This window comes from Phymastichus coffea, unplaced genomic scaffold (assembly GCF_024137745.1).
Source record: "Phymastichus coffea isolate CEN01 unplaced genomic scaffold, Cenicafe_Pcof_1.1 PCOF00014, whole genome shotgun sequence".
Taxonomy (NCBI): Eukaryota; Metazoa; Arthropoda; class Insecta; order Hymenoptera; family Eulophidae; genus Phymastichus; species Phymastichus coffea.
The window spans coordinates 7116466-7257362 of NW_026706825.1; the positions used below are offsets into that span (position 1 = coordinate 7116466).

General features: G+C 38.1%; 13 protein-coding genes across 45 annotated transcripts; 7 read left to right on the forward strand and 6 right to left on the reverse strand.

Moving 5' to 3' along the window:
• Positions 1–2154: 2154 nt before the first annotated feature.
• Positions 2155–9838, forward strand: LOC131674896 (uncharacterized). The gene is made up of 4 exons (XM_058953711.1): positions 2155–2182; positions 4220–4320; positions 7572–7869; positions 9663–9838. Exons 1-4 carry the CDS (start codon positions 2155–2157, stop codon positions 9836–9838), a joined length of 603 nt encoding a protein of 200 aa, XP_058809694.1.
• An 11139-nt stretch (positions 9839–20977) lies between these two features.
• Positions 20978–22536, forward strand: LOC131674913 (piggyBac transposable element-derived protein 3-like). The gene is made up of 4 exons (XM_058953733.1): positions 20978–21351; positions 21661–22112; positions 22188–22471; positions 22525–22536. Exons 1-4 carry the CDS (start codon positions 20978–20980, stop codon positions 22534–22536), a joined length of 1122 nt encoding a protein of 373 aa, XP_058809716.1.
• Positions 22537–27124: 4588 nt separating this feature from the next.
• Positions 27125–32820, reverse strand: LOC131674963 (solute carrier family 23 member 2). Of its 2 annotated transcripts, XM_058953774.1 has the most exons (14): positions 32667–32820; positions 32458–32593; positions 30941–31087; positions 30701–30858; positions 29603–29808; positions 29388–29514; positions 29192–29312; positions 28869–29124; positions 28645–28773; positions 28408–28566; positions 28240–28319; positions 28028–28169; positions 27665–27806; positions 27467–27604 (listed from the first exon to the last, which is right to left on the reverse strand). In XM_058953774.1, exons 2-14 carry the CDS (start codon positions 32488–32490, stop codon positions 27520–27522), a joined length of 1785 nt encoding a protein of 594 aa, XP_058809757.1. In that variant the 5' UTR covers positions 32491–32593; positions 32667–32820; the 3' UTR covers positions 27467–27519. The 2 variants fall into 2 exon arrangements, 1 of the variants encoding a protein (XP_058809757.1); XR_009302949.1 differs by lacking the exons at positions 32458–32593; positions 32667–32820 and adding an exon at positions 27125–27260 and having other exon boundaries at positions 27465–27604; positions 30941–31703.
• Positions 28981–53542, forward strand: LOC131674981 (protein alan shepard-like). Of its 14 annotated transcripts, none has more exons than XM_058953788.1 (12): positions 28981–29113; positions 39639–39937; positions 43210–43728; positions 43797–44011; positions 44082–44140; positions 44827–44972; positions 48233–48390; positions 48479–48650; positions 48745–48939; positions 49232–49324; positions 49398–49543; positions 49721–53540. In XM_058953788.1, the coding sequence occupies exons 2-12, from the start codon at positions 39881–39883 to the stop codon at positions 49749–49751; spliced, it is 1791 nt and encodes a 596-aa protein (XP_058809771.1). In that variant the 5' UTR covers positions 28981–29113; positions 39639–39880; the 3' UTR covers positions 49752–53540. The 14 variants fall into 14 exon arrangements, with proteins under 14 accessions (XP_058809771.1, XP_058809790.1, XP_058809767.1 ...); XM_058953784.1 differs by lacking the exon at positions 28981–29113 and adding an exon at positions 37979–38124; XM_058953803.1 differs by lacking the exon at positions 28981–29113 and adding an exon at positions 38195–38713 and having other exon boundaries at positions 44082–44134; positions 49721–53541.
• LOC131675019 (tRNA N(3)-methylcytidine methyltransferase METTL2-like) lies at positions 33976–37520 on the reverse strand. Its single transcript, XM_058953811.1, has 4 exons — positions 37431–37520; positions 34645–34787; positions 34189–34351; positions 33976–34096 (listed from the first exon to the last, which is right to left on the reverse strand). The coding sequence occupies exons 1-4, from the start codon at positions 37503–37505 to the stop codon at positions 34007–34009; spliced, it is 471 nt and encodes a 156-aa protein (XP_058809794.1). The 5' UTR covers positions 37506–37520; the 3' UTR covers positions 33976–34006.
• A 4710-nt stretch (positions 53543–58252) lies between the features above and the next one.
• On the forward strand, positions 58253–59744 carry LOC131674917 (uncharacterized). The gene is made up of 3 exons (XM_058953736.1): positions 58253–58636; positions 58727–58934; positions 59444–59744. The coding sequence occupies exons 1-3, from the start codon at positions 58363–58365 to the stop codon at positions 59742–59744; spliced, it is 783 nt and encodes a 260-aa protein (XP_058809719.1). The 5' UTR covers positions 58253–58362.
• Positions 59745–62523: 2779 nt separating this feature from the next.
• On the forward strand, positions 62524–70118 carry LOC131673601 (FACT complex subunit spt16). Of its 4 annotated transcripts, XM_058951713.1 has the most exons (19): positions 62524–62725; positions 62842–62946; positions 63631–63795; positions 63881–64033; positions 64106–64252; positions 64339–64605; positions 64684–65019; positions 65122–65491; positions 65563–65761; positions 65839–66220; positions 66284–66598; positions 66678–66847; positions 66923–67106; positions 67177–67255; positions 67333–67483; positions 67572–67655; positions 68083–68151; positions 68214–68357; positions 69651–70118. In XM_058951713.1, the coding sequence occupies exons 1-19, from the start codon at positions 62657–62659 to the stop codon at positions 69655–69657; spliced, it is 3396 nt and encodes a 1131-aa protein (XP_058807696.1). In that variant the 5' UTR covers positions 62524–62656; the 3' UTR covers positions 69658–70118. The 4 variants fall into 4 exon arrangements, with proteins under 4 accessions (XP_058807696.1, XP_058807704.1, XP_058807712.1 ...); XM_058951721.1 differs by lacking the exon at positions 68083–68151; XM_058951729.1 differs by lacking the exon at positions 67572–67655.
• A 624-nt stretch (positions 70119–70742) lies between these two features.
• LOC131674392 (uncharacterized) lies at positions 70743–72014 on the reverse strand. Of its 2 annotated transcripts, none has more exons than XM_058953054.1 (2): positions 71711–72014; positions 70743–71223 (listed from the first exon to the last, which is right to left on the reverse strand). In XM_058953054.1, the coding sequence occupies exon 2, from the start codon at positions 71201–71203 to the stop codon at positions 70910–70912; it is 294 nt and encodes a 97-aa protein (XP_058809037.1). In that variant the 5' UTR covers positions 71204–71223; positions 71711–72014; the 3' UTR covers positions 70743–70909. The 2 variants fall into 2 exon arrangements, with proteins under 2 accessions (XP_058809037.1, XP_058809030.1); XM_058953047.1 differs by having other exon boundaries at positions 70743–71226.
• Positions 72015–73358: 1344 nt separating this feature from the next.
• LOC131675027 (tyrosine-protein phosphatase non-receptor type 4) lies at positions 73359–82281 on the reverse strand. 7 transcript variants are annotated; one of them, XM_058953833.1, is made up of 16 exons: positions 80100–81518; positions 79145–79164; positions 78231–78442; positions 78028–78159; positions 77733–77949; positions 77516–77636; positions 77333–77420; positions 77034–77186; positions 76724–76956; positions 76441–76647; positions 76186–76363; positions 75754–76097; positions 75470–75669; positions 74941–75284; positions 74564–74848; positions 73359–74399 (listed from the first exon to the last, which is right to left on the reverse strand). In XM_058953833.1, exons 3-16 carry the CDS (start codon positions 78378–78380, stop codon positions 74316–74318), a joined length of 2736 nt encoding a protein of 911 aa, XP_058809816.1. In that variant the 5' UTR covers positions 78381–78442; positions 79145–79164; positions 80100–81518; the 3' UTR covers positions 73359–74315. The 7 variants fall into 7 exon arrangements, with proteins under 7 accessions (XP_058809816.1, XP_058809814.1, XP_058809817.1 ...); XM_058953831.1 differs by lacking the exon at positions 79145–79164 and adding an exon at positions 79366–79444; XM_058953834.1 differs by lacking the exons at positions 79145–79164; positions 80100–81518 and adding an exon at positions 82204–82281.
• A 3707-nt stretch (positions 82282–85988) lies between these two features.
• On the forward strand, positions 85989–93489 carry LOC131673657 (protein RER1). 4 transcript variants are annotated; one of them, XM_058951828.1, is made up of 6 exons: positions 85989–86027; positions 88144–88227; positions 88514–88618; positions 88689–88785; positions 88850–89067; positions 90219–93489. In XM_058951828.1, the coding sequence occupies exons 1-6, from the start codon at positions 86025–86027 to the stop codon at positions 90291–90293; spliced, it is 582 nt and encodes a 193-aa protein (XP_058807811.1). In that variant the 5' UTR covers positions 85989–86024; the 3' UTR covers positions 90294–93489. The 4 variants fall into 4 exon arrangements, with proteins under 4 accessions (XP_058807811.1, XP_058807836.1, XP_058807820.1 ...); XM_058951837.1 differs by lacking the exon at positions 85989–86027 and adding an exon at positions 87510–87667; XM_058951845.1 differs by lacking the exon at positions 85989–86027 and adding an exon at positions 87762–87782.
• A 968-nt stretch (positions 93490–94457) lies between these two features.
• Positions 94458–102689, reverse strand: LOC131674266 (diuretic hormone receptor-like). Of its 4 annotated transcripts, none has more exons than XM_058952857.1 (9): positions 102081–102689; positions 96586–96784; positions 96330–96517; positions 96182–96262; positions 95841–95960; positions 95597–95782; positions 95383–95537; positions 95055–95299; positions 94458–94643 (listed from the first exon to the last, which is right to left on the reverse strand). In XM_058952857.1, the coding sequence occupies exons 1-9, from the start codon at positions 102286–102288 to the stop codon at positions 94544–94546; spliced, it is 1482 nt and encodes a 493-aa protein (XP_058808840.1). In that variant the 5' UTR covers positions 102289–102689; the 3' UTR covers positions 94458–94543. The 4 variants fall into 4 exon arrangements, with proteins under 4 accessions (XP_058808840.1, XP_058808822.1, XP_058808832.1 ...); XM_058952839.1 differs by having other exon boundaries at positions 95841–96116; XM_058952866.1 differs by lacking the exon at positions 94458–94643 and adding an exon at positions 96040–96116 and having other exon boundaries at positions 95020–95299.
• A 6394-nt stretch (positions 102690–109083) lies between these two features.
• LOC131673714 (protein spinster) lies at positions 109084–116985 on the reverse strand. Of its 3 annotated transcripts, none has more exons than XM_058951946.1 (10): positions 116637–116979; positions 115479–116195; positions 114890–115086; positions 114663–114814; positions 114386–114586; positions 114164–114298; positions 113823–114084; positions 113560–113658; positions 112931–113156; positions 109084–109870 (listed from the first exon to the last, which is right to left on the reverse strand). In XM_058951946.1, exons 2-10 carry the CDS (start codon positions 115693–115695, stop codon positions 109788–109790), a joined length of 1572 nt encoding a protein of 523 aa, XP_058807929.1. In that variant the 5' UTR covers positions 115696–116195; positions 116637–116979; the 3' UTR covers positions 109084–109787. The 3 variants fall into 3 exon arrangements, with proteins under 3 accessions (XP_058807929.1, XP_058807936.1, XP_058807944.1); XM_058951961.1 differs by lacking the exon at positions 109084–109870 and adding an exon at positions 111329–111618 and having other exon boundaries at positions 116637–116985; XM_058951953.1 differs by lacking the exon at positions 116637–116979 and having other exon boundaries at positions 115479–116214.
• An 11376-nt stretch (positions 116986–128361) lies between these two features.
• Positions 128362–131526, forward strand: LOC131674928 (uncharacterized). Its single transcript, XM_058953748.1, has 8 exons — positions 128362–128504; positions 129275–129393; positions 129494–129576; positions 129642–129680; positions 129749–129950; positions 130234–130506; positions 130572–130851; positions 131169–131526. Exons 1-8 carry the CDS (start codon positions 128362–128364, stop codon positions 131524–131526), a joined length of 1497 nt encoding a protein of 498 aa, XP_058809731.1.
• Positions 131527–140897: the final 9371 nt, after the last annotated feature.

A 140897-nucleotide genomic window follows, 5' to 3' on the forward strand; every position in this document is an offset into this window, starting at 1 on the left:
AATTCTCAATTCTGCAATGTTTTGTTAGACTGCCAATAAGACATTTGAAAAGAGAGAACCGCAACTAATGGTCAAAGTAAGTTCCAATAGAGAACAATTGTTTTAATTCTTTTATGTGCTATCCAATTATAAAGGACCCCGCACAAAACTTATATAGGAAAAAACTTTCTGTCGAATCGGTTCAAACTTCGGGATCAGATAACTCTTATTATGTAGATCAAAAGCCTCCACGGGCATAATGGTCGCCAAGCGCTAGAATTCGAGTTATTAATTCGAGTTAACTGCAGTCCTAACCGTAATAGCTTTTTTCCCATATAAGGTTTGTGCGGGGTCCTTTTTTTATTCGATTCTTTGTAATTAAGTTAAATATTAATATTTTTGTCGCACAGAAGAGTCAGGATTTCATACCCAATGATGTTCTAAAGTTAAAAGAGAGACAAATCTCTGACTTAAAAAGAAATATTAAAAGTTTAGAGAAGAAATATAAAAATTTGAAGGAGGATTATGCCAAGTTAACCCTTTGAAGCATACATTTTTCTCTCCAGGATATTTAGATGAAAATTTATATATAGGGGTTTTTGAGGTCGCTGATCATGAATCTGACATTAGATTGTTCGAATTTTGCATCTAAGATGGCGGATTCAGAATGGCGGACATAGATTTTTTTCTATATTCGCTTGAAAACTTTAAAATTCATAACTAATGAGTTTTAGGGGTCACTGATAACGAATCTGATATCAGGTTTCCTAAATGATGTATCCAAAATGGCGAATTCAAAATGGCGGACAGGCATTTATTTTCTACATTGGCCTGAATACTTCAAAATTCAATGTAAAGGCTTTTAGGGCTCGCTGATAACGAATCTGATATCAGATTTCCGAAATAATATATCCAAAATGGCGGATCCAAAAATTCGGATATCAAATTTCATTTTTAGGGACTTCATTTTCATGAAACGTAATTTCTAAGGGTTTTCGGTTGTGCTGATAACAAATCTAATAATATAATTTAGTATTCTGTTTCAAATATTCTAGTATTTTGTTTTCTGATTAGGTGAATGAATCTCTCAAAAAAACAAATATATATATATATATATATGGCCCTCAGACCCATGGAGAGTACATTCAATACAAAGTGTTTGGTGCTCATACAAATCGCCAAAAGGCCCTCAACCCCCGACCTACGAAAAATAAATAAAGATCGGCTCTTTGCTTCTGGAGTCATCCATATATTTGTTGACACTCATTGACTAAAATGAAACATAAAAAATGCAGAAAATAATATATAAAAAATAAAAAATAATATAAAATATAAAAAATAAAAAAAATATATAAAATATAAAAAATACAAAAAAAATATAAAATATGAAAAATACAAAAAAAAACGTAAATGGAGCTTGAACTCATCACGTCCTCGTCGTAAGCTCCGGGTAATGCCGAGAATGAGTGAAAGAAGTATCCACTATTCTGAGATATTATACTTTCAAGTCATGCAAATAAGCATGTACATCAATCATATCCTTTGGCCATCTTGGCTGCAGAATTTCAGAAAACTAGTATGATATTGATTATCACTGAGATTGAGGCACTTTAGATATGAGTTTGAGAGTATTCAAGCCAATATAAAAATATACATATCCGCCATTTTGAAAGCATTATTTCGGAAACCTGATATCAGAATCGTTATCTTCGACCCCTAAAACCCTTTAGATATGAATTTTAGAGTATTGGTATCAATATAGGAAATCTTGCCCGCCATGTTAGATCCGCCATCTTGGATACACAATTTTTGAAATCTGATGTCAAATTCTTATTCAGCGACCCCAAAAACCTTTGTATACCAAATTTGAAAGGGATACTCTCATTATTCGCGTCAATAATGAATTTCTCCCCAAAAATTCAATTTTTTTCTTCTTTGTTCATTTAAAAATATTAAAAAATAACCCAATATATTGATTTCAACTGCAAAATTATGTTTTTGAACTATTAATGAACTGAAAGAATGCAAAAGACCCTGTTGAAATCCATAATGTTGTTCTAAAATGGCAAAAGAAGCAATAAATCAATGTGTCCATCAGGATGGACACTGTGCTTCAAAGGGTTAAATAATAAATATGAAGATTTGAACATTGGTCATCTCAAATTAGTTAACAATATGTCTCAAGATATTAAAGATATAAAAGGTTAGTACTAATAATAGGTATGTTCAATATTATTTGAAAATGTTTTCCCCAAAATTAATTTTTGTATAAATACAATATATTGCTATTGTTTTCGTCAGTAATGCTGTTAAAATATTGCGATAGTATTTTCGAAATTTACTGGCTTTATTTTAATGTTAGATGTAGGTATATGGACAAGGGATCCCCGATTTGTACCAAAAGATTCGATTTTTCATAATCGCTTAATAAAAGACATCGATTTTTAACAAAAAATACTCTAAGAATCGATTAGAGCATTAATTATTGATAAATATCCTTTTTTTATAAATACAAATTAAATATCATTCTTTTATTCTGGTTGAAATTCATAAATTTTCAAGAAATTATGATTTAATTTATAACGATTTTGTAACTAGAGGTTGACAAGGTCAGCTGTGAGTTTAAATAAGATGAATTTGAATTTTAACTAAAAAAACCTAGATTTGTAAGTAGAATTGTAAAATAATAGCCACTTGAAATAATCTAATAAATTTTACGACCGAAATAATGGAGCAATTATTTAAAAATCGATTTTAATCGGAGATCCCTAATATGGACTATGTCCTGTATATATAATCACGTAACAATTTCAGTGCTACATCTTTCGTGAACAGGATGTCTCACTGCTGTTGAATTTGACGCAGATTCGGTGAGATTTATTAAGAAGTAGGTGACGACTACTATAGTTTTTTTTGGTTGTGGTAATTATATATTTGTATGGGTTGCATTTGTATATATTTGCCAACCTTGGTACACCTTTTTCAATCGGTTTCTTTTTAAAATATTTCGTGAACTGATTGTTGCACCGATTTGACATAGTTTAGTAAGATTTACCCCTTTATTATTATAAATTAATATATTTATTTTAAGTTTTAGTAATTATAGTCGCATGTGATTGTGAACTTTTCTTCCTTCTTCAATTGTGTTTATCTTATTTTCATATTGTAACTATTTTGCACATGTACATTTTAGTCGGCAGAGCGCTCGGCTTCTGAATTTGAACGCGATAATCTCTACCGTCTTCCCGTAGCTTAATTCGCTGATAGCTACGGTTATTCAGGAAAGCGTAGAACTTACCACCGTTCTCTGACGATCTATTGGTATAGAAAAGTAACATGCGCAAATATTTAACCCCTTGAATGGCAATGGTTTTCTAACTTTCCTTAATTAAAAAGAAATAGTTCCCAGGAAATTTTGAGGTCGCTGAATTCATGAGCGTCTTTATTTTTTACCGAAATTATTCTAAAGAGGTTTAAAATAGGGGTTGAAAAAAAAATTGTTACTAAAAAATAAAAATGTACCTTTGTCATTCAACCTTTATTTTCAATACCATGAAACTTTTCTGTGGTAATAAAAAACTCTTGTATTAAAAAATCAAGAAAATAATTTTTTTCCGCAAAAATCAGAGAATTTACCTCACTTTCAATTGCTTTGTTCGATCCTTCATGAACTTCGTAAGGCAAAACTAACGACATGGATGGAGTTTCTCTCTTTCAATCTCTCTCTCGCTTATACCAACGAAAATAAACGCTTAAGCGTCTATCTTCTTAACTTATACTAAGGCAGCATCAAGCGCTGTATGAGCGCTATAGTGTGCGTATGCGTTTGACTCTTTCGCTTCCATTGTGTGCTTAACTCCTGCTTCTTTCTCTCAACGCGTGTGCTTGCATTTGTATACATTGATGTTTACACGTGCATGAAAAGTGCACTGCCCTAACAATTACTGAAAATATTGATGATTGAAAAGATTTTGTGATTTAGCAATCTGATACTAAAATTTCTTTTGTAAATAATGTGTGCATTTTGTAATTATAGTTCAATAAATTTCAATTGATAATCAATTTATTTGTATATAAAATGCTTCAAAAATTATAACAATTAAGAACTGAACGCACGCGCACATACTTTGAAGTAACCTACACACCGTAACATAAATAATATTTTTTCATCAATAAAAATTCTGAATATTATATTTTTTTATGTTTCTTATTCTCACATATTCGATACATTATTTTCCAGTTCTTATGGATCAAAAAAACCAAATTTATAATTCCACGGAAAAAAGTATAAATCCACAATTAAACGATTTCCCGATAGGATACTTGGTCGAAGGCAAAGGCGTATGTATATTGATCTGAATTGATTGAATTACTTTTTAACCCCAAGCCGAATCTAGCCGAGATGCCGAACCCGTTGTATCGCAAAAAGAATTTTTTTTTGGAACGAAGTTTCTTATTTCGGATTGACGAAGGGGATCTAGCCGGCAAAAAGTGAAACATTACGCGAAAAGGTACACTCAAAAACAACACGCGAAACCCGTCAAACGCAAATTTTTGTTGTTGAGAATATACGCGTATATACATACATGTATATCTACAGTGCCGCTCACGCACTTTTACCCCCCTACGGACAAAATCAGTCTAACTTCAAAGTTTTATATCCCTGGTAGAAATTAACGTACAGAGACGCGCGTGGGTGCGTTTGAAAGGACTTTCGGAGAGCTTTCAAATGATATGATTCACGGTTGCCATCGATTGTTTTTTTAAATTTTGCAACAATTATGCAAAATTGAAAATTCTGAAATTTTTTTATTATTTTTGACAATTAGCCAATTTCGGAAAAAAAATCGTACGAAAATTTGAAGTACACCATTTTTTAGCTATTACCAAGCCCTATCTGAATCACTCATCAAAAATTTATTTTCGTCAAATATGACGCGCGCACGGACATTTTTTCCTGGAAGTGACAGTTTTTTTCAACATTTTTTATCTCCGTCAAATTGTAACAATCGAAAAAAATTTATAGGAGAAAAAATGTTTGTTGTTTCACGTAGAATACTGCAATAATTTTTTTTTTGGTTTTTCGAAAAATTTTTTTTTTCGGTTTAAATTATTTTTCAAGGTCGAAAAAAAAAAGATTTTTTTTTTATGTAATTTACGATACTTGTTATGTAGTATTATTGAATGGGTGGAAAAAAATTTTTTTTTGTGGTTTCTCATCTTTTTAGCGTACCGACTGTGAGAAAAAAAAATTGAAAAAAACCGAAAAAAAAAATTTTTCGAAAAACCAAAAAAAAAATTATTGCAGTATTCTACGTGAAAAAACAAACATTTTTTTTCCTATAAATTTTTTTCGATTGTTACAATTTGATGGAGATAAAAAATGTTGAAAAAAACTGTCACTTCCAGGAAAAAATGCCCGTGCGCGCGTCATATTTGACGAAAATAAATTTTTGATGAGTGATTCAGATAGGGCTTGGTAATAGCTAAAAAATGGTGTACTTCAAATTTTCGTACTATTTTTTTTCCAAAATTGGCTAATTGTCAAAAATAATAAAAAAATTTCAGAATTTTCAATTTTGCCTAATTGTTGCAAAATTTAAAAAAACAATCGATGGTAACCGTGAATCATATCATTTGAAAGCTCTCCAAAAGACCTTTCAAACGCACCCACGCGCGTCTCTGTACGTTAATTTCTACCAGGGATATAAAACTTTGAAGTTAGACTGATTTTGCCCGTGGGGGGGGGGGGGGGGGGTAAAAGTGCGTAAGCGGCACTGTATATATACATATATACTCGCATATATCTGCATGAATCATAATATTTATATGCAGACAATATTCTCAGTCTATGCAGATATTGAGTTAACTTATACGGACGTCTGCACCAGCACATTAAAAATCTTACCCACCGAACCTAAATTATACAGATATTAAGAAATATGCCGATAATTACGAAAGGGATTCTAAGGGTAGTACTTTCGACATACACTCCGAGTGTAAAGGCGTCGGCTTCGAACTCCAAGCGAACAAACCTTAACTACCCCGAAACTTACTTAAAAAGGGTGGATTGTCAGGTGAAGCGCGTCCGCATAAGGATGGATTTATATGATTATACATACTCACTTATAGTCTTATATATTATTCCACTGTGACGGTAAACGTCAAATTAGCGCTGATTATTCAACTTAATTGCTACCTGTGAGGGCAGCACCTGCCGGGGGGACAAAATACGTAACGAAGGAATTCGGCACGCGAGCAGACGGAACGCGCGCGATTGAAATCGAACCAGTAAAGCTTAGACCATCGTAGTGTCCGCCCGCTTATCGTTTTCGTTACCGCAAACTCACGTGCCCTTGACGACCACGCACCAGATTAGTGACATACGACCAGCTCCAGATACCCGGAACAGCTGCCACCGAGGTGTCAGTGATTCACCAGCTCGAGACCAGGACGAGAGAGAGGCAGAGTGTGTGAGGTTTCGCCATCGAGGGCGAAACCAGTGTGTGCGCGCATTCGCGATCCGCGAACGACGAACAATAATAACTGTTCTGCGCTGTGCGATTTATCGCTGTGTTCTCCGACCGCCTGCAAAAATAAGGTAAGCTGGCCAGCTTAATCACGCGCTCGGGTTCGCATGATTTATAACTAATTTCTAATGTTCGATGCGTGCATGTAACGGCTCTAACAACAAAGAGCGGCGAGCGTACCGGCAAAGCGTGTTGTCGAAGAGCGAGCGTCAACGTAAACAAACGCGCGGGCCGACCTTCTGTAGAGTATAAGGAATAATAAAAGATCCCGTTCGTATTACTAACAGGTGTTTTCTTTTGATTCTCTTATATCTCTTAGCTTCTACTCACTTTTTAATTTATTGTAGGTTATTCACGATTACTGGTTGACTAGCGTATATTTTCTCATTCTCTCCTGGATACGTATTGAGCATTGACAGTTACGCGCTCCCTTTTAGAATAATAGCGCGAATTAAATAATTAAACGGAATCGATCCCGTTACACCACATATACTCACATATATACTCACATATTTTTATTGTTATACCAGTAATCAAATTAGACAAAAAAGTTACACCTTTCCTTATTCATTCATCGGCAGAGACAAATGAAAGAAACTTCATTCCTACGCGTGTTTCACGACACGTATCTTTTTTTTATTTATTCGTATTTCGTTATTTTTTTAAAATGTTGTATTTTTTTTTAGTTTTTAAATACAAATAAATAAAAAATTTCTTTTCTAGATATAGCGAGTTTGGCATCTCTGGCTGAACTGAAATTATTTATAACGATTTTTCACCAACAAATTGAATTCTGAAAAAAAGTATTTATACAGGTTTCTTTCATAATTTTTCCCGTAGAATCAATTGCCGCTATTAGCTTTTTTAATTAAACAAGTTTTTGGTAACTAGTTAAAATAACCTTTTATAAACAATTGCAAATTTTAAAAGGTAAAACACGGGCAATTTTTAGTCATGCCACGGATACAATAGTTAGTTTGATGCTATCTCGACTAGATTCGTCTTGGCGTTTAATGGGTTAATATGAGATTTGTTAAGATGATCATTATATTTTTTATGTAGATACATTTAGGCCTAGGTGAATGGATGGACGAAGAAACGCATGCTAGTTTAATAGCGGACTCTACAAGTCCAAGCATGTTCGTTGGTAACATCCTTTTATCCGTTTTCAAGAAGAGTGTGCTATTAGTCAGTACACTAACTGGTCGTACAACCAACCGTAAAGGAAAAGATAAGAAACTTGCTGAAAAATATAATCTCGATAACCAAGAGTTGGAAGATGATAACGATGACGAAGAAGTGAATAACAAGGAGAATCACGTTAATAAATTGGATTCCAAAAAGGTTAATGCTTGCAAAGGTAAGCACTGTACAAGATTTATTTGTTTTATAGAATAAGAGTGGGCAAAGCTGGGTGTCGGTGATGTTTTTTGTTAGGAGCATTTTCACGACTCAGGACCAGTCTTCTATAAATTCTTTTCCCTTGAAAAGAACCTATAAATGTTATAATAACTGCGTGCATAAAAATATAGTGGGATGTATATATCGAACGGAGTGTAACGTCCGTTTAACTACTCTTTTCACAGGTTTTTACATTTTTTAATTCGTAAAATACAGACTCAAATAAGAATTGATACTAAAATTTAATATACTCATCTTCAAGTACGTCGATCAAGCTATAAAAACACTCGTTATATTTTAATTTCCATTGAGTGAAGCCAGTTCAACAGGAAAAGTTTTAAAATATCAAGGTAGGACAAAGCGGGGATCCATTTTTTCCAAAAAATTTTTCGATCTATAATCAAATTACTTTATATATGTTCGTTATGTATGATTTACGATGTTTTTTCGCTCGCTGATTACGAATCTAACATTTTTTAACGAAACGATTTATTCGAAAAAATATAGAATTTAAATAATTTATTTTAAAAAATGATATACCTGATGTTGCATTAGACGGTGATATTACCACAAGAATAGTTATGGGAGATGATGAATTAGTAATCAAAATTTCACCTTAAATTTATAAATGTAAATAATGGATTTTTATTGGGTACCCCGCTTTGTCCGCCAAAAACAAAATATTTTTTTATTCGCTCTTAAAATAAGCTTATAGATATTTTAAAAACGTCAGTACATCTCAATTTGATAGAATTTTCGGAGAGGAACAAGAATCCGTTATAAGAATTTAATTTGTATGCGTCTAAAAAAATTTATCACTGATATTGCTTAGTTATCCCGCTTTGATTCCTTTATAGAAAAGTAATTATGAGGTTCCTTAAAAGAAAAGTAATTCATGCTAACATAATTGCCTTTTCGAACTTTCAATTGCGTGCGCTCTACACTAATTTTCAACGAACGTAAAGAAAATCAGCTGTCGCTTTGTAAGAGATCACATGACGATCTCCCAAACAATAAGAACATAAACAAACTTGTTTTACTTTTCTCGGTTCTCTTTTTTACGAAGGGGTAAACAATTGAAAACGATTGATTATGATAAAATGATATAGAAATTTATTTAAAAATATAGAAGACCGATTCCATTCAGATTCACGCAGGCTATCACTATCGATATTAAATTTTGACTTTTTTATAATGAAACTGAAAGCTAGGGTGTATTTTGTTGTGCAGTCCATCGGAAAGCTGTTTCAAATGGTGAGAATATGCTATTTTTCGTTTTTATAATTTTTATTAATTAATGCATTTTTTTGTATTTTTCGATTCCGAATTTCACTTCTAGTGTTTTTGGAGGGGTTCCAACAAAAACCAATAGCACCATCGTATTTTACGAAAAAAATACGTGGAAATTATGTACACCATTGTTGAAAATAGTTTTTAATATCTCTCCAAAAATCCAGTAAATAAATTACTTCTATTCATACTCCACAGATCAGCCAGATTTGTACTCGTACTTCTTTGAAATACAAAGACCGTCAAGCATCATTTTCGATAATTTTATATTTGTTTTTCATATATTTTTAAACGTAGAATACGATGGCATTATTGATTTTGCTATAGAATTAAGTCCATTTTTATTAGCAAAAAGTCAAAATTTAATATCGATAGTGATAGCCTACATGAATCTGAATGAAATCGACAAGAAATCTAATACATAGAAAAAATTATAATAGAAAAATCAACTTCAATTTTCAGCATATTATATACATTGGTTAGAACATTACTATGAACAAGAACTGACAAAAAGGCAAATGAAGACATACAACCGTTCTGAACAAATAGCCAATTTTAAAGAGTATATAACTAAGAAAATTTCAAACCTGAAACAACCAAAAGCATCAAAACCAAAAAAAATCAGAATTACCACGTAATCCTTTAGATGATACTTTTGAGTTTGTATCACCTTCAGATTTTCCTAAATCTCAGAATAGTTTCAGTCTCGATCCCTTAACAACTGTGGAAACAGAAGAGAAAGGTGCTGATAATGTAGAAAATATGTTTGATGAAGACCTATTGGTATCTTCTTCTGATGAAGAATCATAGATTTATATTTTATTTTACAGTGGGTCAAAGGATGTGTGGGTATATTAAACCACGCTCACCCTCGACCTTCTCTATTTAACTTTGATTTCCTATTGTTCATTTATTTTTAAGTAAATATTTATTTATTTAATATTTATTATTTTTAATGTTCAAGCGCTCACAAATGACTTTAAAATGTAATTTTCTTTGTTTTGACGTTTGAGACCGTCTTTAAAATAATTGACAAATATGTATGTATTTGTTGTCTTGTAATAAAAACAATAGTTAAGTAAGCTATTTTTTATATCATGCCTCTTTATTAATTCTTCTATGCTCGTCGTTTCAATCGGATATCCATTCAGTGAGTATATGATTACTAATTGGTAAAATACTAAATATGCAGGTATAAATGAAGTAATAATGAAATAGTCAAACTAATTTTTATAAATGAATCTGGTAACATCATCTGAAATTAATATTGAAAAACTGAATTTAATTGGGTAATACGTTTATAGCTTAATTTTTCTTTTCTAAAAGTTGACCTTTTCTATCTAGCTAATCGAAGTTTTCTTGATTTGTCAATAAAAAATTCCAAAATTAGATCATTGAAAATTATTGAAATGGAGCTGTAATTCATATTGATAAGTAATCGATTAGCTATCATTAAATAACTCGTGCTTTATTAGAAAATATTGAATGGCATAAAAAATTATTAAAACATTTCAAAAAGAATAAAACTAATCCTAAATTCATTAAAAATGATTCAAGGTTATTAAGTCTCTTTATATTTTCCAATAAATGATTAAAAATTATAGAAATAGAATATCAGGATCATTACAACTTAAACAATTACAATTACAAAATTACAAACATTAAAACTTATTGAATAGTATACATTCAATGCGAATATTTTTCATTCAAAAGTATTCGATATTATCAAATTTAATCCATTTGAATCTTGATTGATCCAATCAATTTTAATCATTTTCAATCACTGTGCTTTAAAATGTAAAATCTTAATAAATTTTAATCAACTTTCGAAGGATTCAGATCTAGGATTGAAAATGATTGGTCTATTTTTAGTCATTATTAATCCTACCTTTTAGGATTACATTAAAATTTATTAAATGCGATCATTCAATGCTAATATTTATCATTAAGAAGTATTGAATATTATTCGATTTAATCCGTTCAAATCTTATTTAATCAAATCCACATTAATCATTTTTAATCATTTTGCTTTATGATGTATTATTTCAATACATTTCAATGGACGTTTTAAGGATTCAGATCTAGGATTGAAAATGATTGGCCTATTTTTAATCATTTTTAATCCTACATTTTTAGCAGGGTAGCAGGCGCATTATCGTGGTGCAAAAGCCATGAATTGTTTTGCTACAAATCCGGGCGTTTTTTTCGGATTGCTTCACGCAAACGACGTTGAACTTGTAGGTAGTACTGCTTATTGATTGTTTGACCTTGTGGCAAGAATTCATAATGCACTATGCCATTAAAATCGAAGAACACAGTGAGCATAACCTTCACATTCGACCGTACTTGTCAAGCCTTTTTCGGTCTTGGCGATCCAGAATGCCTCCACTGGGACGATTGAGCCTTAGTTTCGACATCATATCCGTAAACCCATGTTTCGTCACCTGTTATAACACGTTTTAGTAGTTCTGCATCGTTATTGACTTCATTTAGCGACTCCTGAGCAACTTCCATTCGCCGCTGTTTTTGTTCGAAATTCAACAATTTTGGAACGAATTTTGCTGCCACACGTTTCATACACAAAACATTCGAAAAAATTTGATGGCATGAGCCAACTGATATGCCAACATCATCAGCGATTTCTCTGATTGTGATTCGGCGATCGTTCATAACCATTTCTTTCACTTTTTTCACGTTTTCATCGGTTGTTGATGTGCTTGGGCGTCCGGGTCGTTCGTCATCTTCAACGTTTTCGTGGCCATCTTGGAAACGCTTATACCACTCATAAATCCTTGCTTTACTCATAGCAGACTCACTATATGCCTTTGTTAACATTTGACAAACTTTACTACACTTTATTTCATATTTTACGCAAAATTTAATACAAATTCTTTGATCCATTTTTTTTCACAAACGAAAATCGCCGAGCTCGAAAAACACGTCTAACGTTAGCGGCTGCCACTTAAAAAGTAAGCAATGAATATTGCTGAAAATTTTGTCGTACTTCAGGGGCATGTGTACCAACATAATAAAAAAAAATTTTATACAAGCGGACTCTCCAAACCCGCGAAATTTAAAAATTCTCGTTACTTTTTGAACACACCTCGTATACATGGAGGCACCCCGCTGTGTAAAAAAAGTGTGACCGTTTTTCAAGCCAGTGCGAGAGAGAAAGAGAATGTTATACCCTTTTCTGTCTCTTTAGTTATAGGTTAACAGCTGTTTTAAACCCAACATAATGTAGTTTGCCGGTTCAAATCTTATAGAAAACTTTTTTATTTACATTTTTTTTATTAGAGAATAATAATAATAATAACTCGATGGTATACACATACGTCAAAACATTTTTATTATTCTTGCATATAAATAAATAAATGAAATTCTATAAAAATAAGTCATTGAATTGTTTAAAGTATTTTTAATCATTTCTTCCGTCGTCTTTTAGGGAAGCTTGTGGTTCGTTTATTTATAATAATTAAAATAATGAATTGTCAACTAGTTTTATTCAAGATTAAATTTACTTAATTTTTTAATTATTTATTTACTCGAGATGTAAAATAATAATGAGATGTGAAATAATCTATAAATTTATATAAATAAATAATAAAATAAAAGGAATCTTTTTGTCAAACTAGAATGATTTTGCATTTTAACGAACTATCAGTCAGATACTTCGAATCCCCATGAAAAAATATTAGCTTCACGATTTTAAGAAAAGATTAAAAATGTTTATGTTAATTATTAAAAAACAATTATTTTAAAATATCAACGAATTATTTATTGATTATAAATCTGAGGAAATATTACATTCTTATAAATTGTACATACTTAAGTTGTAACATTTGAATTAAACTTTACTGAATGTGAAATTAATTCATTATACTATTTATTATAAAGATTTACTTAAAAGAATCATACGCTGTTTGATAATAATTTTTAAAAATTAAATTAGAATGCACGTTAAATCAGTACGAGTACAGTGAAATACTTTTTATAAAATTAGTATATGTATATGCATTTTTATATGCACATTTTGTACATATTTTTAATAATAGCTGTAACAAACTATATCATATATTTACATTTTTATTTTTATTTGAATTTAAAATATTCAAATTTATCCCATTTGACTAGCTTTATATTTTTATAAGTGTATAAAATTTCGATTTGTTAAAATTTTACTTATGAGGAAACGCGATTGAAATATTTTTTTCTATTGATTTTTGAAAAGAATTAATTTTGTATAGGTGTGCCGGACTTTTTTTATAGAAGATAATTTAGTTTTTTCATAGTGTTTAATTCTTATCAAAAAATAAATTTCTAAGATTTTTTTTATTAAAACAAATCTATGTGATTCGGGATCGTTTGAATGATGTATCTCTAAAACACTTTCTGGTATTTTTTGCAAAGTTATGTTAATTAAATTTTTATAAATTTCTCGCCTTGACCTATACAGTTCTCTAAATATTTTTTCTGCAATTTTACAAACTGACACGACTCCTGTGGAAGGTTTGCATAAGCCTCCACGATTCTTTATATTTAAAATGTCGGATTCGCTTGGTTCTTTCACATCGAGCGTCAATAATACTGGGCAAATGCAACATTTGCATTTTTTTAGTAACGACCTTAACACAGCACCTGCTATGTAAGTAACTACATCATTGATATATTTAAGATTAGTGTTAACGCCGTAAAAATCATCACTTTGAATCAATTGTCCATCCGCAATATTTAAATGAAAATCTACATATTCATCATAGTTCGCTGACAAAGGTTGAATTTCTACTGACCGTTGAATGCATCGAGGCGATTCATATACTTGTAATATTGTAGAGCCATCTAAAAGTATGCAGTTAGCTTTATCAGAGCCTTTAATATCCGCGTGCATTAATAATTTTTTCATTATATGCATAAATTGATAGGCTGTAGGATTGTTGCTGTGACCACCTCTGGTTCTTACAGCACTGAAATACACCTCTAAGTGATCCTGCGACAATTTATAAGTCAAAAGAAAACCACTGTGATTCTCGTAGTATTCATTGTAAATGTCAATAACACTTTGCAGTGAAATAATCATGCCGATAAACCCAGTCTTTTTTTTACAATTTATCACAGGACTACCGTCTTTTAATTTTAGTGCTTTTAAGTAAGCGGTAATATTTTTTGCTGTTTTAGTAATACTGTCCACGTTGTCTTTTGAAATTGCAGCTTTCGACGGATCTGTAGGATATAATTCCCGAGAATTCAAAATATTGAAACCTGCATCAACATTTGATGAACATTTTACAGTTCCTTCAACATTTTGGAATTCGGATAGTTTTAATGTATCTTTACAGTATTTGAGTCCATCGCTTGTGCTTTTGCTCAATGTCTGTGCTGCTACTCGCACATTCATTTTGCAACTTTCCCATTGTAAGTGTTCCTTGGTCATTTTACTTATTTTAAGACCATTGACATCTTGAAAATCAACTAAAGCCTCTATATGTGACCAACTAATGACATTATCATCCGCATCATATAAATTTTCAGTTGCAATGGTGTTACGAATCAATTTTAAAGCGTGACATGCATCGCTAACTATAAACACTTTTTTATTTATAACAGGATGAAAGAAAAAGTTTACGATTAGATCTTTATGCACTAATAACTTTGCACCTAATATTTCGCACATTGTGAAGTTACACTGAAGTCCATCGAAAGTCACAGACGTAACCGTAGCACCAGAGTCATGCAAAGCAATCAAACTGTTATTGACAATTTCGGCTTTTTCTTTTCCAGTTAGCGAGTTGCAGAAGTAAAATGAAACGGGGACTTTCCAATTACCATTTTCACAAACTGTCATCACTACAAGCACATTCTCCGCTGCAGGAATTTCGTTATCATCTATACCTTTACCGATATCGATATACCCATATTCCTTTCCATTCATTAATTCAATCGCCTTCTTAATTTTCATTTCATCTAATGTTAAATTTAACAAAATAGGTTTCTCAGGATTCTTCTTTTTGCTCATGTCAACTTTACTTTTAATCGCTTTTATACTAGAACAATTAATTCCAGATGTACATTCAATATTTTTATGCCACTTTTGAACAGTAACCGGGTGAGGTAAATTTTTCAAAAAAGAATTGCGCACATAGTTGTACGCTTTGGCCGAGTAAAATTGCAAGGTTGATGCAAACTTTTTAAAAGCATCTGGAAAAGCTTTATTTGTTCGTTTTTTGTATAATAAACGATTAAAAAGTAAACGAGCAGTCTCAGGTACAGTTTCCTAAAATAATAAAAAAACGTAGATAGAATATAAATAAAAACACAAAAGTATAAAAATTTATCATTTAGCCATTTGCAAACCCGTTATTATAAATTTAAACAATAAAGTACAAACATAAAATATTAAACAATCGAACACCTAAATTTTAATAATGTAAAAACGGGTTTCTTAGTTATATATTTTTAAAGTAAGATTTTTTATTAACAAGACCACTTTAATTGTAATTTTACGACTTAATTTAACAATTCTAATTAAAAACAACCTGCTTTAGAATAGTTTTGCTTGATTTTCATTCATACTATTATCACACGAGAAAAATATGTGCGTGAAAAACTTGTCAATTGGATTTAAAACTGATAAGAAGTTATGAAATATATAAATATAGCTCATAAGTTTACAATTATTAAAAAAAAAAAGAAAATGGGATTTTCAAATAATATGAAGTAAATATAAATGTTTTTCGTAAGTATTCGATTATAAATATATTTTATATATAATTTGTTTAGGAGTTATATTTATTTGGAGAAATTTTTTCAAAGGACTATATTAAGAAGTAACGTCGATGTATTTTTATTTAAGCTCATAAAACTTTTATTATTTCTTAAAAAATAATATAGTATTGTAAATTTTATAAATTCGTCTAAAAGTTGAACAGTTTAAATACTTATATGCTAATAAAATTAGTAAAAAAAAGTTATTTTCAGCTTTTTTTATATTTTTAAAAAACATTTATATCTTAACATAATTAACATCATGAATATGAATATAAATTCAATTATAAATCTTATTGTGATATGATTATATCCGTATTATAGAAAAATAATACTTATACCAGTAATAATATTAATAACAATAATAATGACAGAAACGAGACAAATGAGAATCCACCAACCCCCGCGGTGGAACCTTAACAAACTTGACAGACAAAAATTTTCGGAGGAGTTGATGGCGGCATCAGCCCCGAGGTCGAAGATTCCTCCTGAGCTAACGGGCCGGCGAAGAACGGAAAGACTGACAGACGAGACGGCGAAATTAATAAACAACTTGTGCACCAGCACAATGACGAAACGACGACAGATACAAAAAAGACGACCACAATACTGGTGGACGGACGAAATAGCCGAGCTACGCAAGATATGCATGGCAAATCGGCGACGTGCGACGAGGGCTGGAGGCGGACCCGAAAGGGAAAACCTTCAGGCCATATACAAAATAGCACGGAAGACGCTGACGAAAGCAATACGGGACAGCAAGACGCGATGCTGGAGGAAGCTCTGCGAGGAGGTGAACGAGGATCCCCGGGGAACCGGCTACAAGATTGTGACCGGGAAACTAGGGGCCCGAGTCTCACCGGAACTTAAAGATGCCGAAACAGCAGGACGGATTGTTGACGGATTGTTTCCGACGCTCCCGATTAGGGCAAACGTGATGGATGACGTGGACGCACAAATGCCCCCCGCTTTTGCCGCTGAGGAGCTCATCAGAGCAACGAATGCGATGAAGACGGGTAAGGCACCGGGACCGGACGGAGTACCATCCGAGATCCTCCGGCTCGTGGCTCGTCTACGGCCGGAGATACTTCTCGACCTGTACAATACGTGCTTGACGACAGGAACGATCAGCGATCGGTGGAAGGAGGCGAGGCTCGTTCTTATTCCAAAAGGTAAGGGCGACCCTGGCACTCCTTCGGCCTACCGACCATTGAGTTTACTTGACACTACTGGTAAACTCTTTGAACAATTACTCAGACCGAGACTGACGGACGCGATACAGGCCGGAGGGGGTCTCTTAGATTTGCAATTCGGCTTCAGGAGGGGTCGGTCGACGATCGGAGCGATCCAAAAGGTGATTGATTCTTTCCTGGAACTAGACAGACACTGCCATGCGGCGCGACCCATTGTGCTGCTGGCGACGCTCGACATCAGAAATGCTTTCAACTCGGCCAGGTGGGTGGATATCTTGAAGGCGCTGAAAAGCAACTTTCGGATCCTACCGTACCTGGTTCGGGTTGTGGAGGATTATCTGAGAAACAGACGAATAACGTACGAGACGATCGAAGGACAGGTAACGAGACAGGTCACCGCTGGTGTGGCTCAGGGGTCGATACTGGGACCCGACTTTTGGAATGGTCTATACGATAGTCTGCTTCGGCTTGGGATGCCACTCGGAGTGACCCTCGTCGCCTACGCTGATGACGTGGCGGCGGTGATCACGGAGAGATCTCCCGAGCTGGCGCAGCTGACGTTGAACCAGACCATGAGACGAGTTGGACGATGGATGACAGAACACGGACTGCAACTCGCAACAGAAAAGACGGAACTTATGCTTCTCACGAGAAGACGCATACAGACGATACTACCCATGAGAGTGGGTACATACGAAACGGAGACCAAGGGGGAAGTCAAGTACCTTGGGGTAACCCTCGATACGAAGATGACCTTCTGGCCTCACATACAGAAGACAGTCTGAAAAGCGGCAGAGAGGATAACATCCTTGAGCCGCCAGATGGCAAACACGACGGGACCGAGACCAGGAAAGCGGCGACTGCTAATGGCGACAGCTCACTCGATCCTCTTATACGGCGCGGAAATATGGGCAGATTCCTTGAAGACAAAGAAGTACTGTAAGACAATGACGATGGTACAGAGACAGGGCGCTCTGCGAATCGCTTGCTCCTACTGAACAGTCTCTGCGCAGGCTGTCCTGGTGGTGGCGAGCGTAATACCCGTGGATCTTCTTGCCTCTGAACGCAAAAGGATCTATGGGAGCAGCGCAGACATAATATCAACATAGTCCCTGGCTGGGGGAAGGACAACAAGGAGATGGCGGTTTAGTGGGTAGGCCTGTCTTTTTTTTTTTTTTTTTTTTTTGGGGGGGAGTCCCACATACCTCCTTAGATCAAGACTAAGGGGAATCCGCAAAAAGGATTCCGCAACTCCTTGTAAAAAAAAAAAAAAAAAAATAATAATAATATTTATACTTGTATTTATATTTAATGGTCAATAAATATTAATATTATTATTATTATACTTAAACATATAATTTATTAAAATCTTGCAATAAATGTCTTAACATATTATCTAAATACTTGTGTAAATACTCTATGTTATTTAGAAATCCATATACATTAATGTGACACGATTTTAGTAAAATTATTCTATAAAATACTATTATAAATAGACCTATATTTTATTTATAATATATAAAAATCAATAATTCATGGCGGTTGATATTATAAACGATGATTTATGTGTAAAAAAATTTAAAAAATAATTTAAAAAGATCTCTTATCAAATTTATAAATGTTTAAAAAAATATTTGTTATATTTAATAGTTACTAACTTTCAGAATCGACGAAACTTCTTCTGATATAAACTTTTTGTTCTTTATATGTGAAACCAAAGATTTCACACTTTTCAGTTTTACATTTTTTCTTGAAACTTACATTTTCAAAGTTTTAATTTCCCTGCGTTGCCTTATGATTGTCCCATGCTGATTTCGGATAACACCTTGAACTTTTTTTAATAGTTTCTTTATTTTAGGAATATTAGTGTAATCAATAGAATTTAAGTCCATTTCAGTAAATAATACTCTGATTTTACTACATTTTTTGCTTTTAATACTATTACTGTAAAAAATTATAAAATATTTTTATTAAAAATATATTGCAAAGTAATATTATGCATTACTTACTATTCAACAATTTGCAACAAATCTTACCTCTTACACACATTCTTATTCAAACCGTCATTAGAAATTGAATCGTCTTCTGACTGATTGAAATTTAAATTTTCAACACTTTCGCATGAGACTTTGCTCAAATCAATACGAGAGTCATTACTCAACAAACCATTAATTGTACTGCATTCAGTACTTGCAGTTGTATTCAAATGTACATTTTCTTCAATCAATGTTGAATTAAATATTCCAGATATGTTTAAAACACTAAAATCATTGAGATCTTCATCGTTGCATATATCACTTAAGCTATGACGAGAAATTTCTTCATTTGATACATGTGAGTTATGTAAAATGTTACTATTGGTTACACTAATTACAGGAGTATCTCTAGATAACCTATATTCTTCATTTATAGGTACACTTTTTACAATGTCATTGACAACATTTGTATGACTATGAAGCGACAAAGGTTGAGATAAATTTGATACTTTGTTGTTGCTGCTTACTAAAGAATTGTCTATGTGTGCATCTATATTTTCATATTTTTTAACTATTGCTTTCCTGTTACAACAAAATATAGAAGATATAATTATATGAAATTTTATAAAAAATTATTTGATTTAATTATTTAAATTATTATATTATACGTACGGTGTAATACTTTCGAAGCTTGTAAAAACTGTAGGTTCAGAGCTTTTTTGAAGTAATAAATTTTTTCCTGTTGCTGCTCGATAAAAGTATTTGCTATCAAAATGTAAATCACATATATAAGGATTTTTCACTTTTAACCCTTAAGGCCGAGAACAATTCCACGTATAAAAAATTGAAAGATACACTATTTCAAAGCTTAAGATCTCCCCTTTCCAACGGTGTGCCGAAAAATGCGATAAAAAATGTTAACTATGTGAAAATATTGTTTAAATAAAAAAAAACACGATTTTTTCATAATTTTTTTTTATAAAATCAAGTTTTCAGAATGGATCTCGGTTTGCAATCCACTTGGAACCTCAATAACTGGTGGCATAAATGTCTAAGCTTTCATAATATATATTTCCGAGATCGTTTTTTTATCTCAGTATCATCAAAATGGCGCTTCAATGACAGAATTTTCGTTCAGACATTCATGAATTTTGTCCTTGAAAAGTATGGACTTTTCGAAAAAGTCAAAAAGAAAAGAAAGTTCTTAAAATCACTCGTATAATACATCAGAATTTTTTCGAAAAGTTTGGAGCAATTTTTTGCATTTTGCAAATTGTCAAATTTTGAACATTTTCAAAATTGACCGTAATTTTTTGAAAAAATTCGAGTGCATTCTTTGCTCAGTTTTGAAAACTTTTTATTCCTGGTAAATTTTCATATGAGTTCATTGCTTTTAAGAAAAAAATTCACAAGTGTCAAAATAATTGCACAGTATGTATAGTCCGAGGTATCCACGCTGCAATTAGTGTGTGAGCTTGTACTGGTGAAGAAAGATATGAAAAGGAATACGTTTTTAGAAAAACCTAATTTGGTGATGAAAATAACAAAATAAACTATCTACTTATAACTGTAATCTATATCGGAGCGAAATCCTGAATAGCCGATCGTGTCGCAGAAGCCCATCATTCGTTCATAGGTGGCCTGAAAATCCAATTTTAGCGAAATTCATCGCATTGGAATGATTCATGAAATACATTGAATTTGGAATCTTGCAAGTCATTGAGTATTATTGACTATCATCAATTGAAGCAAAAATCCGTAAATCGGCCCGAATAATACAGCTGGTTGCTACAGGCTTCCTACCAACAGGACGTTCCACTGAAGTTATTTCAGTAGGTTGAGAAAAATGTCGAAAAGGAGAGCCGCGAAAAGGAGTTACTGTGAATTGACTGATGAAGAGTCAGATTCGAATGAAAATAAACAGCATATTTTTATACCTAATCCAGATGACTCTGGCACTGATGGAGATTGTTCGTCAGATACTGACAATTCTGAATCAGAACTATCTGATGAAGACAATTCTGAATCGGAAATTCATGTACCAAATGTCTCATATCGATCTGTTTTTGAAAGTTATACAGAAAAACAAAAACTGTTAGAGCCAAATCATACTTTTTCGTGGTGTGAAGGAGAAAAAGTTTACTCTGTAGATTTGAAAGATCAATTGTTATTGCCTGATTCCGTAAAGCAGAAAATATCTTCAATGTCACACGTGGAACTGTTCGAAATCTTTTTCTCTGAAGAAATAAAAAATTATATTATTCAAGCCAGTGAAGAAAATGATTTGAAATTATCTACAAAAGAACTCAACACATTCATAGGAATATTATTATTATCATCTTACAATATTCGAAAGAATCAAAGAGAGTATTGGGAAACCGACCCTCTCGAAAACTGCTCTGCTGTTTCATTAGCGATGACGCGCGATCGGTTTAGTGAAATAAAATCTAAAATAAAATATTCAAAACCTACTGACAAAAATGATAATGATAAAGCTTGGAAAGTCCGTCATATTTTGGAATTGTTTAGGACCAATATTAAACAATTTGGATATTTTTCAACTGCTCTTTCCATTGACGAAATGATGATTAGATTTTTTGGTCGCACGTGTCTGAGGCAATATTTGCCTTCTAAACCTGACCGATACGGGATCAAACTCTGGGCCTTGTGCGGAGCAAATGGATATATATTCAACGTTGATATTTATTGTGGTAAGAACGATACAAGCATTGGGATAAATTTATCCGCATGTCCACTTGGCTCCAGAGTTGTATTACAAATGGTTAATCCACTTCTACATAGCTTTTCAAAAAGAAAATTGTCTGACTATCATGTCTATTTTGATAACTATTTCACTAGTCCTGATTTAGTCGTTCACTTGAACAAATGTGGCTTACAATCTACAGGAACTGTTCGTAAAGATAGAGTGAAACAAAAACATGATTTTGAAAAAAAAGCACCACGAGGAACGAACAAAGCGAGTTATGATCGTAACAGTGGAATGAATCTCATCAGTGTAATTGACTCAAAAGAAGTTTCTATTCTTTCTACGGCAGCTGGCGTCACTCCCTTGGAGCCAATGGAAAGATATTCAAGAACTGCTAAGAAAAGATCAAAATTGGAATTCCCTTGTGCTTTTCCTTCGTATAACAAGTACATGGGAGGAGTGGATTTGCACGATTTTCGATGCAAGAAAGCTTCTCCAAGTGTCAGTTCAAAGAAGTGGCCATTCAAAATTTTCTCACGAATTATTGAAATGTCAATAACGAACGCTGTAACAATAAGCAATCTTTGCAGAAAGGATAGAAAAATAATGAAAACGCAAGAAATGTGTAAAGAAGTGAGTAGAAAGTATTTGGCGCAATCGAAAATATGTGATCTCAAATCTCACAGGCACGATACTAGAACAAGAAACAAATGTAATAGCGAAGGATGTTGTGTAAGGACTACCAGATACTGCATTGATTGCAAAGAATATTACTGTATCGAATGTTTTTCAAAATTACACGCAGGAAAGGTAGCGAAATGAATTATCGATTCCAGAAAAATTCATCAATAAAAAAAAATTAAAAATAAAAAAAAAAATTACTAAAATATGAAAAAAAAAAAAAAAAAAAAAAAACTATCTATATTTGTCGACATCCTCGTTGGTGATAGTTAGGCAACGCAAACTCTGTTTGCGGCGGACAGGCGATCAACGAGTGGATGTTAATGACTTGCGTATTGGGCAATTACTTTGACACTTGTGAATTTTTTTCTTAAAAGCAATGAACTCATATGAAAATTTACCAGGAATAAAAAGTTTTCAAAACTGAGCAAAGAATGCACTCGAATTTTTTAAAAAAATTACGGTCAATTTTAAAAATGTTCAAAATTTGACAATTTGCAAAATTCAAAAAATTGCTCCAAACTTTTCGAAAAAATTCTGATGTATTATACGAGTGATTTTAAGAACTTTCTTTTCTTTTTGACTTTTTCGAAAAGTCCATACTTTTCAAGGACAAAATTCATGAATGTCTGAACGAAAATTCCGTCATTGAAGCGCCATTTTGATGATACTGAGATAAAAAAACGATCTCGGAAATATATATTATGAAAGCTTAGACAATTATGCCACCAGTTATTGAGGTTCCAAGTGGATTGCAAACCGAGATCCATTCTGAAAACTTGATTTTATAAAAAATAATTATGAAAAAATCGTGTTTTTTTTTATTTAAACAATATTTTCACATAGTTAACATTTTTTTATCGCATTTTTCGGCACACCGTTGGAAAGGGGAGATCTTAAGCTTTGAAATAGCGTATCTTTTAATTTTTTATACGTGGAATTGCACGAGTTATGATAGTCGAAAGAGCGGTGTACCAGGAGGGGCGTTCTCGGCCTTAACGGGTTAATAAGATTTTAGTAATATTCTCATCACCAAAATGTTCTTTAAGAGCTTTCACCCATATATTTTTATTATTTTCATTGGCTGGAAATCTATTAAAAAACATAATTATGTTACAAAAATTAAAAAGTTTATTATTATTCTCAAACAACCTACAAAATTTGTCTCTATTTTTTATTACATATACTAACTTTCGAAAACCAAGATTTTTACATCCTTGATCATCTTCTTGTATTCTACAATTCGGAACAATGCACTTTTTTACCATTTTTTGTTTTAATCTTTCATTTTTACTTAGCATAAGATATGTATGTACAATAACAAAGCATTTCTTTCAAAACCAGCTGTTCGACCCGCGGGTGAAAGACTTAAATTTAGCAGCCGCAAAACCATCCAATCAGAACATTATGTGAGAGAGATAAAAAAGGTTGCAATATTTTCTTTCTTTCTCTTACGCCGTGCAAAAACTTGCCACAACTTTCCCATCTGATGGCTCCCGCCATGTACGAGGTGTGTTCAAAAAGTAACGAGAATTTTTAAATTTCGCGGGTTTGGAGAGTCCGCTTGTATAAAATTTTTTTTTATTATGTTGGTACACATGCCCCTGAAGTACGATAAAATTTTCAGCAATATTCATTGCTTACTTTTTAAGTGGCAGCCGCTAACGTTAGACGTGTTTTTCGAGCTCGGCGATTTTCGTTTGTGAAAAAAAATGGATCAAAGAATTTGTATTAAATTTTGCGTAAAAAATGAAATAAAGTGTAGTAAAGTTTGTCAAATGTTAACAAAGGCATATAGTGAGTCTGCTATGAGTAAAGCAAGGATTTATGAGTGGTATAAGCGTTTCCAAGATGGCCACGAAAACGTTGAAGATGACGAACGACCCGGACGCCCAAGCACATCAACAACCGATGAAAACGTGAAAAAGTGAAAGAAATGGTTATGAACGATCGCCGAATCACAATCAGAGAAGTCGCTGATTATGTTGGCATATCAGTTGGCTCATGCCATCAAATTTTTTCGAATGTTTTGGGTATGAAACGTGTGGCAGCAAAATTCGTTCCAAAATTGTTGAATTTCGAACAAAAACAGCGGCGAATGGAAGTTGCTCAGGAGTCGCTAAATGAAGTCAATAACGATGCAGAACTACTAAAACGTGTTATAACAGGTGACGAAACATGGGTTTATGGATATGATGTCGAAACTAAGGCTCAATCGTCCCAGTGGAGGCATTCTGGATCGCCAAGACCGAAAAAGGCTCGACAAGTGAGGTCGAATGTGAAGGTTATGCTCATTGTGTTCTTCGATTTTAATGGCATAGTGCATTATGAATTCTTGCCACAAGGTCAAACAATCAATAAGCAGTACTACCTACAAGTTCAACGTCGTTTGCGTGAAGCAATCCGAAAAAAACGCCCGGATTTGTGGCAAAACAATTCATGGCTTTTGCACCACGATAATGCGCCTGCTCACACTTCATTGCTTGTTCGTGAATTTTTGGCCAAAAACGAAACTGTAACGATGCCTCAGCCTCCATATTCGCCAGATATGGCTCCATGTGACTTTTTTCTATTTCCAAAAATAAAGAGAACATTAAAAGGCCGTCGTTTTACAAGCATAGATGACATTAAAAGCGAATCGCTGAAAGAGCTAAAAGCTATTACAAAGATCGAGTTTCAAAAGTGTTTCGAGGATTGGAAAAAGCGTTGGCATAAGTGTATTGTATCCGAAGGGGACTACTTTGAAGGCGACAACATTAATGTAGATGAATAAATAAATATTTTTTTCATAAAACGAAAATTCTCGTTATTTTTTGAACACACCTCGTATATATGCTCGAAGGATGGCTCCCTCCATGTATATATGCTCTAAGAGTATAGTAGTATTGTTATTGACATGAACTTTTACAATATAGTCACATTACCACAGACTTGTGAATCTGACGTCCAAAAAAATTTTTTAATCATATTTTTGAGTTTTCATGAGCTAAAACGTTTTCTCCCTTTTTCCGGATTATGCTTAAAATTTTATTTCCGGATTTTCCGTTTTTAAGAAAATTGCGAAAAAAAATCGGGTGTTCGTACAGCGCGCAAAATGCATTAAACATTTTTCTCCTGTTTAAAAAGAAATAATATCGATAGCGAATGATAGCTCCTTATTCCCGGATTACGAAACAATGTTCCTTTTGTCGATTTTCTATCCAAAATTGAGGAAAATGTAAAAATTAGTAATATATGCGGCAGTTAGTCGATAAAACAGGTCAAACGTTTGCTAATCACCAGATATCCCTATATGAGTTCTACATTGCGTAATTATAATAATAAATAATTCAAATTCTACTCAATTAACCATTCACATTTTATGTACATATACATAAATAATTTTTTCTAAGGTTTTCTATAAGTTTGTCAACATGCCAATTTTATAATTAATATTTTAACTATATAAAATAACATAATTCTGAACAAAGTAATAAAAAAATTGAATTGACTAGTTAAAATTGAAAAAAACAATCATTGATCAAAAACTTATAGCTTAGTTTTATATTTGTTGAATTATTTAATAACGAACTTAATTTTACTTCCATTCTTCTTAACAATATAAAGTAATAATCCATTGTAGCATATTATAAAAATACTTCAATATATTGAAGTACTTATTGAAGTATAGAAAATACTTCAATACTTATTGAAGTATAGAAAATACTTAAGTACTTATTGAAGTATAGAAAATACTTCAATAACTTCAAAATATATTGAATAAACTTAAAATATATTGAAGTATTTTTATAATATGCTACAATGGATTATTACTTTATATTGTTAAGAAGAATGGAAGTAAAATTAAGTTCGTTATTAAATAATTCAACAAATATAAAACTAAGCTATAAGTTTTTGATCAATGATTGTTTTTTTCAATTTTAACTAGTCAATTCAATTTTTTTATTACTTTGTTCAGAATTATGTTATTTTATATAGTTAAAATATTAATTATAAAATTGGCATGTTGACAAACTTATAGAAAACCTTAGAAAAAATTATTTATGTATATGTACATAAAATGTGAATGGTTAATTGAGTAGAATTTGAATTACTTATTATTATAATTACGCAATGTAGAACTCATATAGGGATATCTGGTGATTAGCAAACGTTTGACCTGTTTTATCGACTAACTGCCGCATATATTACTAATTTTTACATTTTCCTCAATTTTGGATAGAAAATCGACAAAAAGAACATTGTTTCGTAATCCGGGAATAAGGAGCTATCATCCGCTATCGATATTATTTCTTTTTAAACAGGAGAAAAATGTTTAATGCATTTTGCGCACTGTACGAACACCCGATTTTTTTTCGCAATTTTCTTAAAAACGGAAAATCCGGAAATAAAATTTCAAGCGAAGACATAATTCGGAAAAAGGGAGAAAATGTTTTAGCTCATGAAAACTCAAAAATATGATTAAAAAATTTTTTTGGGCGTCAGATTCACAAGTCTGATACTTAATATCTTTTGGAATAACAATAATTATTATTAATTATTCTTTATGGAAAAAATTTTTGGGAAAATGAAATGGATAACGTAATTAAAATGGGAACTTGAATTTATCGATTTACATAATTTTTTTATAATTTATTTATAGCGTCAGGCGCAAGCTGGGCTAGGGGAGGTAATATTATGTGTGCATACAAATATATCGACGTGAAAGCATAGCAATGATGAGGAACGCTCCACATTCCAACTACAAAAAAATGACAGAAATGTTAAAATAGAGATAGAATTTGTCCAATTTCAAATCGTTTTATGTAAACCCGGCGTGTATATTTGATGTGTGTATTTTATTATTTTTGTTGATATATATAGGTTTAATAGCAAAAAGCAATATAGTACGTATGCTTAAATATCAATTGCCAATAACACAACCTGTAAGATATAAAAAACTTACATCGTAATAATTTAAAAGTTCATAGCTATATATAATAAAATACTTCGCTCTTGTATTAATTATTCTTCGGCTGTCGTCCGCACAAAAATGGCCTCGACTTGTAAGTTGGCGAAAACGGTAAGTACGATGTCCACTTCCACCTGACATAATTACAAGACGTAATTACATTAACTTTTAAGTTCAATGAATTTTTCACGCACCTTCTTAACAGATCCATTCCAAATGGTAAATCAAAAGTATTGTACTTATATTCTGTTTGAGCACCTATAGCACTGTTATCATTTGTTGTATCCAAATTTAATTCCTTTGCCCAAGCATCTAAACCTCTTTCCTTGGACGTCCCTGTGTGAAATATTTCTTTTCTTTTTCACTTTTAAAACAACATTTTTAGAATTTTATTAATTAACCTTTTTATATAATTAATTTCAATCATATATAATTAAAATTGTCTAAGCTCTACAAATTGTTAAAATTATTAATATTGCAAGATAAAATAGTGATTTCTGTGTATGTAAAATGACAATCTTCAAATCTAAACAATGTTACAGAAACGCATTTTATACCTGGAATGAAATTATCTAAAAAACAACCTATAAAACCACCAACAAGAATTGTTGTACTCAAAAGAACTGTAATTACTCCATCCGCTACCTCATTGCCGGTATTTATGACTGTTGGGTGCTTAGTGATCCACTTTGATAGTACCTAATGATAATTAAAAATATTAATGAATATCTAACATTAAAATATATAATATATTGTTTTCGAGAATTACCAGAGGGAAAAATACAGAAAAACCAAGAATATACAGATTTCGAGCTGAATTTAAATCAATATATTGAAGAGCAGAAAAGCCTTGAAATAAGAAAAAATTTAGTCTATTACTTTTTTTATTCATTAAGCTTAAATCAGATTGATTTTTCATTATTTGAACTATACTTACCAAATGCAGCTATCATACCAAACATTACACAAAATATACCTCCAATAATGGGTTCTGGTATAATAATAAACACTGCTCCTAATTTGCTAATCACTCCTTGAAGAATCATCAAAACACAAGCCCATTGAATAACTCTGCGGCTGCCAACTTTGGTTACTCCTATTGAGTAATGATAATTATAAAATTTTAATAATATCAGTACTACTTTTGCAATAATTTATAATATAATAATCTTACCAATAGTTCCTACATTTTCTCCAAAAGTATTGGTACCATTTCCACTTCCCCATAAACCAGCTAAAACAGTACCGAGCCCCTCTATACCAATCCCTCGATTAATTGCATGAACTGGTGGTGGAGGAGCACCTATTATATTATATATAAAACAATTTAAGTTCATTGTTAACAGAGATTTGAAAAGCATTCCTTTATATAGCTAGTTTTATTTTATCAATAGTTACCACACATTTTTGAAGTTGTTGGATAGTAACTGATGGACTCCACTGTACATGCCAGTACTCCAGCAAGCATACCAAGTACTCCAGATAGAGTTATTGTGGGAGTACCCCATTGACCAGGATAAGGGAATCGGACCCAGGGCGAATCACTGATAATTTTTATTTTGGTGTCTATTCTTCCTGGATGGCCTGGTGGTAAAGCATCAGTGACAGTTACAATGGCACAAATGATCCACATGACAATTATGGTAAGTAAAACCTATTGATAAAATACAGATTGGTTCATACATTAATTTGAAAACGCAATGTTTACTTAGCCTACTTACGGGAAATAATTTAAATAATGCAAACCAAGTAATTTGAAATCCTTGACCTTTTTTATAAACTATGATGGGGAAATTGACATTGACTAAAACTTGTGAGTACAATGTCAACATAATAATTGTTCTGTAGACCAAAAGCATCATATCAGATCAGTTCAATCGTATTGTATATAAACAACTGATTTGAAACTAAACATACCCAGTAGATATTCCCCAATGTTTCGAAGCTGCATCAGCTGCATTTTCAAAAAGTGATAGTCCAACTAATGAAACTGTTGGTACAATTGTAAGTGGGGTGACATATTTCAACATATAACCAATGAAACCTACAAATGAGTTTGAAATTATTGTGTTGATAAGACAGCCATGCTGTTTCCAAATATCATTTAAAGAATAAACAAAAAGGTCGTTTACCGCAATAACCAACAATGACTTGGAAAAGCGCAGAAATGGCGATTGCACCTGAAAGCTCTCTCATTCGTATTTGCCACAATTCTGTTCGTTCTTCGACAGGTAGAGTGTTTAAAACTTCCTCTGCTGGACATTTCCATTGAGGTAAATTTAAAATGGCAAGCGTCGGTACTAAAAATGATATCGTACCACCTTGCACCAAGGGAAGGCTGCAAACAGTGCAAACGAATTTGCAATTGAGGTGAATATTAATGTTTAAATGGCCACAATCATTTCTTCCAAAACAAGCTTACGATCAAGTAATTAATCATTAAATATTAATTAATGAGCTTCCCGACAACATTTTACGGCGGCATCACAATGTAGCGCGTTTCTAAAACATGTTTCCTGCAGCGTCAAAGTCACGAGTGCTGCAAATTTGCTTACTTCATTGCATTCATGACATTGAGCACTGTGCAAATCCAAATAGGAATTTGAAAATAAAATTGACTCGCGTTGGTAGTTCGAATAATAGTTTTGTATGCTAATTTTTACGAATTGACGTATCGCATCGACTTAATTCGTTTGCAGATTATGAATGAACGAGTTCATCATAAAACTAAAATGTTGTCAAATGTTTTCTCGATCACACCGACTTTTTCCTAAAAATTCATTTTCATTGGCTGGCAAGCGCCTCAACGAAATCTCAAACAGCTCGTCGAGGCAGTCGACGAAATTTGAATGTAATTGAAAAACCGAAGCTCGTAAAGATAAACTTTATTATACTCTGCGATTCTAGCTATTCAAGCGAGAACGCGAATAGCTAGAGTCGTCGAGATACCAACTGCGCATTCAACTGTAAACTCTGTTCAAACAAAGTTGTCTTACTTGGAAAATCAATTACCACGCTCGCTCAAAAAAAGAAAAAAATTTCATCAAGCTTGAGTGAGAGAGAGAGAGAGAGAGAGAGAGAGAGAGAGAGAGAGAGAGAGAGAGAGAGAGAGAGAGAGAGAGAGATTCAGTGCTAATTACTGGTATGCAACTCAAGTAATGCGCTATCAAGCTACTAATCGTTATCACATAATGCCTTGTTCCCTCAATAATTGATTGGATGACGCATACCGGCAGCCAACGGTCGTTTGCAGGAACGTGACGAGACCACTGACGAAGATCATTGTCGAGATGATGTGACTGCGGGCAGAGTCGTCTTCTGCCATGCAGAGGGCCGGTGTCAGAATAAACGGTATTGAGACTATGGCGCCGATCATCGTCAAGTAGTGCTGAAAATAATCATGGAATGTTGTTCCTAACGACTGTACAAGGTCACAATGCTCTTGGCAAATACAGCGAATTCGTACTCACTTGAAAAGCCATGAACAAGCAGAGGTACCACGGAGGTACATCGTCAATCCCATAAGTCAAGTCGGACTGGCGAAGAGTAGTTGGTTGTTCCGACTCTTGGCGATTGTTCGCAAGGGCTTGTCCGTTGCTGTCACTGTCAGCCACTCTCTGAAAATGTGATTTAACATTCGAAGCAAGATAAGTCGCCGGTTTTACAGGTAAACGGAAAATTCTCGAGAGCAGAGCGATCGAAGCAGCAGCTATAACTGGATGCTGCACGCAAATCTTATGCAAAAGGTACTTCGTGCCATTTTCTGCGATAAAAGAGCTCTTATTCAATCGCAGAATCAGCATTCGACGCCTAGCTGTGGCCAATGACGTATTATGCAAGGCGTTGATCGTTAAAAACGCGATCGAGAAAAAAGGATCAAAGCAGAGAAATCGTTGGTGAGCGAGATCTTCGCGCTATCTAATTGCGCTAATCAATTGCCGTCAAGCGTTATCCGTGTTAATATTGCTGATTATTGTTAAAGTGCGATGTTGCTGAGACTTCACACTTGCGAAGTTGCGTTCGCCAGCCGCATTGTTAACAACAATCATTTGCTCTCTCTCTCTCTCTCTCTCGAATGCGCTATTTTAAGTACAAATTTATCATCGCCGTTGTCATATTATACTGCGTTTTGTATTGTAATTTATACACATTGCTGTCCGATACTGTCATTTAAAATGCTGTATATCCGCCACACTGGCCTTATAGGTTGTACCCTCGGTTTCAATAAAGCTTAACCTAATCTAAATAAATTCTCTCTTCACGCCTGCAAACATTTGTGCATCGTTCTAAGCCACTCGCTCCGGCGCCTTTATAGCTCAAACTTTATTGTTCCGCGTAATGGATATCCGTGTTTAACCTTCGTATCAATATCCCAGAAGTAATCATATTAACAAACGGCAAACAAAAGCTTCCGCGATTCTTCTGCCGGTTTTGTAACTACACTTGATCAGCCATAGTAATGGTAAAGTGATGTTTAATGCGCTGCTTAACACGCAAACTGACCAGTCGATGTCGATTCCATACAATTGCCATGCTATTTGTTACGATGACTCTTCGCGTACCGATCAGTAGCCGCACTACGAATTGATCAATTTGAAAAGATCAATAATATCTTACCAATCCGTCGTTGATTAGTTGGAAAAGTCAGTAAAGCTCGCGTCGACGAGAAGCTTTATCAAAACGAATGCTACGCCTATCAATCGTCGCATGTCATCTGTAATTCTAAGAAGAAAGCCCGCGGCAACACGACGACTGTTGTATAAATTCGTTGAGGATCCAGAACCATGTAGAAGTAGGCTTTTGTTGAAATTGGTCATTGATCGTTTTAGTAAATCCAAGTATTCTACGGCATTTTAATGCTGACCACCCACCCAGGAATTCAATCAATCAGTTATGTTTCGAACATCAAGTCACAGTGCGAATAGCTTGTGAACGTACTAGCAAAAGCGTTTGAAAGCAATGGTTTAAATTGACATGGGCTGCTCACCACACTCGTCAGCTGTATACAGTTGTTACTCATGGCAACTGGCTTAGCTTCTTCTCTTCTTTTTCTTCTTCGTACTTTCACAGCTGTTCCGATCCGAAAGTGAAAATGATGATCACGGTACAGTTGCGGCTCGGAACTAACAATTTTCTAACAATTAACTAACAAACTTCGGGACGAACGTTAAGTAGAGTCAGCGAGTTTGACGATACCTGCAAATTGGCGATTGATATTGCCAATGGTCGAAGGACGACTGGCTGTATCTAGTAATAACGAATCGATTTATTATAAATACTCGCGCGAGTCTAATAATATTGATCTGAGTTATGTGCGTTTGACGCGACTGCCGAGCAAGCACTTGATTATCGAGACAATATATACATATCGTCTATACGTGCTCGCCTCTGTCGTCCCAATCGCCGATTAATCTCGATTCGAGGTCTCTTTCCGTCTCCAAGCTATCGGAGCGCAATTCATGCCCGGCGCTTCATTACGTCTCACTGTCGAAGCTTTATCGCGCCTGTTCCTATGTGCTCCACCTGTCTCTGACGCGACTGCTATACTATACGTCGTTATTTACTCTCTTACTTCTCAATGGCATTCATTGCTATTCCCGTTCTTCATCAATCGCGCACTGCCTATTAATAACCTAATCAGCAAATAAATTGATCAACTTATTTTTACCAAACGAGTGAAGAAACTACAGATCGATTTTCAGGAGCTTTAATAACAATATATGTACAGTCGTTGAAATCAAGCATTTATCAAGTAGCTTTCTTATATTTGCACTGTATCCATACTCGGTACATTCGCAATTGCCTCCCGCGATTTACTTGCAATCTTCTATCCACGAGATTTTGAACCTCATTAAAGCCACAGCTGGTAAACAAAGTTTTGACTTCGTCTGAAAGGAAAGCATTTTTTAGTTGCATTGCCGATCATTCTTCCACAATCTGTTTTACCTTGCAGAAAAAAGTAAACGCGGGTTCCATCACCGCGAACATAGAAATTAGCAGATAGACAACGGTCTCTTTTAAACCTTAATTGAGCTAAGTCGTAACGACCATAGTCACGAAATAAAATTAAACCTCCTGGTTTCAAATACCTGTGGATCTGCTTAATCACCTGCTGCATTCTAAGAAAAATTAATAAAAATTTTTAATATTATCGTCAATAACGATTCTCTTTTCACAATACCTACTTGTCAGGATGTATTGCTGAAAGTACAAAAATTAATATAACAATATCTAAGCTATTTTCTGGAAAGGGTGGATCCCAGTTTTCTTTCGTCACATCAAGAACAAAAGCTTTACACCTGTAAAACAAGTAGTACTAATACAGTACAATGCTTACTCATCTAATTTTGCACATTACCTGTTTGTATCATATTCTAGACTTTGTTGCAAAATTGTAATTGCTGCAGAAGAAAAGTCACAACAGTATACAAATAAGTTTGGATCATTGTTGTACAGTAATATAGGAAACACAGTATTTCCAACACCACAGCCTATTTCAAGGATCCTTGGGGCAACAATTTGATCAGGTTCATTCTTTAACTGATTATCACTATCATAGTTCTGCACGTCTGGAAAATCTCTGAGCGGCCTGTCTTTGTCTTTTTCAACATCGTTTGGTGCCAATTCTGGAAATTCAGTGAAGAGCCAGTGTCTATCTTTGAAAAACCTACAATTAGAATGTCACTTCAAGGCTCAAAGCAGATTGTTGTGTAATCACATTTAACAACCTATTTTGATGAATGTCATAGAACTTGTCCCAATATTTACTTGCATCCGTTTCATATTTAGTTATCTCTTGGATAGAAACACATACTTTGGAGTTTTCCTTTACTTTGCGTTGAGCTGCCTCCTCTTGTTCTTTGTCCCAGGTAACATTATCCCTATAAAAATTAATTGGCAAATTGGTAGATTTGTCAATTTCCTGTATTATAATTAAGCTCGTTCATTTGGAAATAGGATCAAATATTGTTTTGCACCCAAAGAATTGTTAAAATAAATAAAAGCAAAGTTTGATGAACTAACTAACAGTCTTAAGTTTGTAAAGTGATTTTTCTGAGTGTTTAAAATTAGGTCAATAATATAAACAGTGTACTGAAAGTAGAATTTTTTAGGTTAAAAGCAAAGTAGTAAGCTTTCAGCGGTAAGCGCACGCGTGTGATTTGGTGAAGAATACCATGCGTTATGCTGGAAAACGTCATCTTGATTTATGAGAGTTCTGTTTCCGAATTGCTGCCTTTTATTAACAGGTAGTTCATTGGGAACGTGAAGATTAGTCGATGCCTCGGCCATGTTAATTTCAGCGACTGCTTCAGTGAGCTGCGTATAAACAAGCTGCCTTAGGAGGAGACGAGAAGAAGCATGAAAGAAGCATGTGCGCCTGGCTACACAGTGCTGCCTCTATACCTATACACCGGCTGATAGGCGATCGTCTCGTTTTGAAAATTGATCGACTCGAATTCGACGAAGTAATGAATTGCAATACGCTATTGTGTCATTAGCAACATTGTCATTCGCAAAGTCAATCAAAAAGTAGTTTGATGTTTTCTTACGGTTGATCATTTAAAGCTATACTCGAAGCTATACGTATCTATCGAATTTATAATTATGAGCATTATTAGATAAAAATAACGGTGCACCTGGGTTAACGATCGTTCGATTGCAACAAGTAGACAAAAAAGAGAAAAAAGTAAATTGCTAAGTGCGTGCGCAAGAAAAGTCGGCTAAAGGGGTAAAGGCTCGTAGGTAAAATTAGCCATTAGCACAGGATGCGAGGGTAGAAAGAAGGAGAGAATATGCGGCAGCTTCACTGCTGCAGCTATAGCGGCTTCGATGGTTCGTCTCGTCTCCCTCTTCTTCAAGCCCCTTCGAGGGAGAAATCGATAGCTCGTTGGTTTCTCTCTCGCTTTCTTGGTTTGTTCCAGACCGTGAAAGAGACTCCCAGTAACCCAAACGTTACACAGCGCCTCCGAATCGATCGAGAGCTTTCAGAGCGACTTTGTCCGTACACGGTACACAGTTCTATTGACACATGGAATTTAACGTTCGACAACTCCGGAGCGACGACTTACTGGCTGGTCAAAGATGATCGGTACACTATCGAATTGCCGCTAAATTTTGTAGGGCTATATATCCGCGCGTAAGCGGCGGCAGCTGTAGCAACAGAGCATCTGGCCGAACCTCCCATAGGGATAACAGTCGGTGAACGTGTTCCTCTCGATTGCTGTTCTAGTGCCTGTCATGAGAGTCGTGCCCAAATGAGACGAACAGGAGGTGGCACCAGCAGAGGCACGCTGCGCGAGTTTGCTCGGAGGCCGAGGGGCGAGGCGACGACGAATGGGAGTTGGGCGCTTGGTTACGGGGTGGTTGCCCTCGTCTGCACTTTGCGGGCAATGCCCGCTCGATAGCGTGGCTTAGGTTTCGCAGTGTCGCGCAGTGGCGAGCGGGCGCGCCCCGACGCCTTACCAACGGTGCCTGCAACGCCGAGGGGCCAGCGAGCCGAGGCCGAGTGCCGCCAAAGTCTGACTCTCCGCTCGGCCGCGGCAGCCCTTTACATCGTCCACCAATGCCAGAGCGCGCATCCCTATAGGCATGGCTTGTATGTGGGCCAGCGCTAATGCGGCACGGGGCTGCGCCGCCAAAGGCAACACGAAGATCGCCCGGCCGACGACCTCGGCCTCCCTTTCGCACGCTGCTGCTACCCCCTTGCCTACGCAACGCTCCGGTTCTCTCTCCCTCTCTCTTTGCCTGCCTGCCTGCCTGCCTGCCTGCCTGCTAGCCGCCGATCTCTCGCCCTTTTTTGCTGCGTAGTTGCTTCCGCAGCTCCCTTATTGATCGAACCGAGTCGAGTCGAGTCGAGTCGAGTCGAGTCGAGTCGAGCCGAGCCGAGCCGAGCCGAGCCGAGCCGAGCCGAGCCGAGCCGAGCCGAGCCGAACCTAGCCGAGTCGGGCCGATCCTGCGTAGCACATGCTCTTGGCATGGAAGTGCAGCGGTGTACTCTCTCTCTCTCTCTCTCTCTCTCTCTCTCTCTCTCTCTCTCTCTCTCTCTCTCTCTCTCTCTCTCTCTCTCTCTCTCTCTCTCTCTCTCTCTCTCTCTCTCTCTCTTTCTCTCTCTCTCTCTCTCTCTCTCTCTCTCACTCTCTCACTCTCTCACTCTCTCTCTCTGTCTCTGTCTCTGTCTCTGTCACTCTCTCGGAGGGGGAGTAGCATCTATTTATGCGGAGCGCGCGAGTCGGGTTGCGAGCCGCGAGAGGCAATTGACCGCGCGCCGAGCGGCCTTGACTTTCTGGCGCCCGAGTCTAACGGACTGGCGCCTAGCTCGTCGCCCGGCTGGGCCTCCGCCCGATTTCCTGCGTACTCGGCAGCGAGGCTAGCTTGCAAGCGCGATTTTCGCACCAAGAATTGGATGTTGGCCGAGGCTAACGGCCTTGACCTCGTGCGCGCAACGCGCCACGGCGCCTGGCTCCCGGAAATAGCCGGAGCCGTGCCCGCCTCGCGCGCCACAGTTCACGACCTCGTCTGCGGCTTCTTCTCCGCTCCCTGGTTGTCCGCATAGGCGTGTCCCCGTCTTCCATCGTGCGTTCAACTCACTCGACGCGCTCGGCTCGCTCAGCTATCCGACCCTCAGATGCTCGCCTCGCATCGGCTGTCGATCCGTCGCCTAATCTGCAGCCGTTTCTCCGCCGAGTCCAAATTCGTCCGCGAACGTGGCTCGCAAACTGATAACGCCATTGCTTGGGCGGCCAGAAAGCGAATGGCCCTCCTCGTGGCGGACAAATTGATCGGTACCTCGTCGAAGCCCCCACAGCAGCACGGCGGCAGGCTAACCGACCCGTTTCCGAGCCCTCAGCCCCTCCCGTCGGTACAAGCGATTTCAGACAACGTGCCGACCTCGCCTTACTTCACCTGCTCTCCATTCGCATGCCGCGCGAGGCTACAGCGCATTCCAAGCTCTCACCTTACCCTCGCACACTCGCGTTCGCCATGTTTGTTGCCTTCATTCAACGGCGCAGCTGCTTCTACTACTAAGAGTCTCATCTGTAAAAGCAGCGCCTCTGCAGATTAGTAGATCTGTCGCAGCACCCTACACTAGTCGTACTCTGCGACGCACGAAAGAACCTGCAAGAAGCTAACAAGCTTCACAGTGGCTTTAGCGTTAACGATCGTTGCGAGGCGAAATAGCAGCTCTCGGGGCCCAGAGCAGCTCTGTTATACCGCTTGCTAGGGCCGAGGGCACGGTGATTAGCGGCCACGTCGCTGCAACCGCGCCACGAATTGCCCGAGCCGGGGAAAGTGGACAGGTGCGGCTGTTGACTTCACCGCACCTCCCCGCGTTTGCCACCGCCGCCGCTGGCTGTCGCCGCACGTTAACGTTAATCCATGTACGCGAGCAAGAGTTTTCGCGCAAGTGCGTGCGTTTGTGTGCGTGTCCGTGCGCTAATGTCTGGTGAGTGGTGGGCCGACCGGTGGCGCCGCCTGCTGACAAATTTTTCTCGCGCCCCTCCGCTGCCGTGCGAGATGGTGTGCACTCGTGTCTATGTGGATGCGTAGCATAGTCTGACTGCTCCGCACTATCCGACTATTTTCTTCCCACCTTGGATTGTCCAGCAATTCGTGCTCGGAACCTCCGGCAGAGTTTGAACGCTCGACCGAACGAGTGAGTACTTAGTTGAGTAGCTAACCGGGCATTTCGTATCCACAGAGTCGCTTTTTTTCGAGCGTGCTCGAGGTGAGTGTAGGGTCGCAAATGTGTGCGTATGCATGTGTATGTGTGTGGGGATACTATGTGTGTGTGGCACTGGCTTGTGACTGGCTGGCCGTGTCGGCACTTCCCCTCGAACGCCTATTCGGGCTGTCTCTGTCGCTCTCTTAGCACTGGGCTCGGCGCGGCTGCTGCTGGCAGCGCTCGGCCGCCACGAGTGTGTAGTGGAGGAGACGCCGCGCTCGCGCGATCTCGCCCCCGGTCTCTGTGCCTGTCTCTCTCTCTCTCTCCTCTCTCTCTCTTTCTTTCTCTCTCTCTTTCTCTCGGTCTGTCCGTGCCTGTGTTTCTCTATCGCTTCTCCAGCGGTAATTCTACAGTCCGTCTGTCGTGTCGTTGGATCAGAGTGGATCCGCGCTTTATCAAGACTCGGTACGCGGCTCTTACTCCTTGTCACGTCCAGGCAGCTATACGCATATCCAGCCATCTCAAGTAGTGCCAGTGAACCATAGAGTGCTGTGCTAGATTTGCGCTTTGCGCGTGTTAGGTTAGTTGCGAGAGTTCAGCTGGCTCAACCGCCTTGGCTCCTGCGTTGATGCTTTCTACTTGTTTGTCGGCGATGCTCTCTCCCTTCCTTTAGCTATGCATACATGCATCTAATCGCTGGCAAGTATCGTTTGCGAGTGTCGATCATTGGCACTGTGGTTATCTGTGGTGTAGTGTAGTGCAGTGTGAGCAGTTAAGTGTACGTATGTGTGCGCGTATCCGCGGAGAAAACAGCAAAACCGTGCGACTATTCGGCGGATCGGGGACTCGGGGGAACAGCGTTTTCTCCATTCACGCGGTTCATTCACTCCGGAATCGAAAGCAGCCGAGATATTCGAGCGGAGTCCAGTACGCTCCTACGTGTGCAGACATAAGCAGCGTTCTCTCCTTCTCCCCTTACCTCTTCCCCGCCATCTGCCCTCGTCTTTCCCCTCTCGTTCTCTCGCGCTCTCTTTCTCTCTCTGTGGCATGTGTGCATCGGCGCGCGGCTCCCGATGACACACCCTTAAATACTCTCCCTCTCCCTCTCGGCGGCGGCGGCGGCGGCGGCGGGCGGCTGCTGCTGCTGCTGCTGGTGCTGCTGCCGCTGCCGCTGCTGCTCGCCGCTGCCGCTGCCGCTGCTGCCGCTGCCGCTGCCGGCTGCTGCGCCGCTGCTGATGCACTCGCGGCCGAGCGAAATCCGTGGCGCGCGTCTTCTCGCGAGAAAGTGCATTGGCGCAGGTGCAGGCTCGTAGCCAACTCGCGAGTCGCAGTGCGTATGTGTGTGCGTACGCGCGTGCGTCGTAGAGTCGTAAATCAGTGCGATTCGCATCCTAGCGATCGAGCTGCACGTGAAAAGAGCATCGCCGGCACGAGTAGGGAGCACGCGAACATTGCGCGTGGTTTGTGTTGCGTGGAAATAACTGTTTGATGTGTTTGTTGGTTAGCTCGGGGACTTGATCCGAGAAGGAGGTGCGGCGATCGGCGGCTGCCGCTGACGCTCGCGCTCGACAGACGTCATCGGCGGCGGCAGCGGCAGTGAAGCGGAGAGAGAAAAGCCAGCCGCAACAGCAGCCGAAGACGCGAGCGCACGAGTGCGCGAGGAGGTGCGGGCAGCGCGCACGCTCCCAGCCTGCAGACGGAGCGGACAGCCAACTGGGCGTTGCGGACTCGCGAGAGCGCTGCTAGGATGTCCGTCAGAATGGAGAACGTGGCCGCGCCGAGGAAGCTCAACTACAAGATGATGGTGAGTAGCGCCCCTTCACGTGCACCTCTCCGCGGCGAGGCGGCCGGCTGGCGGGCCGCTCGTCGAGAGCCTGCCCCACCCAGTCGGCCGCTCGCCGGCGCGTGCCCCGGGAGCGCGCCCCGGCCACGGCGTCGATCGGCCGGTCGGGCCGCGCGGCACGGGAAGCCCGAGGAAGGTAGCCGGGCCGCGCTTGGCTGCCTCGAGTCGAGGCGAATCAGCGCGACAGGTGCGAGCGGCTATCGATCCCCGCGAGCAGCAAGGTTTCGGCCAGCGGCGGGAGTCGTCTGGTCGCGCAAGCGCCTGCGCCCAAGTCCGCTCGACGACGCCCTTTCGCGCGCCTCCGCTCTCGCTCCGCCCAGCCCGCTCGGCACTGCGGTTGCCGGCAGCACACTTGGCCTGGCCGCCGACAACCGCTGCCACAATCGCTTCTCCGCACCTGCCTGGCCTGCTGCTGCTGCTGCTGCTGCTACTACTCGTTGCGCACCTCCTCGCCCACTCCGGCCCGCGGAGCGTGCTCGCGATCACCCGGCATCGGACTCTGCCACGCCTACGCTTGCACCGCGTAGGCACGCTGCTCGGGATCGCTCCGCGAGCCAAGTCCCCGCCGGTCGGGATCTCGACGGGCGCGAATGTGGACCAGGCCGGAGGCTGTCCCTCGCAGTTGCCGCAAGCTTGCGCGCATCCGGAACTCGAGGTTACGGCAATGGGTGTGGAGTCCAGGCCAAACCTCGACGAGGACGCATCGTCGTCGAACGTAAGCGGCGAGTGCTTGTCTTACAGGGACCGTCGCGCACCGCGGCGGACAAAGCAGCTCGCGGCTATAAATAGAGCCGCTAGTGCACGAATTCCAGTCAATGTCGCGATAAAGTTGGCTGTACTGCGCGCCGCCGCCGCGGTGCAGACGAGAGAGCCGAGCACGCGGATGCCGTTAGCCGGCGTGGCCTCATTCGCAGACGTTCCCCCCGCCCCGAGGGCACCTCGAGCTCCTTTTGCCCACGACTCGGCCGGAGAATCGCAGCCCAGCGGTGGCCTGGGGCAAGCTCCGATCGGGGGCGCGCACCGAGGGCCAGCTTCAGTCTCCCCTCGCGGGTGGTTCGCGAGCCCAGCGCGCATTTGCCCTTCGCGCTGCCCCAGTCGCGGTTCACCTTGGCTGCGAGCGGCAAGCGAGCTTGGCCGGAGGACTGGCTCTTCTTTCTTCGAATCGATGGGCGACGAGTGGAGGAAGAGGAGCAGGCGGCGAAAGAGAGGCAAATCGCGGAGGCGCTGCTGTCGCCTTTCGATCGATTTTCTCCGAGTCGCGACGACGAGCGCCGCCGTCGACCGCCCCGCGCCGTACGCACGGGTCGGGCTGCGCTGCCCGTGGAGCGCAGCGCGGACCGACGCCTGCTAATAATAAACGCTGCAGCCGGCGAGCGAGCGCCCGATCTGCCAGCCGCAGCCGGAGCACGGGCTCGAGGCTGGCCGCGCGACGCCGCTCGGCGAGCTCCCCGGCACCTACCTCCAGCCGCTCGCGCACTCGACCTGTTGAGCGCTTGTAGCCCCGCTCAACCCGGGCCACGTCCTCGTGACTTTGAGCTGAGCTCGAACGCTAGACAACGATAACGACCTCTGCGCCCGTTTGCTCTTGTTCCAGGTAAGTCCCGCGGCCGGGGTTTCGCTCGCCACGAGCTGCCACGACGCGGAGCGCGGCCGTCCTCTCGGGTCGATTTGAGAAATGCTTCTAGTCCGTTGCACTCGGCTGCAAGTCGTCGTGGATAGCGCGTCGCCGCGTGCCCGCAGTTTCTAGCACACAAGTAGTGGCCGGGCGCGCCGGCAGCGGATGTGGAATGTTGCTTGAAATGCATCTGCCTGCTTTCGAAGGCGTTTCCGGGGGCGCGCGTCCGAGACCGAAAGCCGGATGAAGAGGCTCTCGAGCTTCCTTCGCCGTGCTTCTACACAGAGTCGCTGCTGCTGCTGCTGCTGCTGCAGTCGGCCTCATCGATTTTGTCACGGCGTGTCTGCGAATCAGCTGACAGTCAACGCCAGCGTGCAGTGATTCCGACGGGCTCTCTCAATCAGCGATGATTCGATCGGATTGGTTTGCCATAGAGCTGCGAGGAGGTGCGCCGAGTGTTCGGTGGCAGTGAGAGCGAGCGAAGCGCTCGGTAAGCAGGAAGCAGCATCGCATCCGGTCGCTCGTGGAGCGTGCGCGTCGCTCAATTGCCCTCTCTCTCTCTCTCTCTCTCTCTCTCTCTCTCTCTCTCTCTCTCTCTCTCTCTCTCTCTCTGCTCTCTCTCCTCTCTCTCTCTCTCCTCTCTCTCTCCTCTCTTCTTCTCTCTCTCTCTCTCTCTCTCTCTCGCTCTTTCTCGCTCGCTCTCTCTCGCTCTTTCTCGCTCGCTCTCTCTCGCTCTCGGTCCTCGGATAATCATCTGTGTAATACTCTCCCTCTGCTCGCTCACTACCGCGACACGCACGCTCGCGGATCCGACGAGAGGCAGCTTCGATCCGTTACTGACGGTCGTTGATTTGCCATTTCGGCAGTAGAAGAGCAGCAGCGTCGCGATCCGCGGGGTCAACGCTCCCGGGACGCCGCGCCACGACCGTGCGACGATGTAACATGCGATCGATCCCGAGCCGCTCTGCCATCCCTTACTCGCCACGGCAGCTCGTCCGTGTCCTCCGATGCCCTGCGTTCGCGGCCTTTGCCTTTCGCGTCGATCGACTTGATTCGAGTTCCTCGCCAAGTCCCCGAAGCGGGCCAGCGTTTTCCAGAACTGGCTCGCGGACTGGCGACCAGACGTGGCGGGTGGTGAGCGACACTCGAACGTGCGGAGCGGCCGCCCTCTCGAGGGAGCGGCCATCCTTCCCTCTCTCTTGCGCCCCCCCCTCCCGGGCAGCCATCGCCCTCGTCCCTCGCTCCCCCATAGCCTAGTCTATTGATCGGATTCGCCACACATCAGGGCGCCTCGCTGCATCCTCCAATTGACGGCAATGGCCGCGTAAAGCACAGCGCAGAGGCCGCCGCAAAGCTGTTGGTCACTGCGCGCCGCTCGATGCACCCTGAACCATCGGGCGACGACATCGCCGACTCTGATGCGGCGCTCGGCCGCCTGACTGGCGCTTGCCCTCTTTTCAGCCGAGCTAACCTCAGCCGTCTGCGAGCACTCACCACGCACAGCAAAGCTGCCTCTGCAGCGACTGGCTACCTCCGTTGGTCGGCCAATATCAAGCTACTCGAGAGGCAGGCTGGAAGCTTCGCATCAAGCACTAAGTGGCACTTGTTTTGGTTTCAGGGTCCTAACGGACCGCGGCCGACGTACACAGGTGCGAACGGAGCCGGCGGCGGGACCGGAGGAGGCGGCGGTGGCTCCGGAGGTGGCGCCGGCGCCGGCAGCAGCACGGGCCAGGCCGGCGGCCAACAGCCGAGCGGCGGCGGCGGCCAGAGCAACGTCGGGGGCGCGGCGACGACTGGGGTCGGCGTGAAGAGCGCCGGCGGGCCGCGCGGCGGCGGCGGCGCCGGCGGGCCCGGGGCCTACCGGGCGAGCGGCGGCGCGGGCGGCGGGCCGACCTCGGGCGCCGCGACCACGGCCGCCGCCGCGGCCTGGGGGGCGCCGGCGCCCCAGCACGCAGCCGCGGCGGCAGCAGCTGCGGCAGCTGCCGCCGCCGGCTATCCGGCCTACTCGAGGTACCCCAATGCTGCGGCCGCCGCGGCGGCCGCGGCCGCTGCGGCCCAAATGCCCGTCAGCGCTCAGCAGATTGCGCCCAACCCGGCTAATCCCTACAGTGCCACCAGCTACGCCCAGCACGCGTCGGTCCGTACCTACCGCCCTGACCCGCCGACCCTCGCTCAACGCGCCTTCTTTCACTCTCTCTGTTGCAGTATGGCGGGCAGCGAGTTCCTACCGCCTCCTCTCCGGCCAACACTAACAGTAGTTCTAGCAGTGCCACGGGTAGTCAGAGCGGAACCATGAGTACTAACCTTAGCAATAACGCGATGCAGGGACAGCAGTCCGAGCAGCTCTCCAAAACCAACCTCTACATTCGTGGCCTCAACCAAAATACCACTGACAAGGACCTCGTCAACATGTGTTCTCAGTAAGTCTCTGACTTTATTATCACTTCTGTCTCTCGCCTTAGTCCCAATGTTAACGCTTGCTCGTTTCAGGTACGGAACCATCACCTCCACCAAGGCGATTCTCGACAAAAATACTAATAAATGTAAAGGTACTTCATTGGCATTTCTATTTTGCGCGTCCTCGCTCTCAACACAAACACACGCAGTCGCCACGCACGCACCTCACCTAACCTCCCCCATTTATCACAACAGCATCCTCGATGGGTCATTGCAACTAGCACTTGTTTTAAGTAGTCAATCGTGCGATTTCTATTTGCTATTTTTGATATCACATCGAGAATAGAGTGGTGTGCTTCTCCGCGAGATATCAAGGAGTGTAGCATTTTTACGGGAAAAATCAGTAAATTAAGAAAACCTGACGGCACGATATTACAAAAAATGTTCGATCATTCAATGGTTTGGTTCCAAATTTTCCGAATAAAAGAACTTCCGCAAATTCATAAACGTAACTTGGTACTTTGCAGGAGTTCGATCATCGTTTACATAATTATAGTCGAATAGCTCGTTGTAGAATACATTCAAACCTTACTTTGATTTTCATCGTCTTTGAATGTACAAGTAGTCGACATGATTTAGTTAATGACGATATTTATATTTTTTAAATGACTTTCAGTTCATTCAAACTGAATTTTAATTGACCTTAGTAGCAATGACAACTTTTATGATGTTTTATGATGTGCACCAAGGTGTCCCGAATTCTCGGTGTACTCCATACGAATGATTGAATGGCCCAGCTAGAGCGACGATATGTAATGCAGAAATGTTTACTTTTCAGGTTACGGCTTTGTAGACTTTGAGTCACCGGTAGCGGCAGAGGGTGCTGTCAAAGCCCTGGTCGCCAAGGGTATCCAAGCACAGATGGCGAAAGTGGGTATCTGGTTGATCCGTAGACTGGCCAGTGTACGTTGGTTGTGCATGCAAGTACAGTAATACCAGAGTAACAGTAAACCTTTCTCTTATCTTTCTATGCCTCTCAACCTCTCGTCTCTCTCTCTCTCTCTCTCTCTCTCTCTCTCTCTCTCTCTCTCTCCTCTCTCTCTATCTATCTCTCTCTCACACACTCTCTTCTTTTCTATATTTATCTTTCCGCTTCCTCATATCCCTCAACATGTTTCCTATCTATTTTCCTACTGCCTAACCTTGCCACTATTGTCTCCAATCTCCTTATGACAATACAGGATGAAATACAGCAATCATAATAATCACTATAACAATAATAATCGTAATAATATTAATAATATTAATAATATTAATCATATTAATAATATTAATATGACAATATATGCAAAGGATAGTACTTATAATTTTTATAAACGCTCCAAATAATTTTGTATCAAGTTTTTTCTAATTACTCATTTATTTTTATAGTTTTTAGATATGTTTGATTCATAAACTGTTATTATTTTATCAAGAATTTGTTCAAACCTTAAGAAATTACAGTACTTTCAATCTGCAAAAATATACAATAACATTCTTGTACAATCATAGATATCCAATACAAGCCCTTTATTCTCTTATCTGATATACAAATCTGTTGCCAATTCTTCAAATCTGTCTTTACTTATCTCACATTACCTGCCAACCTGTCAATGCTTGCTGCTGTACCTCGGCCACATTTGCTGACTACTGCTATGTTGAACACAACCCAAGTCATTACGAAAAATTGTACTTATTTGGCATTGATTCAAACTCGCGCGGATCAAACAGACGTATTAATTGTCACTTCAAATTCAAATAAATTAGTTACTAGCTAGTTCACTCAATGGCTTCTGCCATAAAATGCTTAACAAGAAAAAAATTATCATTATGAATGTGTGAATTTATCATTATTGCGTGATATTGACATCTTCAGACCTTTTCAACAGTGACTGTCGTTTGTTTTCAATGCTTAAATCAGATTGGATAAAGTTTTTTGACGCCACTAATTTATTTAAAGGAAACTTCACAATCTAATAGTATCTTATTAATGGACTTCATTTTGTCATGGTCTAACTTGTTTGAAGTATGGCAGCATAGACAAATTTTGAACATGTAAAGATGACAATTAATAAAATTTCGAAATAGCGAATAGTAGAATCTACCAACAATGAAATGGTGTGAAAAATAGCAGGCAAATAAGAAAAGAATTTCAATGACGAGTTACGCAGATAACAAGTTTTCATAACTTTCATAATTTGAGTAAGACTAACTCGGAATGGTTTTGCTAACTGCAACATGTGAAAGCACGAAGTACCACTTGTGATCATCTAATAGAATGCATGTAACTGCATTTAACAACAAAAAATACCCTAATAATAACGGATAGTGCGGATGCATCTGTTCACTATTTTTTACCAAATGGTACGCGGCCATGAGTCTAATGAATTCTAACAATAACTCTGTTGCATACTTTATTACGAATGCCCGGAAATTAAAGCTTGTATTTCAAGGTGTAGGTTGGCTGTAAATTGCATAAGCATTGCTTTGTCCATTTTAGCTCAAAATAAATTTCCAACAATGTACAACCAACTGTTAAAATTTTATGAGAATTAGGATAAAGATGTAAATAATATCGTACAAGACGTTTGGACAACTTATTACATTCCGTTGGTTCGTCTCAAAGAAATGTTGATTATTAGTAGATTATCGTATACTATTTTTCGATACTCCGTGTGCAAAGTGCGTCTTTCCCGCACACTCGGCAGAAAACGTACGTTGAAAATCGCACTTTCCACGTCGTATCAAAAAATACGATACGGCACATGTTCGGGAAAGAGTTTCTCGTTTCGTGTACCTTTCCACCCTCGTTTCGCTCGGGCGTATACGTCACACGAGACAAGAATCTACTTTCTCGCACTTGTATCGTAATGTACTATTACACAATGACATTCTTTGTATGTTCCATGCTGAAGTATTCGTCAAATTTAAAAGTAAAGCCAAATTGTCGCAAAGTAAAAGTACAATGAAGTAACTGTAAACCTGATTGAGACTTGGATTGAAAGAAATGGTGGATTTCAAAATGTGCTTGATTGTCTTTCTCGCGTTTACTCTTCGCTTGAGACCGAAATGCGATATTTTTTGTCTTTTATTTACCTTTTGTTGTACTAGTTCCATTGTATCATGTTACGATGTTCTCGTGCCTATTCCTCGTGCTATTATTTTTTTCTATATACTATCTATAAATATGTTTTTTTTAATATTATTTATGTTGTTTCTTGCTATCAACATTAACCTTGTTTCATTTCCTATACGTTGAATAGATTTTCAGTGTGCTTCAATTATCTAGCTTGAGTTTATCGGAATGTTGTAAAAAAATCCAACTAGAAAGATTTGTCTACTATAGTCTATAGCTTTTGATGGTTCGTAACAGTATTTGATCTCTCTTCGTACACACGTAGAAAAGAAATTATTAAATGTAAAATTTCTCACAAGAAATCAATTCTGTTAAAATACTTATTGGAAAATAAATTTAAATCTTGTGCATTAAACACATCGTGACGTAGAATTAAGAATTTCATTTGTAGAAAGTAGAACTCTATTATTTCTCTTCAGTTGACTTTTCTGTTTCACTCATATCAGATAAATCTTATTTGGAAGACCACCAGAACGTGGTAACGTAATGCAATGGAGCATGATGACATATTTTTTGTTACATTAAACACGACAAAGTCTTATAAGTATACCTTATAATGTATCTGAAAACGTTACTGTGTCCGCCATTGTTTGCGTTTTTTGCAGTCTCCAATACTTATATAGTTACATCGAGTACTGTCATAGCTTATTGGTCTTCCTTTTTTTGTAGCTTTCATTGCTGTAGATTTAACGTTTTGTTTGGTTTTATTTCCACTTGTTATCACGATAACGTGAAGTGCCAGATTTTACTTTCCCTTGTTTTTTCCACGATTTGATAATGTTTTATTGCTTTATGCGTTTCAATTGATTTCGACGATTTTATTTATACTTTAAATTAAATTTTGGCAGAAACGACATTTCAAAGTGAACAATGTGACGGCAATTGGTTAAAAAAACAATAACAATGGGAAAGCGATTTTCCCTACAAGCTAATATTACCAAGCTTGAGATGTCGATAAATTTTATATTTTATTTATTATTTGGTAGAAATGACACTTAAGCAGCGCGAACGCGCGCTAGCGAGGCAATCGACAATCCATTGCATAGCTTTTTTGTGATTTTCTCAACAGCAACAGGAGCAGGATCCGACAAATTTATACATTGCAAATCTGCCACTGTCCTTCAAAGAAAATGATGTTGAAGCATTATTAACTCAATACGGTCAAGTTATCTCCACGCGTATTCTACGCGACACTTCTGGACAAAGTAAAGGAGTCGGATTTGCAAGGTATATACTCTCTACTGTTTATTCAAGAATGATTCAACTTGTCTGTTAAATAGGTAACAGTTTTTTAATATGCACTGGTCGTTTGCAGGATGGAATCCAAAGAGAAATGCGAGCAGATTATTCAGATGTTCAATGGCAAAGCGCTGCACGGAGCAAAGGATCCTCTGCTGGTGAAGTTCGCTGACGGCGGTAACAAGAAGAAATCTCTGTATAAGAGCACGATATGGAGAGAGCAGGGTGACATGAGTAATTCGGTAAATGTAATTTCGAATTTCAATTAATCCTACTTGTTACGTTAATTGTCAAATACCCGTGTTAATGGTCCGCGCGTCTACGTGTTTTCTTCATTTGCAGAATATGACATTGAACTACGACACAACAGCGGTTGGCCAAAACGGAGTGGCGACGGCTCACATGCTGCCAACTGCAACTCTTGCTCAGTACGGCCGACATTACAGTCAAGCTATGCCTGGTTACAACGTGCCGGGAGCACCCTGGGTCACACCCTACCTCGCTCTACAAACTCCTCCTCACATGCAACAGGTCGACGTGAGTTTTTGTATCTTAGGACAATTTGCCAATTCGTCGCGTTGCGCTTTTTTCGTCTTATATGTGTCTCTCGATACCGACGTTACTATTAATGAATTTTTTTATTTAACACTTATTTGCTCAGTACCCCGCCCCCGTCTCTCTCTCTCTCTCTCTCTCTCTCTCTCTCTCTCTCTCTCTCTCTCTCTCTCTCTTTCCTCCACTGATTCTCTTAACCTAGGCAATTATTACTCTACCTGAATGTCATTCTCCATATTGCTCTCTAAACTTTGTACTTTCCTATACCAAATAGATGATGCCATCGGCCGACCCGAGTAACCCACAGTATAGCATGATTCCACAGCTTACCACTCAGATGTCTACATTACATCTTGGCACTGGTTCCGTAAGTACTACTCACTGATTCATTCGCTAGCCATCAGCTGCTTCACTCATGCGATAATGATCTGTCTCAACAGTATATAAGTCCACATCCATACCCATACACGACTTACCCGGCTCCCAGCATCATACACGCTCCGATGACTCTTGGTGACTCCGAGCAGACGAGCAACGCAGCTTCACCGGACGACTCCTACCAACAATACCAGGCTCAGCAGCCCAAGTAGGCTACAAATTTTCTAGGTTAGGCCAAGTTTTAGCAATTAGAGTCAGTGCCGTCAATGTTATTATTACAAATTCGGGAGAATAGGTTATCTTAGGCCTAATTATTATATTTTTTAGCTTAACCCTGCGATTGGTCTCCAACATATATACGTCTAACATTGCTCTTTTTTTGCAGGTTTAACTATGCGGAAGGTTATACGAGTTAGGCAAGATATGCTTGCCAATATGGAGAGTTACATTGAAAATAAGAGATAACAACAACAAAAACACAACATTGATGAGAAAAAACAAACAAACAAAAAGCAAAAAAAAAAGAAAGGAAGAAAGAAACCGACGAATAGGCAAGAGCAAACAGATAATGCATTGAGTAAAGTCAGAAATGAATCCTCCTAACAATAAATTGACTTACCAGCCATCTTTTATACATTTTATCCAGCAAGATAAAATAGGTGAAAGTAGTTGAATATTTTGCAACGATTAGAGAATGATTGAATGTTGATCTTGAGATTAGGAGAGCGAGCAGGGACAAAACGATACTCGCAATGTTGATTTATGTATGTCATGCTATACACACAAACAAAAGAAAATTAAAAGAAAATTCAGAAAAAAAAAATGATAAGAAAAAACGGCACGACGGCCACACAAAGCGCCAACACACCGTATGGTTAATTAGCGATAGCTGATATAGGCAACGGGGCAGTCATAGACGTCAAGCTGATAGGCTTCCAGGATAACTTTAGGTATTACATACTAAGGAAGACGTAAATAAGTCGTCGAAACTAAATGCTTGAGAGAGTGTGAATAAATATTTTAACAAACTGGAAACTATAAAGAAGAAACGCTGCTTAGAAATATACAAAGAAAATGAAAAATCTTCCCATGTTTCAAGTTTCAGAAAAACTCAAATTCTAACTCGTAGTTGATTGTTTGCAACAAGACTCGTAGAATTTTTCCAAAAAGAAACTCGTTATCCTTATCAATAACATGCCTTACTATACAATTTTTACCTTTTTATATTGTTCACTGGCTACTTTATTAGAACAAATTTTGATACAGTGCCTTTATTGACCTTTGAGTCCTTTAAATACGCGGATTTCTATCTATATAATCATCTGTGTAAATTATCGTTGTGATCTTATTTTGTCGTATTTATGCCAGTTCTTCATCTCTTTAAACCCATGCTCACACTTTCCACATCTATACTTTTGTCAAGTCGTAATAATCATTAAAAAATTGCAATTTTCAATGTTAATTTTATTTAATATCTATTTAATAGATATATTATCGTATTTATTGTAAAGAGGTCAATTGGTACGGGTTGTTTAGAAAGATCATAACAAATCGGTAAGGTGCTAGTGAACAGTTTTTAAAAGAAATACAAAGATTGATAACATTTGATCGTAGCTTTTCTATTATAGCAGTATGAAAGGATTTCGAGTAATTTTATAAAACAAAGTGTAACAATAGTTAAACTTGAATTTTTCACGAAACTTGAAAAAGGTCAGGGCATAAGCCAGTAAAAGTGCCCTTAGTTTATTTTGGATCGTTTGGAAAAAGAAAGCTAGTCTTTGTGAAAGATAATGTGGAGGTTTAGATAGAGTCTTTTAAAGAAAGGAAAAAAGTAATTGAATAACAAAATGGGCAGATATAAAAGTATATGAAGAACGCCTGTGAAAAATAGAGAATATTTGAAAAAGCGATCTGCCTATTAACATGATACAGACTGCTGATACACTGTTAAATTGTAAAAAAATATCTGCACACATGTGCTGCGAGTGCACGTTGCATCGAAGCATGTACAGATCTGTTGATTTTATCACGTAACATTCATGAATCGGATCATCTAAAATGATACGCCAAAAATAAAATTATTAAAATTAAAAACATAAAAATAAATTTTGTTGATATCAAATTTGTCCCTTTTTATTGCTCAGTAAATAAAAGTCTGAATTGAAAAAAATTAAATTTTAAAACTTAAATTTTTCTTCACTCAAATTATGCAACTACAGTTTTTTGAAAGGGACACGAGACTCACTCGCGAAGTATTCTTTGAGGCAGATATCTTATAAAAAAACTCTATGCACTTATGAAGGATACTGCGAATTAAATATTTTTAAAAACTATAGATTTTTTATATTTTTATGCAAATTTTTAGAGTTGATATTATTAGGATTAACCTTCATTGTAACGAATTGTTCTATTTTAAAGAAATCGAAAATATAAAACGAAATCCCGGCTAGATAATCGATATAATCGTGTATCAGACAGAAGATGTATATGAAATTCTAAATTCGGCAAAATGAATTTTTTTCTCAATTCAACGTCTTGTACAACATCATTAATGGAATATAACAAATTTTGTTCGGAAACCAGGATATGTACATTGTACAAGCACGTCTTGCCTGACGATACATTCATGTCAAAGTTAGTGTAATCAATGTAAATTCCTGAACGAAGAAATCGATAGAGTAAGGCTTAATCGACAAAGTAGGTAAAACGGTTCGACTGAAACGTACGTAAGGCAAGATGGTCTAGAAACGATTCAGTATTAAATAAGAACGTCCCGCATAAACATTAGACGTTACACATTCCCCCACATTATCCTGAAGCAGCGCAATGCATTTACGGTGTCCACCTAAAGTAATGACTTAGGTTAAAGGTAAAAAGAAACAAGACTGGGAAGTAGCGTGTTACGTGTGAGTCAGTAGGCAAACCTTTTAAATTTCGAAGATTTTCTTAGCGCCCTTAGAGTGTAAAATGTGATATTTTTCACGAGAAAAAAGAGAGAAAGAGGTTGAGAGAGAGAGAGAGAGAGAGAGAGAGAGAGAGAGAGAGAGAGAGAGAGAGAGAGAATGCGCGCACCACAAAGAGAGATGGATAGAATGAACGAGTGGAAAGCGAAAGAGTGTGAGAAAAAAAAAGAAATTTTTTGTGACCGGTCGATGAGCAAATGGACGTAGGCGAGCTTTTTCTTCCATGGAAAAAGCTTTGGCGTTGTATCGTTTAGTCTATCTGTTCATCAATATAAAAAAAGTGCTTTTGTTAAAGCGCTATCTAGCGAGAATAAAAGAGGAATTTTAAAAATCGGCACGGTGCAATGGAATTCATCGGATGGTTTATAGAAATAAAGACGATACTTTTGTGTCAAGGCTATTTCGAACCTTTCAATCAATTTCTTTTTACTTTTTCAACGCTTGTAAAATGTTAATCCTGTAAATATTACGAGTTACAAGTAAGAAACGAAATGACGTGTTACTATGTGAAAAATTTCTTTGCTTACGAAAATGATCCCTTCTGTTGGCTTCTGTGGATGAGTTTGCCTCTTATTATCTGATAAGCTGATTATTTTTTTTACTTCTACTTTTTGGCTTTTTCGTCTTCTTCTAAGTTCTTGTTGAATCACTGAGCGACAATGTGGGAACAACTGATATTTTTTTTGTGTTTACTATTTTTGATTATTTGTACATTGTAGATTGAATTAATAATTTCATACAGAAAGGTCTTTGTATAATCCACAGTTTTATGTTAGTTAATGACTGAGGATCACAACTTTTGCGCTGGTATTTTTTTGACATTAATAAAATAAATTATAGTAAGTAAATTTTTTCAAGTTGGTTATTCTATCAAATCAAAGAGCCCTGCAAATTTTGCATCAATTTAAATATATTTTTGTAATTTTAATTTTAATGCTTCGCATTTGTAAATAAACATAACACAACTTGTGCTGATTGTTGTTCTATATGAAATGGAACATTTTTTATTTACTAATTTTTAGATATTGCTTAAATACTTTGGAACTATAAATCTAGAATAATAATGAATTACTTTTATTTTAAATTCGTGAAAATGCAATTTTGTACATTTATGAATTTCTAATTTTATAATGTAAGATTAAGTTGACAATTAACTTAGCATGTAAATATACAATAGAATGAACGTTGAACGATAAAGAGACGGAAATTAGAGATAATAAATTATAATAGATTTTAATTTACAATAAAATCATAAGTACACTTTGAAAAACTAGATATTTATGTTTTTGTTTTGTACCTCTATCTCGCTTATATATGCCTATATCGCATATATAATTATAAAATTCATTCTAATGGAAGGCGTAAAATAGTCGAAGTTACGTCTTTTTTATTTGCAAATTGGAGATTCCCTATGATCTAATGCTTGTGGGGGGTACCTTTGGGATTAAACTGCTACACTTATTGGTGACGGCTTCTACGTATTTGTAAGGAGAGGCGCGTAATATAAGAAATAGATATGTTGTTTTACGCAAAAGTGAAAGTGAGAAGCTTTTTTCGACATATCATTAGTTAATTTTCATGATTGTAAGTAATATATGAAATAGATATTCACGTTTTTGGAATTTGCTATTTAGCAAAAATTATATATCATTGCGACTTCCCAGTGAAGTCTCAAAGTAACTTGCAAATGTTACGAATATGTGTGTGCGCGCGTGTGTGTGTGTGTGTTTGTATAAACTCAATAACAATATGTCTATAAAAATCATGAAAATAGACTAATATTTATCAGAAAGCCAGGCAATTCGTTCATTAAATCAGTTTCTGCTAGTAAAACTTTAAGATTTGAGTTGAGTAAGAGACTGGAGCCGCAAACTTTTGCAAAAAATTTCTAGAAAACGTTAAATGATTATTGATCTTTAAATGGATAACTTTAAGTTTTTCTTTAGAATAATCGTCTTTCGTTGACAGTTCATAAAATTGAAAAAAACGTTCAACGTAGTAAGTACAGCAAAATCAAACGCTGGATTCGACCACTTTTTCAAGTTTAATCAAGTGATAATATGGATTTTCAACGATTTATCGATAAAGCCAAGTGATAGAAATTTTAATTCAGCGTGTAATGAGTAACTCGAAAATTTGTCCAGCAGTTTTCTTAGTCTGAAATTACGGTATATCAGAGAATTTTTCGATTGATGCAGGCAATCGTTGAATGTACGGCAACTACTACGAGTATTACTCGTTCATCAAGACAACATCCATAAACTATAACTTGACTAATAATCATCCATGATTATACGCAATATATGACTGTCCCTTATTAAATCTTATAAGGAAAAATTTAATTATAATGGCTTCCAAAGAATTTTTATTGAATTTGTCTAGAAGGAAGCCTATTCTTGAAATAAACAATTAATCTCTATATCAATAAATGTACCATAATAAGAGTTTATAATATATGTGGGAAAAACTCGAGGCAATGAGCAACGGAAATTTGTGCATCTCCAGTTCTTATTTTTTTCGTTCGGCTGTAATGATTTCAAAATACCAAGTGCTAAAGTTAGTTCGGCCTGACAAATCTGACCGTGAGCTTAGTAACTTACAACCCGTGATATTTCGGACTTCTCATGAAGCATCTAGGGGAGAGAGGACACCTTTATCGGTTAATTGAGTTTTAATACTGAATGAATTGAGGTTAATGAAATTGTCAAAGTTGTTTGTATGCATTTAGTAAATTTTCCTTTCTGATTATCCACTCTTCCAGCTTCAGCATCCATCTATTACAATGGTTTGCAAATGATCAAATATCTAACAGAAACAGGATCGAGGAGATAATCAATTACTTGATACATAAACTTGAAATGGTTTCTTACAAAACCATACTTGAACATGCGACATAAATATAGATAAATACATTGATTTCGAGACGACAGTTAATAATCGCTAACGTCGCCAACTCTCGTATGTCGACGCGACGTGTACGTATAAAGATATTACAGATAGAGTAGGCATGCTTAAGGGAGTGTCCACACGAAATCCCTCTTCCTTCCTAACCTAACCCCGGGGCCGTCCGAGATTTTATTATATGCCCACGCCATCTCTATAATTACGAGGTGGTAAGTGTGAGATACGCATCTTAATCTATAAACTCAAAATTATAGAGATGACGTGCGCACACAAAAACTCGGACGGGGACGGCCCCGGGGTCGTGAAAGAAGAGGGATACCGTATGAACACTCCCTAAGGGGTGCTAGCTGGTGCTGGTAAGCGGAAACGTTCGACCAATGGAAAGAGAGGAAAGATGAATTTAGTATTGCGGTCTTTGTCTACTTTTGCCATTGCATACAATATATACGGTAAAGTCACGCATGTGCAGTAAATTGTGCAAGAGAAAGATAGAACTACCAATTTGATTCTCTTTCTCTTTTGATTCAGTGGACGCTTTCACTTACACGTATGCCTACTCTATCTGCAATATCTTTATGGTTTTTATCGTTATAGCACTGCTGTCGTATATGCGGTCATGATGCTACGGTCATTTTGGGTGCTGTATTACCGGTACCGCAGCTGTCGCTTCAGACCCCGGTCCCATAGCTACGTATGAATGCGGACGGATACGGACGCGAATCGCAACTCTAGTAACATCACTAAAAATATCTAGTTCGATTATTCAGTACCAACACTACCGGTAGTGAGCAAAAGTAACTGTTGTTTAAAACTGTAGCTCCGAACGTACCACATTTAATGTTCAAATGTCAGGTCTACAATTTACTTTTCAAATTCTCATGAATATTGCTTATTGATGAGTATGCTAATGTAATAAAAGCTTTTGGGATGATTAATACATATCATTTATATATTTTTTCTTCTTCTCATATATTCAAGTACTTCCATAAAATTAAGGCCTAATTCCACTAATTGTAGTTGAAAGTCTATCAATTCTCTATCATTTGCCATCTTATAGACTGCAATAATGTAAAGGTTAGATAAGCGTTCATTAAATGTGGTTCGTTCGGCGCTACAGTTTTAAACAACAGTTACTTTTGCTCACTACCTGTAGTGTTGGTACTAAATAATCGAACTAGATATTTTTAGTGATGTTACTAGAGTTGCGATTCGCGTCCGTATCCGTCCGCATTCAGGAGGTTCGGGACAGTCACCGGGGGGGGGGGGGGTAAGGGGAAAGTACCTATGCTTTAACATAGGATGAAATCAGTGGCGCAAACTGTAGATAACTGAATTCAATGTTCTGTATTATTGTACTTAGATGAGTATGAACTGGTAAAAATGATGAGAATTGAACATTCATCACAAGTATCTACTCCTAATATGAATTAGTCGTTAATTTTTATGTTTTTATTTGAATTATGAAAGTACGAATTGGAGGTAACGATCTGGCAACATAGCATACTTCGAAATTTATTTTTCTTAAGTTGTCTGCACTGCGTATGCGTGCACAGAGCAGGCGAGTGACACGATACGAGGCGGTTGGAGCAGCTGCGTGTACCTATCCTAACCTCCAGTTGTTTATATTGTGATTGTATCCAGTGGTGGGTAGGTAAATTATCGTAGGTAAAATACATAGTTTTTGACACGTAATTTACTATGTATATTACCTCTCGAACTTTCTGAGTTTTTGACAACACGTTTTGACATCTTTTCGGCCATCCCACGGCGATGGCGCGCCGACGCGGTGTGCCGGTACTGCTGGTGCGGTACCGGTCTAAGTCAGGTCTTTTAAAATCTGTTAGCAAAGCATGCCCTCTTCCTGCAAATCCATTATCCACGACACTTTTTGCTAACGAATTGCCGTTATGGCTATTACACGTTACATGCCAAATCCCAAGTTGACCCATGAGAATCATCACAGCTACACTGTCACTGATAACAACGTATATATTAATATTATATTTTTCTCTTGCCATCCCAATACATTCGTCAACCACTTGACGCAAAGCTTCCCCAGTTTCACGATGAGTACTGAAATTCCAGGTATTCAAAAAAATGTACTTTCTTCTCTGCATGTTGTCTAAACGAAACATGGCAACAACATTTTGTTTATTGGCCGCCTTATTTTTCCATCCGTCTATTAACAAAACTACATTATTTACACCCATATTGGCTATTGATTGCTGTAACTCGTTGAATCGATTATTAAGATTACTGTTGGAGAGAGTCTTCTTACTTGGAATAATGTAATTTGGATTTAAGGATTGAATGAAATTTCTAAACAATGGTGATTCGACTATTACGAAAGGTATGTTGCATCCAAAAAAAATAGCCTAAACAATCTGTCCAATTCATTACGATCAATATTAGCTAAAAAAAAATTATTATCATTATAAATTTGAATTTAAAACATTTTAATAAAGACTATTTTAGATCATCTACATTATTATTGAAAAATATCGTATATATACCTGCCATTTTAATAAATAATCCAAACAAGAAAACTAGGAAAAATCACTAATTCCTGAACAGTTAATAATATATGATTTTTCTGAAATATGATTCGCTTCTTCACTTTGGTATAAGATTTGAGGTGAATAACCGAAATTTTCAAATGAAGAATGATAAATTACCTGGTACTAGTACTATTATTACTGTTTAGTGTTTATTGTGAAAATTAATTTTACAAAAACTGTGATAATTGTTACATTTAGGTTGTTAGTTTACTGTTGGAGATAAATAAATAACACCGGGCTTTCTTAGCGTCAAAGGATCAAAGGTCGAATTAAAAATATTCAAATTAGAATTTCAATTGCAAAGTACGTTGGTGTAACACTGCTGCGCATGCGCAATAGTCTTTGGAAGTTTTTGACATTTTTGACAATCTGACATGGTTTTTGACGTTGTTTACAGCTTCTGACATGTACATGTCGAAAACCTCAAAATCGTGTCATTTTCCCACCACTGATTGTATCGAAACACCTATTATTTATAATGTCTGACGAAAACTGCGAATCTATGCGAGTATCGATGGAAAGGCAAGTTTGCAAACAAAAAACAGTACAAGCGAATGCTATAACGTACTGAATGCGGAAATAGGAGAAAAGGCTGTACAAAAATGCGAGAGATAGATCCTACAGAGGTGAAATGCAACTTGCAAGGAAATCGTATAGTCGACTTGGCATTTATGTCTAAAAATATGAATTGCACTATGTGTAATACAAGGCTGGATTTACAATATATTGAGCAAGAGACTATAAAAGGTGCAGCTTCAATTTTTAGTATTAGATATCATTACTGCTTGCTTGTGAATACGCTGAAAACTGGAAATGAATACACAAATCCAGTCACTGGGAAAAGTGTATTCGCCATCAATACCAAACTTGCATTAAGTATGTATTAATTTTTATGACATGCATCAACAATGTAACAACAAAGTGTGTAGTGTATATGTGAGATTGATTTGTAATGTGTATTTACAGCTGCCATTCATAGTGGCGTCGGTGAGACTCATATTACCAAGTTTTTCAATGTATTGGATTTGCCAACAGTTGATTCACATACTTTTAAAACTCATGAAAGAATTATTGGACCTATTGTAGAAGCTGTGGCAAAAGAAAGTTTCACAGAGGCAACTGCCATGGAACGGTTACTTACTGTTGAAAGCATAGAAGAATTAAAGAAGTTGTTGTAAGCTAATTATAAACATTTTACGCTCTACCAATTGCACAACGAAACTTCATTGAGAGTCAATTTTATAAGTGAATTTAAAGTAATCGTAGTGATTTTTATTTTTGAATAACTATCAGTTACAACCAAACCAATCAATTATTTACTATTGATTTCTTCTACGGCTTATTAAATGAAATGATAATTTATACATCTAATTGATTTATTATTTACAGTGATTTTTTATTTATAATCAATTTTATATTTTGTTAAGATAATAGCTTTTGATTTTTTTATTTTTCTTAGTGCATTGCATGCAAATCAATCAAGTTATGAGATCTGTTTACGTTATATACAATAAGACAATAATTTTAAGAATTAATAGTATATTATAAAATTTAAATTCAAACAAACATGTAAACATTCATATGAACATTCATTGATGAATTGGAATAAATTTCCACAAAAAAAATTGAGATACAAAAGATAAAAAATTTTTATTTATTATTTTACTTTCATTTTTTTGTTAGACCAGAAGAATTGCAAGAAGGGTACTTGATTGTTAATGTTGATAATAATGGTAGCAGCATTGTCAGAGTTTTTGCATCATTTGACATGGGCTGGGGTCAGAGAGGAAATGGTCACACGTATGATAGTCTGAATGGTTACTGTGCTCTAATAGGCTTGAAAACTGGAAAGGTTCTAGACTATTGCACGAGGAATCGTAAATGCCACTATTGTGACTCCGAGCTTTACACAGGAAAGAAGGTGCTGCATGATTGCAGAAAAAATTTCAAGGGCAGTGCATTAATGTATTTTCAATTCAACTAAAATTAATAAAAAAAATCATAATGTTGAATAAGTTTCGTCTAAATCATTTGAAAATTAATTCAATTTCAATTCATAATAAATATAATCGTATCTGCTCTGCAATACCGGCTACAGTAAATATATCTATATAGTGTTTGCGATGTTGCCGCACTTCATTAGTTAGCACCGTGAGCTTGGATTAAGCTAGAAAATTTTTATACTAAAATTACTATTATTTAATCGGAATCACGGTAAGCCATGAGTTTAAACACATAAAAACAATCATCGATTAATTCTCTTTCAAACCGTTTTTACAAATTTAAAATCTGTGCTTTTTTCATCAAGTTATTCCCATAAGATGAAGTCAATTTACTCATTTACACGAGAAGTCTATTTAAAACAATGCTAACTATACGCATTAATTTCTCCAAAACTACGCGGTCAAAAATTTTGAAAAAAATCAGACATCAATGTTGCGTCATACTCTACCATAGTTTTCAATTTCATGAAAATCTGTGCATTTTCATGACACTCCTGAACCTCCTTCATACGTACCTATGGGACCGGGGCCTCAGGCCCTCGCTACATATGCGCATACGCGCGCGTACGAGGGCATACAAACGCGTACAAATCGCTAAAAATTTTGATAGTGCCAACAACAGAAAGTTACTACTATTCCTCACATACCCCAAACGAACACACTTACTCCCGGAACAAACGTATCATAACGAGATTTGTGAAGCTGACGCCCAAAAAATTTTTTTAAAAATATTTTTGAGTTTTCATGAGCTAAAACGTTTTCTCCCTATTTCCGGATTAAGTCTCCGCTTGAAATTTTATTTTCGAATTTTCCGTTTTTAAGAGAATTGCGAAAAAAAATCGGGCGTTCGGACAGCGCGCAATATGCATTGAATATTTTTCTCCTGTTTAAAAAGAAATAATATCAATAGCGGATGATAGATCCTTATTTCCGAATTACAAAACAATTTTCCTTTTGTCGATTTTCTATCCAAAATTGAGGAAAATGTAAAGATCAGTAATATACGGCAGTTAGTCGATAAAACAGGTCAAACATTTGCTAATCACCAGATATCCCTATGAGTTCTACAGTGCGTACAGTGCTATCTGTGTCGTCTAGCAGTGTGGCTGTAGTAGTTTTGTATACATCTAAATCATTATCCAGAATGCAGTATCTTTACAAGTAAGGCAGCATCTATTTTTATGTAATTTTATCCAATATTAAGCAAAAATAATGAATCTAGATCTGTTTTATCGGTTTATCGATTTTTGTTCATGAGTTATAGTGAAAAACAATTTTAGCACTGTACGCACTGTACAATTCATATAGGGATATCTGGTGATTAGCAAATGTTTGACCTGTTTTATCGACTAACTGCCGCATATTACTAATCTTTACATTTTCCTCAATTTTCGATAGAAAATCGACAAAAGAAAAATTGTTTCGTAATCCGGGAATAAGGAGTTATCATCCGCTATCGATATTATTTCTTTTTAAACAGGAGATAAATGTTCAATGCATATTGTGCGGTGTCCGAACGCCCGATTTTTTTTCGCAATTCTCTTAAAAACGGAAAATCCGGAAATAAAATTTCAAGCGGAGACTTAATCCGAAAATAGGGAGAAAACATTTTAGCGCGTGAAAGCTCAAAAATATTTTTAAAAAAATTTTCTGGGCGTCAACTTCACAAGTCTGTTTTTCAGGCACCCACGGTCATTAAACCCCGGTCCTATAGCTACGTATGAATGCGGACGGATATGAACGCGAATCGCAACTCTAGTAACATCACTAAAAATATCTAGTTCGATTATTTAATACCAACACTACCGGTAGTGAGCAAAAGTAACTGTTGCTTAAAACTGTAGCGCCGAACGTACCATATTTAGTGTTCAAATGTCAGGTCTACAATTTACTTTTCAAATTCTCATGAATATTGCTTATTGATGAGTATGCTAATGTAATAAAAGCTTTTGGGATGATTAATACATATCATTTATATATTTTTTCTTCTTCTTCTCATATATTCAAGTACTTCCATAAAATTAAGGCCTAATTCCACTAATTGTAGTTGAAAGTCTATCAATTCTCTATCATTTGCCATCTTATAGACTGCAATAATGTAAAAGTTAGATAAGCGTTCATTAAATGTGGTACGTTCGGCGCTACAGTTTTAAACAACAGTTACTTTTGCTCACTACCTGTAGTGTTGGTACTAAATAATCGAACTAGATATTTTTAGTGATGTTACTAGAGTTGCGATTCGCGTCCGTATCCGTCCGCATTCAGGAGGTTCGGGACAGTCACCGGGGGGGGGGGGGGGTAAGGGGAAAGTACCTATGCTTTAACATAGGATGAAATCAGTGGCGCAAACTGTAGATAACTGAATTCAATGTTCACAATATATCTACAGTCTTTGAGGTACAGATGTACATACATAGTAATTCATCTTTATTGTTGAGACTTGTCGAAATTTTCCCTTTTCCCAAGTGACATGTATGATTTAACGGTACAAATATATTATCTGTAGATTACTTTTACTTAGCTATACAAATGCATTCTACTTTCAATTTGTTGTATTGTTTAAATTAAATCAAGCGCGTACTGAATATAAAAATCTTATATAGAGTATTTTACCTCGCGATGACATATGGCAATACATAAAATACGCGACGTATATGTCAGTACGTTACAAAACAATCGAAACTCGAGAGACGACAGCAGCGCGCCATGTGAGCTCGTGAGTAGATAGCCTGGTGCCACTTACAGATACTCCGGTAGTGTTGTACCGTAACTTGTTGTGTGTATTCACACGCCATTACTTTAGTTAAGCAACTCCCGCCATATATATTCCGACAGAGATCCAAGTAGATTTTAGTTTTTCTAAACGAAGCTGGCCACGAGCTGCTAATCAGCCATGGCTGCCTCGTCAATCGACAAGGATATCTTTTTCCGACGTATGAAGCGTCTCTACAGTGCTTGGAAGGTAAAATGTCGAAATAATCCCGGAGTACGCTATCCGCGCCAAGCTGCTCCTATCCTAACCTAATACAAAGCAACCCTCTTTAACCGCGTTCATTTGATATTTTATTCTATGTCCAGGATGGAGAAGCTTGTTCGGATGACAGTCTTAGTAAAATGGACTGCCTCGTCTCCGTCGTCGGCGCCGACGAAGATGTCGTTTACAGTAAAGCGACTGCACTCCAGGTATCTGTTCTTCCTATGCTTTTTAAACTCACCTTATATTCCAATTGTTATTCTAAGAAATTGTGCGTAATTATTAAGGTGCCACGCTATTTAGCTTATAGGCATTATTCAAACTTGCTGAGTTGCATTCCTTCTGTATTGTAGTAGTAGCAAAGGCATCTCAAGCAATTCTGTTCTATATGCCTTGGATTGAAATGAAGACTTTTCAACTAATATCTTGAAAAAGTGATTCATACTTTTAAATAATTTATAATTTAAATTCAACTTTTAAACATATTGGGATTTTTGAACTTATATCCAAAAGATTTTTATGTAATAAATAAATTATTTAAAAAATAATGATAGTATAAGAAAGTACTCCATTTTTCAAGATATTACAAGACTATATGTCTTAACCCAAGGTCTATTGGATAGAATATATTGAATAGCTTTTGCTGTAATACAAAAAGACACTACAATATTAAACCAAACCTATAATTTATACGGGTCACTTTATTATTTATTCCTTTTATTAGTTAAAGATTGAAATATTGTTCAAATGAGTGTTGCTCATATTTTTTCAACATAACATGTGATATATAAAGAAAAGTCACTTTAACTACTAGACAAAGGTAGATTTATCCTTTAATTTTATAATTATTTTTTGAAACTAATATAGCTTTATTATTTACTTTTTCATTGTAGACTTGGCTGATTAGTTATGAACTACCGGATACTATCATGATTTTGTCCAAAGATTCCATAAGTTTTTTAGCTAGTAAAAAGAAAATAGAGTTCTTACGGAAATTAGAAGAGGCAAAACCTGAAGAAACAAATGTTCCTCCTGTAAAATTGTATATTAGAGACAGAGTAAGTTCATACCTTATTAATATTATCTTTAATTTATTTGTATCTGTGAAATAATAGATAAAATTTCTTGTTTTTTGTGTTATAGGCTGATGAAGATAAAGCCAACTTTGCAAAGCTCATTAACATTATAAAAAATAGTAAAAATGGTAAAGCAATAGGTGTCTTTCCCAAGGATAATTACAAATCTACTTTCGTGGAAGCATGGAAAGCTGTCTTAAAAAAAGAAAATTTTGAAACTGTATTTAGCAAATTACTTAAAATAGATTATTTTAGTTCTCTTTATCAATGAAATCATTTTATTTCTATATAGGTGGATGTGAGTGCTGCAGTAGCCTATGTAATGGCCCCAAAAGAAGAATCAGAAATTTTAACTGTTAAAAAAGCCTGTTTAGTGTCCGTTGATGTTTATAATAAATATCTTAGGGACCAAATTTTGGAGGTGATTGATAGTGATAAGGTAAAAGCATTAATTTCCATTAGTTACTAATAATATTGTGAAATACTTAAGAAATAACTAATATGAGTAATTTTTTATTTTTACAGAAAATAAAACATTCAAAGCTAGCCGATGGTGTCGATTCTGCTGTACAAGATAAAAAATATGTCAGTGGAGTTGATACTTCTCAAGTAGACATGTGTTATCCTGCAATTATTCAAAGCGGTGGAAATTATTCTTTAAAATTCAGTGCTGTTAGTGATAACAATGTCTTGCATTTTGGTGTTATTATTTGCTCCTTAGGAGCTCGATACAAAGGATACTGTTCAAACATTGTAAGGACACTGCTAGTTAATCCAACAAAGCAACTTGAGGTAAATAAGTTTATTATTAAAATTGAAAATACAAATTTTTTAACTTATTCTAATTTAAAGTATATCTTTGAATTTTAGGAAAAATACAATTTTCTCACGCAAATTGAAGAAGAAATTTTAAAAAAGTTGACTGCTGGAGTGAAATTGAGTAGTGTATATGAGGCTGTAATAAAATTTGTAAAAGATGAAAATTCTAGTTTATTGGATCATTTAACTAAAAATTTTGGCTTTGCTATGGGAATTGAGTTCAGAGAAAGCTCATTGCTGATTGGTCCAAAAACTAATGCTGTTGCTAAAAAAGGAATGGTATTCAATGTCAATGTTGGATTATCCAATCTGACAAATCCTGATGCAAAAGATAAGGAATCAAAAAGTTATGCATTATTCATTGGTGATACTGTCATTGTCAATGAGGTATAATCACGTTTTCAACTTATGTTATTCACAATAATATTTATTCAATTATTATGTTACTTATGTGTGAATAATCACTAAATACAATGATTTCAATTTCAGGATCAGCCTGCAACGATTTTAACTCCTGTTAAGAAAAAAATAAAAAATATAGGAATTTTCCTGAAAGACGACGAAGATGAAGAAGAAGAAGACAGCGGAAAAGAAAACGAACCAAAACCCGAAATACTCGGAAGAGGAAAAAGAACAGCTGTTATTGAATCTAAATTGAGAACTGAGCATAGCTCAGAAGAAAAGAGAAAGCAGCATCAAAAAGAATTGGCTCAGCAATTGAATGAAATCGCAAAGGCTCGACTAGCTCAGCAATCCAACGGGAAAGAGCAAGAAAAAATACGAAAATCAACGGTATCTTACAAAAGTCTTAGTAGTATGCCTCACGATTCAGAAGTCAAAGATCTTAAGTTATTTGTTGGTATGTTTCTTTTCGGTATTTCCAAAATAAACGTTTCAATTCCCTATAGAAAGAAACTTCTTGCATTCCAGATAAAAAGTATGAAACTGTGATTATGCCGATATTTGGGATACCTGTACCTTATCACATCTCTACTATTAAAAATATTTCTCAGTCTGTTGAAGGCGACTATACTTATCTCAGGATAAACTTTTTCCATCCTGGCGCAACAATGGGCCGAAATGAAGGAGGCGTTTATCCACAGCCAGATGCTACATTTGTTAAAGAAGTGTTTGTGTGATCGTTAAATTTTTAAATATTTATAAATAAATATGCCTCTGCTAATTTATTCAATGTTACTTTTATAGAACTTATCGCAGCACAAATACTAAAGAGCCTGGTGAAATCTCTGCCCCATCGTCAAATTTGAACACGGCTTTTAGATTGATCAAGGAAGTTCAGAAGAAATTTAAAAATAGAGAAGCTGAAGAACGTGAAAAAGAAGATCTTGTCAAACAGGATACTTTAATTCTATCTCAAAATAAGGGAAACCCCAGGCTTAAAGATTTATATATTAGGCCAAATATTGTTAGTAAAAGAATGACTGGCCAATTAGAAGCCCATACAAATGGTTTTCGTTATACTTCTGTCAGGGGTGATAAAGTTGATATTTTATATAACAATATAAAAAATGCTTTCTTCCAACCATGTGATGGAGAGATGATCATTCTTCTACATTTTCATTTGAAGGTAATAAAATTATAGTTATTTATTTTGGATTGTCGACTGTAGAATGGTATTATGATATTTTAGCATGCTATCATGTTTGGAAAGAAAAAACATGTAGACGTACAGTTCTATACCGAAGTCGGTGAAATTACAACAGATTTAGGAAAACACCAACATATGCATGATCGTGATGATTTAGCTGCTGAACAGTCTGAAAGAGAGTTAAGACATAAATTAAAAACGGCATTTAAAAGTTTTTGCGAAAAAGTTGATGCCATGACCAAACAAGAGATCGAATTTGACACACCGTTCAGAGAACTTGGATTTCCAGGTGCACCTTTCAGGAGTACAGTTCTTCTCCAACCCACAAGTGGGTGTTTAGTAAATCTTACAGAGTGGGTACGTATTTATCGGCGATTTTTCGTTGCAACGACACAAACGTGTTTTAAAATATCTCACATTACTTTGTACATTTCAGCCCCCATTTGTCATTACTCTTGAAGACGTTGAGTTAGTTCACTTTGAAAGAGTACAATTCCATTTAAAGAACTTTGATATGATTTTCGTCTTCAAAGATTATCAACGCAAAGTTGCAATGGTTAACGCTATTCCTATGAACATGCTGGATCACGTCAAAGAATGGCTTAAGTAATAAAATATTCAAATTTTATTTGGAATATTACAGATTGTTCCACGTTACTTTATACGATGTGTGTTGTTTAGCTCTTGTGACATAAGATATTCTGAGGGAGTTCAATCTCTGAATTGGACCAAAATTATGAAAACGATTACGGATGACCCAGAAGGATTTTTCGAAAGTGGTGGATGGACCTTTTTAGATCCTGAGAGTGGTGATGAAAATGAAGAAGTTGAAGATGAAGAAGAAGAAGAGGATGATGCCTATGAGGTAATTTAAATAAAAATTTGATTGAAATTTAAAAACTGACTAATGAAATCATTCAATCATATCATCTTAGCCATCAGATTCTGGTGATGAAGAAGAATCTGATGATGATTCTGATTATTCTGAAGCGTCAGAAGATTCTGATAGTGAAGGTATTAATCCAAAAAATTATAAGTAACTAAAATTTACTGAAACACGAATAAAATTATATATTCATAACATTTTATAGAGGAAGAATTAGGAAGCTCTGAAGAATCTGGAAAAGACTGGTCAGACCTTGAAAGAGAAGCAGCTGAGGAAGATAAAGAAAGAGGGGAATACAATGAATCTTCAGATTATAAGGGCAAGAAAGGAAGTAAACATTCTTCTTCGAAAGATAGGTATGTAATCATTGATAGAATCGTACAATTTCATTGAATAATTAGAAACAAAATCGTCGTTTACAAAATATTTTATCTAAATACTTAGGCATAACTCTCACAAAAGTGCATCACACTCTAAAAATAAAAATTCATCTAGTAGTAAAGACAGGAGATCGTCAGATAAACACAGGTGAATATCTTTTTATAACTAAATAAAAAAAAATTAAATAAATGGGTGATGGTGGAACAGTTGAATTTAATTAGCATTTGTGTTAGAGCTGCTTCAAACAGTGTGATGAATGAACAAATATTTATAAAAATTCGAGTAATTTTGTCAATGTTTAAAGAATATCCAATGTCCTAAAAAATTAGAAAAACAAATATTCACTAAAATTATTTAGTATAAATTTAGGTAACAAAATTTACTCAAAGTGAAATCAAAGGTTTTTTTATTTCATTCTATAAATTTAAACTCATATTACAAAACATATATAACTTGGTAAAGTTTACGCCAACTATCAGAATAATGTAAGGATCTTATATAAAATGGTGTAGTAACCCTAATAATTTATCTGTGACACTTGATCTTGTTATTGACATTTTATTAATAATTAAAGATCGGGTAGATCAAAGAACGAGGGATCACACAAGAAAGTGTCATCTCATTCTAAATCATCCAAACACAGGTGAAAACTATCATTTGTGATATTTTGGAAATTGTACTAAACCTTTTGATTCATTATTTCAGTCCAAAAAAAGGTGACAAGCACAGCAAGCATGATAGACACAATAGCAGCAAGGATAAAAGTAAATCATCTACTCATTCTTCCAATAGTAAGAAGCGTTCGCGTGACGATAGTTCTGACAGACACAGAAGCCCTAAAAAGTCTAAGTAAGTTTACTTCTTTATAGTCTTTAACTATATGCACATCACAAAAAAAATAATTTTAAAATAATCGGATTAATGAGTAAACAATTTTTTAATATATCAATTCATACATGTAATATATAGAAATATTAGGTAAGACGATATCTTTAAATTGCGGCTTAATAACTAATCTGGTGAATCTGAAAATATTATAGAAAAAAGTATGCATAATTAAGCAAAATACTTTATTTTAGGCCCAATAATGAAACTAATTGTTTGATATAATTCTTTCGAGACAATGTGATACGTTTTTAAATTGCGAATGAGGAGTTCGACAGACTAAAATTGTTTTTTTATCTCAGTTCTCTTTTAATACATTTAAAGATTCTTGAGTGGCGTTGAATCTCATAGCAAATAAGTATATTCTCTTTCGTTACTGCGTTATATATTAAATTCAATTCAACTTCTGTTGAAATAATATAAATAGTAGTGTGGTATTCAATGCTGTCGAGTTATCATCCCATTCTCTTTCGCTAAAATATTATAATTGAAGAAAAATGGTTGCCTTTTAACTAGTTTTTCAGACGTGTATCTAAACAATCAACCCTAGGTGCTGTAAAACACTAGTGATATAGTTTTTACGTTATGATATATCATTTAACCATTTTCAAAGCACTTTCTGCAGTCGTTTCTTAAAAAGTAGATTATACAGAATATTTCAATTGAATAGTAATTAACCAATATCCAAATATGAAAATTTATGTATGATACTTATGTCAATAGAAAAACAATGTATTTTCTTCATTTATAATCCAGACTTTAGTGTTATGAATAGCGATAAGGAGTTCGAAAGAACAAATATTTACTAAAAAATGCAATTCAAACAACAATTTTACTTCGATAAATATCATTAAACGATTAATCGCTTTGTGCGAATAATTTTGTTAGATTAATATTTTCAACGCAGAATTGCGACCTTAAAATTCCGAAAAAGCGGCGCTGCCTATCAACTGTACAAATCGCATACGTGTGTACATTAGCATTAATGTACATATATATATATATGTGTGTGTGTGCGCGCGCGCGCGCGCGTGTGTGTGTGTGTGTGTGTGCGCGCGCGTGCGTGTGTGTGTGTGTGTGCTGAAGTTCGAATGAGGTATTCGAATTAGTGTCTCATTTAACAGGTGCCCATCAACTGTTTTATTATAAAATCATTTTTACATCTATCTGATGCTCTGTTTTTACTAATTTGGATATTGGAACTAGTGCAATGATGAAAAAAATTATATTTCTAAAAACAATCTTTTTTTTTCGCAGGAAATAAACGTTCACCACAATAGCCAGTTTTTGGAAAACAAAAAGCATCCATGTTCTCTTGAAATAAGCGTATTTTGATAAATTTTATTTCATGGTGCGGTAAAAACTTTTTACTACAAAAAATACCCTTATGTTACTGTAAAACTGAGAATTCAGATAAAAACAAATATCTAAAAATAAGTATAAAAAAATTGGAATCGTTATGTTCATTTACAATGTTAGTTGTGGTTCGAGTATATTTTTATAGATCTCATCTACTCCTTTCTAAAAAAATTATATAATTACACTTGAAAAGTAATGTCAAATCATACCTAGGTTATTTATATTCTATTTAATAAATTTTCGTATCTACTATTTCTGAACAATTGGTATGTTTTAAAGTATAGACAACTTTTTCTACCGGCAAATATTTGTAATGTATTGAAATATTGTAACAAAAATTACATGAAGTGTTTGAATACAGTGTAAAGTGCTTTTTTTTAACCGAGTAAACAGTTATTTTCCCGATTATCCGATGATCCTTCTCTGACATAACAATTTTTTAAATAATTATTTAGAAAGAATCAGTTGTTCATATTTTCAAAATAATTGTCTAAAATGATTTTTATGTCGATAATATTTGTCGACCGTATCTTATGTAAGTGAAAAAATTGGAAAACATTGTTTTTGAAAAAATGATCATGGTCTGTAATGAAATGCTGACCAATAATTTTTCAGATTTGAGTGTTTATAATAAAATAAGTAGTATAGTTGAAGCAATAAGAATGTCAATAGGGTCATGAATCAATAATGGAATTGATGAAAATCTATGAGAAGTGAAAGTGCATACGTTGGCGATCACGTGGGCACTTTCTCTTGACGGTGTCAGCAGTCGAATCTTTATCTAAAGAAACAGCTGGCTAGAAGAATTGAGTCACATGCGTGAAATGAAATTGCGAGAAATATGTTGATTACGTAATTACGTAAGGTGTAAAAAGTGGAGGAGTAAAGAAAGAAAGAATATGGTGGGGTGAAAAGAGCGCATAGGGCGGGAAAGAGGCTGGTTGCTGAGTACAAAGCGAGAAAGTCGGCAATTTTACGAAAAATAAAGTATTTTATTGAGCATTAAGAAATTAAGTAAACGACAAAAGAGAAAAGAGAATGAAGAGTGTCAGGTGGGTCATAGCTGCAGAACGAGTCGACCTGCAGAAGATAACCATCGAGGGGCGACGATGTGGAGCAACAAGGGGCGACGAGGAGCGAAGAGAAGTGAAAGTCGGCTAATTCCTGCCGATCTGGTCAATCTGTCCCTGGAGGTTGTTAACAACCTCGGCGGGCACGTGCTTGCCGAGAATCTCGAAGAGGTTGATCCTTTGGTTGCCGGGAATGGACTCGTAGGCGGCGAGCTCGATGCCCTCCTGTACGTTCTGGATCTGCGCGTCTTTGGGAATGAGAAAGGTCGACTGTGCCTGCTTGATGGCCTCGTCGCTGAAGCGCTGGCCGTCCTTCTGCTGGGGCATCCCAGCGGCCGTCGCTACCATCAGACTCAGCACCAACATCGCCGCCGATTTCATCCTGCAGCTACTTGTTTTGCCTGCTGAAAGCACGCCAAGGCACGCCCGGGCCTGATTAGCACCCACGTACGTAAAGTGACATCGCGTGCAAAAGCAGCGATAGCACCTGTGGTCAATGACAGGAACCTATCGCGAGCAAGCGCGTTGCAACTGCGGCTGCGAAGCAAGCGTCTGACTATAAAGGAAAGAGCGGTGGCGTCGAGGAAACGACAGGCCGCTTGGGCCAGCTGTGTGTCGCTCGCAACTCCACAACTTTCTCGGAAGTTTGGCCTACGTATTGCGCCAGCGCCCGGTCGCCACTCGCTTGCGAGCCTTACTCGACGGGCGTTCGCCAAGTCAAGCTTGCAATGTGCGTGCAAGTCTCCGACTAGCCAAAGCGTTAGCCCATTGCCTCGGGACCGACGCAAGCAGTTGAGAGGCGATGAAGAAGTGCGAAGGACTGCGCGAGAGCGAGGGCAGGCGCAGGCGGAAGGATGGGAGTAGGAGCAAGGGAGCCTGGACACTTACACTGTGAGAGACGCAGATGGGCGGTCGACCTTCCGGGAACTAAAGGCGCCAGCGATATGGCACTGGCTTATATAGCGCGCGCTCGAGGATTCGAGGCCCCTCGCCCGTGCTCTTTCCTTCTGAAAGTGGGAGGCTCCGCTATGCACGCGTGCACGTTTGGCGCCACCACTCGCTCCTCTCGCTCGGCCGCGTTTCGTTAGCTCGTCGCGCTTTGCAGAAATGCATCGTCCAGCCGTCAGCCCTTTATTGCAACGCTCTTGACTTTGGCACCGCCCCGGCGCGGCGGGCCCGATCACCTGCAGGCCGCGCCGGCTACTACTCGTGCTTCTCGCTTGTCCTGACTCTCGGCCAGAAAGAAAGCACTGGCCGACTGTCTGAATATTCATGAGCTGTGCCAGATATAGCGTTGCCTCGTTCGCTTGATCGAAGCCGCCTCCGATTCTCGCCAAGTCCATACGGATCCTCCAGCGCAAAATAAAAGTGACCCAAAAGCATGATCTTTTTACAATCCAATCCGTTTTACGATCACTTACGGCAAACCTATGATCCCCTGATCGAGCATCCAAGCGTTTTCAGCTATTTCTTATGCCATCGCATCATCAAAGCACTTTATTTAACAATTGAATAGTGCGCATTTGAGCCAGACTAGATAGCTAGAGATTGCATTACCATTACATCTTCCCGGGTACCTCTGGCCGATATTCCTTAGCTGTGCAATAGCGAACTAAACATTTTCTCAATGCATCTGCAACTTTGGCGCACAGCGCCGCCAGTGCGCACTGCACGCGGATGAAAGTCATCTTTCGCTCGGTCTACCTCGTATTCGTAAACACACTCAGAAAGCATTTTACGGTACTTTGTAATATCAGCCTTTCGCCACACACGGCACATCTTCGCGCCTCTAACGCAACACCACCACTTATCGCCTCAAACCTCTCCATATACCTCGTCTTTTTTACCACAAAATAATAGCTTTACTTTTCTTTTCTTCGAGAACAGCTGGCTCTCGTGGCTTTTCGTCGATTTCCAGTACCCTTCCTCTATTGCACACTTTACAAGCGTACTTCTAATTCGTGCTCTTGAATTCATTAAATTTCAAGCTTACACATGCGCACATATGCGTATTCCTAAAGCTTAGATAAAAGTACAAGAGATCAATGTCATTTACTTAAGGAATTCATACAAAATAAAGCGAAAATATCATCAATATCATCAAGGTTCACACACGACTTTGTAATGCACCCTCGTTGGTCTTCTCTTGCACGAAACTTTAACTTACGATTCTTTTCTAGTTGAAAAACACATACTTACAGCATAGTTTAGGAAAACTTATGTCAATAATAAAGAACTACTGATTTTATTGATATTATCTAATCTATTAACTTTTGCAAAGTAACTATATATATAAGCGTATAGATTTCCTTAACCCGTAAAGGTCACTTTCACATTCAGCACGTATCAAATAAACAAAAAATTGATGGCATTAACTTTTTATCTGTCATTATAGACGCTACGAAAGAAATAGAGAACATTTGTTTACCAAAATTCATAATTGACATGTTTAATACAACTTATTCAACAAAGCTGTTGGCTTCAGGCGATATGATTACATTAAAGGGTTGATTTGAAAAAATTAGGAATATCTCGTAATATTTTATTCTTTTACATTTTTAATTGACCTCTTTCAATAAATATTTTTTACAAAAAAAACTATCTTTTGTACGAGCAATTTATTTTTTAGTAAATCATTATCCGCATTATTTTTATAATAATTATATAAGCTATTACGAAAAATACACAAGTGTATAAATTTACAAATGAGTTAAATACGAATTTACACATTAATCGAAATAAACACTTTGGAAACTAGTTTTTGTCTAATGTATGATGAGCTTTTGAAATAGCAGAAGACGCATTACAGCACTCATTATATCGGATAAATTTATACGAAAATACCGCATGTATGGGCTTACTAGTATGATGATCTTACTAGTTCAAACTCTTTTTAATTAATCGCGTATATACATCTTTAACGTATAAATATGACACTTACAGCCAAGATTTCTTGTTAAATATTTTTTATTAATCTTTCTATTTCAAAGGTAAAAATATTCTTCATTATATCACTCTTATAAACTCTAATCGAAACCAGTTGCATCATTTCTTGATTCTTGTCTTATTTAACACTATTCTGTATCAGAACAATAATTTGTTTGACGTGCTAAATACTATTAGTTTTTACAACTGATTATTTACTCTACGCATATCACGACAATAAATGAATGGTAATAATGTGAATGTCTTCTCTTGTAAAATAGTGAATAATCGTATTTACAAGAACTTACGTTCCTTTCAAATATTTTATCACGTATCACTTATGAGGATAAAATTTCTAAGGCTACTTGTAATATCTCAGCAGTTTTTAAAATATCCACAATAATTATAATGATCTATTACATATAAAATATGCAACAAGTATTATTGTCAAGACTTATAAAATCTATAAGCTGCCGTTTTATATGTATTTCATCCTCATTTGAATAGAAACATCAAACGAGAATCGTACAGCAACGTGAGGACGCTATATCACTTTTTAATCTTCATCTCATCTGCTGAACTCTGGGAGCGGCTTAACGATGCCTTCAGTGTATGCTTTGTGGACAGCTTCACAAACAAATCTATATTGACTCTGCAATGAGAAAACAGACACGATTATTGAAAGAATGACTGTATACAATATTTTGATTTGACAGTAAATCAAATAATTTAAACCAATGTAGTAAAAAGTAAAAAAATGAAAGATTATTTGATATTGAATGAGGCTGTAGTAAGGTATAGAATAAATATATTTACAGCATTTTGAATCATCATCGCTCGTTGGTCCCTCATCGAGCGAACGATATCTAAAGGATACACAGGCTGATTGGCTTCAATGAGACACAATGCCGTTTCCATGAGCACGAGTACACCGGTCCGACCAATTCCCGCTGAACAATGGACAACTGCGGGCTCCACACTTCCTGTACGAGCTGCTCTGACTTTTTCCGTGAATGTTGTGAATTGTCGCCAGTCACTTGGTACTCCGTGATCTGGCCATGCGCAATACTGCATGTGGCTTATATCTCTCTCCTCTCCAGTCTAAATAAACACAGTAAAACTTCACTCAATATCAACTGGCGTATGCAAGTGTTTATCTTAATTGAAATGACTCATAGCTTACTACCACTTACAATTGTATCTGTGAGCACGAATTCACGGAAAACAAAAGTATCCTTGATCGTCTCGGAGGTACATTGCAGCGTAAGGTTTCTAAGAGTAAGTGTTTCTTCCAGTCCAGGCCAATACTGATGACATTTGGTGCGTCCCCTTTCTATCAAAGTTGTCAGCATTACAACTAGCGTACTACCAGCTTCCAAAACCATTTCCCAAAAATCCGCAACCGTCGATGACAAAGGCCCTTGAGTGGCAATATAACGATTTATAATCCCTGAACCAGGAATTTCCATATTTACATAATTTGCATTTATGTAATCTCCATTTGTACAACCCATGAGTATGACTCGCGTAACATCATCTGAAATGAAATTTAGTCATTACATTCAGTCGTGACTACATATAAACAAGGTAACAATTAAAATAGTACATTACGATACAAGTGCGGAAAAGTCGATTCTTTTCTAGTAAATTTGAGAGACAAGAATCTACTTTTCCGCACTTTTATCGTAATGTGCTAAAACATAATATTCAGTCGTCACTTACACGGAGATATATCTCGGTATCTGTTTTTATTTTGATTCTCGGGCTTTTTTGATTCAAGAGACGAAAGCTCTGGATTTTTTCTATACAATTGCTCGTATTGAGCAATTAAAGCTCCACTCGCTAAACCATCCGCTAACAGTAACATAGATTGTGCAAGAGCATCTGAACCGACCGCAGTGTGAGGTACATCCGGCACATACCTTTGGAAAAAATGAAATTCAGCTTATGTAAGTTTTTTTGAAATAACTTGACGTTTTAATCTGCAATGGAAAGCAGCGATATACCTGTAAGGTGGTTCTTCCTCTAACGGTTCATCTGTGCCTGTTAAAGCATTATACAAAGCGTTAGGTCTCACAGTCAACGTAAGCTCGCCAGCACCTGTGTCTCTTGATTGTCGAATTAAATTAACTACGTGCTCGTGTAACATGCCGTTAACATCAATCCCGTTAATGTAAACCACTTGGTCACCTTCGTTCAGTTTCGGATAACAACGATCAGCAGGTGTATTTGGCGCGACTCGAGAAACCAATATTGGCATATCAAGGTCTAAGCCTCCTTTAACGTTAAATCCGAAGCGACCTTGGTCATCCGGCGTTATCCTTATTGACACCAAACCGTCATCAGACGCCTAAAATAATCAAGCATTATTATTTTGAAATGGGATGAAGATACCGCATACACATGACGGTGCATAAAATAATTATTGAAAAATATACTTGTGGAGTAGTCGAACCGGTTTGCTCATTATAGTCAGGTACATCGTAAATGTTTCTTTCCAAAGTACTATCCTCGTCGGCATAACTTATGGCTCGAGAACCTAATCTAGGTGAAAATGCGCTTCCTGAATTATGAGAATGCGTTCCTTCCTCTCTGTGTGCTAGGAATCCACCCTCGCTGCAATGAAGAAAAGGCAAACATATTAGTTACGGGGTCCTTACGAAAAGTGTAAATTTTATAATCTTCGAACGTACTCATCACTTTGATTTCCCTCACCCCACGCTTGACGAGGTTCGCGTGATCCAAGCGATTGTACTTTATTATCGTATGATCTATTGGATCGACTGGGCGGTAAAATTTTTCCTTTATCTTCAGAACCAGGCAAGATTGCATGAAGTAACTTTTTCTCATCAGAAATGGGCAACGGCAAAATTCCGTGGATTAATTTTTTACTCGGTGATCTGTCGATGATTGATAGATAACGTTAACTAAATTGGGAAAAATCCATGCTTCCATGAGTCAATTTGTCAACTTTACCTAATGAAAGTCCTTTCCACCCGAGCTCGATGTTTGCCATCCTCAACAGATTGGAATTCAGTACGACCCGAGTACGTAAATCTGCTGCTAAGTGCCAGCGGAAAACGACGGGGTCGTAACTTGGGACTATGTAACCTAAAGAAAGTGTGATGCTCTACGCATGATTTCCACAAATTTTTCGAGCTGCGATAAGTTTGCATATTGAAACCCAATAAAGTATCATAGTTTTCCGACTAAAACATTTTTTTTTTTAAATGTGAACGTTCGTATAGGATATAAAATAATTAAATGTAAATAAATTCAACTCTACCTGCTCTCGTCTTAATTGAATAAAAAACTGTTTTCTTTTGAACGAAATCTTGATGATCTTTGACCAAGAAAAAACATTGATTCTAATGTTGTTTTCAAAGACTACTAATCCTGTGGACGTAACGCCTAATTGAATTTCTTTATTCACAGAATCCTATGAACAACAGACATTGCATTGTAAACAATCAAATTATATAATTTGTAACCAGCTGTTTTGAAACTGCATTGGTCGAACATGAAACGCATTCAATAAGTTATAAATAAAAATGATAAACAATACAAGCATTGTACAGAACATACCCTTGCCTTATGTAATTCCACGCCGTACATGTCAAGTCGTTTAGCATGATCAAGAAAGTTGAATTCTGCATCGGATGGTAATTGACCTCTGAAAAGTGAATGAGAATGTAGAATTTTATGAGAAATTGAGTAATTATTAATATAATTTAATTGGTTGATAGAAAGAAAGAAAACGACATGTACTTGTGTAATTTATGTAACTCAGAAATTTTCTTCTCCATTTCTTCCGTTTGTCCGGGTATTAATTGTAAACGAGACAAGTAGCCAGCTGCATGTTCTTCGGAATTGTAGTCACCAAGTTCCGCTGAAATGCACAAGAATATCAATTAATTGAAACACGTAAAGCTTTTCTTTGAAATGTTATTAATGGTTGATGGCTTTTAATTACAAGTATATTTACATTGGACAGTGTAGCTGGCAATGAGACAAGCAGTACTTGGAGGCAATTGTAGTTTTCCTTGTAAAATATCTTTTCGTATTTGCAAGTAGAACTGGTACCTTGTGTATTCTTCTTGTAATTTACTCGGATCTGACACATAGAACTTGACCCTGAAAAAGAACTGACCTCCTTTGCTTCTTATTTGCTTTTTAACCAGTTTCGAGGGATCGAGCCATCTCTGTGAGGAGTAAAAGCAACGCATTAAACTTGAATTGAACAGGTGTATCGACGACGAATAACATTGGATTAACTTTACCATAACATCGGGACTAGAGCAGCTTGTTAAACCTGAAGTGTTTTCGGCATATTGGAGACCAAAATAGTCTTTCTCGACGAGTTCTAGATGTTGAAAGACCAAGTCCAAGAGCGCCTGACCTTTAGACCGCTTCTGCAAGTCGAAGATGATAATGATGAATTAACCATAGAACAGAGAAAAGAGAAAGGAAATTTTTAACTTACTTCAAGCTGAAATGTGTGCTGCGTATCGTCCAAAAAGACGACAGTGGCTGCAAGGGTTTTGAGCCTACGATCACGCGCCAGTTCTGCACCGCGAACGTGGTAGCTCCCACTGGAGCCACTCAGCGCACGACGAGAAACACTTTCAATCATCTCCAGAAGTCGAAGCCGCGTTAACCACCTTCGCCGCACCACCTCATCGATACTCTGATTACCTACGCATCCAATTAACGTATCCTTTTTACTATTTCAATATCAACCATTTTCTTACAACTACTGTCACATTGACGAAATTTCCTTTCGCTCAATGTTATCAATTTCTTAAAAGCTCATGTATTCGCTAATAAATTATGCTTTGAAGTAATTTTTCCCAAAGTAGCGTGATACTGTTTAAATACTGACAATAATAAATATTTTATCACATTGTATTACTTTTTGTTTTATTTCTGTCAATAAAATACCATATTAGCAATCATGCAATATTTTTAATTTGAATTCAAATCTACCACTTCTAAAATACTACTGTTTTCTGGTACAAATTTGTTATCATCAAGATATCATTATCTGATAAAAACATGTTGATAAATATAGCATTGTCTAAGAATAAAAATTTTGTCCACACTTTTTATAACTATAAGAAAAAAATATGAAAAAAATAGCAAGAAAATCATTGCATTCAAAATTAATAAATATCAAGCAATACTCTACTTTTTATCATGGTTGCTTTCTATCATACTTGCAATAAATTATAACATGTGCAATGTCTAATTTGCTCTGCACCTACCACCACTGATTAAGCATGTCAATAAGATTATTATATTTTAAATATAAATTGTTCTCTCAATATTGCTCAGACAAGAAACTTTCCTAATCCGATATTTGCTAAGTTAAAATAATTTTTAATGTATCAAACATACCAAATCATTAGGAATGTTAGCTGTTAAAAACATAAACAATAATTGCATTGTGACAAAAGTAGATTTAATATTTTTAAAGACTTAAACTAAAATCTAAGATTAGCACAATGCCTGGTGTTATATGCTGAACAAGTCAATGAATTAGATATAGACTAGTATAGACAATTATAGCAATAAATTAAAAAAAAATATCAGGCAGAGACTTGAGTAATTTTAATTACATTCTAGAGTTGTCATAGTCTTGATTTATTGGGTCTGTAGGGGTCACTGATCCAGTTTGTTATATAATCCATTCCGCAGCTACCCAATAGAATGATGTAGAAGTAATATAGAGCATGAGATTCTCAAAATAGTTTTAACAAAATGGAGGGAACTTTTCAGCAACTGATATGGATATGTAAAACGCATATGTTACTTGAATTTAAAGTTAATACCCAGAAACAACTAACCAAACATTTTGGTAACTAAAATTATATATCTAAAAGTATACTTTTATGTCAACGTAAGAGCCGATTAACAATTTAATAATCATGAAAATGTCTATAAAGGTAGAAACCATAGAATCAAGCTATTGAAAAATGTCACTTTTGTTATGAAGAAGTGAATAGTTATAAATATTCAGATATATTTTATTAGTAATACAGTAATTATATGTGTTACTTTTAGAGATTGAAGAAGCTAGTATCCATGTTTTATAAAAGAGTTTATTTTTGTTTAACTTCAAATTTATAACCTTAATTGATCAATATTACTTTTAGAAACTTAAAATTACTAAATTACTAAAATTACTATGCATAATTAATCTTAACAATAAAACTGTAGTGTATACTATTGAGGTTCATAAAAGACATTATTTGTAGTAGATTCTTTGCATAAAGTGAATCAAAGAATTCAATACATTCAATGGTTAATTACTTGATATTTTATAATTTAAAGAACTCATTTGATGACTCACATTCATGATACGTTGCAACAAAGAAACAGCAACCTTGATCAGACAGAAAAAATCAAACACAGTCAGACAGATGCACCTGTTATGCACTCTTTACACTGGCGGTAATATCTTTATGTTCCGACTTTGATATTTTCAGATGGATACGGCTCACTGAAATAGCGACTTTCTTTTGATAATTAAACACAATGAAGTATAATTGACGACAATTGATGTTTAAAGCTGTAAGAGCTCTATATCGTCCGCTATCTACTCGACACTGCGCTACGTTTTTTCGTTTTCAGTTCAATACCGGTTGTTCACGTATATTCCCAAAGTCTTGCAGCAGACTCGTAGACGACGGGTGAAGTTGAAAGTGTTAGATGGCTGTGGTCTATCGTTTCCGTACATGCATGCGTCACCCGGGTTTGTTGGCGATTCCATAAAGTGGGGATAAAGAAACTAGGGAGACCTCTGGTCTTCACTGCCACTGCTTCAACTTTGATGCCACGTAAATCGAATTTTTTCTGTCCCTCTTTTGGAATCAAGTATTACTGCTCATTTCTAAGGTTTCTTGAGCGCCGAATAAGAGTAGGAACGTAGTAAATAGCGTGCTTGTTTACGACCACAAAAGGATCAAGTAGAGCAAAATTTTAGAGGTTAGGAGACGCGCGAATATTCTGTGAAGGCGTAAAACCGACTGGATGCTCATTCAGTAAGCTTTTCTCATACGAAAAAATGTGAGTATTCTGAGTCGGGATTGGCAGTCAGGTCCAATAATTTCATCTCGTTTGCTCTCGCCTATTCTCATGCAGAAGCTGAGAATATACAGCCTCTTCCCCGTGCAAATATCTGACGCAGTAGGAGAGCTAGGAGAGTCGCGCGCAAGACGAACAAGGCACGCGGGGCAGGCAACTTATTTGCTTTGCTTGATAGCACGATTGCTCACGTTTGGTTGACGATGCGTTCGCAACGGCCACTTTATACCACTTGTCGGATTCTCAAACAGTTCGTAGCTGACCATGAGTATTTAGGCGTGAAACCAGTGCGGCTCGAACGAAACTAACAGTTGTTGATCAATCCTCTGCTGCCCCTCCTTGGGCGCACTTTTTTTGTTACTTTCTCCTTCGTTCTCAATGAAAGCAGTAAACTACGATGATAGCGTCGCTGGGGGGACACATATAGAGGCAGACACGCCGCACAGGCACAAACCGAACAAGCAACTGCGCGCACCCTACTGTGTGCATAATTTATAACGTGCGTGTCATGTCAAGGGAGGGTTTAGTCTGCGCGCACTCTCATTTTCTTTGTCGCGTGCGCTGTTTATTAGCTTTTTAGGGCAGAAAATCGATCAACGGCGCACACGGCTTTAATTATTCATCTATCATATGATAAAATAACTATATTTGTTGAGGAAATATTTGAAAAATAGAAAAATAGAACTCGAAATCACTTACATGGAAAATCATTAAATTTCATTTACCGGCTAATGGGGTCCTAAATTGTTTCCGAATCGATACAGTCAGCCTCAAATTGGAAAAATCCTTGGACGACGATGGCTCGTACATTGCTCACTAAGAAACTACGTCACCCGCGAATCTTGTATGAAAGTGGGTGTGCGGTTTTTTCGAGTGATCATCACCGTGTATGCACTTCTTGCGCGAAGGTGGACTTTGAGAAAGAAAAAAAAAAGCAATGATGTCATGAACTGAAAATCTGCTATCGGCCGATCGATGCTTCTGTTTCCATTGGTTTTTATACGTAAGCCCGGTAGTGCCATCGTGTGACCAAGTGGGTTGCTAACCAAAAGTTGCTGTGTTTCGACGCAACACCCACTATGTCACATGAGTAAACATCGCTCTTTTTGTAAAGAAAGCAGTCAACAAAAGAACAGAAGACAAATAACATAACCTCTGTATTAAAAATATTTTTTTTATCATTGGATTGTTCTGTATTTTTTTCAAGATTATTTTCTGATAATTTGCTGTCATGGCAAATCCAAAACAATGAGGAGCGATTGGAAAATATTTTTATCAAAGATATACTTTTTCATAAATAGTTTTATTGCTACAAAAATTTGATGAAAGAAATATCCTTGACACAACTCAAGAAAATTTATAAAACGTACGCTTGACGATGAAGTATCTAGAAGAAAATTTGGAAGAAATGAGCAGTGTTATTATCTAGGATAAGAGAAAAAGAGACGCAACTACGTAAAGATCACCAAGTCTGCTCGACAGAATAACCTTTACTTAGCACATATCAGACCCCCCTAGCGAGTGCCGCTGGAAGCGTAGCGGGCAGCGGTAGCGTCGGTAGCGAGCTAATTTAACTTGCTGCTTAATTTTATATTCAGAGATTAATCAATCAATTACCGCAATATTACCATCATGTATTTTTCAAAGCAATATGCACTGGATAGCGGTACTACTGATGATCAAAACATAACAAGTAATTTTCGGATCAAACTAAACGCCAATATAAGCTATAACGAGTCCCCTTAGGGACAAGCAACATAAATACCACCTTCAATTATGTAAAAGTGATGCAGAAACGGTAGTCGAAGTTCTAATGTTTTTAACTCGTAATTTGGAACTTTTGGGATCAATCTTTAAATGATACATGTTTTATTATCATTTTCATTGTTTTACTTTTACGAAGTTATCGTTTTCATTTTATGAATTTAATAACAGAAGCTAGCTTAACAGTACTGTATTTCGAAATTCTTAAAAATAATAAACAAGACGACCTCAAAAAATTAAATTGAATTTAACTTTTTGTCAAAATGCGAAGTTTTTTAAAAGATAAGATGTTCGTAATTTTGTATGACGGTGAATTTTTTAATATTATATTTTATTTTGTTTCCTACGAACTTATATAAGCCAAGTACAGGATCGGGCGTAGTTGTAATTTATTAAAAGGTATATTCACGTAAAAAATCAAGTGAAACATACATGCAGTATCTTTTCTTTCTTAATAATTAACTTAAAAATCTCATTTTGTCTTATCATCCATATTTTTGCAATGAGTCAGTCCTTCGTTGTTTATATTTTTAACAAATAAATACTTTGCTTATTTGTAAGACTACTCTTATTGTTAAGACTTACGTTAAGTTAACTATTGTTAACTTAACTTATTGTTAAGTCTTAAGTATTAACTTACGTTAACTTAACTTATTGTTAAGTCTTAAGACTTACTCTATTGTACCTAGAGTACTCTCCTGATATTAACGATTTTAATCGAATCAAGGATCCATGTGCATCGTACCGTCAGAAATAATTTAAATAAAAAATCCATAACTTTGTAATCTTGTAGTGGCTGAGCGAGATAAAGCTTAGGTTTTCTTTTGCTAACGATTGTAGATTCAATTTCTTACACAATTTTTGTGTGTGATAATAATATTAATTATATGAATCTGGGTTATTTGAAAACAGGAAAGTTATAATTTTTTAAAAGCAAAATAAGACAATAAAATAGTTAAAAATTATTAATGAAATATTCGTGCATTGACATATGAAACGTGGTAAATATTTACAATGAAACAAATACATTACGATCTTTTGAAGTTGAACATAAATATTTTTTCTTCTTAATTTATTTATTCAGTCTTATCAAGAAATATATATCTATAGACATCATGTAAGCTAAGCATAATTAGCTGAGTTTTTTATTAATTCTTTATTTTTTTTTATCTCTTGATAGTTACTGTCGTCTAAACTATAGCGTGGACTCTCACTTCTGTACTTTTGTGCTTTTCGTCCAAGTTCACGTTATCAGAAGTTGAAGTATTTGAAAGTTTTGCTAGTTCTCTTTTTTCTCTTGCATGTTCTTGCTAAATGTAATTATTGTTATCCAATTGCTTATAAGTTAAAAATATTCGAGTTCTAAATCAAAAGTTATTATTCCGTTTATATTCTTCACATCCAAAATGAGATAGAAATGTGAGATTATCTACTCCGTCAGCGATGTCAAAAATGGTTTTTGAATTGATATTTTTTTATGTACTTTTTTAAACCTTTCCAGTTATGAAATCAAATTAAACAACTTTATTGGTGGATTGAACAAATCACCTTAATTTCTCATTTCAATAAACTTATAACTTTCGGACACTTTTTCATCATTTGCACTGTATGTAAGCGCCGAAAAGTAATAGCACGATCAATCTTCCCGCAATCTTTCTTTGTCTCGTACTACATTATCAAATTATTTGTCGTCAATTATCTTTCAACCGCTCTTTTTCACTAATAATGTGTTTACATATTTTATCTTCGTATATATTTATTTGATAACGCTTTCAATTATAATTAAAATTTCACGATCCATCAAGCAAAGCTCAATAATTTTTTATCTCAACAATTTCTGACGATACATATGTCAAAGCTTGATTCGATTACAATCGTTTATCTCAGGAGAGTACTCTAGGACGCACACAAATAGGCGAAGTATGTACTTATTTGTTAAAAATACATACATACAACGATGCACCAGCGCATTGAAAAAATTGATACTAGTAAAGCAAGAGAATGTTTTTCTTTTCATATATTTTTAAGAATACATCTCATCTTTCATTGGTGTATCTCAAGTATAAAAAGAATTGAATGTTGAAAATTGAAATAGTAAGGTTTTTTTATGGACGATAAGACAAAATGAGATTTTCAAGTTAATTATTAAAAAAGAAAAGATACTGCATATATGTCTAACTTGATTTTTTATGTAAATATATGTATGACAGTCAAGTCTCGATCGGTGTCGCCATCTGCAGGCCAGGGTCGTTAACGCCCGGCGCCCGGCGGCCCCGGCGCAGAAGCACTAAGCAGCGCCTCCGTTTCGAATTAGCCGGCTTGGACTTAGGGTTTAGGAGATAGAGGCTTAGGGAAGTGAGTGGAGAACGATCCTCTCTCCTTAATCTTCACTAAGCAGCTCAGGTAGCATGATTTGCGGTCCTGGAGCGTATTTAAGGATGTTCATCATCGCCTTGCATCACCAACCAGTTCCAGCCGAGCCGCTGCCAGTCAACACCTTCACGTTACGCTCGTGTACGCGCCAACCGCTCTATTTAAGCCGGATCGTCCTGCTTGTGGCGCCCACGGGTTTGGACGTTTCGTGCCGATAATCACCTGTATTCTACTAGTTACGCGATTAAAGTTAGCAGTTGATTTTAAACTTGGTGTGACTTGGCGCGCCACCCCTCCTTCCGCTTCCTTTCGATCCTATACTGGGCTAATACAAGTTCGTATAGAAAACAAGATACAACAAAATAAAAAATTTATATAATTATACAATATTACGGACATCTTATCTTGAAAATAACTTCATATTGTAACAAAAAGTTAATTATAAATTAATTTTTTAAGGTCGTCTTGCTTATTATGTTTTTAAGAATTTTGAAGTGCAATACCGCTAAGGGGGCTTCTATTATTAAATTAATAACATAAAAAAGTAATCTTTATCTAGTAGCTATTTATAAAATTGTACCGTAAAATAATAATTTCCTAAAAGTAAAACAATAAAAATAAAAAAAAAAATGTATCGTCTCGATTCATTTCCGCAATTTCCATATTACGATACAAAATCGTAGGCTACCACCTCCAAATCGCCTCAATAAAATGAAGATAGTATTTAAGTTACTTGCCTCTATAAGAGCTCGTGTTATAGCTTATGTTGGTACTTAGGCTTACGGCACTTATCTTCAAATTACTTGTTATATTTTAATCGTAGGTAATACCATTATCTAAAGTACATATCGCCTTGAAAAATACATGGTAATTAATTGAGCAAGCAGCAGGTTAAGTCAGCTGATATATGTTTCGAGTGGCGCTCACTAGATGGATCTGAAACGAGCTAGTTGTAGGCTATTACATTGAGTGAAGTACTGGCGATCTTCAAGATCAAATCGTCCCACTTTTTATCATAGCGGCTATTACTCTCTGGTTATTATCGAAGAATTAAATGGTAGTGGTAGTTATTTAGGATACAAAAATTTATGAAGATAGATAGAAATGTATTCTTTGGATGAAAAAGAGAAACACTTGGAAATTTTATAATAATAAATCTATAAATAGATCTATAATAGTGAATCCTGCTGGCATTGCCGATCAATGGAGATATAATTTGTCATATCGGTTCTCTTTTCATGCTTCAAGAATATTTCGTTTTCGACACTCCGTACGGAAAGTGCATTTTTTCCGCACGCTCGGCAAAAAACGTGCGTTAAAAATCGCACTTTCCACTGTACGTCGTATAAAAAAATACGGTACGGCACATGATCGGGAAAGTAGATTCTTGTCTCGTGTGGCGTTTACGCCCGAACGAAGCGCACTTGTATCGTAATGTACATACTATTTTATGAAATGTTTGAATCAATGAAGCTTTCTGGATAAGTATGTCATTGATAAAAATATTTTTATCGTTCTTGATTTACTATGAGAACAAATTACCAGAAAATCATCTTTAAAAACTTACAGAACAATCCGAAGATAAAATAATGTTTTCAATATAGAGGTTATATCATTCGTCTTCTGCTCTTTCATTAAATATACTTTCATTGCGATTCACAGTAGTGGATATATGCTAAGAAAGAGCGTTTACTCATGCGACAATTGAAGCAAAGCAAAGTTTAATGAACTCCACTCAGTTACACGATGCTCTCCCGGATTTGCGTAGATTTTTATACATACATTGTCTCCATTTATTCGATAATTGCTCTCGAGTATTTATTTTCACTACCCGGACATGGAATTCGCTCGAATTATAAATCTTTTCATACCCACACAGCATATAATTTAATTTTAATTAACAAAGTTGATGTCAAGTGAACATTTGTTTCTCCTTTCTTCATAGGGCTAGTTAGAATTACCATCATTTTTTCCGCACACATGGAGAATGAACCACACAGTTAACCTTTTCAAATATTTATTATAAATGACATACAATGCACGTTGGCTACAAATTTCTGGATTTTTAAAGAATATTTGACGAGAAATCAAAGAACTATGTACATCTCTGGTAAAATGAGTCCATTATTTTGATACTGTCAAATTGAACGTAATTTTATGAAAGCTGGCTGATCTATAATAAACGAATAATAAAAATTGCTATAAAATTTCTTGAAGACGATGAGCTCCAATTGTAATAGAACAAACTAATTCTTTGATAATTTATTATTAACTTAAGAATGGACAATTATTAAAAAGAAATTATCTTAATATTTTTGTAGACGTATGATGCAATTTTTATCCGCGAAGGTATAATTATTATTTTTGATCACTAAAGAATATCACATTTTTCGTTGAAAGATAATTTATTAACGTATTGCAAGTGATTATTGTTCATCAATTTCATACAATCGAAGTTACACATAACATTTAAAAAAAATAATAATAACCGCGGCCCGAGAAAACGACAGCGCTCAAGCTGCGACTGCGAGCTGAGCCGAGTAAAGCCGATTCCCAACTCGAGTACGTGAGTCGAGCCTCCCCCTCGAAATATAGAGAATGCCATTAATATTGTGACGTGTTAGATTTAAAAAAATATCTTTAATTATTAGTGAATAACGGCTGTGCTAATTGTGAGAAAAACGGCATACCAATCAGGTATTTATTGATCAACTCTTGACTAAGCTCGTTTCATTTATCTACGATTATTTAGTTTTGTGAAGACCGTGTTTCATAAACGTGACAGATTACGTTGCGTACCGTTGTATTGGAGGTTAGAATACTTAAGAAATATTCTAATATTCCGAAAACTCCATTTTACGTATATTTTTTTCTTATTGTATCATCCGCCACAAATATTTATTAGATAATTTGCTGTCATTATCTTACATAGGCTCGCTCTTCGTTGCCCAATAATCATGTTTAATCTACACAACTAAACATGTTACTTACACATTAAATGACTCGTTACATCGAATAATCATTCACTTCTTTGTTTTAAAAATTTACTTAATTCGTAAAAAAATGAGTGAGCATAATTTTATTTTGCAAAAATATTATCATAATTATAAAACGTAATTAATAATATTCATTTATACAACCGTTCATTAATAAGTGAATGTCATTTCTTCTAGGAAGGTACAATGATGCAAGATGAGGATCTTGGTGGTCCGGGTAGACGAAATGTATTCAGTAAGACACTTTCAAGAATATCACAGGTTTGTAATATTAGTATGTCACACTTTTCAACCTCCATTTTCTTGTGAAGCTAATAATTATGCATATAATTATTTTACATATAAACAACTGTGCATGGTAATATGGTGTGAATCAGTGTGAATCAATTTTTACACTACGTTACTATGCACAATAGTTTATGTAATAATTATGTGCATAATCTTAGACTTACCATTTTTTACTAGCTTCAATTGTTAATTGAAACAAAATTAATTTGTTTTGTTATTGAAATATTCAAAATTGTTTGAACTTTATATATTGATTCAGGTTTATCAAAGTTGGCTGGATCAGTTGACACCGCATGTTATCTTGAGATGGGCAATTGCAATATTTTTAGTAATTATGTTCATTGTCCGCATCCTAGTAGCACAGGTTGGTAATAATATCATTTTTTTGAAAATTTGTGATATTGTTTGAATGAAAATGTTTGTTTTACTTTTAGGGTTGGTATATTATTACCTATGCTCTTGGAATTTACCATCTAAATCTATTTATAGCTTTTCTCACACCAAAAAATGATCCAGCTATGGATTTTGATGGTAACATATTTGTTGTAAATCTAAATCTGTATAATTTTTATATGCATTATTTGCTTTGTAATAGATACAGATGGGCCTCAATTACCCACAAGGTCAAATGAGGAGTTTAGGCCTTTTATTAGGCGGTTGCCTGAATTCAAATTTTGGTATTCAGTGTGTAAATCTACAGTTATTTCTTTTATATGCACTTTATTTGACTTCTTCAATATCCCAGTATTCTGGCCAATTCTTGTAATGTACTTCATTACTTTAATGTGCATAACAATGAGGCGCCAAATTAAGGTAAATATACTATAATTCTTTTAACGATTGTATAGACTGTAATCTATAAAAGTATAAAAATGTAAGAATTTAAGTCATATTTTCAATGAAATATGAGATCAAGAGACAATGAACAAATTTAAAACAAAATTTTCTTATCTTATGAACTTTTAAAGTGCTGTGGCTATAACTTTTCTTTAGTTTACAACAAAATTCAGGTAAAAAAAATTGGTAAAAATCTGTATTCGGTTTCATTTTTCTTGAATTTTGTTTAAAAAAGAAGTGCATTTACATATCAACTCCACAAACTTATGACATATAAGACATAAAAACTTAAGATAGCCGCATTGAAATGACGTTAGAGAAATTATTATTTTTGCATCAACAATTTATTGAACACATATATGTTACAAAAATCTTGTACGTTGATGAGACAGAAAAGTAATTAATATAGCAATAACGTACTTCGAAAATGTTGTGCGACATTAGTTTTATATCATGAAAGTTTAATAGGTTTATGCATGAATTCACTTGCTTAATGAAAATAAAAGAAAATTTTTCTATATTTATAATTCTCAAATGTTGTAATTTAAAAGAACATTTCCGAAATTATACATAAAACTAAATATGTAATTACATATTTATACATATTTATACTTTAATTAGGTGTCTAGCAAAGTTTAGTGAAATTTTGACACTCTGGCAAATTCAAAATAATAAGTTATTAATAAGAATCATGCAAAAGTACAATTGAAACATTGAATTAAGCAAACCATCGAGGAACTCAGAAATCGTAGTTTTAAATTCCCGAGTTCTTTGATTCGTCAGTCTTTTAAATCTTGTCATCCTTATTCAAAATATTAAAAACTTGGGAAGTGAAACAAACTAAAAATCTCACCAGCATAAGCCTTTATTTTCAAATCTTCTGCCTTCCTGAAAGACTATTGTGAATATTATGAGGAAGTTCTGCAAATTTGTTTTCTTCTCTGCATTAGAACTTATAGCAAATTTACAATTTTGATAAAATTTAAGCCTAGCATGAAACCTGAGTCACACACATGATCATTTATTTACTGATTAAGTTAAATTACACTATACAATCGTTTTTATATATTTTTACATTTGATATGCAAAAGTTATTGAATAATCTAATAATCAATATATTATTTCAGCATATGATAAAATACAGATATTTGCCTTTTACACATGGTAAACCAAAGTACCAAAACCACATTGATGCAAAGTAATTAAAAAATGAATAGAGTGAAAGTATGTCTGTTGATGTAAAGGCGTAAATGTGCGTTGATTTCTATATCTTATGTTTTTCTTATGTTTTTTTTTTTTTTTTGAAAACTGTTTCAAATTGACTGTAAATGAATTATCGTTTTTTGAATGACAATTTATATGAATAAAATCATTGTGTTGTTCGAAACTTTTTTAAAAGTTTAAAAAGTAAAAATAAGACCGTATGAGAATAATGGTTAAAAAATTATTTTGTAATTATCTTCTCTGTAAAATGCTTCATATGCGAAGTATATGCTTTAAAACTGAATTGTCTTAATACCATTGTAACATAAATCTTGTACAAAGTATTGTTAGGCCATACCAATGGACAAGATAATGCAGTCTGGAAAAATATAATTAACAGTTGTTATAGTGTCGTATTGAATAATTTTTCACTAAGAAAAGATAAGTAAACAGAAGGTAAAGCAGGAAAATATGATAAATTTTTTATTGTATCTTACCACACTTGAATTTGGAATTTACATTTCATCTTTTATTATGAAGAAGTATTTCGTAGGCTATTGTATCAAAATAAATGAGCATTGTACAATGTTTTAATTTTTTTCTTATTTACTTTAGAAGTCATAGTAAAATTGCATTTTTAATATGTATGTGTTGAACACGATAAGATCAACATTATCTTGGTCATAGATCTATTCCAAATAGATGAAGACGCTGATCTAGATAACATTTTTCACATTCAGCTATCAATATAGAATTAGATTATAAAACTGACCTCGCTAGTCTATGAAAATGCGCAGGATAATTATTGTAATAAATATTTGGCGACTCGATTGACATTAAATGCAAGTATAGTGTACTACCTAACTAGTGCGGGAGATAGATTGTGTGAAATTTACTCCCGAGTGAAACGAGATTGAAAAAATACACGAGAAGAGAATCTCTTTTCCAATCATGTTATATAAAGGTACGGTATTTTCCAAAACGTGTGAAAAGCGCTAATTTGAGCTCACTTTTTTATATGAGCGTTTCGATAAAGTCGTACGTTCCGCACGGCGTATTAAAAAATGAAAAAGATGTTTCTTAAGTCTTGAATGAAATACTTAAATAAGAAAGTTTTAACAACGGCTAGAGTTGCTCGCGCTGAATATTTTATTTTGCGGATTCAAATAATTGAAGATAAAAATAAAATTTACTATATCATCGCTTGAGTCATCCAATTATAAAATTTATATGTTCATGCAATATTTTTACATATTCCAGTCTATTCTAAAGACTTTAGCAGCGTCTATTTTGTTATTCCGGTGAATATTAGTTACTCATTTCCGTCGAATTTGTCAAGAATTCTTTGCTTTCATTCATTTCTCTGAGGACATCTTTTATAGATTAAATGGTCCTGTAATATATATTTTGCATTTATTTTTGTGGTCTAACAACTACTATAAAAGCGGTTATAAAAATCAATAGTTTGTTATTTATGAAAGTATTAAAATTTAAAGGTTAAATCATAAAGTGTTGTTATTGATTTCACACAGAATCTCTATACGTTGAGTTTAAGATATTAATAATTAAATGTACATTTTCATAATTTATTATAATTGTTATGTACGGCGATTATAAAATTTTTTGTATCGCCATTGCTATATATACATTATATGTTGATTTTGTGTTGGTACAGGGAAGGGTCATAATGCATTAATTTTAATTATTATTATTGTAATCTTGAAGATTTCATCAGCTATATGTGTTATCTTCAATCAAAGTACATTTTCATGAAAAGAAGTTGAAGAATCGTTCAAATAATTTATTTGACCAGTCTCGTGTTCAAGCGTCAACTTTAGAAAAAAAACATCCCTTGAGTTTACATATATCGTGTCATATTTTAATAAAAATAGCAAAACAATTCTCTGTTCATATTTCATTTAAATAAATAAATTTTTATGAAAATTTAACGTTTCAATTTGCCCGTGCCGTCTGCGTTCGCGAGTCGACTACAAGAAATATTTATTATAAAAAAATAAAAAATCGACGATGTTTTCCAGCCGTCAAGTTGATGAAGAAGCGAGCTAATATTTTATTTTTGTTGTAAAGATACAGATGAATGAATAGAAAACGTTGTCAATATTTAAATTTGTTCATAATGATACGACTGCATAACCTACTTTAGAAACAATTAGTCTTTATTCAAGTGGCGACATTCGTTGATATCATCTATTTGAAGTGTATGGCGCAACCTCAAAGTTGAATAATTCTGGACCTAAACCTTTATAGAAATGACAAGTATTCACTCTAATTAATAAGACAATAAAGATAACTCTAATCAAGTAGTGCTGAAAAGAAAAAGTAGTTTTTGAAAATACGCTTCGAATAGCCGATGTTTTGTCCACCTGTACGCTATTAAAAGAAATCAGGTTAAAACAGTGAACGTGGAAGCATCAAATATTAATGATCGTAGACGTTGAGACCGTTGTAGAATTTTCTTTCTTGAAAAGGAAGCCTTGTGTTGGACATGTTGGAAAAATATTGCCTTTAGTAAGTATTTGTTGGTTTTCATGTTAGCTGCATCACTTTTGTTCCACTGACGTATTTCAACTTGCTGAGTGTAATAAACAATTAATAGAACTTTTACGTGTATATCGCTTCACTCGAATGAACGAAAAGCTTAAAGCAGTTTTATTTCCGGTCATCTGTTTGCTTGTTGATATATTTTTCGTGCTTTTTATGTGTATTAGTATTTGGAAAGTTTTTCTATTTTAATGGAATGAACTTGCTCGATTTTGTCAAGAAGAATTATCATGATAACAATACGAACATGACTATTTGTAAAACGATTGGGCTTCAATAAGCAAACGTATTGAAATGTTTTAATAATTAGTGCGGTAATTGAGTATTATCGCGAGTATGCGTGTGAGCATTTAGCAATGTTTTCTTGTATTCGGTATATACGCGTGATTATCATATTATTTGCAGAGAATCACGCGGAGTGTCAATGCGATAGATTGATAAATATTTGTCGCATTGTTAAGGTGCATTGATGTTGGCACAGAGTGATTTGGCGCGAGTGAGCTTTGAAGAATCGCCGCACGAACCTTGGAGGCTAGCCAATTAGCGAAACGTGTTTGAGGTAAGGTAAAGGGTGAAGCAATAAAAGCGAAGAACAGGTGGGTAATTCTAGGCTATTTCGATTGACTTGTAACCCTTAGGTTACGGATTTTTTTTTAATTTGGCACAATTGTTGTACACATAAAACTGAGATTTTTCCCAAATTTTGGAGACGATACATTAATTATATCAAAAGTTATTAACAATTAAAGAAAAATGATAAAAAATTTTCAAACAGCTATATTTTAAAAACTAATAAAGATATCGAAGTCGGATTTTTTTCAAAATACTTATAATGCCTTAAAATTTCAAAATAATTACAACAATAAACAATAAAAATTTTTTTTCGAAAGTTATTAACTTTTTGTTTAAACAATTGCTAATATCTCAAAAAGTATATTTTTTTTTTGAAAAATTCTTGCTCCTACGTATTCAATCATATTATTACGAAATCAATCATAAAATTCAAGGGCCCGACATATCGGAAAGCGTAGCCCTAATTAAAAGAAGATGCCTCAGCGACCGGACACCGAGGCGTCTTCTTTTGATTAGGGCTACGCTTTCCGATATGTCGGGCCCTTGAATTTTATGATTGATTTCGATAGCAAAAATCCTCAGGAATACGTAGGAGCAAGAATTTTTCAAAAAAAAAATATACTTTTTGAGATATTAGCAATTGTTTAAACAAAAAGTTAATAACTTTCGAAAAAAATTTTTTATTGTTTATTGTTGTAATTATTTTGAAAGTTCAAGGTATTATAAGTAATTTGGGAAAACTCCGATTCGGTATCTTTATTAGTTTTTTAGATTAAAGCTAAAGTACCTTTCGACCGTGAGTCCGCTGGAGCGCTACCGCAGCCTTACGCCGAGGCGTCTTCTTTTGATTAGGGCTACGCTTTCCGATATGTCGGGCCCTTGAATTTTATGATTGATTTCGATAGCAAAAATCCTCAGGAATACGTAGGAGCAAGAATTTTTCAAAAAAAAAATATACTTTTTGAGATATTAGCAATTGTTTAAACAAAAAGTTAATAACTTTCGAAAAAAAATTTTTATTGTTTATTGTTGTAATTATTTCGAAAGTTCAAGGTATTATAAGTAATTTGGAAAAAATCCGATTCGGTATCTTTATTAGTTTTTTAGATTAAAGCTAAAGTACCTTTCGACCGTGAGTCCGCTGGAGCGCTACCGCAGCCTTACGCCGAGGCGTCTTCTTTTGATTAGGGCTACGCTTTCCGATATGTCGGGCCCTTGAATTTTATGATTGATTTCGATAGCAAAAATCCTCAGGAATACGTAGGAGCAAGAATTTTTCAAAAAAAAAATATACTTTTTGAGATATTAGCAATTGTTTAAACAAAAAGTTAATAACTTTCGAAAAAAATTTTTTATTGTTTATTGTTGTAATTATTTCGAAATTTTAAGGTATTATAAGTATTTTGAAAAAAATCCGACTTCGATATCTTTATTAGTTTTTAAAATATAGCTGTTTGAAAATTTTTTATCATTTTTCTTTAATTGTTAATAACTTTTGATATAATTAATGTATCGTCTCCAAAATTTGGGAAAAATCTCAGTTTTATGTATACAACAATTGTGCCAAATTAAAAAAAAATCCGTAACCTAAGGGTTACAAGTCAATCGAAATAGCCTAGAATTACCCAGGTAGTGGTAGTCGACTGGTCGGTGCTCGAGGTACGAGGCTGCAGCAGACAGATGGCAAGAATCGAGGAGCAGCCTCGGGCGAGAGCCGGGGAACAGCCGCTAGCGCGCGCCGAGGAGAGTCGGGCGCGGGCGAGCGGTGGTGTCGGTGGTGTCGGCGGTGTCGGCGGTGTCGGCGGTGTCCGCGGTGGCGGCGGCGGCGCCGGCAGCGGCGGCGATGGCGGCGGCCGGTCGACAGTAGAGTCTGCAAGGCAGTGGAGGCTGGAGCGAGGGGGAGGGAGCGCGCGCGCGATGAACGGCCGGCCGGGCCCCTCCTCTCCCGGTTACCTGACGCTTTCCGTGTGCGAGCGCGGCGCCCAGTGCGCGTAGTAGCGCCGGCCCGCGCCCAGACTGCGCTCGGCCGCCCAGCGCCGGTAGCGGTGGCGCAGTGCGTTGCGTACCTCGCTGCTGAGGAAGCAGTAGAAGAGCGCCACCGAGAAGCCCTGCAACAGGCGAACCTGACAGAGCGGTGGCGGCGCGGCGCGGCGCACGGATCACCCACCTGCGTGGAGAGCAGCGCCGCGCGGCCGTACTCGAAGAAGCGGGCCGCGGGGCCTTCGTTGGGCCCGGCCAGGGCCAGCACGTAAGCCACGCCCAGCAGCGGGATGAGCACGAGCAGCGCCTTGGCGGCCTTGCGGTACTGCTGAGTCTCGGCGCCGCTGGCCGAGCGCAGCTTGGTGATGAGCACCTGCGCCCAGCGCACGTCAGTCGGGCCGCGCGGGCAGGCTCGCGAGTCGCGCACTCACCCACATGATCCTCAGCAGGAACAGCACGTTGAGGCAGAGCACGAGCACGGCCGGCGCCTGGTAGAGCCAGTCGAACGGGTGGCGCGCCATCCAGGGGCAGTGCTCCAGCAGGGCGCGCTCCTGCGGCAGAGAGAGACGAGCGGCGCTGCAGCGGCGGCGGCCAGGCGGCTGGCCGAGCGAGCGGCCAGGCCGCGGCTACCTCGGGGCTCCGGCTGGCCGGCGGCTCGGCCAGGCACTTGGCCGCCGCCCACGCGCCCACTACCGCCAGCGGCAGACCTGCGCGAAGGCGCTGGATTAGGCGAGGCGCGCCAGGCCGGCTTACCGACTGCTGCGCCACCCACCCCAGCCGATGAGCAGGCACGTGGTCAGCTTCACGCCGTCCCCGGAGAAGGTCTTGACCACCAGCAGGTACAGGTAGAGGCCTGCAACGGGCAGCGCGGCTCAGCGGGCGCCCGCGGCGGGGGCGCCGGCCGAGCCGCGCGCGCTCACCTTCCACGAACATCCAGAAGAAGTTGGTCAGCTGGAAGTAGTGGTAGAGGGAGAAGAAGAGCGCGCAGGTCGGTCGGCTGGACTGCAGCGAGACCTGCGACAGCACCGTCGCGATCCAGAGCGCGTCGGCCAGAATGTAGCTGGCCATCAGGTTGGCGTGTATGGCGTTGCGCAGGCAGCGCAGCTCCCTGCAAGCAGTCGCGCGTGGCTGCAGCGCTGCGGCCGGTCGCGCAGGCGGCGCCGGCGGCCCGCTTACCTGAACCGCAGGTACATGGCCACGGCGACGAGCAGGCTGCACAGCGACAGCCCGTAGCCGACCAGGTACAGCCGCGTCATCACCTCCACGCTGCTCGTTGGCTCGGACTCGTCGAGCGCGTCGTACAGCGGCGCGCACTGCGTGTAGTTGGAGTAGTGCTCCCAGGTGCCATTCGCCCAGCACCACTTGCTGGCGTTCTCTGCGCGCATCGTGCACGTGCCCGCGGTCAGTCGCTATCGTGCTTCCGTACCCCCAGCCAGCCTCGGGCTTATCGGTGCGAGCGCGACCGCGAACAACGACGACGAGGCCGCCCCGAGTGCGCTGGCAAGCGAGAGCCTCGAAACGGCCACTCGGCGGCTTGCTAAATTTGCTCGCATAGCAGAGCCGCCGATAACCGTCGCTCCTGCTTCTTATTCTGGTCGGTTTTCTCTCGAGACATCGTCCAGCCAATTGTCATTTCATCGGCCGAGCGCGCGTAGCAGCCTAATTTTAGTAGTCGGCGAGCAGCAGGGCGGACGCAGTTTATATTCGGAGGTGCTTGCGTCGATCAAGGTCGCGCGCATTGATCCAGTGTCCATTTACCTGGCGGCCCGAGGCTATCGACGGAGAGTCAAGCGCAAGCCAGAAAAGAGGCTTGGCCGCAACGCGAAGACTGGAGCCGATCCCGTGATCACTGGTCGTGGACTCCGTTTCGGCGCGGACAAATAGATCCAAAAGTGCGCCGGCACCCGAGATCGCGTACCTGCCTAGCAGTCTCGCGACGGGATCTTGCCGACTTTGTTCTCGCGATTCGAAACTGCAAGCAGTTTCGTAGATCCGAATATGCAATCTCGGGAGGGAAAGCGAAGCGAGGCTCGTTGCGCCGCTGACTGTATTGCTCGCCGGAAAATCTTGTTGCGCTTTAATGAACGCTTTGACTCGTCGACCAACGAATGTCAAGCCCGTCAATTCCGGCCTGTCGTACCTACCTTCATAGAGCATGCTGTCAACGTTATTGCTACCAAGTTACTAGCCGAGCTCGCGATTGACGTGCGATAATCAGCAGCTCACCGCCGCTGCTCGCCGATGTTTTTCCGAAACTTTCAAATTTGCTTTTTTCGCCGAACTAGCGGACTGCGCTTTCCCTCTGGTGTTTTCGTCCAAAAATTCCGATCCGGTACACCACTCTAATTTACCACGCAGACTGCCTTCGAGCGCACCGCGTCCGCGCACGATAAGTGCAATAAACGGTGGTTTCGAGTGGTGTGGAGCTCGCGAATAACGAATGGCACGCAGACCGAAGCGGCTGGCTCGCTCTACTCGGGGACGTTGCTTGCCGGACGGGGGGGCGCTTGTCAAGTACAGGCCGCGCGGTGGCGAGGTGGCGAGGTGGTTCTACGGCCGTGGTGGCGCAACGGCCGACCAATGCGTTGGCGCGCTGGCCTGCTTCGTCGACGTCGCTTCGCGTGCCACCGCACAGGATTTTTAGCAGCCTCGGCTTGCGGCGTTGCTTTTAATGCTCTCGCCTGGCAGAGCCGCAGAGATCAGCGCTCGCGAGGCACTTGTCGACGGGATGACGTTGCGCGCCCACTGCGCACGGCTCCGCTAGAAACAGCCTCGAGCAGCCGACGAGCGAGCGTCCTGCGGGGCTGCTCGACGGCACGCGGAGCGCAGCCTCGTGCGGAGACAGCGATGATACGGCGCTGCGTCGCGCGCGCAAGCGGTGAGAACGCTCGCCTTGGGCACGCCAGCGAGAAAAGCAAATAGCCACGTGAATTGACGCGTAAACGCGCCGCCGCGGCGCTGCTGCTATGTTGCGCCAGAATTAGGCATCTGCGAAGGTGATGAATTCGAGCGGTAGGCAGCTCAACAAGCTGCCGGCGTCGCAAGCTCTCTTCCGCTTTGGCTGCTCTCTTGGTTGCCTCTGCGCGTAGGCAGCCGCGCGGTGGGCGAGAGCTTGGATTTTATCGCGCTGTAAAGCTCCGGCCGTGTTTGCCTTAGCATACGCGCGATAACGCTGTAGCTGCGACCTACTGCCAGCCCGTTTTCCATGTCGACCGACGATTACCTCCGCGACGGTATTCTTTCGTTATCTAACGACGCCCAACCGTTCTCCGACTCGGGAGCCGCGATGCGCCCCCTATCCAGCCCTCTGCCCGCGCATCGGCAATAATTACTACTGCCCACTGCCAGCACTTGCTCGTTCGTTCCAATGCTCGTTAGTCCGTGTCGCTTCTCCGAGAGAGTTGCAGTTGTGCGCCCCATTCGCAGTGATTTGTACGATCGATATGCGAGATGGAGCACGATAATGGGATAATCGGGCACGACCAAGACGAAAAACTTGGGGCAAAATGGCGACAAAGGATGAAGGTGGACTAGGAGACCTTGCACCGAACCGATTGATTTTGGTGCGCGTTGTGCTTGGCGGCTGGTACTGCGTCGGCCGTACGCGAAGCTGAGCCAGTAAAGGTACGAATCGCAAGCAAATATAGCAGCAGAACGTGAATCAGCGAATCCCAAATAAATGCACCATTTGTTTGCACAGATTATGCCATCAACTGGATTTCATAGCCGCGCGGCTATTTAAACTAGCAGCTCGCGTGGCTTTATCCATGGCTTTATTTTAACTCCTATTCTGTTCGAATGCCAACATTCCCTTGCGCTGCTTCGTTTCAATATTGCAAGCCAAACAAATAAAATGAGCAAAAGGGGCTCATACGAACGAGTATCCGAGGCATCGCCGTCCTCCTCTCGGCTGTCGCTTGCAGAACGACGGTGTACGTTTGTTCGTGACGAGCAAGTAGTGAAACACTTGCCGCGGGCCTTCACGTACGAAGACGGCGAAAACAAAAAATACCGCTCAACACCATTTCCTACTTTATCAATTTCGGATTCGCGTCGCTCTAACTAAAACCGCAATATATTCCAAAGGCTTAGTATCTTACAAACATGAAATATCTCGACCGTTCGGCAAGCAGTACTTTCGTTTGAGTAGCGTCAAGTTTAATTGGAGCATTAAAACGCTCGACGAAATTGTGGTCGCAATATAAAGAGACAACTGTTTCATAACTCTAACGAATGAAAAACGTACCTCCGATGTTGCGAGTAGTAGCTTGTAAGCCTAGCTCTTAGCTGCGTGCACTACGCTCTTATCAAAAAACATGCGGATGCATCGATCATTCCAATGAGGACATTGATCGGTCAGCGATTAATTATAGCCGCTTAGCCATTGTCTTCCAGGATTTTTCGGTCACCAATTTGTCCACTAATTACAGGCTGCCTGCATTGCCGTGCAAGTTTATCTCAGCAACGATTCGAATGAGGATGAATGGCATTTAATATGTGAGACGTGTTAATTGGGGCAGAAATGACTAGCAAATTGGCTTGTTATTCAAATCATCACGTGTTCCTTCTGTGTGTTCGAATATATCTGGCTATCCATCGTTCAGTGTGGTTCCGTTCGAGTGAAAAAAAGGGAGCTACGAGCGTATTGAATTTGGCGTTGAATCAACTTGATAAGCAGCCGGCAAGGCAAGACAATCGCAAAGCCAATAATTAGGTTGTAACATTCAACAGCGTCCGCTCTCTTGTGATCCGATATAAATATACGTGAGAGATAATTCGATTACCTTGAAGAAAAGTTAGAGAAACCGCAGCTACTACACAGCCGCGGCTTTATGGTAAAAAGAAAACTCTTTGGCGCATGTTCACTTGTATTATCGGCTTGCGATGCCAGATTTCAGCTAACAAACGGATTAACTTATGCTGCACATCGAAGCAAAAACAAAAAAAAAGCAATTATAAATAAAAAAATTTAACTATTCTCGATTGATATTGAAAAACAAACAATAATGCTTTAACGTAACAATATCGTATGTATGCATAGCTTATCGTAAGATCTGTCGAGTGGTATTTTTGAATTTCTGAATACATTAACATAATTGAATTCTATAAGATACGATCAAGTTAGATAAATGTAGGTTTCAATATCAAATAACATCGTCGATACTGATTTTACTGCTCCTGTGCAAAAGAGATATGCTTTTCTTATAGGTTTCGGGCATTCGAATTAAATCAACCGTTCATTTCAGTAAAACGTGATTGAGCCATTAATAAGCATCGCCAAATTGCAAAACAAATCGACGAGCATCGTACGAACTATATGAAACGTTGAAAAAAAAAATTTCGTTGTACAAACAAACAGTGGCAAATTAATGAAATAATATCTGACGTGGTCATTTCATGATGGTCACCCTAGCCGCATTATTAACGAAAACTGTCAATTGCTAAACACGTAGTTACTCAATAAAGTTTCGTTAACACGTGTACAAGGAACAACTATTAAAATAAATGCGAGCAGTACATTGAAACTTTTTGACTGAAGCTCTACCACGAGACTAGAATGAAATATTCATGATTGGTATAATGTCAAAAAGGCATTTCAGAGCTCATAAGAAATTACCTGCCGGGTTCGCGCGAGCACGTTGTTAAAAACGACTTTTTCCCGAAAACTTCAACACTTTTTACTTGAAAAAGCTCTAGTCAAATGTGACGTTGACAGAGAAATAATACTAATCAGTAATCAAGGGTAAGGTGTAGATGAGCGTAATCAGCCCTAATTATTTCGTTGGTTCAACAATCATTTCAGCTGTTTCAGCGAGCGTTCAATTAGTCACGGCAGAATGCTTGGAATCACCTGTCAGCTTGACAGTTTCATTTTCCTGACGCTCTCATGGGAATAATCTACGTTCAAAGTACCAAGCTTTCTGTTTAAATTTACACATTGCCGACTATCTCAAATGACATTAGCCTTTCAGACGTTGAAACACCGTCAGAAAGTATTACGAACAGCGTAGCATCATTGATTTACGGCCACTACCGTGTCTGACTTGTCACATATGGTTTCACAATACTCTTCGCTGCATCAGTTATCTATATTAAGTCATTTTTCCCAGAGCGGCTCACCAACGACATTAATTTTTATTGGTTTACACAAGTTTGCAGTAGTAGCCGAACGAAATGCCTGAGCTTGGCTTGTCGAAGAGCCAATTCGTCAATGTTTATTCATTTGCTTTACGACTTTCTTCAGTGATGTTGATTCAAACATAGGAATCGTACGTGTCATCGATCAAGAAATTTCACATGTACCCGCATAACTGTAGTTCTATTTGAAAGAAAACTGCAGCTACCGAAAAAAGTTACTACCACAGAAAAGGAATTTTTCCAGAAGTCGAGATAAGATAATGTGTTTGAGAAGATTGCTCGCAGAATTCATACGAAAGGAATATCTAATGAATAAGATTTGACGTACTCTAACCGACTTTTCTTGATTTTTTCAAAAGCTGTGCGTAATCGCAGCAACTGCGGAGCGATTATCGAACAGTGGGAAAGAGGCGGGAACGTGGCTGTCGACGAAGACTGGCTGGGGCGGCAGGCGAGGCGGCGAAAGCGTTGCCCTCCGACGCGACGAGTCGGCCGGTGCCGAGTGCGCGGCGGCCTAGGCGTGCAGTACTCACGGCTGGTGTCGTAGCGGATGCCCCCGATCTCGGCGAAACACGGCATGCTGGCCCAGCTGTCGGCGGCGGTCCGCGGCCAGCACATGAGCGTGTCCCAGACGGGTGGGCAGCTCGCGCCGGCCTGCTCCTCGTCGGCCTCGCTCCACGGGCAGCCCTCGCTCGTCGCGCCGCCGCCGCCGCCGTCGCCGCTGCTGCTGTCGTTCGCCATCGCGGCCCGGCGGATCGGCTCGGATCGGCTCGGATCGACTCGGATCGACTCGGATCGACTCGGATCGACTCGGATCGACTGCTCCTAGGCGCGCACTGGCTGCTCGCGATCACTGCGGCTCCTCGGCGCTTCCCATTGGGCGCTCGGCTCGGCGCGCCGCCCGGCTGGCGCTCGGCAAGCTGCGGCCTCGCCTCGCTTCCACGGGGACCGCGCGGCTGGCGCGCGCAGCTGCGGCATCCTGGCCTGGCGCAGCCTCGACGGGAACTCGCGACTGCTGGCCGGCCGGCCAGGGGGAGGACGCCAAAGAGGGCCAGGCGCGAGGCGTGGCGAGCAGGCCAATTCACGGCTGGACCGTCGGCGGGCGGCTGGCGGGCGGCGCTCGCCGCTGCTCTCGCCGTCGCTCTCGCCGCCGCTCTCGCCGCCGCTCTCGCCGCCGCTCTCGCCGCCGCTCTCGCCGCCGCCGCCACCGCCGCTCGGCAAGAGCATGCGCGCCTCTCGCGCGGATCAGCTCCGCGCCGTCGGCAGGTTGCTCTGGATTTACGAATCGAAGACTCCTCGCCGACTCGACGGCAGCCGCGTTCAGCCTGGTCGTACCTGGCTGCGCAGGCTCGTCGAGGGGGCGACTTGCTCGTGTCCCCGATTCTGCGATTCCACGGGTTGCCGCGTCAGTCGAACGCTCGAGCGGATTTTTTCGCTTTCGTGCGTGAAGCCAACTGTACGCAGCCTATCTCGAGCGAAGGTGGCGTTGCCATTGCCCCGCGGTTAACGACGCAGCTGCCGAGCACTTGATATTCGCTAGGCTTGTCGTCTGCGTCGGGATCTCGTCTCGACCACCCCCCACCACCCCCCGTCAAATAGCAACTATGACCGATTGGTTGCCACGCGTTCCACTCGCGGCCGGTTCGCCATTGCACGCTCCTACGTCGCGTTGAGGAATGATTATCAGCCACTGTCGAGGAACATAGCGCCGAGCAGATCTTCCGAGTGACGATCGGCCCGACGTGCAAACAACGCCGGCGCGCGGGCTCGCCAAGAAGCGACCGTTCGTCCTGGTTAGTCTTGTAACCAAACGAAAAACGACAATGCCAGTGCGCTCGTATGGGAATGTCGAGGCTGAGATGAGAGACTGCGACACCGGCTCGGCTTGAGCGCGAGCCTTCCGGCTGCCCTCGGGCCGCTGCCGCTCGTCAGGCAAAATTAAATCGTAAGCGATCCTGCGTCTGCTGCTTGCTCGGGTCCACGTCGCCGTCGGGCCGCCTACTTATTGTCTTGCTCGTCTTCCAATGCCTAGTCTCTAATTAGTTTCGCAGATTCCTGTCGATCATTATCCGAGTTATACTGGTTTGCTTGCACTTTTAATCCCAGCAGCAGCTCTATCATTAATAGCATTTCACGCCAGGCTGCGCTGCTTACTCTGCACATCCACTTCTGCCACGGAGCCCATCTAAAATTCAGCTACCACGTGTACGCACGATCCAGTTATAAACTTCGCAAAACTAATATTACTTGTGCCCCTAGCAAAAGTTCGCTTGAAAATCAGTCAACCGCATTTTCCGATGTCTGCTTGTCATCGCAAAATTCTGTTGGCGAATTCGAATGGCAAAAGCCTTCGCGTTCCAGCTCCTTGTGCAGCATCTCGTATTTTGATAAGCCCACTAATCCCTCCGATTTCCAACAATAATCCATTCCCTAATTAGTCGATGTCGACCTCAAGATTTGATTGATCGTACCGCGAGCTTTGCACGCGCCTCTGTGCCTTTGAAAAGCTTCATTGCGACGCGACAAATGAATTCCTGATAGTTGTTACGGAAGATCAAAGGAATTACGTCTCGAATCGTTCGTAGTTGCAATCATATTTGCATTTAGCCGATAATCGATGCACAGTTATCTCAGTCGAACATTGAAAAATATGAAGCTTCTACTCATCGTCTAACAATACTTAATAAAGAATTAACATACCTCTTAAAAGTTTCTCAAACTTTTGGCAACTGTTACATCACTAATGACTCATACTCGACAACTAATCAATTCTACATGAAAGTCATAATAGCAAATTTCTAATTATATCAGTAGCTTGATAACATCTGTACCTGATACATTAATACTGTCAATTCAAAATAGACAGAATAATGAAAAATGAAATTTTCTTAAAACCTTGATCATTCATTTACAATTTCTAATTAATTTTCTCATACTTTAGTTTGATTGGGACCTATGCTCTTGTTCGACAAACCTTTGCTTAGCTTGTCTAAATCAACGTTCTATTGAAGTAAATTCTAGAATACCATTTGTTTAACGGACACGTTCGGACTGCCATTCATCGTTTCCTATCGTGACGTACGTTCAAGTTCAGTTCAGTTTAACTACATTATGGTTGTTATTTTTAAATAAACTTCTTTTTATTAATTTGATGTCAACGTATCGAGTTGTTAATAACATAAAAACTTCACATTCACATGAATGTTGAATATATGATATATTTTCATGTATGTATAAACATACGAATGGTACATTTAAAAGTGATACGTTCCTGGAATAGTCTGATTTCGTTAGTAACTTGATTAAAACATAACTTTATGCTGACGTACTGTTTACACAGTGCATAAAATTACTCTGTCTCTCTCTCTCTCTTAATGCGAAAAACCAATTTACACTATTTATGAATTATAAAATGTTGTAAATGCGTAATAAAGTGTCGCGCGCACAGTAAATTGATAAAACAATGGACGGGCGTACAACGATGCTGATGATGTCGCTAAAGAGGCCACGGATTCTGACGATTCGTCGGCAGCATGGTCATTGGAAAGTTGGATTATGGAATGGCAATATCGAGATAAGTAACGAACTGACGAATAGTAGGCGTACGGAAGTGAAGATGAATGAGATATATCCGCTAAGCGTAGCTGGCAATTGGCTTGATCAGCGGCGCGTGTAAATGCTACTCATTCGAATAAGCGTCGGCCGAAAATGGAGCTGCAGACGACGAGCACTCGTAAAGGGCGTATCCGCATTGCACTCCAAGGTCGAACCTATTCCGGCTCGCTACGGCTCCAATAATACCCACGATGCATTTTTCGTCGTTCGGCCTCGTTGCAGCACCTGGATTTCCTAATAACGCGTTCTTCCTTCGACGACCTTCGCCGAGTCTCCTGCGTAATGATTTAGACAGCATAAAGCCGCACAGCTCCAAAGAGTCTAGAAACCAGAAGCTCGACAAAGAATGGTACTTGCTTGGTATAATGCCAATCGATTTGGAAACAATCGAATTTGCTAAATCTCTAAAATTATGCCTCGACGTACCGCGGAATATTGGATATTGGATTGGTTCAGTCCGTCCTCTCACTATCTTTATCTCTGTGCAACGGAAGTTTAGAGCTGCGTTTCATGGCACAGCGTTATAAAATCTCGGCTTTTCTATATTGATATTGCACGTCCCGCGAGCTTATGCATGATTTACGTATTCGCCCTCCAATACTGGCTATATATGTTCGTAACCGAATTATAAAAGCGAGTACTCGATGAGTATACTTTCGTATATCTCTATATCTCACGTCACTTCGGGAGCTTTCCATCGACCCAACGAGGACGATCAAAGTGCTTGCAATCGGGTGTCTTCGATGCCGGCGAGGCTCGGAGATCAATAAAAATAGCGATCAAGCGTACAGCTGTGAATTCTCGAATATTTGAATCGAATGGAAAGATCAGTTGATTGCAGAGGCGCGTAGCTCGAATGGGTCCATTTGATATGGCAAAGGAAGGCGGGCAAAGTCGTGCAGCCAGTTGATGTCGAAGTAAGCTCGAGAATCGATCGAGCGAAAGAAGACGAAAATAGAGTTGTCCGAAGAGCGAATTGCTGCAGCGGAGGCGTCGCGCACGTCTGCCGAGCGCGCCGAGCTGAAGACACAATTAAAAGTTGCGCATTCACCGAGGCGACAGCGACTGCAAGTCGACAAGCGGCAAGTAGCCGCGAGGGGTTTCATCGCCTCTACCATATCTCGCGGGAGCAAGCGCGCGCTCGCGAAGCTTCCCACGGGCAGAGCTCTTCGTGTTTCGTAACCACTATCAATTTGACGAGTCAGGTGCCGCACATCCAGCAGACTCGACGGACCAAAACGTCGCCTTTCGATGCGACAAAAGGCCGTCTCGATGGGTCTTGTCACTGCCAGGCTCTATGCAACTATCAACGAGTTGCCCACGGCGAAGACGTCGCACGGTCGAGATGCAAGGTGCTCGAGGAAACTCAGCTAGCTCGCGGCATTTCCGTACAGAACCTTTGTTCCCGAAAAGGTGCGCTTGGCTCAGTGCACTGTACGAGGCCATGCGACAGCTGTTTATTATCTTTGCGCGACCGCATATCCACGCCTATGCTTACCCGACATTAACGACTTTGGCTTTTCCCACGTAAATCGCGTCACGCCTCGATTCAGATTCCCATCAAAACTATCAAAGTCATTACCAAATTGCATCAAGCTTTGCTCCTCTCGATACGTCCAGCTGGTACAGACCACTGTACAAGGCTGCTATGAATAAATTGACTTTGCAAATAATTTATTGATTGCATTACTAATCGGCTGTTTAATATTTCACTGTATACGCATCCAACTGAATGTTTGTCAAGATAAGACATAAGGTAAGAGATAGGTCCGCCCCTGGAAACGCTCAAATGCCAAAGTACAAACTCGATTATTTCCTTTTTTAAAATAAAAAAATCAAACGTTTTCCATCTGAAAATAACTCTAATAATATAGTGATAATACATAAGAATGGAGCGATTCTTGAGAGACTTGCAATAAACAGCACCAATATTATAAACGCTTCTATTCCAATTTGAGAATGTTACTTTCCTAAAGCCTATATTTCTATTTCTCAATAGACTGAGCGCCGTAATTATATCTCAATGAACTGCTCAGATTCTAAAGTGTTTCTTAAGTAACATTAGTTATTTAGCACGGCATCATTTATCGTTTCTGTATAAACTTGCTATTATATATTTATGTATTTAATGCGGATGTCTTCAGCGCAAGCTCTTTACCAACGAGCAATGGAACGGTTCCAATTAGTAGTTTTATCTATGAGGTTAGTTAACACCATATCAATGTCCCTCACGATAATAGCACAAATAAAACATTCACAAAAATAATCAAGTTTTGGCACTAACTTACGTTGTGATTTGGTATACACAAGTCAGTTGTATATCTTTGATAGAAGCATCAGCATGCGCATCCCCAAAGATATAATGCAAGTCTATCGCCTTCGGCCAAAACTTCAGCGATTAAGATGCGCTATGAACTCGCCGATTAAACCATCAACACCCCAGATTTCTATAATTTAAGTAGACCTTAATGAACTTGTTCAGGATAAAGTCTATTCATTTTTTCATCTTATAAATTTTTTATTTGACTTATGGATAATGTAATCAAAAGAAGTTACTCGTTTAATTATAAAAATTTGATAGATTTATTTCTGTTGCGTTAAAAATCTGGTCCAAAAACGACCACTACTTTCAACCAGTATAATTAAAAATTTACATTATAACATGTATTCAAAGTGGTACAATATAACACATCAATTTTTTTCCTATACAAATACGCATTGACCATGTATCTAATATAAAAAACTGCATTGCTTCTCAGCCTATGCAAATCATAACCAAGTGTCTAAATAATCTTACGCATTTTTCAAGCTTTCTACAAGTCTTAATCATGTTGCATGCTCGTTATCTACAATAAAATACAATAAAATAAAATATATTCAAACAATTCTTCAAATCTTTAATCTATTGCACGCTCATCACGCACATTCGAGATTCTTTAAATAATAATCATAACTTTTACCAACAAGGAATAAACGAAAAATAAAATAACAAAATTTCCTCTTTTTAAATAGTGATACATCGATTTTATTTTATCTTTAGAATTAATCATCTAAATTAACTTTTGAATTTATTGCAAAATATTTGTAATACTTTTTTCTCTGTTTACCAAACATGTTTTTTGTTCTCAAACAAAATACTGTTATTTCTTATTTATTTATTTTCTTAATACCAAAACGCATATAAATGAAACATAAATGGGACAATAACAAAATTGGCAAAATTAAAATGTTATTGAAAAAAGAAGCCAAACCCGTTTTAAATAGATCTAAATACAAATAAAATGGGATTGGTGTCGCATAAAATACGAATACGATTGATTCTTGACACATATTAACCGACATAGAAATTTTATCTGTGAAATCATACAGAATAATTCAACAAATCACGAATAGTTAAATTGCCAAACGGTTCTTATAATATTTTTGATGATCACTAGTGATACATGTCAAGGTGAAATAATTGAATTCATTGAAAATTGAATACATTGCAAGTTAATTTACTTTCTTACGAAAGAGTTTGATCATAAAACTATAAATCAATTTGGTAAAAGGTTTAGTTGAAGTTGAAAAAACGCTCACCGATAAAATGAAGACCATGCTTCCAAACTAATTCAAAACAATAAATCCATTAAAACAACAGTTAGTACTGACTTTTTGAATAAATTATTTCAAGAATTTTTTAAGTTTACTTCATTTTTTTGTTCGAACGTCACAGTCACATATATTATCTAATTCATTTGAAATAACATTCCGAGAACATGTGTTGTCGTTTGTTGTCATATCTATAAAAATATTCTGCTTGCAAGTATAATATGTGAAAATGTACAACGGTTCGATACGAAAAACATAACAGGAGCATATATATATATATATATATATATATATATATATATATATATATATATATATATATATATATATATATATAAACACATATACATACACTTATGTGCAGTATCAATGCTTGAAAAAAACTTGATATCTGCAATTATAGTGCATATTTCTCTATAAATATCTTAACTTTTCTCTTCGCGAAATAGTCTTTCATTAACTATTACTACGTACTATATGCAATAGTAACTTGAGTTGAGCTGTGAGAATGTTAGCAATGATGCAGCAGGTGACGTCGTTAACATTCTACGGCTCAATAAGCCAAAAATGTCAGTCTTTTCTCGCAAATCACTTACGTTCGAATAAGAGGAATAGGCAAATTACGTACTTTCTTGTAATAGTAAGTAGCGGGCGTAGAACATAGAATATTGATAATCAGAACGAAACTACTGGCATTTGTTTCTCAAATATAAGCGATAAGTACAGCAAAATTGCAGAAATTAGCATTTCTACAGCATTAGGAAAAAAAGCGATGAGACGAAGCATCTCTATTTGCAAGAAAGTACGTGTAGGGTGCTGGAGCAAGATACATACAGAGAAACACTGTGCGTATCGTTGATGACAGTCTTGGTCCAAATCGACACTCGTCCACAGGTTGAAACGGTTATTGTTTGTCTTATTTAGCGAAACAGTGAAATTCGAGGCACAATTGTCTTGCAACTAGGTCGCTGTGGTAACTAAGGTCTTGAAGAATTACCATCGCAGCATCTCTCGGCTCTTCTGTTCTTAGGGAATTAGTCTGGCCTTATGAGAGCGTTAACCTGGCCAGCTCCAAGATCTTCGTCGTATTCGGCCAAATTGTCAGAGTCCGCGTTATCTGAAACAAGCGATCGTTTACCAGAGTTATATTCAATTAGTTACACCAGAAAGTTGTGCATGTTGCGGAACAGGGATGTTTATCACAAAACTCAAGAAATAGCTATAGTGGGAGATACACCAATTCAATCTATGATAGACACATGGACTCTAAAAGCCGTGCACAAGAGATGCCTAAGTATGTCAATAATGAGTCGATAAGTACGCATCAGCTTCAAGTTAATATTGTAGCTCAGTTTGACGCTGAAGAACGCCGACAGATTTTTTACAAAAAATATTGCGCAGCTAATCTAGACGACGGACTCCAGCGTCACCAAAGGTCAATAGATCTGATGGATTACTTTTGTTGGGCACAAGAGAATTGATCTTAACAGATTTTTAAGCAGAGAAATTAAAGACAGTCAGCATAACCATCAACTTGCAACAAAATCTCCATTTTCTATATCCACATGAAGAAACCTAGAATAAACAGTGAACAAATAGTGCAACAAATGCCGATAAAACCTCGTCACCTTAATTTATCAATGACCTTTTTTAGTCTCACACACTTGACAATCATATCTTGAAGTAGTTTCTCATATATATCAAGCCGTATAATTCATTCAATGGTCACTTATATTAATTGATCATGCATTTACTGAGTCTGTTTGCATGCGTGGTCAATTGCAGATTTCATGCAAGCGCATTATGAAAAAAGCCAGCTTAGACGTGGTCAACTTTTTTTGCTTAAAAACGCTCACCCAGGTGAGCACACGCCACACAAAATATGCAACATTAATCCTTCAGCTATAAGACTAATATTCGGTTTGTTCAAAAATTTAGAAGTAAATACAATTTTTCACGCTTATGTTATAACTATTGTTATAACTTGTACCAATCGTAATTTGCATTTTCAATTACCGATAAATACTAATTGAAGCAACATTTACTTATAGCATCATCTCATGAAGTTTTGATTGGGATTTTTAATCTTAGGTTATTTTTTCTAAAAGGCAGTAAGCATTGTAACAGTTGTGTTTAGTAACACGTGTTAGTATTACAAAGCCATTATATTAAGCAACAAAATTTAATGAATACTTGTTTTAATAAGGAAATAACTACTTACTAATAGTAATGCCAAGTGACAAGCGAAATAATATAACATACAAGCACTTGTATGCGTAAAAACCATTTCAAATAAAATACAGATTAGTGTATAATCAATTTAAAAATTAGCTTTCAAAAAAGATCCAAATAATGTATTACAAATGTACCATTACTTAAAAAAAATAATACAAAATAGGTATAAGCGTAAATTAATTGGTAGATAGAGCAAAACTATGGAATCTTTGAGAATTTCAAATTACAGTAATTGCATAGAACAAACGAATTATAATCTAAATAATAAATTACGATGGATAAACTATCGAACTGTAACTGAAGAAATATTTGTAAAGAATATACGAATAACAATTTATGCATTGTCTGTGATTTCTTAAGAATATTTCTTGGAATGCTTTCAAAATAAATAAATGAAAATTCAAGTTATCGTGAAAAAAGAAGAGCAAATGAACCGCATGAAAAGTAGTCTAAAACATCATTGAAAATTAAATTGATTATACAACTAAAACATGGATTCATATAGACGTTGAGTGAAATAAAATTTAGGTACGAGGTAGACACAGTAGACTATTCAGATGGTTCCCCAGTTGATGATCTATAAACGCGTCGATTCTGCTTGCCCATTTTTCTTAGTATCTAGACAATTCTCTGCAAGAAATACATTTATTTTTTCGGTAACTCTTTTGACCATGCACCGTTTTGAGTGCGTCCATCACACCTCTATTTGTCTTTTTTTAATTGGAATTACCTCATCACCATACGTATAACGTAATCAATCAGTTCGCAAGCACAATCAATTAGGATCTACCTCGTTTTAATGTATCAAAGATAATATGTGACATAGTGATGTATGTTACAACAAAATGTTGTGAGTTACATTGAAAGCGCATGATATAATCACATAACACTCTCATAATAATGCTCATTGCTAGTGCTTTTAATCAAAATTGTTTTTGCATTAATTATATGACTCGACGTTGATGACGTGAATGAATTTTTAGTTTAAAAGAAGAGTGCAATTTCATGTTATCTACAACTAAGTTACACGGCATTAAGCTTACTTTGAATTAATATTACTGCTCAAAATGGTCCGCTTTAATCATGCACATTAAACTTCTCATTTATTATATGCCGGCAGCTAAAATTGACGACAAAGAAAAATTACAACAATGCGCTTTGGAAATCAAGCTGGATTTGGTAATCTGAGCTAAGTGAAGGGGAAATAGTAAATTTCTTTTAAAATACACTCTATTAATGAGACTTAATCATGTAATCCCAAGTCGCGAGATTGAACTTCATACGATTCAAACTTTACAAAAATAGTTTTACTTGAACATTTATTCTATCTGGGTGTTTATCATATCGAACTTCATTTAAAACAATTTTACAAAATGTTGCATTTATTTCGCAACCCACTGACTTTTCAAATTTGGAGTATTGAATTTTATATATACATATATTTGAGAGATGTCACTAAATTATCTTTTACTAATCTACATTGCTTAAAAGCAATCACAATGCAATGTGCATTTCAGCAGCAAAAAATATGTTTTCTTCTATCGCACATTACAAAACAAATGATCTTTCAACATAAATGTGATGATCAAAAGTAAATATTATTAAAAACTTTTTTTATTCACTAATATTTGCAAAAATATTAATTAATAATTAGTGTAACTGTATAAGCATTGACCTGCAAATATTGTTTGAGAATGAATCGTGCGTGAGTAAGAAAACAAAATTTTTGTGATGGTTGCAAAATAATGAAGTTAAAAGATGTCTTGAAATTGTAATCGATATTAATTATAAACGTTTGTAAGTGATATTTTTACTTAAAAATGGTTTATCACGTTATCACTTGATAGTGTTTAGTAACAAGCATTTGACTTATTTATATTTGTTATTCATTATTTTTCGATAATTTACGTAAGATGTATGAAATATTTAGATCAATGCTTACTTGCGATAATGAGATCGACCCGTCTCTTGTCTTTTTCGATGTAGAATGCAGTCAGGAAGAAGAATAAACTGCCCAGAAGCTCCGCAAATATGCAGAGGAATAGAGCATATTGCAAACTTCTAAAATTTGCTATTAGTTTGACGTCTACCGGTAAAGCTGATTGAGCTGGATCGACCCAGCCTAGAGTCAAATTCGGCAAAATAACAAACTTCAGAGCATCTGAAATCTATAAATAAAAACTTCGATTACAATTTGCGATATATGTTTAAAAATAACAAAATTAGTTTTTATTGTATAAATCAAAATGTATTTATAAATATGAAATTTCATCCGTACCGTTTTTATTGGCAGAAAAATATGCAAAATGCATATCGTGACAACAGAAAAATATACACACGCACACGCACGCGCGCGCACGCATACACACACAATGTCTGTGAAAAGAGATCAAGTCACTCAATGCGCCATAAATGATAATAAAGGCTAACATTACACATCGACGTATGATTACTAAATGGCCGTAAATGTTTTATGCTTGTGCTCGAGATCTCCGGTCAATTGTATATTCGTAGTATATGTGTGATCGCGAGACACAACAAATGGATAATAACTTCTGATGATACACTTACAACGCCTATAAGATACGGGCTGCCAGCGTCACCAAGTGCGTGGGCGAATAAAATTTGAAATGCCTCTGCAGTAGATCGCCTCGTTGGTATAACCACATACTAAAATCAATAAAAACGAAATTTAATTTTTGATTTTAGTATTATGTTTACAATTCCACTTTCGATGAATAATTTAATGTTAATTTTTGATCAATATTACAAATAATCAATTTTTATCAATTATAAATAATCAACATTTGAAAAATTATGAATTAGAAACTTACTAATAACATGTCGGCTACGATAGACCAATTTAAATTGAGAGCTAACTGGCCGAAAAATATCAGAATGTAGCAAGCTATAGCGTTTGAATTGGCGAAACACGCGCCAAGAAATATCAATGGAGAGCTGACTAGAAGACCTACTGCACAGATTAATGGGTCAGCTTGTTGCCATCGAACTCTTAATTTTTGAGCGAGCATTGAGCCAAATGGTACACCAATCAAACCAGCAGCCATGGCTATGACACCAAACTTATATGACACTCTACAATTGAAAATTAAATAGATTTTTCTCATTAACTCCATTTGAATATTGGTTTAAAATATCAAAACAAAAATCTTACTCGTCTATCGTTATTGTGTTATCATCATAACGCAATTGTAATCCATATAAGATAAAAATAGGTCCCCAGAATGCTAGAGCACCAGTCACAAATGACACGCAGGTGAAACCTGCCGTTGACAGCATGAAGCTGCGACTAAATACAGATATAATAAATATTTGAACAACTGTATATATACTAAATATATTATTCTGACATTTATGTGAATAAGAAAGTACTTACTTCTTCATCAAAGCTTTGATGTCATCAGACCAAGATGTACTCTTAATATGAGATCCCTCTTTTTCTCCTCGAGCAGGGTCTTTAACAACCACTAAAATAAGAATTATTGCTATAACACCTAAAACTGGAGTGACGCGTAATCCCCATTGCCAGGCTTTAGTTATCCTGGCTGTTTCACCTCCTATGATGTAACCTAACCCACTGACAGAAAGATGAAAAATTGAATAGATACTATCTTAAACATGCATCATTCAAAGAGTAATTTGAATCTTATTACCTGCCCACTGGTATTGCAAAATAAAATAATGCTAACATTTTAGAACGTAGATCTTTAATAAATAGATCACTTATTATTGTAGGCGCAATGGTAGAGTAACTTGCTTCTCCAATTCCCACCAGTGCACGGAAAAATAGGAACCAACCATAGGACTATAGATTGAAAAATAAAATAAATAATGATAACAATGGTTACAACTCTAAAATAGAAATTTGAGGATTGCTTACCTTCATATATGATCCAATAAATGTAGTCAAACACCATAGAAATACTCCAGCACTCATAATTATTTTTCTATTGTAACGATCGCCAAGATACCCAAAAAGTGGAGCAAATATCATATAACTCATGATGAATGCAGTTTGAAGTAAACCTGATTGACTACCACTCATATGAAAGTCATTTTGTATAAAAGTGAGTACACCTGAAATTGTAGACTGATTAATATATTAAAAATTTAAATAGGCTTACATCATTTGTAATTTTTTGATAAAGAAAAATAAATAACAATTATTGTACATTTTATCATCTAGTATTTAATTGCATGTATTGTGTTAGTGCTTCCTTAAAGTCTGTAATTGGCAAAAAATGATAGTCTTGTGTTGAATTAGCAGTTTTCACAAAAAATTGACATACAAATTAGGTGTGGATCTTGTGAGTTGCGTTTATTTGAAAAATAAAGCAAAAAATAAAAAAAATATTGCTATATATGTTCTTGCAGCGAAGAAAAAGACGAGAAGTCAACATGTGTAGATAGACTGAGCAGGCAAAAAGCGAACCCTGGTAAATAGCTAAAAAATATTAAGTGAAATTTACCAGACACAGTGAACCTGTCCATGTAGTTAATGAGATTAACAAAGCAGAGGATGAGAACGGTGAGCCATTCTTTGGTAGTGACAGATCTGAAGCTGGGATTGTCGTCGGATTGTTTGTTAATGGACTGGGAGTCAGAAGAAGAGCTTGCTCGCTGGTTGGCATCATTGTCCATAAGGTGTTGTTGGGACAATTGGGGCGGAATCCTTGTCTCATTCATGGTGGTGAGCGAGTCAGAGAACACGTCGAAAGAAGAGACTAAAGATCGTCCAGCCAACTGATTCAACCGCACTGTTTACACTAGCGCGTTGATAACAAATAACTCAAGCAGCAGTTGCTACTCAGACTATTGTCATCATTCCTCAACTTTCGAACGAGTATAGCTCGTAAAAAGCAGATGAGACTGACGACTGTGTACTGCTGTCTGCTTTGCTGTCTCCACTTGGCAGGCGGCTTGCTTGGCTCTCTCACGGCCAGAGATTTTGCGACTATCCGCTGCTATCCGCAGCTCACGCGACTTGCCCCACCGAATCACGCCATCAGCCGATGGCGAACCACGAACCACGAAGCGTCGAGCTGCATAGCTGAGCTGGCCCATGGCTCTCTCTTCCCCCCACTCCTCTATCTTACTTTCCCTTTCCACGCGGCTCGCGCGACTACTTCGTTTTTTCAGGGAGACCGCACTTGTATTTTGGTATGTACGTGTACGTGCAACTGCACCTGACAATATAGAGGTAATTTTTAGTTACTTGAATAAGGTCCTGGAGACACTGGGCGACAGATATTTTCCAAACTTTGCACAATAATTGTTACACATATAGAGATATCATCATTTTCCCACATTTTCAAACCGAAATATTTATTAAATGAAAATTAATTAACTTTTAAAAAATAATAATAATTTTTCAAACGGCTACATTTCAAATACTAATAAAGATCGATATAAGAATCAACTTTTTTCAAATACGTATAAAGTCTTAAACATTGAAAATATTTGCAGCAATAAATAATAATTTAATATTTTCAAAAGTTAGTATCATTTTTCTTAAACAATTGGGAATAACTGAATAATTTTTTTTATTCGATTCTTCCTTTTACGTATTCCTAAGGATTTTATTAACATAAAAAGCAGTTATAAAAACAGTTATAAAATTTAAGTACCTGATGTACGGGAATCTGTGGCACCAATTACGAAGAGGCGCTTCGCCGTGTGATAGCGAGAGGAGGCGTAGTCATTGTAGCAGACTTTTTGCCTCCCTTTTGCCTAGCCAAAACTTTGATTTATATTTAATTTTACGAAAAGATACCATTTTTACAACGCTCTCAATGCCAATTAGTGTAATTCCAACGCATTACTAATAATTTTACTTTTCACCACTAGCATTTCGAGTTTTTTAAGTCTTCCAATTTCATATCATAATCACTTTTGCCACGACAGCTTGCGAAAAAATGTTACATAATTTTTATTCCGTAATTGCTATAATGACTATTTAAATCAGTAAAATAAAATTAATTTTTTAATTATACGCTCGTTGCTCCATCTGATAAGCTCGCTGATCCATCTGATATTATATTTTTTCAACAGTATTTTCGTATTTTTTATTCAAATATTTTACGGCTTTTCGTTAAAAGAAGGTCACAGCATTCTTATCATGTTTTAGATACTCCGAAATAATTTATATAAATATGTTTGTCACTGATCACACATATGAGCACGCCTGTCTACGTGTGTAGCGCTGACGTGGAACGAGCATTACGCCGTCACCTCACACCTATGCTATGATTATTTACGCGTCATAGCCAATGCCAAGCGTCAATATAGCACATATAAGAAGTTTGAAGCGGGGGATAAGACCTGGGAAGCGGGAGCTCCCGCTACCTCCCGCACTACAAATATGCTTCATGAATAACTCGTACAATGTAACGTATACCAAAACTTCGACTATTATAATGATTCCTTTACTTATACCCGTCATCACCTTTCTTTTTTTTCTTGACAATTTTATGTGGATAAATTATTCACTAAAGCTTTTATAACAAATTTGTCAAAGTTGGAGTAACATTTGTTTGGTTATGATTTGCGTTAATATTTTGTTTTCGACGTAAACATAAACACAGGTGACGGTTCAAAGTCATTGTTAATTTTTTTATTATTTTATGTCAAAATGAATAAATATAACACCCTGAATTGATTTGCCGTAATCCATAGGCAATAACATTTATCAATATTTATTTTTTCAAGTATCAACTATGCTTCGTTTAGGCAAACCATTGGAGGGAAGACGCGACAAATTTTTCCCGTTAACTAAACACATTTTTAGTTAGCTATAGAATTGTACATGGAAAGTGGCACTATTTCTATTTGCTGTTAGAGAATGCGGATTCTCTGGAAGTACATATACGGCGTTCTTGTTCACGCGCGCGCGTATGTGTATGTTTGACTGATAGTAACATTAATCTTAGCAAGTATAATAAAAACGATAAAAATAATATGATCAAAAAACGAGAATGCTAGTTTGTAGAACAGCTGTCATAAATGTAATCAGTCAGAAAGGTTTCTTCAGCGTCATATGACGCAAATGCAATATAAAAAGCTCAACACTGATGACAGTTTACTAGTGAATAGGCTATAGTCATCTTCTGAAAAAAGTGGAAAGTAAGGTTACGACAGTGAGTAAACAATTGGTCTGTGCAGTCATATGCAATCGCATATCATTTAAAAAAATATTCGGTTCGGTCGACATCACCGTGATAACATGACACTAACTCATAAATTCTAGAAACATGTATATGGCGTAGCTGCATCAATTAGCTGAAATGAAATGAGCAAAGTCGCAATGTGAGTTTGGTGACGAGCCTTCTCTGCGTTAGGCTGCACTCCCAATATATGTAATTTTCTATTCTCGTTTATTAAACTTAAGCCTATAAACATTTTTGGCATCTATTTATTACACTTTTCAAAATACTCATTAAATTTTATTCATAGTTTTGCATTAACAATATTAACATATTCCATTAAGAGAACATTAGTACTTCCAAGTATACGCTTCTATTTATTTGTCTAACATTAAATTACCTTCAAATTCGTGAGTTGTGAACACTTAAAAAAAACAAAGGCGAACAGTTAATATTTGATTTATAAGTGAATGTTGTCGAATTTTAGCAGCAACGAAATTATTAAATAATGTCCTCATCAAGTTATACAAACATTTCGGGCTTTCTAGCTGATACCGGAAAAACCGCTTTAAAAACGCTTTCAGTACTTTTTCGGAACCTTATTGAAACCTTTTCGAAATGTTTTCGGAACCTTTTTGGAACGTTTCTAGAAAAAAAAAGTGACCTGGGGGCGCCTCGGACGCACGTGCGATTCCACCTTCTTACATTTTTAATAAAATTATAATAATCAAAGCTGGTTTTTATTGGTAAGATCAATCCAATATCTATCCTCTAACTATACTTCAACACCTTATCTATCTCTCATCATCACCTTCTTTTTCTATTTTTTATTTTTCCTAATTTTATTTTTTATTTTTCCTAATTGATTTTTTTGGATAAGAACCTAACCTCAATAACTCACCTCGTGGGGCGGCCAGCTCTGGCCCCCCAGGGGGCCTATTCTGAAAAAAAATTTTAGCACGGGGCCTATTCTGAAAAAAAATTTTAGCACATGTCATAAGCATTTATCACATCTAAAGTGATTAATTCTGTGGTAAACTGAAGTGACAAACTGATTTATCACAAAATTTTTTTTCAGAATAGGCCCCCGAGCATCCGTTCCCGAGAAGAGTATAAACGACGAAAAAAACCTTTTAAACAACAGCTACCTAACGGATGTCGAAATGTTAACTCAACCAGACCAAACAAGAAACAAAAGACTTCTAAATGAAAACAATATAACATTTCCTGAAAAACTCCCCAAAAGAAACCATAATCCTGAAACTTTTTCACAATCTAAACAAGGATCATAACAGTCTAAACTAGGAGAAACTCAGCTTCCACAATCACAAAGGATAGAATTGCCTAAAATTGAAGAATATCCATACGACATACCTCCCCCATACAAAATAATTATACAACCCGCTGAACCCGATAACAAAAATAACCTAAATCAAACAATCATAACGCCAATTCAAATTGCTAAACATATCACCCCGCTATTGCCTAATGGCTCAATCGACGATTACATCAGATCAGGTAGAAATAAAATAGCGATAATTACACACAACCGCAAAATTACCAACTCAATTCTCAAACTAGAATACTTCAAAAAAAACAACCTAATCGCCTTTATACCAAGCTCATTCATTTACAAAAAATACGTAATTAAACAAATCCCAACAAACATCACAGAACAAGAAATCATCAACAACCTAGAGTTAGTATCACCAATATCTACTTTACCGATAATCAATGTGAGGAGATTCAATAGAAAAGTGACTGAAAATGACACAGTAAAATACCTACCAACCACTACTATACTAGTTACGTATAAGAGACAAATAACTACCTAACATGCCTTTCTCTACAGAGTTAGATACAGAACTGAACTATACATACCAATAGTTAAACTCTGTACCAAATGTTACAGACATGGCCATGTCAAAATCTCATGTAACTCAAAACAACAAAAATGCATATACTGCGGAGACACAACACACAACTATCAAGAATGCCCCAAAATAAACGACATAACAAAAAAATGTTTAAATTGTGATGAAAATCACTTACCAACAGATAAAAACTGCAAAGTTAAAAAATGGAACAAGACATCCTAACCACTGCATAAAAGAAACATTTCAATAAAAGAGGCAAAATTAATACATAATCAATACAATAATAATTCCAAAAGATTCAGATTCTTAGACTATCCTGAAATGAACGAAGCTCCAACCTCCCCAAGAACTCCATTTACAAATTTCAAACACAAAAAAAATAATTTAACTCCGAAAAAAAACGGTATAACTTCTCCAAAAAAAACTTACTCTAACATCCTACAAACCAAAAACACACAGGATGACCTTAGAAAAAAACACAACGAACTCCTCATTTCTCCTAACGGCAACTACAACATAAACCCGAATTTTACAACTTCCAATAATCATCCAATCTCCTCAACTCCCCCACTCGAACCTTTAACTACATCACAAATTTCCATGTCCGAAGACTCCTATATATTTAAAAATCAATATGCTATTTCACACGATTTTATAATACAATATCTTAATTCAGACCAAAATTTTCATAATTTATTAAATGAAAACATTGAAGCTACATATAATCAAATAGATATAGAATCACAAATGCAAAATTAAAATAATAACTAAAAATAAAAATCAACAATTTACTCTCCTAACTCCCAACAAATTATACTTCAACATCCTATCAACACAATTATCTTTATATATATTTATTATCTTAACAAACAATGCTAAACACTAAACAAGAAGTACATCAACTTAAAATACTTCAATGGAATTATCGAAGTATTTGTAATAAATTATACCTCCTAAAAAATATTATCAACTCTTATGACATTATCCTGCTCTCAGAAACCTGGCTAAATGATAAATCCTATATCAACATCCCTAACTATCATATTATAAGAAAAGACCGAACAACAGGAGAACATGGAGGAGTAGCAATTCTAATAAAAACAAACCTCCCTTTTCAAGAAGAAACAAATATCTACTATAACGAAAAAACCCTAGAAACCGTCGCTGTATCTATCCCCCTATCTATAAACAATACAAAAAAAGAAAACTCTATACTAATAATATCAACATATAGAATCCCATCCACCCAAACTACAATAGATACCTGGTACAATTTTTAAGCTCAACTTCTAACTATAAACGCACCCTTATCGGCGGGGATTTAAATGCCCACCACTTTACCTGGGGTGCAAACAAAACTTATAAATCAGGAGAAAATCTCATCGATGCACTCTTCGACTCAGACTTATCCATAATCAATGACGGCTCTCATGCTTATTTCAATAACCAAGAAGAACAATTCTTCTCATCTCTTATAGATATCACAATAATCTCAACCAATATTCTCAACTCTACCACGTGGAAAACTTACCCAGACCGCATGAATAGTGACCACCTCCCAATAGAAACCACTATCTCCATAACCCACGAAAGACCTCCCACCAACATTACACATAAAATAAACTACAAAAACATCAATTGGAGTCATTACTCAACTCACATAGACAAATTTATAGAAAACAACTCAGAAACAATAAAAGAATATAACGAAGAACAAAAATACAATCTACTAACCAACCTTATCACTTCAACAATAAAAATATACAAAAACAACAAAAATAAAAAACACCAATAACAACTATAACATCAATTTAGAATATAACACTTCGAACATCAATTACAAAAAAATTTTAATCCCAAACACCCAAAGCTCCATGGTGGGACCACAACTGCTCAAAATTAACAAATGAAAGAAAAAAAGAAACCAAAAACTTCCTTAAAAACCCCACGTATAAAAACCTCAAATTACTAACAAAAACAGAAACACGTATTAAAAATCAACTTAGAGATATCAAAAGATGGAAATTCCAAGAATTTGCTGAAAAAAAGATCTCGATAGACACGAATATAAAAGAACTATGGAACACTATAAACAAATTCAAAAACATCAACAACAATAACAACATAAAATATCCAAACAACGACACCGAAGTAATAAATAATGCAAGAAAATTCATTAAAGAATTTTCCTCATCCCCAAACACATTCCCTTCTCACCCACCAATATACAGGGTGTCTAAAAAGTTCCGGGACACCCCAGTAAGTCCTGAGATATAACTATTTCCGAGAAAATTAAGATCATTCCTGTAGTAACTTTGAACGAGGAATCGAGTGGTGACCTTGGTTTTGACCTTGACCTTGACCTTCAAGGTCATTTCAAGGTCAACTTTTTTTTTTAAATGGGAACCCCTATTTTTGACAACGGTAATCCAAAGAGCGGGAAATTTTACGTCCAAAACGGTATTTTAAAATTTTTTTTCATTGCCTTGAGAAGGTCGATTTAAGGTCAAATGCTTGAAAAACTACCTAAAAGCGTTTTTTTAATTTTTAAGATATCGAAAAATGACCTCTACAAAATTTGTTCAGAACAGAGTAGGCCACTCAATGCACCAAAAACCTTTGACCTTTAACCTTATTTTAAAGATCATTTCAATGTCGAAGTGTTTTTTGTAATGGAAACCCCTATTTTTGACCCCGGATTCGCACATAGCACGAAATCAGAAAGAAACATTCAAAACGCAGTGAGTGGAAAAAACTTAGGTCCGGGTTAAAATGGCTTCTCGGTACTCTAAAAACTATGCGCAAATAGTTTTTAATTTTTTTTTATTGTATTAACACGTGCCTCAAAGCACCTCAAGTTTCCTATTGATTTTATATGGGAAAATGAGTTAAACGGTTTACCCTTCAAAAACCTAGTCTAATTTTCGGATTTTTAATTTTGAAACCACATAATCTTGTGTATTTTAAGTCGCCAAATCGAATGGCACTATTAGTTTTTGTCTAAAATGCGATTAAAAAATGTTATAAGCGAAAATTGTCAAAAAAATGGAAAAATCAGTGAAAAAAAGACAATTAACTAGCTTGTAATGTTTGTAACCAGTCAGTGATGTTTTTAGAAATACATATTTCCATGTATTTTGAGCTGCCAAATCGAATGGTATCATTAATTTCCTGATAGCTAAGCGGAATATTAAAGTTATAGGCCAATATCGGTGAAAAACTTGGAAAATCACCGGAAAACGGCAAATAACTTGCATACAATGTTTATATCGGGTAATATATCAGAAATTTCTTCGCGCTCACGTCAATTTCTATATATTTAAAGCCGCTAAAATGAAGAGTACGAGTATGTTTTTGTCAGTATAGCCACACTATTTAGTTGTAAACCAAAATCCTTAAAAAACCCGTGCAAAGAAAAGGAATAAGAATCGTATACTTTTGATGAACATAATTATCAATTATGTTCAATTATTCAATTCAAAATTGAAGCCTAATGCATGGCATTCCAGTTCGAGCTATAGCGCCCCCGTCGGTCGAAACCATGAATTACAAAGCAGCTTCAATTTTGAAATAGTAACTTTTTAGGATTTCACCTCATGTGTTTTATTTTTTACGACAGTGAAAATTTATACGTGTACTTACTACAATTTGAATTTCATAGTTAAAAAATGTCAGAAATAAGTCGTTGTTTTTTCTTCTTGTGTCAAAAAATATATGAACTACTCTGGAAAAATTTGATAATTATGTTCATCAAAAGTATACGATTCTTATTCCTTTTCTTTACGCGGGTTTTTTAAGGATTTTGGTTTACAACTAAATAGTGTGGCTATACTGACAAAAACATACTCGTACTCTTCAATTCAGCGGCTTTAAATATATAGAAATTGACGTGAGCGCGAAGAAATTTCTGATATATTGCCCGATATAAACATTGTATGCAAGTTATTTGCCGTTTTCCGGTGATTTTCCAAGTTTTTCACCGATATTGGCCTATAACTTCAATATTCCGCTTAGCTATCAGGAAATTAATGATACCATTCGATTTGGCAGCTCAAAATACATGGAAATATGTATTTCTAAAAACATCACTGACTGGTTACAAACATTACAAACTAGTTAATTGTCTTTTTTTCACTGATTTTTCCATTTTTTTGACAATTTTCGCTTATAAAATTTTTTAATGGCATTTTAGACAAAAACTAATAGTGCCCTTCGATTTGGCGACTTAAAATACACAAGATTATGTGGTTTCAAAATTAAAAATCCGAAAATTAGACTAGGTTTTGGAAGGGTAAACCGTTTAACTCGTTTTTCCCATATAAAATCAATAGGAAACTTGAGGTGCTTTGAGACACGTGTTAATACAATAAAAAAAAATTAAAAACTATTTGCGCATAGTTTTTAGAGTACCGAGAAGCCATTTTAACCCAGACCTAAGGTCTACTAAGAAAAAAAAAATTAAGAACCACCCTAATGTTACAGTGACCTTATCTTTGACCTTCAAGATCATTTTAAGGTTATTTCAACGTCACCTTTGATTGTTTGAATAATAAAGTAACGGGTTATCGAAACCGAAAGTCAAGTTGTTTAAATGAGGAGCAAGCAGAGACATAGGTACAGTTTTTTTGCCGGATAAGTTTTTTCCACTCACTGCGTTTTGAATGTTTCTTTCTGATTTCGCGCTATGTGCGAATCCGGGGTCAAAAATAGGGGTTTCCATTACAAAAAACACTTCGACATTGAAATGACCTTTAAAATGAGGTTAAAGGTCAAAGGTTTTTGGTGCATTGGATGGCCCACTCTGTTCTGAACAAATTTTGTAGAGGTCATTTTTCGATATCTTAAAAATTAAATAAACGCTTTTAGGCAGTTTTTCAAGCATTTGACCTTAAATCGACCTTCTCAAGGCCATGAAAAAAAATTTTAAAATACCGTTTTGGACGTAAAATTTCCCGCTCTTTGGATTACCGTTGTCAAAAATAGGGGTTCCCATTTGAAAAAAAAAGTTGACCTTGAAATGACCTTGAAGGTCAAGGTCAAGATCAAAACCAAGGTCACCACTCGATTCCTCGTTCAAAGTTACTACAGGAATGATCTTAATCTTCTCGGAAATAGTTATATCTCAGGACTTACTGGGGTGTCCCGAAACTTTTTGGACACCCTGTATAATCATATAGAACAACACACAAATAAACAAAAAGATCTTGACTCTCCTTTCAATATAGACGAACTAAATTTATCCTTGAAAGCAACCAAAGAAGACTCCACACCTGCCCTTGACCAAATAGACTACAAAATGTTAAAAAACACCCCACCATCTTTTAAAATGTTACTTCTATCTTCACTAAATCACTACTTTGAAAATGGTATTTTTCATGATACCTGGAAAAACTTTTTAATAATGCTAATACCTAAAAAATCCAAAAATAAATTTCGCCCAATATCATTAGCCTCATGCATACTGAAATTAACAGAAAGATTAATCAACACAAGATTACATCACTACATTGAAAAAAATAATCTCTTAACAGAATCTCAATACGGCTTCAGAAAAAGTAAATCTTGTCAACATGCTTTGACTCACCTAATTACTGATATTTATTTAGCAAACAACAATAACCAAAACACCCTTTGTACGTTTATTGACATAAAATCAGCTTTTGACAATGTCTGTCCTAATATACTTGACAAATTATTACTTAAATTAAAAATCCCAAAAAAACCAGATGCTTCATCTACAATCTAATTACCAATAGATCCCTTCTCTTCAAAATCGGTAATAATCTGTTTGGACCACATTCCAAAAGTATAGGAGTTCCTCAAGGATCTGGATTAAGCCCCCTACTATATAATCTATATGTAAATGAACTCTCACAAATCATACCTCCCAACGTAAAATTAATCCAATACGCAGATGACACTATTATATATACTTCTGTTCCAGATATCAAACAATCAATAAACATATTAGAAAACACTCTTGAACTCATAATCAACTTTTTTCTACAATTAAAATTAACTCTTTCAGCTAAAAAAACAATATTTATTATCTTCACAAAAGCTCCCTATCCTGCTATTAAAAATTACTCTCTACTAATAAATAACACTCCCATATACCCATCAAAAAAAGTTAAATATTTAGGACTATATATTGACTACAATCTTCATTGGAATGATCACGCAAACTACATAATAGGAAAAAGTTTAAAACTACTAAACATAATTTATAAATTCATTTGACAAATGTATTTCCCAAAATGCGCAAGAAAAAGGGTTCGAATGTGACTGAAAGAGAGTGAGAGAGAGAGAGTCGGGGTGCAGCTGCAGCGGCTTGGTCGAAGGCTGAGTGCGGCCAGGTGACTTAGGTCGGCGCGCCGGGTAAAATAAGAGTCGCTTTCTAGGTTTTTAAATTCTTGAATGTGATTTCAATCAGCCGTAGATCTTGTTGATATTTTTTTACTTTCTTCTCTTCTCTTTTCTTCTTACGCCATTATTACGCTCTATGGGCCGGAGAGTAAGACGCGTGTGATGTGTGAAATAAACACGTAGGACGATTGTATTTACGTCGCTTGTATCCAAGAGAGAAAAAGAAAATTGACGAGATTTACAGCTGACCTCCGCGCGCACATTCAAGAGTGTAATCACCGAAGATCAGATGTAGTCGTCCGAGTGTTGCCTGCCGGGACTCGAGCGGCACGACATGCCGATCTACAACGAGGAGTTAAAACGCACCCAGCTTCATCATAACCTACATTGAAAACCCGTCGCGAGTCACTGTGCCGTACCCAGCCGCGATCACTCTGTAACAGCAACATCGCTTTTTCTTGCTTTAAAACCCTTTATTACGCGGAATGATAAAAGCGTCATTTTTTTTATTTTTCCCTGTTAACATAATTAATAATACAAAAAAAACGGAGGTTTGATCTATTTTTTATTCCCTATGTTCCAAAAACCACTAATATAATCAAAATATATTTAAATAGTCGCGCGAATTCAGAGATTATTATACGTGCCTACTAATAACACTTTTTCATGCGCGGACTTATAAATTAGCTTACATAAATGATATAAATATAAATGAGATTATTATTTTACTGTACTTATAGTAGTTAGAAAAGAGACTAAACTCATGGATTGATATCGTGCAGAAATTAATAAGTGTACAAGTTTTCCACTAGAATTGAGTGATCATAATATCTTACCCTGCTGTTCGAACGTAGAATCATTATCATCATTATTATTTTCGTGCGCATTTTCTAAGCTTTGTCGATCTCCAATATCAGCATCGCTCGAAGTGCTCTCCTGCTCATTATGATTATCGTCGGTGTCATTACCTTCATTGCTTTCAGAGTCTGTGTCGGAGTAATTCTACAGAAACATAAGCGTTAATATTAGTTGTGTTTATGCCAATTGAACAAAACAAAATTCGTAATTCTTAATTAATATGTTTTAGGTACAACCGCGGGGAAAAAAAGTTGTTTACACTCAAGCACTACGTGGGTAGTAAAACTTTAAATGTAATTTTAGAAATGTCCCATGAAATATTTTATGTTAAAACCTATGATTTACTAATATGATTTTAAGCACAGTGCAATTTTTTGATATGATACTAAAAATAAAATCACTCACACTAACAGTTGTTGAACTTGTGGAATCATTAGAACTTTCACTTTCTGAATTGCTTGCCCTGAGCCTGTTGATATAGCGATACCGAGATGCCCGCGAATAGCTTTCAAAAGTACGCCCTTCATTCATGATGGGAATATAGAAAATTCACCCTGCAAAATATTTAGTTTATTACTGTATTATTCATTCTATTAATTATAATTTATGCCTGAAATGAATACTTACCAGTTCGTGGAAGCTATCATGTGTAGTTACATGTGTAGACACATCGCAAGGTTATTAAGGCTATAAAAACATTCAAAAAAAAAGGCATCGATGATTTCATGTCGTACTTCGAATGTTAACCTTTCGTTTACATAACCGCAGAAAATTTCTGCAACCGATATACGTATTGGTTCTATGGTCTAATACTAGAGACGTGAGTACGATTCCAATAACACACATTAAAAAAAATTGTAACGGAGTCACTGCAAAGTGGGGTGATTCTTATTACCCGGTAAAAGTAATACGTGTCAATAGTAAGTACCTTAAAACCTACAAAAGTTTTGTATGTTTGATTTTTTAACGAATCCTATGCACTTCTTCAAACTATACGTTATCTGATAATTAATTTTTAATAAATAGGTAGCAAAGAGTGGCTCGATTCATTGCACGTGTCAAAAGAAGACATTATCTTAGACAATAGTGAGATAAGGAACTGCAACAAAATGTCGCGGCCTTCAGCGAAAAAAACTAATCGTTTGGAGAACAAGAGGTTGAACGAACTAAATAAGAAGGCGTCAAGAGCACAGGGATACAAGGTTTTGGAAAAACGATCAATTTTTTCAGAAGATGATAGTGAAAATGAAAGGTAAGACTCAACACTATAAAAAAGCTTTCATTGCGGTACTCATTATACCATACGGCGCATGTTTGTTCATACACGAATTTGTACTTGTATATGAGCTGTAGTATCTTAAGAAAAAATTGCGTATCGTGAAATTTTAAAACTCGTCCGCGTTAAATATTTCGTAATTGACCATTCTGTAAATTGAAAGCTTGATCATACAAGCGCGTCAAACCTGTCCACAGATTTTAATTAGCTTAAGGGGGTGCCATACCTCTGTTTTACTGACTTTTTTTTTGACGTATTTTCTCCAAAAGTACTAACGGTGCAAGTAAAGACATTCACAAAAGTTTCATTTTTGAAAAAGAGAGCGAAGTACGGTCATCTTGTTGGTGAAGTTTGAAAAAAAAATATCCAACAAGAAAATCTGATTAATAATTTTTTCCGATCAAAAAAAGCGTTGTCGCGCCGCGTTGCTATGCGTGATCTACAAACTGTATGAACATTTCATTGATAAACAATGCTTACGACGACCAGCTGATCGATCGATGCCTACTCGTCTCCAATAATCATGCCTATTTCTTATTCAATAATCAAGATGACGATTTTTCTCTCTTCTTCAAAAATGAAACTTTTATGAAAATCTCCACTTGCGCCGTTAAGTACTTTTGGAGAAAATACGCCCCAAAAAAAAGTCGGTAAAACAGAGGTGTGGCACCCCCTTAAACATAACAATGTAAAAGTTGATTTACTATTTAGGTACACAATAATAATTATGTCGTTTATTAATGTAGGAAAGATGAATTAGACCTGGAAGAGAGTGATGGAAGAAATTATTCTGAGCCGGATGACAATGTCGTCATGACGCACGAGGGCAACGAAAATGAGAATAAGAAGGGCGCAGAGCGAAATTGTATATGTTCACAGCTTCCAAATATTGAGCAAATAAAATTAATTTAAAAGATTTAAATTTTCAACCACTTAAAATAATCCTTTTTTTTTTATTGTTATAGTTACCGAAGAAGATATACGAAAATTGCAAATGATATTGGACCTTGCTAAAGCCATAAATCCAGAAGTCTTAAAAGACCTTGATGTAAGTCACTATTATTAGATTGAAAAAATTTCAAAATTTTTTTATTGCTCATATTTGTTTTGCAGAACATTAATAAAAAAGCTGGTTTCACCAAAAATCGAGAGGTAAGATACGACTTTCGAAGATGTCTGAATAGTGCATTCAATTTTATAATATAAATTGTGTAATTTAGGTTCCAATAGTAGAGGGCTCCAAGTGCAAATTACCCGAATGGAAACTTAGCGTTTACAGAACTTCGTACAGAAAAAATCCTAAAGAAATGGTTCGTCGTTTACTAGTTGATCTTATTGGAATCGATATGCTGAAAAAATCATCTGCAAAGGGGGGAAATAACAGGGAACCCATCCCCGAAAATATTTTTGAAGATGTTCAAAGTAAAAATTAAATTATATAACTTATATAGATATCTATAGATACACAAACGAATGGACAACATTTGCTCTACGCACTTACTTCTTATAAGTATCGTAATGCTAAAATATAAAAATAGAACGATAAATTTATCGTTTCGTATATTTTCTTCTACATCACAGTATTTATTAAAGGTGAATTTATAAAGAAAATATTGTTAGTTCGTTTGATATTCACTGATATCTACGATATAGTAAAGCTTTAATAGAAGACTAAATAATTATATTTCCATTTGAATCCATATAGGCTTTGTAAACTTGAACACAAAACCTCAGTTTAGGCTTACTCACGAACAATATACTGCAGTCATCACATCCAAGTGCGCAACTTTGAGAAATCCAAAAGGCAAAAAAGGAACCAATATTTGTATGGCCAACGGCAATTCTTCGGTTAAATCTTTCAGGCGAAGTTTGTCGCAAAAAACAAAGTTTCACTCGAATCAAACTAATAGTAGCTTCAAGAATATGACAGAAGGTGATTTACGAACAATGGAAGAGATTCGAAATAAAAATACTAAAGGTAAAATGTTAAAATGTAATGAACTGATATATAACAATGAGTGTAAATAAACATTTTATATACAGGCAAAGGAAGTAACAGCAGTAAAAGTAAAAATTATGAGGAAGAAATAGTAGTGAGCAGTAGAGAAGACAATTCGAGTGATCAAAATACCGAAATAGCAGATGAACAGCAAGGTTCTAGTGCGAAAGAGAAATCCGAGGTGCGAAAACGAGAAGGCGACAAGAATAAGCAGTTTAATGAGAAGAGCAAACCTGGTGAAAAGAGACAATATAAGGGAGATCAACAAAGTCTACTGAGAAACGAAAAAGCGAATGAAAGAAACGAATCTGATGGAAATGAAGGGCACGCAAAGGAAAAGCATCTCAGAAAAATTCGCGAATCTGTGATAGAGAAACAACGAAAAAGTAATGAAGAGCACGAAGAGAGAGAGAGAGAGATAATGAGAGTGGACAGTCGGCTGAGAGTAAGGGGGATGCAAAGAAACGGTACAACAAGTAAGAGCATCGTAAAAAGAACAGCAAACATGAGATCGAGCACCAGCAGGCTGGTAAATCCTGCCAGAATGAAGAGAGAAAGCAAGACAAGGAGAGAGTTAGACATACAAGCGAGCGAAAAGAGCCGTATGATAAGGAACGATACATGAACGAAAATTATCGCAGAAAAAGCAGTGAACCAATATTTGAGAAACAGCGAGATGGTATAAACGAGGTGAATAAAGAGAGAAGGCAAAACGGAGAAAAAAGCCTCGAGAAGGTCGAACAGAAGAGCGAAAGAAAAGAATCTGATGGAACGGAACGACATGAGAAAGAACAACATGGCAAGAAAGATACCGAACTGCTAGTTGAGAGTCGAAGATCTGATGGAAAAGGGCTGTATGAGGAAAAGAAGATAGATAGAAAAAAAAGTGAAGGGTCAGACGGGAAAATAGGAGCAAAAGAATACCGAAAAAATCAGGATGAAATCAAAAGTAAGAGTGATGATAAAAAGATAAGACACGAGGAAGAGCAACAACGTTGAAAGAAAAGCAAATGCGACCAAAAAGGAGAAAAATCAGTTGAAAAGGAATATCGCGAAGAAGTACGAAGTGACCAGGGCAAACAAGGCACAAGAGAAAGAAAGAAACGTCAATGGGGAGATGAGTGGGAATACGAAAATAGAACAGAACATCATAAAAAATATAAGAAACATTCATGATTATCAAGACAAAAATATTTAATTATTAAATTGATTGTGAAATTACAAAATTCAAATATTTTAAATCTTAAAAACATAACCACACTGTTTGATATTTAATTGTAGATCGAATAATCTATTTCGTTAAAATCCTATTAGCTAGAGATACGGATGGTGTACCTTCAAAAGTTACATAGAGTTTAGCCAAACACACAAATAAAATATTGTAAAAAACGGTTAATTGAAATTAAGTTTGTCGTATGTTTTGCCAAACTTACGACAATGACGAAAAAATCGAATCAAATTGTGGGTTTCGAGTTTTGATAAAGTTCTGCCAAACTTTATATTCCGATTGAAAATAAAAAATAATTAGCTAATGTTTGGGCAAACTTTATTCCAAACTAGATATATGATGTTAAATGTTTTATAGCTACGTTTGTATAACGTTTGGCTGAGCTTTGTGAATGCAAATCTTAAAATTCAGTTTGTTCCAAGTTTTTACAAACATCGCCCAAAGTCGGTTAAAAAAGTATTAAAAAAATGTATCAATGGCTACAGTTAGTAAAAAGTTTTGCCAAACTTGACACAAACATAGCCAATAAACCAGTAAGTTTGGCATCGTCTCAATTTTTAAGTTTTCCCAAACTTCAGCCAACGTAAGTTTGGCAAAAGTTTGGGAAAACTTTTCATTTTTTTACGCGGGCTTTCCCGCCTCGGCATCCCTGGATCCCCACATTAGTGATCCCGACGTGATCTCGGAGGTGCAGGGAGTAAATTGAAGCAAAAAAACGCTGTACGGGTACGCGACATCGCGTGGCCAGTGAACCTCAGCAATTCGGATTTTATACAAGTGCGAACCTGCCGAAGATAACGGAACGAGTGGACACATTTCACAAGTAAGCCTTTAACCGAGGCACGCAATTGACATTTTATCTTCTAAAAATAAAGAAAGAAAGGGAGAGCCTCAAACGCTATTTCAAACGGAAGAAAAGGACTACGTAAACATCGCAATTCTTCATAAAACAACATTCTTCACCAACGGTCGAACAAGAGCGTGTGACGCCACAGTAGGCACATCAACACGCAAACGGACCGGTTAACATTCCAGGAATTCACCAAAAAACACGAACGCCGCGTGTTTACAATTTTCACCGAACGAGCTCGCGCCTTGTTGACATTCCTAATACCTCATCGATACCATGTACGGGCAAACCAATGACGATAATTCCTTAGACGCTCACAAACATATTAACAAGGCTGACGAAAAAACCAACAACGGAGCAATAGGGAATACATCGAATACACCAACAATTCAATCTGGTGTCAACGTAGTTACGAATGATAGCATGCCTATTCCGCCCTTCTAGCCGGCAGAACCAGCACTATGGCTCGGTAGCGTCGAAGCGCTTTTCGCTACACGGAGGATAACGTCCGACAGCACTAAATTTTACTACCTTGTGAGTAAGTTAGACCAAGAAGTACTAAAAAAACTCAGGATTGTGGTGATGAGTCCACCCGAACAAGGTAAATATGAAGCACTAAAAACTGAAATCCTAAAGAATTTTGCTAAAACGCAGGATCAGCGATATCGCGAACTAGTCTCCGGCCTTAACCTCGGTTCACAAAAGCCCTCAGAACTTTTGGCGAACATGACGGCGCTCGCTGGAAGCGAACTAGACTCAACGTTCGTTTACTCTCTCTGGGCGCAAAAGCTGCCACGCGAAACTCAAGTTGCGTTAGCGGCAGCTGCTCTCAACGATAACAGCTCAAGCCGAGCTCGCCAACACTCTCTGGCGCATCCAACAGGACGCTGGCGTTTACGTTGCACCAGTCATAAACGACTCATCAATGGATTACAATAAACAAAAACAACTAGAGAGCGAAATCAATGAACTTCGCCAACAAATCCTGGCCTTAAGGACTACTACAACGCATCACTTTCGTTCAAGGTCGAACTCGCGAGGACCCCCGCGTAAAAAAATTTTTATTTTTACCAAACGTTCGCCAAACTTACCTTGGTTAAAGTTTGGCAAAACTTTTTTCGTGGGACGATGCCAAACTTTCCTATTCGATCAGTTTATTTGCAAAAAGTTTGGCAAAACGTTTCCTAATTTTATTTAAGTTTTGTTGGGAGTTAGGCTGAAGTTTTACCAAACTTCAGACAAATGTAATTAAAACATTTTTTTTTTATTTTTGATTAGACATCTGATTAAAGTTTGGCCGGATTTTAGACAAGTATAATCTTATTTTTGTAAAATAATCTGAAATCTGGATAAAGTTTGGTGGAACTTGTACCAAATAAAATATAAAAATTGAGTTTTATTCAAAAGTGTGATAAAGCTATTGACGTTTGTCACATTACATAATTGATTTCGTCATTTACAAAGTTCATTCTCTTTCGTAATTATTAAGACGTTCTACAACATAGGTTCTATGATGAAACTTAATATAAAACAAAATGTCTTTAATGGCATCGAGATTTATGACCAAATATGTGTCGGTTAGTCTCTCGCACTCAAAAATAGTCGGAACAAAATTCATTACTAACGGATAAAGAAATGTTTCTCTTACATTACATTGCGAAATTACGACATACGTTAAACAATTTTCTAAATAGTGTTGGAACGATTGCCAATTGTCGCAATTACAAACATGTATAAAAGAATCGGTGATACCTGCGTTAACTTCATAATTGAATATATATGATACACAAGATGAATTCGTAGCTTTTCTGGCGGCATACGATTCAGACTCATAATAAATGTTATTTATAAGAACTCTTTGAAATACACGGATATTGCTATTTCCTAAAATAATATTTATGTTTGCAAAAGCCTCCTGCACGTGCTCTGGCAAATTATTAATCTTTTTACTTATGCCTACAATAAAAAAATTGCCATTCAAATAACTAATTTTACACCGATGAGTGCTTGATCTATCGACTCTCTTGCAAAAATTATATACAGCACTGTCTGGTGTTATTAATCTAGTTTTTACTTCTGTGAGTGATAAAAAAGTTGTCACTGCCGCGTAAACTTGTAATTCTGGTTTCTTCGAACCATGAATATAATTTTTTAATATGTCATGTAACGGTCTGCTAAATAATCAAATTATTTTAATGGCCCGTTAGAGATTTTAATTCAACTGGTCGGTGCGGGGCTCACCGCCGCCCCGGTCAGCTGGCCGCTTGCTGGCGTTCCGCCGAATACGGGCGGGCACGCGCTGCCCTGAAAAGGGATCGCGAAAGCACGGCTAATGCACGAGAGCGTGCGTGAGTCTCAATCACGGGCGTAGGAAGGGACAGAGGTGCCTCCCCAGGTACACTCAACACAACGTCAACACATGAACGGGTTAAACCAGGCTTTATTTACGTGACTTTCTATACAAATTCGCACGCCGAGATTTCGCTTCGCGTATTAATCCGGAGGGAGAGAGAGGCGCTCGCTCGCGTAACTAAACGCACGCAAACTCGGCACTTATTAACAGAGAGGAACTCACCGCGAAGTGGCTGCTGCAGCCAGACTACTTCTTATTCGTCACTCGCGTCGTCGCCCTTACTCGGGCGGGCAAAGTCTGCCCCTGGTAATTGCCCGCTTTAGACGACTGTCCACAGTCTGCGACGACCTTTGGGGATCGGCCTTCTTTTCTCGCACACTCGCACTTTTCTTCAACACTCGGACACTTTCCTTCTTGGCTCTTCACACCTTTTTCTTTTGGGTTCGCGGGAGCACGTCGTGATCAATCTCGCCTCCCGGTCTTAGTCGAAGTCCTCTCAAATCGTTTTTCTCCCCCCACTCTCCCGCTACGGCACGCGCCTGCTCTAGTCTCGCTATCTCTCTCTCCTTCGCTCCTCGCTCGCTTGTCCCCTTGGTCGCGCTCGGACTCGTGCGCGACCGATCCTCCGCGAAAACGGCCCCGGCCGTTATAGCCCCCTCCTAGTCGGATGATACCCGGGGAAATATTCGACGATTATAGCGCGGAGTGACTATACGAGGGTAAGGATTAGCGAGGTGAGGGGGGGTGAAGTGTAATGAATGTGGCAGTGATATGAGGTGAAAATCATTTATTTCGTTGTCCCAGTGGGCAATTATCAGTGGCGCCGGTGACTGCGGTCGCGCCGGAATTCGCCGTGGCGGGTGAGATTCGGGCAACGTGAAGATTTGGAGACGCCGGGATGCCCACAAACGTAGCATCCCTCGGCGTCTCGGCGTGATTGGCCCTCCCGGCGTCCCTCCGGGTCAACGATGTTGGGGTTTGGGGCGCGGCTCGCGCTCCTCGCGCGACTCCGTTCCCTTCTCCCCAGGGAATGGGCCCTCTGCGGATGATGGTGTTCCGCCCAGCGCCCGTGACGCTGGCTGATGTTGACCGTCACCGTGCTTCCCCCGGAGGAGTTGGCGTCCACATTCACGCGACCATGATGGGCTGGCTCCGGGGCCGGTGTGTCCTCGCTGTCCTGGTCGGGCGTCGTCCGAGCTGTGGGCCTAGGGGCTCTAGGCCCTTGGGGGCGCTGGCCTTCCGTGCCGGGCGCCCGGCGGAACTCCGGATAGGGCAATACTGGAGGGGGTGCCGAGAATACGGGTGACTGCCCTCGTTGTATTGCCCGGACCGCTAGCTCATAGCGCTGCCACCGCTCGAGTTTGTCGAGCCATGGGCCGAGGAAGACTCCTGCACCGGGTAACTCCAGGAATTGCGCCGACCTGATTAGAACTCGGCGTTGGAAGCTCATAACGAACTTCCACGCGTTCCCGAGTTCGGCCAGCGCTCGCCCGATGGTCGGCCAGTCCTCCTCACTTGATTGGCTCGCCCACTTGCTCAGCGGGGAGGTGGGCCAATCTGCACTCTCATACGGCCGGTCGTTAAGTCTTTTTCGGCCTTCCAGGCTTTCGCCTGTTCGTTTCGACGGTTCGGTTCAGATTCGGTATGGCCCGCGTCGCTGTGCGCAGTACCAGGCGTGCCGTTTTCCGGGGCCGGCCCCGAGGCTTTCTCGCGACCGCGGGCTGTGGGCTCGCCGCTTGGGCCTTGCGCGGCCGCCCTGGTCCTCGCTTCGCTGGCGCCGGCGCGGGTGTCGGATCCGAAAGCTCGTCCTGTTCGTCGGACTCGCGCTCGCTCGCTTGGTCGCACGCTTCGGGCGGGTCGCCGTTCGCCCTTACATCCCTCGGCGGTCGAGTCGCGTTTTCCCCATCTTCCGGCTGGGTTTGGTCCTTGCACTCGGCCGGGTCGTAGAACTGGCGGAGGTCTTTGGCGTGGACAAGGATGTCTAACTCTTCTTGGTGGTTAGCCAGTTTGAACGCGTTGTTGCCGCAAACTTTCGTGATAACGTACGGTCCGGTATATTTCGGTGCTAGTTTTGCTGCCACGCCCTGGGCCGCCGAGGAGAGGATCCGATTCCTCTTCCACACCCAGTCTCCGACCTTGAACTTATGCTGCCGGTGCTTTTTGTCATAATAGGGTGCCTGGCGCTCCCGCTCGTCCTTCGTGCGTGCTGCGGCCTCATCATAACAGTCACTTAGTAGCCCCAGGTGTTCGGCCCATTCTGCCCTAGCTTGCTCTTCTTCGTTCTCAGCGCTTGCGGAGTCTTGTTGGCGGCGCTGAGTGCCGGGCGGGATTGGTTGTCGACCATAATTCAAAAGAGCCGGACTGACTCTAGTGGTGCTATGTATTGCCGTGTTTAGGGCGAAGGACAATTCGACGAGCTTTTCGTCCCAATTTCTATGGTGGTCTTCGAGATAAGTGACGATCATCGTCTTGAGAGTTCTGTTGTATCTCTCTGTCGGGTTGGCGTGAGGGCTATACGCGGGGGTTAGCCCGGACTTTATGCCTTGCTTAGCCAGGTAGTCTTCGACGAGATGGTTTTTAAACTCCGTCCCGTTATCCGAGAGGAATTGTTCCGGCGCTCCGAATCTCATTACAATTTTATCGTTGAGCTCTTTGACGATGGTCTTGGCGTTGGCTCGGCGGATTGGTACGCACTCCACCCAACGCGTAAACAAGTCGACAAAGACCAGGAGGTATTCGTGGCCCCGGGGGCTGCGCGGGAACGAACCGGTAATGTCGCCGGCTACTACCTGCCAAGGGCGCTCAACCTTGTGTCCCCCCATAAGTCCATAAGTGCGTCGCTGCTCCACTTTGCACTGCTGGCAAATTTGACAGCCGCGTACGTATTCTTCTACGTCGCGCTTAAGTGCCGGCCAAAAGTAAAGGCGGCGCACGCGGGCGAGTGTTTTGTCTCGCCCCAAGTGTCCTGCTGTCACTGCATCGTGGCACTCGGCCAAAACTTTCCCCTTCTGCTCATGGGGGACCACTAGCTTCCACGCCTCATCGTCCTCAAGCAGTTCGGAAAAAGCTCGGTCGGGGCGGTAAGTATACAAGTTACCGCCCGTGATTTTCCAAATTGGATGGGCACCAGGTTCATTCTTGACCTCTTCGATTTTGGAGAGGTACCACTCGTCTTTAGTTTCTTTGGACCACGTGAGGGCACATATCGTGGGCCCATCTTCGTCGTTGTCCTCGAACGCGCGTGACAGTGCGTCGGGGACCGCGTGCAGGGCTCCTTTACGGTGCTCGACCTCAAATTGGTATCCTTGGAGTCGTAGGGCCCACCTCGCTAGGCGGTTCGTCGGGTTTCTCATGCGTCTTAGCCAGCGTAGAGAGCTGTGGTCCGTTACCACTTTGAACTTGTAGCCCTCTATGTAGTGTCGGAATTTTTCAATTCCATACAGCACTGCAAGGCACTCCCGCTCCGAGACCGAATAGCTACGTTCTGCTCTCGACAAAGTGCGGCTCGCGAATTCAATTACGCGCTCTTCACCGCCAACCGATTGAACTAGGACGGCTCCGAGCCCTGAGTCGCTGGCGTCTGTGTGTAGTGCGTAGTCTCCCTTGGGGTCTGGTGGCTGTAGAATCGGGGCTGACATCATCAAGTTCTTGATAGTTTCGAACGCTTCTTGCTGTGCGGTTCCCCACACGAATGGTTCGGCCTTCCTGGTTAGCTTGACGAGGGGCTCAGAGATCGTGGCAAAGTCTTCGATAAATCGCCGGTACCACGAGGCCATGCCCATGAAGCGCCTGAGCTTTCGAACGTTACTGGGTCTCGGGTATTCTGCAATCGGCCGGACTTTTTCTGGATCCGGTCTGATTCCGTCGCGATTAACGAGTAATCCGAGATATCGCACTTCCGACCTGCAAAACACGCTCTTGTCCGGGCTCACCGTGAGCCCTGTCTCTATCAAGCGGTTCAGAACTTTTGCTAAGTGGAGCTTGTGCTCTTCAAATGACGAAGAGACGATGATGATGTCATCTAGGTACGCGAACGCAAAAGGGTTCATGTCTGGGCCGATGACGCTGTCTATCAGGCGTTGGAATGTCGCCCCTGCGTATGCAAGGCCGAAAGGCATCCTCACGTATTGAAAATGCCCCAAACCCGGTACGGTGAAAGCTGTATGCGGGCGACATCCCTTTTTTAGCGGAATTTGATGATAGGCGAGGCTCAGATCGACTGTTGATATGTACTTAGCGTCGCGTAGCCGCCTCAGTATGTCTTGCATAAAGGGAATCGGGTAAGCGTCTGGCTCCGTAATCGCGTTCACCTCGCGGAAATCGATGCACATCCGGTACTCTCCTTTATTGCCACGCGGCACCATCACGATTGGGCTTGACCAACCGCTTTTCGATTTTTCTATTACTCCGGCCTCGAGCAACTTTGCGACCTGCTTGTGCATTTCTTGCTCGATCTTAAGTGAGACCGGATAATATCTCTGCTTGATTGGCCTGGTGGACGTCAGCCTGATGTCGTGCTCGACGTCCCTCGCCGCCCCTAGAAGTTTGCTGGGCGGTGGCAGCATACTTTTCACCAGGTTCTCTATCTCGGTACGCTGTTCTTCTGTCGTGTCAGCGATACCGATTGAGGCCATTTCGGCGGCTCCCTCCAGGCCAGCCATCTCCATTGGTACCGTCACGTTATCGTCTCGCAGGAGAATGGTATTATCGGTGTGGTCAGTCACTGCCTTGAACTTTTTCATAAAGTTGACCCCTACATAGCATTGATCTGCGAGCTCTGGGATGATGGAGACGCGGACATCTTTAGTCACGCCTCCGGTTGTGAAAGGCATCTCTAGATGGCCTATCACGGGCACTGATCGGCCGTCCGGCAACTTGCACGACCCAGCCTTGGTTACCTTCAATTTAAGTCCGAGTTCAGCGGCGATCAGCAGACCTAACGCTCCCATCGACGTGCAGGAGGCTCCTGAATCGTATAGGGCACGAATTCGGAAAGTCCCGATCTGCACGGTGAGCCACCACCTTGACTTGTCCTCCGGCGCGTATTCTTTTTCACGGCTTACCGTATGGCGTTCCTTTGCGACCGCGGCAGTCGCCGAAGACTCGCCGCCCAAATCACAAGCTCCAGTAGCTGCGGTGAGCCCCTCGCTCGCTGCCTGCTCCGTCTGGGCTTGCGTAGATGCGCGGGATCCTGAGATCTCCGGGTTCCCTAGTGTCGAGGCCGATACCTTGCCATTGCTGAGAAAAGAATGTCCGTCGCGCTCGTCAGTGAGGACTAAGTCGGCGCTGCTGGGTCCGCTGACTCTCGTTTCCTGTGTTGTAGCTGAATCTTCGCTACTTGCCGTAGTCCCACAGCCGATGTTCCCGTCGTCACCGCTTCCTCGCCCTTGTGTCGGCTGGGCGCTCGCTGGCTTCAGCGAGTCGTGGTTGCCCGCCGATTGCGGGTTTATCTTGGTGACCGGCATCGGGGGCGTCGGGCGATCCCTATCGCCCGGAGCTTGCCCTACCTGTGGGATCTGGGGTTTGGGGGGAGCGGCAGTGATCCCTTCTAACCGCTTCCCGCACCGTTTCCCGCCGGCTCTGGCGGGTTACAATCGGGGCAATACTTGACACTGAAACCGAGCCTGCCGCACTTGGAGCAGCTCAACGGTTTCGAATAGTCTATGGTCCTTCGCTGACCTCTTGGCCTGGGTGCCGTCTCGCCCTGGGCCTGCGGCTTGGGAGGTGCTCTTGTCATGGAAGGAATCTGGGCGAGCTTTTCATTAATCTTATCCATTATGGATTTCTCCAGCTTCTCCATCCACTGGCTCGATGCCCCTTTCTGAGTGACTGCCGCGATCTCTGCCTCGGCCGGCTCTTCTGCTTTTTCGGGCTGTTCGGCATTCAATGCGGATACTTTTGCCTTTTTTGCCCCCGCCCCCGGTGGGGTATAAGTCCAT

Excerpts from the sequence above, each read along its gene's own strand:
- LOC131674896 (XM_058953711.1), top strand. The coding sequence starts at position 2,155 with ATGTCTCAAGATATTAAAGATATAAAAG. Across the intron at positions 2,183-4,219 it reads AGATATTAAAGATATAAAAG|TTCTTATGGATCAAAAAAAC; the intron begins GTTAGTACTAAT and ends ATTATTTTCCAG. Across the intron at positions 4,321-7,571 it reads ACTTGGTCGAAGGCAAAGGC|ATACATTTAGGCCTAGGTGA; the intron begins GTATGTATATTG and ends TTTTTTATGTAG.
- LOC131674913 (XM_058953733.1), top strand. The coding sequence starts at position 20,978 with ATGTCGAAAAGGAGAGCCGCGAAAAGGAGTTACTGTGAATTGACTGAT. Across the intron at positions 21,352-21,660 it reads TCAATGTCACACGTGGAACT|GACCAATATTAAACAATTTG; the intron begins GTTCGAAATCTT and ends GGAATTGTTTAG. Across the intron at positions 22,113-22,187 it reads ACGAGGAACGAACAAAGCGA|CTGGCGTCACTCCCTTGGAG; the intron begins GTTATGATCGTA and ends TTTCTACGGCAG.
- LOC131674963 (XM_058953774.1), bottom strand. The coding sequence starts at position 32,490 with ATGAGTAACAACTGTATACAGCTGACGAGTGTG. Across the intron at positions 28,774-28,868 it reads AACAACTTCAAAAATGTGTG|GTGCTCCTCCACCACCAGTT; the intron begins GTAACTATTGAT and ends ATAATATAATAG. Across the intron at positions 27,605-27,664 it reads GGAATGGATCTGTTAAGAAG|GTGGAAGTGGACATCGTACT; the intron begins GTGCGTGAAAAA and ends TAATTATGTCAG.
- LOC131675019 (XM_058953811.1), bottom strand. The coding sequence starts at position 37,505 with ATGAGACTCTTAGTAGTAGAAGCAGCTGCGCCGTTGAATGAAGGCAAC. Across the intron at positions 34,788-37,430 it reads GCGAACGCGAGTGTGCGAGG|CTCACTGAAGCAGTCGCTGA; the intron begins GTAAGGTGAGAG and ends GTTTATACGCAG. Across the intron at positions 34,097-34,188 it reads ATCAAAATAGGTTGTTAAAT|AATTGGCACCAAACGATGTT; the intron begins GTGATTACACAA and ends CTGAATTTCCAG.
- LOC131674981 (XM_058953788.1), top strand. The coding sequence starts at position 39,881 with ATGTCCGTCAGAATGGAGAACGTGGCCGCGCCGAGGAAGCTCAACTAC. Across the intron at positions 44,141-44,826 it reads AAATACTAATAAATGTAAAG|GTTACGGCTTTGTAGACTTT; the intron begins GTACTTCATTGG and ends TTTACTTTTCAG. Across the intron at positions 44,973-48,232 it reads TACGTTGGTTGTGCATGCAA|CAACAGGAGCAGGATCCGAC; the intron begins GTACAGTAATAC and ends TTTTCTCAACAG.
- LOC131674917 (XM_058953736.1), top strand. The coding sequence starts at position 58,363 with ATGCGAGAGATAGATCCTACAGAGGTGAAATGCAACTTGCAAGGAAAT. Across the intron at positions 58,637-58,726 it reads CAATACCAAACTTGCATTAA|CTGCCATTCATAGTGGCGTC; the intron begins GTATGTATTAAT and ends GTGTATTTACAG. Across the intron at positions 58,935-59,443 it reads GAAGAATTAAAGAAGTTGTT|ACCAGAAGAATTGCAAGAAG; the intron begins GTAAGCTAATTA and ends TTTTTTTGTTAG.
- LOC131673601 (XM_058951713.1), top strand. The coding sequence starts at position 62,657 with ATGGCTGCCTCGTCAATCGACAAGGATATCTTTTTCCGACGTATGAAG. Across the intron at positions 62,947-63,630 it reads GTAAAGCGACTGCACTCCAG|ACTTGGCTGATTAGTTATGA; the intron begins GTATCTGTTCTT and ends TTTTCATTGTAG. Across the intron at positions 67,256-67,332 it reads AGAAGATTCTGATAGTGAAG|AGGAAGAATTAGGAAGCTCT; the intron begins GTATTAATCCAA and ends AACATTTTATAG.
- LOC131674392 (XM_058953054.1), bottom strand. The coding sequence starts at position 71,203 with ATGAAATCGGCGGCGATGTTGGTGCTGAGTCTGATGGTAGCGACGGCC.
- LOC131675027 (XM_058953829.1), bottom strand. The coding sequence starts at position 81,643 with ATGTACGAGCCATCGTCGTCCAAGGATTTTTCCAATTTGAGGCTGACT. Across the intron at positions 78,160-78,230 it reads AGCACACATTTCAGCTTGAA|AAGCGGTCTAAAGGTCAGGC; the intron begins GTAAGTTAAAAA and ends TTCGACTTGCAG. Across the intron at positions 76,648-76,723 it reads GTGGAAAGGACTTTCATTAG|ATCACCGAGTAAAAAATTAA; the intron begins GTAAAGTTGACA and ends AATCATCGACAG.
- LOC131673657 (XM_058951828.1), top strand. Across the intron at positions 88,228-88,513 it reads CACTTTCAAGAATATCACAG|GTTTATCAAAGTTGGCTGGA; the intron begins GTTTGTAATATT and ends ATATTGATTCAG. Across the intron at positions 88,786-88,849 it reads TCCAGCTATGGATTTTGATG|ATACAGATGGGCCTCAATTA; the intron begins GTAACATATTTG and ends GCTTTGTAATAG.
- LOC131674266 (XM_058952839.1), bottom strand. The coding sequence starts at position 102,288 with ATGGCGAACGACAGCAGCAGCGGCGACGGCGGCGGCGGCGGCGCGACG. Across the intron at positions 96,785-102,080 it reads CATCCGCTACGACACCAGCC|AGAACGCCAGCAAGTGGTGC; the intron begins GTGAGTACTGCA and ends CGATGCGCGCAG. Across the intron at positions 96,263-96,329 it reads CTTCTGGATGTTCGTGGAAG|GCCTCTACCTGTACCTGCTG; the intron begins GTGAGCGCGCGC and ends TGCCCGTTGCAG.
- LOC131673714 (XM_058951946.1), bottom strand. The coding sequence starts at position 115,695 with ATGAATGAGACAAGGATTCCGCCCCAATTGTCCCAACAACACCTTATG. Across the intron at positions 114,587-114,662 it reads TTTGCAATACCAGTGGGCAG|TGGGTTAGGTTACATCATAG; the intron begins GTAATAAGATTC and ends TCTTTCTGTCAG. Across the intron at positions 109,871-112,930 it reads GGTCGATCTCATTATCGCAA|ATAACGCGGACTCTGACAAT; the intron begins GTAAGCATTGAT and ends CGCTTGTTTCAG.
- LOC131674928 (XM_058953748.1), top strand. The coding sequence starts at position 128,362 with ATGTCGCGGCCTTCAGCGAAAAAAACTAATCGTTTGGAGAACAAGAGG. Across the intron at positions 129,951-130,233 it reads TATTTTTGAAGATGTTCAAA|GCTTTGTAAACTTGAACACA; the intron begins GTAAAAATTAAA and ends GAATCCATATAG. Across the intron at positions 130,507-130,571 it reads TCGAAATAAAAATACTAAAG|GCAAAGGAAGTAACAGCAGT; the intron begins GTAAAATGTTAA and ends TTTTATATACAG.